At 36.1% G+C, this 125,160-nt stretch overlaps 1 protein-coding gene across 1 annotated transcript; it reads right to left on the minus strand.

Moving 5' to 3' along the window:
* Nucleotides 1-59,524: 59,524 nt before the first annotated feature.
* LOC126830210 (leucine-rich repeat protein lrrA) lies at nt 59,525-117,257 on the minus strand. The gene is made up of 2 exons (XM_050560550.1): nt 117,152-117,257; nt 59,525-62,983 (listed from the first exon to the last, which is right to left on the minus strand). Exon 2 carries the CDS (start codon nt 62,959-62,961, stop codon nt 60,571-60,573), a length of 2,391 nt encoding a protein of 796 aa, XP_050416507.1. The 5' UTR covers nt 62,962-62,983; nt 117,152-117,257; the 3' UTR covers nt 59,525-60,570.
* Between the last annotated feature and the right edge of the window lie 7,903 nt (nt 117,258-125,160).

The following is a 125,160-nucleotide window of genomic DNA, read 5'->3' on the forward strand; positions in this document are numbered from 1 at the left end:
TGTAAGTCTTCAGCCACCAGGAAGTGGTTAACATAGTAATATTTTATTACGATAGTAGTACATAAAACAAATTGGTTGCCTGAGGTTCTCGGGAGGAAAGTAGCCTCAGCGGCTAGGGTCCTCTATTTCACAAACAAAAACAACAATTGTCTCCTTGAAAATTTTTCCATCAACCCTTTTCACAGACGTCCAGCTTACCACTTCCCGTCAATGCAGTAAGATAGAATATGTAGTTTTCTCATGGACAATTGGGCGAAAGTTGGGGTTTTCTCAAGGAAAACTGGTCAACAAGTTGGGGAAAAAGCTCGAAAAGTAATCCAGAAAAATATCCTGTGTGCGGCCCTCGGAATATGATGGAATATGTTGAATATTATTATGGTTCAAGTGATTATATTTGACCCTGGAATGAAAGTAAGCTTAGAAACAAGTAGATTTTTAGCACTTCCAACGAGATGGATAGCTCTTGGAAAGGATATACACTTTTCAGATTACAGCCTGTCCGAGAATTGCGTGGCATCCATTTCGTTTGGTGATTAGGACACATAGCGGTTAAACCTGGAACTTCAACTCGAACTATTCAGAGATTTCTTAACTCGCTTTTGATGATACTTGCTGTTTTATGATGCGATTTTTTGTTACCTAGGGAGGAGTTGGCCTAGTCGTGCCTTCCACTAATTCGTACCACCCTGATGCCAGCGTTACTGGTAAGAATCAGGAGACCGGCGCAACCGGCGCAACCGGCATATAATGGGGCCCTCCGAGGGCAGTGTTTAATCTACTGAAATACTAAAACACTGAAATCTACTGAAATTTACTGAAAACTAAAATTAAAATACAAAATAAAATATGGTCAATGATGGAGTTAGACAGATTGCGTCATTTAAAACATTCAAAACATAATAGGCATCTACAAAATTTTGGAGAAAAAAAATTGGAAATTTTTTTATTTATTTTTTTTCTTTTTTTTTTGGGGGGGGGGGCTATTTGTAAAACAAACATCGTAATGACCTTGACCTTCCTTCATCGGCGCTCACTTGGTCCAAAACCGCACACAGAGGACCAGGCTCCGGGTTACCTATTTAGGGTGTTTCCCGGTATCTAGGATGTTTTCCGGTATTTAGTGTTTTTCCGGTGTTTTCCGGTATTCAGTATAAAATGGTGTTTTCCGGTGTTTTCCGGTTGTCTTCCGGTGTTTTCCGGTATATAGTATGGCCCGATTTTTACAAAGAATAGTTTGTAAGTTGTGAAAGAGAGCATTTTGAAATAGTGTCTAAGATGAAATGTTTTTAATTTTCATGTTAATTATTATTTAAATTACGTATCAAAAAAAATCTGAAATGGGAGAGAAAAAAAATTGAAACCATTTACACTTTATTTACAGTAAATATTTTACGATGAATTAATATAAAATCATGTTTTGAAATCAACCCTTTATTAATATTATAAACATAGAGAATAAATCTAAATGAAATGAAATGAAATGTTGTTTAATGGCACGTCAGCTCCCACCGGGATATTTTGTGCCAAACATATGGTGAATCTAACGAGACAAATTAAAACGATATCACATAAATGAATTTATATATGTAAATAAAAACAAATATCACAGAAAATATATTAATTAAATATAAATATTACAAATCTTTTACATATATAAATATTTAAAACGATATACATGATTAAATATATACAATTAAAATTGAGAATAAAAAGGGCGTGTTGTACTAACGGGAAAATCAAAGCCGAAGGTCACAGTGGCCTTATGTTATTATAATATTTGCAGTGAAAAAATGTCATTTTTATGTTTTGTAATTTCAATGAAATTCCTGTTTTAGGCCTCTATTATGCACTGAATGTGTGTAGCAAACGCAATATTATTTCAATTGAAAACACCGGATGTAAAAACCATGACATTTAGGCGCGGGAGAGGCATCTCGTTTACAGTCAATTATACATTTTGTATAATACTTGACGGACGCAAACGCCTTTTCTTGCTTTCCTAACCCGTGTGTTTAGCAACATGAAAGTAGGCCCGTGTAGCCTATTTATTACACTAATAACTTTAATGCATTAAAAGAAATTATATGATACCAAAAAAATCTAACACAATAAATGATCGATGTCGCACACCGCCGAGTGGGACCTGGCGAAGTGTTTTCATCCGCAATCAATGCAGTACAAATTCGCCGTGTTCAATGACAAGAAAGTCAAAATGTTTTATTATACTAAAGTCATCGAATTTCGGGCCCTGTATTTTACTGACAAGAAAGCAAAATATTTTCTTCCAAATAATATTTTGAAAGTTTCACGTTCAGTTTCTTTTTTGAAAGTCTGGGGATATGACTTTTTACCTAAACTGCCGACCGGGCAGGGAATGTCAGGCAATGTCATGACCTTGACCCAGGGGACAACCCTGTAACTGACCTTGCGGGTCACGACTTTGACCTTGACATTTATTGGCGAAAGTCTGGGTGGTACAAAGGTCAAGGTCCCATTCGAAAGGTCAGTGAATTGCCCATCCAAGGTCATGACGTTTGATTTGCCACGCGGACCCGAGACCCCACCATGTTCCCGGAAGCACCTGAGTCAGTAGATATTTATGTGACCTTGACCTTTTCAGATGACCTTGACCTACCAGGGTCACGTGGGCCAAGATGACATGTCGAAAGGTCAAGGTACAGTGGTCCTGACTTTATTAGATGGGGCCATAGGGGTCAAAAACCAAAATACTTCCGAGGCCCCTAGCGGGTCAAGGTCACGACTTTTGGTTGACGATTTTAAAAAATAAAGAACAAATGTTGGGTCGGTCTATCGGGTGACCAAATCCCGCGGCGATTGGAACACATTTTGGGGGCAAATTTCCCTACAAAGTCAAATAGCTGAGCATTGAAGTGATGTGGTCCAAGGGCAGATAACTCGCCCTTCCCAAACAGGATCCGACGACCTTGAGTTCGCGAGCTTTTAAACTAAATTGACCCCTAGGAGTCTTGTGGTGACCTTAGTTTGACAATCAGTGGTCAAGGTCAACGTCAAATGACCATTATGCGCCTTTTCAAGGGCAGCAAGTGATACACAATCGTCGATTGAAATATGACAATTGGGAGCACTGGAGCCCCAAGGAACCAAGGTTGGGGGCTTTGAACTATGCGGCATGTTTGTTTATAATAGAAGCAGCAGGGACGAGCATGATATTTAGCCACTGCGACATTAATGTCAAGTGATAATTAACGTGAAAATTTACATGAAGTATGTACAATGTTGGCCAAATAATGAATGGACATACGTTGGCCATGCGACGTTACGGGCCTAAAACAGGAATTGCAATGCGCTTAGCTATAGAAATTGTGGTACGTATGATCTCGGGTACAGTTTTATTGGTTAACGACGTAGATCGAGATTTAATAACACAATATAAAATATAATAAATTTTAATTAAGGCTTATTGTAAAACAACAGTGAAATTCAGTGAAATTTGAAAATTTTGCTCAATTTCACTGCAATGACCAAATTTCACTGAAATCTCATTAAAATTTCACTGAAATCTCATCAAAATTTCACTAAAATCTCATCAAAATTTCACTGAAATCTCATCAAAATTTCACTGAAATCTCATCAAAATTTCACTGGGTCTACTGAAATAAAGAATTATTTTGGTCAACTGCAAGTTCACTGAAATTTTGATGTTGCATTACAAAACATAAAAATGACATTTTTTCACTGCAAATATTTTAATAACTGCATACATGGATTTTTACCGGCAATACTATATACCGGAAAACGCCGGAAACATCGGAAAATACTGGAAAACACCATTTTATACTGAATACCGGAAAACACCAGAAAAACAATAAATACCGGAAAACATCTTAAATACCGGAAAACACCCTAAATAGGTAACCCGGAGCCTGGTCCTCTGTGTGCGGTTTTGGACCAAGTGAGCGCCGATGAAGGAAGGTCAAGGTCATTACGATGTTCGTTTTACATTTTTTAATAGCCCCCCCCCCCCACCCCCAAAAAAAAATTTCCGATTTTTTTTCTCCAAAATATTTTTTAACGAAAAAAAATTTCTGTCACAAAAAAAAAAAATTCAAATTTTTCCGAAAAATTGGTTTTACAAAAAAACATTGCGTAGAAAATAATTTTACTGAGAAAAATACTGGAAAAATAATTGAATTTTTTTTGTGAGAGAAATTTGGGAGAAGAAATTGTTAAAAAAAATCTGAAAAGAAATTTTTCTTTGACCGTAGGCGATAGCTCGCTTGTATGTTAATGAACTTATTTCATCAGCGCTCACCTGGTCCAAAACCACACACGAGGACCAAACTCCGGGTTACTAAATAGCTACCCTAAAACTTAGAAGAGTAAACTGTGCCCGGGATTTTTTTAGAGAGCGCGCCGCGCCGCTCTGGGAGGGATCACGGTCAGGGTGGGACGGGAGTGAAATTGTCTAGTCACGTGACGAACATAGATCTTCCGTTCCTCAGCCCATATTATTTCCACAGTCATTGTCATTAATCACAAATTACGGGATGATATACGAAAATGCAGGTTTACTTTGAAATAGTGCAAATGATACTTTTCCATCTACAATCTTCAGATCAAAGGATGCAATTTCTTACACAGTGCAGCATAATTTGTGCATCTCGAATATCGATTGTCTGAAAAAACATTTTCTCGTGGACATTTTTTTCCGAATACGCAATCGGTGTAAGTCTTCAGCCACCAAGAAGTGGTTAACATAGTAATATTTTATTACGATAGTAGTACATAAAACAAATTGGTTGCCTGAGGTTCTCGGGAGGAAAGTAGCCTCAGCGGCTAGGGTCCTTGAACATTTTTCGATCAACCCTTTTCACAGACGTCCAGCTTACCACTTCCCGTCAATGCAGTAAGATAGAATATGTAGTTTTCTCATGGACAATTGGGCGAAATTTGGGGTTTTCTCAAGGAAAACTGGTCAACAAGTTGGGGAAAAAAGCTCGAAAAGTAATCCAGAAAAAAATCCTGTGTGCGGCCCTCGGAATATGATGGAATATGTTGAATATTATTATGGTTCAAGTGATTATATTTGACCCTGGAATGAAAGTAAGCTTAGAAACAAGTAGATTTTTAGCACTTCCAACGAGATGGATAGCTCTTGGAAAGGATATACACTTTTCAGATTGCAGCCTGTCCGAGAATTGCGTGGCATCCATTTCGTTTGGTGATTAGGACACATAGCGGTTAAACCTGGAACTTCAACTCGAACTATTCAGAGATTTCTTAACTCGCTTTTGATGATACTTGCTGTTTTATGATGCAATTTTTTGTTACCTAGGGAGGAGTTGGCCTAGTCGTGCCTTCCACTAATTCGTACCACCCTGATGCCAGCGTTACTGGTAAGAATCAGGAGACCGGCGCAACCGGCATATAATGGGGCCCTCCGAGGGCAGTGTTTAATCTACTGAAATACTAAAACACTGAAATCTACTGAAATTTACTGAAAACTAAAATTAAAATACAAAATAAAATATGGTCAATGATGGAGGTAGACTGATTGCGTCTTTTAAAACATTCAAAACATAATAAGCATCAACGAAATTTTGGAGAAAAAAAATTGGAAATTTTTTTATTTATTTTTTTTCTTTTTTTTGGGGGGGGGGGGGCTATATGTAAAACAAACATCGTAATGACCTTGACCTTCCTTCATCGGCGCTCACTTGGTCCAAAACCGCACACAGAGGACCGGTATCTAGGATGTTTTCCGGTATTTAGTGTTTTTCAGTATAAAATGGTGTTTTCCGGTTGTTTTCCGGTGTTTTCCGGTTGTCTTCCGGTGTTTTCCGGTATATAGTATGGCCCGATTTTTACAAAGAATAGTTTGTAAGTTGTGAAAGAGAGCATTTTGAAATAGTGTCTAAGATGAAATGTTTTTAATTTTCATGTTAATTATTATTGAAATTACGTATCAAAAAAATTCTGAAATGGGAGAGAAAAAAAATTGAAACCATTTACACTTTATTTACAGTAAATATTTTACGATGAATTAATATAAAATCATGTTTTGAAATCAACCCTTTATTAATATTATAAACATAGAGATTAAATCTAAATGAAATGAAATGAAATGTTGTTTAATGGCACGTCAGCTCCCACCGGGATATTTTGTGCCAAACATATGGTGAATCTAACGAGACAAATTAAAACGATATCACATAAATGAATTTATATATGTAAATAAAAACAAATATCACAGAAAATATATTAATTAAATATAAATATTACAAATCTTTTACATATATAAATATTTAAAACGATATACATGATTAAATATATACAATTAAAATTGAGAATAAAAAGGGCGTGGTTTACTAACGGGAAAATCAAAGCCGAAGGTCACAGTGGCCTTATGTTATTAAAATATTTGCAGTGAAAAAATGTCATTTTTATGTTTTGTAATTTCAATGAAATTCCTGTTTTAGGCCTCTATTATGCACTGAATGTGTGTAACAAACGCTGTACTGCAATATTATTTCAATTGAAAACACCGGATGTAAAAACCATGACATTTAGGCGCGGGAGAGGCATCTCGTTTACAGTCAATTATACATTTTGTATAATACTTGACGGACGCAAACGCCTTTTCTTGCTTTCCTAACCCGTGTGTTTAGCAACATGAAAGTAGGCCCGTGTAGCCTGTTTATTACACTAATAACTTTAATGCATTAAAAGAAATTATATGATACCAAAAAAATCTAACACAATAAATGATCGATGTCGCACACCGCCGAGTGGGACCTGGCGAAGTGTTTTCATCCGCAATCAATGCAGTACAAATTCGCCGTGTTCAATGACAAGAAAGTCAAAATGTTTTATTATACTAAAGTCATCGAATTTCGGGCCCTGTATTTTACTGACAAGAAAGCAAAATATTTTCTTCCAAATAATATTTTGAAAGTTTCACGTTCAGTTTCTTTTTTGAAAGTCTGGGGATATGACTTTTTACCTAAACTGCCGACCGGGCAGGGAATGTCAGGCAATGTCATGACCTTGACCCAGGGGACAACCCTGTAACTGACCTTGCGGGTCACGACTTTGACCTTGGCATTTATTGGCGAAAGTCTGGGTGGTACATGAAGTAGATATTTGTGTGACCTTGACCCTTTCAGATGACCTTGACCTACCATGGTCACGTGGGTCAAGATGACATGTCGAAAGGTCAAGGTACAGTGGTCCTGACTTAATTAGATGGGCCCCTAGCGGTCAAAAACCAAAATACTTCCGAGGCCCCTAGCGGGTCAAGGTCACGACTTTTGGTTGACGATTTTAAAAAATAAAGAACAAATGTTGGGTCGGTCTATCGGGTGACCAAATCCCGCGGCGATTGGAAGACATTTTGGGGGCAAATTTCCCTACAAAGTTCAATAGCTGAGCATTGAAGTGATGTGGTCTAAGGGCAGATAACTCGCCCTTCCCAAACAGGATCCGACGACCTTAAGGTCGCGAGCTCTTAAACTAAATTGTTAAAAAAAATCTGAAAAGAATTTTTTTTTCTTTGACCTTAGGCGATCGCTCGCTTGTATGTTAATGAACTTATTTCATCAGCGCTCACCTGGTCCAAAACCACACACGAGGACCAAACTCCGGGTTACTAAATAGCTACCCTAAAACTTAGAAGAGTAAACTGTGCCCGGGATTTTTTTAGAGAGCGCGCCGCGCCGCTCTGGGAGGGATCATCGTCAGGGTGGGACGGGGGTTAAATTGTCCAGTCACGTGACGAACATAGATCTTCCGTTCCTCAACCCATATTATTTCCACAGTCATTGTCATTAATCACAAATTACGGGATGATATACGAAAATGCAGGTTTACTTTGAAATAGTGCAAATGATACTTTTCCATCTACAATCTTCAGATCAATTTCTTACACAGTGCAGCATAATTTGTGCAACAGAGTACATCTCCAATATCGATTGTCTGAAAAAACATTTTCTCGGGGACATTTTTTTCCGTATACGCATTCGGTGTAAGTCTTCAGCAACCAGGAAGTGGTTAACATAGTAATGTTTTATTACGATAGTAGTACATAAAACAAATTGGTTGCCTGAGATTCTCGGGAGGAAAGTAGCCTCAGCGGCTAGAGTCCTCTATTTCACAAACAAAAACAACAATTGCTTCCTTGAAAATTTTTCGATCAACCCTTTTCACAGATGTCCAGCTTACCACTTCCCGTCAATGCAGTAAGATAGAATATGTAGTTTTCTCATGGACAATTGGGCGAAAGTTGGGGTTTTCTCAAGGAAAACTGGTGAACAAGTTGGGAAAAAAACTCGAAAAGTAATCCAGAAAAAAATCCTGTGTGCGGCCCTCGGAATATGATGGAATATGTTGAATATTATTATGGTTCAAGTGATTATATTTGACCCTGGAATGAAAGTAAGCTTAGAAACAAGTATATTTTTAGCACTTCCTACGAGATGAATAGCTCTTGGAAAGGATAGACACTTTTCAGATTACAGCCTGTCCGAGAATTGCGTGGCATCCATTTCGTTTGGTGATTAGGACACATAGCGGTTAAACCTGGAACTTCAACTCGAACTATTCAGAGATTTCTTAACTCGCTTTTGATGATACTTGCTGTTTTATGATGCGATTTTTGTTACCTAGGGAGGAGTTGGACTAGTCGTGCCTTCCACTAATTCGTACCACCCTGATGCCAGCGTTACTGGTAAGAATCAGGAGACCGGCGCAACCGGCATATCTACTGAAATACTAAAACACTGAAATTTACTGAAAACTAAAATTAAAATACAAAATAAAATATGGTCAATGATGGAGGTAGACTGATTGCGTCTTTTAAAACATTCAAAACATAATAGGCATCAACAAAATTTTGGAGAAAAAAATTGGAGGGGGGGGGGGGGTGGGGGGTGGCTATTTGTAAAACAAACATCGTAATGACCTTGACCTTCCTTCATCGGCTCTCACTTGGTCCAAAACCGCACACAGAGGACCAGGCTCCGGGTTACCTATTTAGGGTGTTTTCCGGTATCTAGGATGTTTTCCGGTATTAAGTGTTTTTTCCGGTGTTTTTTCCGGTGTTTTCCGGTATTCAGTATAAAATGGTGTTTTCAGGTTGTTTTCCGGTTGTTTTCCGGTATATAGTATGGCCCGATTTTTACAACGAATAGTTTAGTTTGTAAGTTGTGAAAGAGAGCATTTTGAAATAGTATCTAAGATGAAATGTTTTTAATTTTCATGTTAATTATTATTTAAATTACGTATCAAAAAAATTCTGAAATGGGAGAGAACAAAAATTGAAACCATTTACACTTTATTTACAGTAAATTTTTTACGATGAATTAATATAAAATCATGTTTTGTAATCAACCCTTTATTAATATTATAAACATAGAGAATAAATCTAAATGAAACGAAATGAAATGTTGTTTAATGGCACGTCAGCTATATTGTGCCAAACATATGGTGAATCTAACGAGACAAATTAAAACGATATCACATAAATGAATTCATATATGTAAATAAAAACAAATATCACAGAAAATATATTAATTAAATATAAATATTACAAATCTTTTACGTATATAAATATTTAAAACGATATACATGATTAAATATATACAATTAAAATTGAGAATAAAAGCTTGTATCTTTTAAAAATGTTAGCACTTTATCATATAGCTCCGGTTGAGCAAATAGCTGACGCACTGAATGGCAACGGTAGTATTTAGATCTAATATACTTGAAATGTTTGCACTCGCTTCAAAATGAAAATATGAGTTAAAAAGGTATGACCAATGCGAGAGCGACACAAAACAATGTCATCCCTCCTGTTGGTTCTATAGGAGTTGGTCCAATCTCCTAGGAGAGGCTTAATGTGATGAAGTTTGTTTGTGTCTGCAAGATCCCCAGACTGTTGCCAGCGGTCATATATAAAAGAATTAATGGGGGATTTAAAATCGGTAAATGATAACAGGAATTTTGATATGGGAAGATCTAAAGCAGACTTGGCAGCTAAGTCTGCCTGATCATTCCCTTTAATATCAACGTGACTGGGGAGCCTGCAAAGTACTGTGTCCTTGCCGATAAACTCGTGTGATAGTAGCAGACGATCAATATCTGCTACTAATGGGTGTACAAGCTGTTTATTGTTTATTGCTTGTAAAGCGGACAGAGGATCAGTAAATATAATGTGTTTTAAAGTAGAAGATGATTGAATGAACTCCAAAGCCTGAAGGGTGGCCTGGAGTTCAGCAGTGAATATGGAAGCAGCAGATGGAAGTCTTACAAAAATGATTCCAGATGGTGTGACGGTAGCCGAAGCTACCCGATCACCATATTTGGAACCATCTGTGTAAATCGGAGCATAATCGCCATATTTAGACCTCAGCTCTCGAAAGAGAGACTGAAACACCGTGGAACTAGTATCTTTCTTTTTGTTTTTCGTTAGATCTAAATCGAAGTTTGGAGGCGATATAGTCCAGGGTGGAGTACTAACAAAGGGGTACTCGCAATACTGTCATGACTGATGCCAGCCTCTGACAAGAGGGGTTGGATGCGAATATGGTGTTAAATGAAATATGATGAGGCAAAGATGCAATTTTTGTAGCATACTGCAGTGCAAGTTTATCACGTCTGTCGTGCAATGAGGGCTCGTGCGCCTCGACGTATAAACTCTGCACTGGAGATGTACGGAATGCTCCTAAACTTATTCTAAGTCCTTGGTTGTGTATGGTGTCGAGCTCTTTGAGATAAGACTCGCGAGCCGACCCATACACAATACACCCATAATCGAGTTTTGATCTTATTAATGCTCGATATAATCTGAGCAAGACCTTCCTGCTCCCCAGTCAGTGTTTTATAAGACTCTCAATATGTTGAGGGCTTTCAGACATTTCTTCTTGAGTGTTTTTATATGAGGGATAAATGATAATTTCTTATCAAATATCAAACCCAAGAATTTTGTTTCCTCTACAACTGGAATGGGACTACCATCCAATGTAAGCTCCGGATCAGAATGTAAACCTCTTCTTTGACAGAAGTGCATGCACACAGTTTTGGATTTCGAAGATCGAAATCCATTGTCAGTTGCCCATCGTTGAATAGAATTCAAGCAAAGCAGCAAGTGACGTTCAATTGTCTGCATGCTTGTCGATCATCAACATAAAGAGAGCCGTCGACCCCGCGTTTAAGGCACGTCGGTATCGTATTTATTTTGATAGAAAAAAGTGTGGGAGACAATATACTTCCCTGAGGGACTCCCATTTCCTGGGGAAATGGGTCAGAGAATATTGATCCCAGGCGTACCTTAAACGACCTATCTTGTAAGAAGTTTTTAATGAAGATAAGTAAGCGACCCCGCAGACCGAGGTTATGTAGGTCGCGCATGACACCATATTTCCATGTGGTATCATAAGCTTTCTCCAGATCGAAAAATATAGCAACTAAATGTTGCTTCTGGATGAAAGCATCCATGACAAACGTTTCAAATCTAACGAGATGATCAAGAGTGCTCCTTTGGGACCGAAATCCACATTGGAGGTCTGTAAAAGAGGTTGTTGGACTCAAGGTACCAAACAAGCCTTCGATGGTTTTGAAAATGCAGCTAGTTAAAGCGATCGGGTGATAATTGTTAGGATTCGTAGGATCTTTACCCGGTTTAGGGATGGGAATTATTGTGGCTTCATGCCACGAAGGAGGGAAATTCCCATCAACCCAAATCCGGTTATAAAGATCTGGTAATATTAAGAGTGTTGGTAAAGGTAAATGTTCTAAAATCTGGTAGTGAATTTCATCTGGACCAGTTGCAGTATCCCGAGCTCGTTTAAGAGAATCATGGAGTTCAGCAATAGAAAACTTGTCATCATAACATTCATCATTACGGGACTTGAAGTTAAGTCGCCTTTTCTCCTGTTGATGTTTAATACCCCGAAAGGCATCCGAGAAGAAATTGGATGATGAATTGAATGAGAAAGTACTGGCCATAGAATTAGCAATATCAGGAAATGTTGTTAGGGTAGTATTATCAACATTTAGATGGTTAACTGATAATGCACTACTTTTACCTTTAATCCTACGAATCCTATCCCATACCGATTTGGAAGTGGTACGGGAATTTATCCTTGAGACATAAGCTTGCCATGAAGACTTCTTTGCTTGGCGTATGGTTCTACGAGCCTTCTCCCGGACCATTTGGTAAGCTGCAATATTCTCCATGGAAGGGTGGTTCTCAAGGCGTCTTAGAATACGATCACGCTCTTTAATAGCGGATTTGCAATCGTTATTAAACCATGGCTTATTGAAACGTTTGGGCTCAGTCGTGGTCTTTGGAATCGCCTGCTCACCTACATTCTGAAGAATTGAAGCGAATAAGGCCATGGGCCCATCTGCATCTTCTAACTCTTTTGCATCAAAAGAGAAGAGACACAAAGATTCAAAAAGAACCCAATCAGCCTTATGTAACTTCCACCTCTGCGATCTTTCAACCGGAGTGGGTCCATTAGTATCTATCAAGATGGGAAAATGGTCACTACCACAGAGATCTTCATTTACTCTCCATGTAAAATCCTGAAATAGGACCGGTGAGAAAATGGTTAGATCAAGAGAAGAAAAAGAGGCTGTGGCAGGATGCAGATAAGTAGGGGAGTCATCATTTAATAAACACAAATTATTAATATTAATGAAGTCCGCTATTTGTTTACCTCTGTTATTATCATCTGGACTACCCCAAAGTGAATGATGACCATTGAAATCTCCCTTAATTATAAATGGGAGGGGAAGTTGTTCGACAAGGTCATCAAGATCTCTGGGGTTCAGTTGTAAACTAGGTGGTAAATATACAGAGGAGAGTGTGATAGGAATATGTAGAGTCACCCTCACTGCAACTGCCTGTAAAGGCGAGTTGACGGCGACTTTACTCTGCGGAATATTTCCATTAAGGAAAATGGAAACACCACCGTGTGCTCTACCATCATTATTAGCAAAATAATGATAGGCAACAAAATGTCTGAGTGTTAAGACATCAGAATTCTTTTAAAAAAAGTTTCTTGTAAACAAATAGCTGAAGGATTAAATTTTTGAATTAAGATTTGAACTTCATTAAAATTTGGCTTAAGACCACGACAATTCCATTGAATTATGGAATTTGCCATTTTCTATGACGTCTATGATGTTGTTTGGGGTCATGTACTTCAACAACAACATCCATAAGTTTGTCCTGTATCCCGAACCTGTTATAGGTTCCGACAGGATCCTCGTCACCCTTCCTACTACGGAAGGTATTTAATTTTCGAGGAATGTCTTTATCAGAACGTTCCTTATTTTTGTTATTTTTTTAGTGGATTTCCACCAATTGGCTGAGGAGTTGGGGGCACAATCTCCTCTATCACAGCCTGCCCAGGCTTACTAACAGCCTGGGGGCAATAGAAGCAATAGAAGCAGTTTTCGGCTTGACTGCATTTGCAAAAGACATTGCAAATGTTGGGGTTGCAGCCTCAACCAGCTTCCTTGCTTCCGGGTATGGTATATTTTTTTCTGTTTTCACCTGCTGAACTTGTTTTTCTTTCTTCCATATTGGATACTCTCTAGAATAAGCAAAATGGGGCCCTTTGCAGTTAATGCAGTGGTGGTCGAGCTGACAAGAGGTACTTTCGTGACCATCTTGTCCACATCGAGCACACATCACTTTCCCCTTACACACGTTGTTACTGTGTCCAAAGCGTTGACAATGAAAACAACACAATGGATTTGGGATGTACGGGGTACCTGGTATGGCAAGAAAACCAGCTTTGATCATCCTAGGAAGATCTGGTTTATCAAAGGTCAGGATGTAGGTGTTTGTTTGAATAATAATACCATTACGTCTGAGAGAAATACGTTTGACGTAGGTAACACCTTGGGAGGCGAGATGTTCAAGCATATCTTCCTCACAGCTGCCTTCTAAATCCTGAGACCGTATAACACTTCTTGAAGAATTAAGACAGTTATGCGGTGCTACTTTGATAGGAATGTTGACTAAAGTTTTTGATTTTAATAATGACGAAGCATGCGATTCTTTAGCACATTCCACAAGTACCCTTTCTCATTTTCTTGACGCTTTTGGGCTCAACAGCTAAGCCAGCATGACCTTTGGCAATCAAAAAAGGAGAGGTTTTACTAAGATTTATATCATTGGTACTTTATATGACCAGAAATCTAGGCCAGGGTCGGGAAGTTTTGATTGGTATATTACTTGGTTCCAAATCCTCGGTCGACATACGTTTTGTAGCACGTGTCTTCTTTGTTTGGGAAGCCATGAGTGTATTTTTAAAGATTCATCCCTGTCTGCTCTCCAACCACCAAAGGGTTGCAATATCCATGAAGGCTACTGCGCGGATATCCAGCGCATGCGCCCTACGAGGACAGACAGGGATATACCTAGACAAAGTAATGATTTAAAATTTTACTCTATCTAGTTGACCCAAGCCGCTGCTTTAGAGTAGGCACTCAGGACGCAAAGGTAGAACTGCAATAAATACATTACAGATTTATGAGAAAGATGCACCTACTCGTCAGCTAAACACGACCAAAGCAGATTGGTCAGAGTGGGCCACTCTGACCTTCCGTCTAGGTGAATTGTGGGCCGAAGTAATGTGTTGCAGAGAAAAGGCTCGCAAACCAAATCTCCGCTCAATTACCAGGATTCCACTCTCCACCGACACAGGTCGCAACGCACGGCAAAGACGTTGCCTCATTACAGGGGTTCTATTAGTCGCCTTTTACGACACGCAGGACATACGAAGGGTATATTCTTATCACCCCCTTACACCCCAGGGGGGGGGGGGTGGTAAATCTAAACCAAACTTAATTCAAGTTTTTACGTCATTGTCTATTATTAGCGTAAACAATACAGAGATTCCAACCAAAGACTGGCACGAGACGATATGAGGTTACTATGACGTCAGTGGGCGGGCCGCAATATTTATAAAAATTTTGGAATGTAAAACAAACGAAGAAACTCTTAATTCTATAATTGTTGTAATTGTATGGAACTCTCACACAAACAAAAAATCACCTCGCGTGCATATTTCATGACTGGTGCGGCTATTTTACACAGATTAACACTGTTAAAACTGCCTAATTAAGCTACATTCGTTTTACTGTTTCGCGTAAAGTTTTCGTAATTTTAACAGCCGTTTTAATTTGGCGCGAAGTTGGAATCATTAGGTTCTGTGTGTGCATAGATAATACCGTATTTATTTTAGAATGGTTTGTAGGATAATTTCGCAGTAATCAATTATAAAATGGATGTACCGATAAGTAGATACCGATAAGGAGAAGGCCTACTGGCAAATGCAGCCATGGTGAGTATTTAAATTCTACTTCTAGTAAATATAATCAATCTGGTTATTAATTTTTGTAATTCAAATTATATGTGTGACCTGGTTACGGTTGTGTTTCGTTTAAAAAAAATAAGGTAAAACCGTTCTCTCTATATATGTCACAGATCCACGATAAATATATATAACAAAAAATATTTGAAAAATGATTGATAGAAAGTCCAATTTTAAGACTACAACAAACAATATACAATTCTGAATATAATTATCAGTGTTAATCTTGTGTATTCAGAAGTCTGCCACTACGGCACTGCCACTAGTCCTAGTGTGACTAGTGACAGCCCACATGTATTCACATTGATATTGAATTTTATACATGAAATGTAGTTTTTAAATTACCGGTATACAGGTTTATTACTTTGTTTTTGACGAGCTAATTTTGAACATCTTCACATGAAGAATTTTGTACATTTTTTAGCCTAAATATTTGTATTATGGATAAGAAAAGGACTACAGAAGAAAGGAAATTTTGAATTATTAGCAGACAGAATAAAGACCTTAGTATGGAAGAGGATCAAAATTTCCATTTTCCAGTTTAATTTTATCAAAGGTTGTAACTGGTAAGTAGATATCTAAATATTGGACTTTCCAATGGCAATAATTAATAACTATCTTTATATTTGTTTTCGTGCATATATAAGCTAACAGTAACAGCTTAGACACATTGCTTGTACTGAGAGTAAAACATTCGTCTGAAAATGTTATTTTTTTAATTTACGTCATAGATAGACCTGGTTTGACGTCATGGGGCTATCTCATAATCGAATTTTACTATTTAGCAAAGCTGGTAATCATGATGTGCATGGTTCAGTTAAAGAACAAGAATTACATATTCGATAAGTCTTCATATCTGTAGCACTGAAAGGAATTACTCCTGAAATTTATGAATAATCATGAACTATATACTGTAAAACATTGTACTATTTCTAGGCATTGCAATCTTTCAGGATAGTTGTTGCTTGCTGCGCTATCGCCCCTTATCATTCACACTTCAAACTAATGTTGGGGATCACGGTGGCTTGCTAGCCTGGAGGTCGGGTGTTTGATCCCTGCATTGACCGAGAAGGTTCATCCCGATTTTCCAGCGTGATTTCCCCTTGTCAGTGATACAGGAACAGCTGTCCAGTCGTTCGGATGGGACGGAAAACCGAGGTGTACACGTAAAAGATATAAAAGTAGGCCGTAGCGCCGCTGCCTGGGCAAATTTACCTCATAGCACACTGTATGGCGTATGCCCATCTTCATTAGCGCAATTCGGAGCAGAACAGTGAGACGTTAAACCCCATTTCATTTCAAACTAAACTTATATGGCAATCCTGATTTTAACTCTGAAACAGGTCATTTAAATGTAAATTAAAGAAATAAACTTCCCTTTTACCTCATTTATGCAGTTATGAAAAACACTGACACCTTAGGATGCATTGTGAGAGCGAAACCTGCCTATTTACAGGTTTTTATTTTGCTTCAAATGTTATATAATTTATTTACACGACAAGCATATTATGAACTCTCTATATCATCGGATGACACAGATGTAAACGGATTAAATACAATTGCCATTTAATGATTTCATTTAAAAATGGAGAGGCGCAGCTGACTCTTGATTAACAAGTAATCTTGCTTCGATAATAAATGTGGTTCAATGTCCTACTGTTCAGAATAAAGTAATTTGAATGAATTTTTAAATACCGGTATATAACTTTTTAATCATCTATTTTGGAACTATTATAGCAAAAATAGCCAGCTCTATATCTAAATCTTACATAGGGCATCTTTATGGTATAAGAATTTTTTTTAATATAGTTTTTATACGCCCATATTTTCATGTGGGCGTATATTGTCGTCGCCCCTGTCTGTCCGTCCACCATTGTTTGTGAAAACTCTACAGATCACAATTTTTATCCGATTTCAATGGAACTTGAAATATGGGTTTATCACCCTAAGATCTCGGTTTCATTCGATATTGGCATGTATCAGACTGTATCTTAATGGATTATGGCCCCTGATTGTACAAAAAATTACGTTTTTAGCTTGTGAACAGTGTAGAGGTCACAATTTTTCGTAAAAATTGGACCGAAACTGACGGACAAAATGGCCGCCCCTCGCTCGCAAATAGTGTCAAAATATTGTGTATCGGGGTTGTGGACCCTCTGGAGGTCACAATTCTCATCTGAAATTTTGATGAAACTTGAAATGCATGTTTATAACCCAAAGATATTGGTACCTTTCGATATTCGCGCATTTCAGATCATAACTTCCTGAATTATGGCCCGTGATTAAACAAAAAAAATCACATTATTTAGCTTGTGGTCCCTGTAGAGGTCAAATTTTTTATTCGATTTATAAAAAAACGTGTGAATATATCACCATTACACATTAAGATCTTGGTTCCTTTTGATAATCGCGGATACCCAAACTTAACTTCCTCGATTATGGCCCCAGATTGTTCGAAAAATTGCATTTTTAGCTTGCGGATTCTCTAGAATCTAGAGGTCACAATTTTTTTCCGATTTTAAAAACCGTTTAAATACATCACCATTTCGGGAAAATCGAAATGAAACTGCCCGACAAAATGGCCGCGCTTTGTACGCAAATTGTGTAGAAGTGTGTGGGCCCTCTAGAGGTCACAATTTTTATCCGATTCTGATGAAACTTAAAACATATCTTTATATCCCAAAGATCTCAGTCCCCTTTGATATTTGCACATTTTGACCTTACTGCTGTTACCAACATCAATTTGATTAAAAAGATAAGCTACTGCCATATTGAAATGGTCATGTCGGAGAACCCGCCGACCTTTAATTTATTTATTTATTAGTAATCAGCTGTCATAATTCTTTTTATTCAATATCAATAATATGTAACTTCATACCTCACCTATAAATTGGTTTAGGTTTCTGATGAAGTCAGTTCAGTTAGTTGAGTTGAATAGCTCAACACAGAACCATGGAGGCAGACGTGAATTAAGACGATGGCCATAAAGATTACAATATTATAATATGTATTGGTTGTTATACATGTAGTGTAGTTTAATGTTTGTTACCGTCTTGCTGAATTAAAGAAGTCCAATCCACAGTTATTAGATGATCTGATTATGTTACAACATTTCAGGCCATAACTTTCGGGATTATTGCCCCTGATTGTACAAAAAATTGCGTTTGTTTTTAGCTTGTTCTCTGTCCATCTCTTGCAAAATGTGGGGGTATCCTGACTGGCAGCCGCTGGTTATTACATTTTATGAGATATCCTTTTTGTGTCTATATTATAGCTGCCTGCAGAAAACGGGGCCATTCAGGGGCCAATGCCAAGGAAAGATTGAAGGCTTGGCTGTGCTACAGTTCGGACAGAAAAGAAGAAAGAAAAAGGAGCAGCATGTGAGGAGAGGTATGTATTTTGGAAGTCTTTTTAATGTTTACATTCTTCAATTTGGATTTGCTACTATAAGAAGTAAAATCAATCTCTTCAATTCTTAACAATGAATGAAATGGTGAAATGAAATTAAATGTCTGTTCTGCTCCGACTGGGCAAATAAAGACGGGCATAATGCTATACAGTGTACTATGAGGGAAATTTTGCCTGGACATCAGTGCTGTGGCCTACTTTTATATCGAATTCCAACTACCAATTCCACAACCTCTAGGCTAGCGAGCAAGTGTCTACTCACTTAGCCAACTTGGCTCCTGAATGAAATGGTATAGATACCTTAATTTCATATATTAAAATGACAAAATTATTAGAGTAAATTGTTGATATTAGACATAGATTTGTGGTAATAATTATATTAATCTAAATCATTATTTATTTGTAGCTGTGGAAGTTGAAAATCTCTTTTCCTCTGATTATGAAGATTAGATAATGAGCTGGCAGTTCTTACTATAATAGTTAAAAACTAGATAATGTAAAGGGAATATGCTAAAACTATTTTGTCAATTAAGAAACAAAGTCTTGATTATCTCTTTTTTTGCATTTAATCATCAATGACCGTTGAAGAGCAGATCGGATTTAAATCAAATCAAAATCGGAGACATCAGATGGCATCGAGAGTTGAATATTGCGTTCTAATTTAGATACCATTTCAGGCATAATAATGTTTAAATTTACAATAAACAGAGATCTCAATGATCTTTTGGGGCTTTCTTATTTATTTCCAGTTTTTCAAGGGATCAAAATTTGTCTTTTAGAATCACATGCAGGAAGTATGTATGAATGCACAATTGTTGAAGAGACATGCCAAGTTTCATATTGATTGTCCTTGAACTGTGTGAGACATTCGCTTTTTTTAAAAGCCCACAAAGAAAAGAACAATAAAATGTGTAGTGGTTGGGGTCCTGTTTCTGGTAAAAAGACATTTAGATAGCTCTTATACTAAGCTGGGGGACAGGGGTGCGGGGTAACCTAATCCACCATTATTTTAATTCATGTCAAAATATTGATTTTTTTACGATTCACCTTTCTTTATGCCAATTTGTCATTTTCATTTTAAAAAAACAGCATTCTGGACATGAGTTGAAATAGTGGTGGTTTTGGGTAGATTTAGGTGGCTTTTGCTTAATTCTAATTGTGCTGTGGTGTTATTACATGCATAATGAGGTCTAAGCAATTTTGGAAGAGGGTGGGGAGGGTGTGCAGTATGGCGGTGGGGGGGGGGCTGTAATTTGGCCAATGTTGGACCAACATTTAAATATACTGGATCAATGTTGGCCCAATGATGGCCCAATGTTGGCCCAATGTAATATTGGCCAAAATTGGACCACTATTGGTCCAACGTTGACCTAACAGATTTAAATATACTGGATCAACGTTGGCCCAATGTAAGTTTGGCCAACATTGGGCCACCATTGGGCCGATGGACAAAAAAACATTGGGCCAATGTTGGACAACTACGTTAGACCAACGTAACTGCATACATTGGGCCAACATTGGCCCAATGTAGGACTGCTACCTGGGAATTTGCACTATTAAACTTACTAAACCATAAATGGAATCAAATAATAAATTTTCCAAAAATTAAGACACCACATTCAAATTACTGGGCGTTTAAATTGTTTAAAACTTTATTACTAAACCAATTATGATATGATTATAATGTTTCATTTGTATATTGGGCATATTTGCTTGAAAACGACTTGTGAAATCTAGTTCAAACGTTGCAGTACAATAAACCAAGACTTAGTGATTGTATCCATAATAAGTGTTCTAGTATCATAATCAATTGTTAAATGCCTCTCAAGGAATATATCATTTGGATACCCTGTAACAGCTATGCTAATGGGTTCAAAAACTGACTCTTTCTCTAACATTAAATTCCGCCTAATACCGGATTTATCCGGTAGAGGTATGACGTCATCCACGTTTGTCGCAAATTCTATCCAACTTTTATGTGCTCTTTCACAATGACGACAGCCACCGCACGGTAAATTTGTCAACTGTACGTCTATATTAAAGTCATCGCACGGTTTATCTGGCAATTTCATTCGACTTAAAGCATCGGCATTTATATGCAAACGTGCTTTCCGATGAACTGCCGTCATATAATATTGGCCCAATTCCTCCAACCAACGTGCTAATTGTCCGGTGGGATGCTTAAACCTTAACAACCAAATGAGACTAGCATGATCAGTTCTCACTATAAAAGGTTTTCCAAGCAAATAATGTCCAAATTGGCGCGTGAAACGTACAATTTCTAAAAGTTCTTGTCGCGTCGTACACTAGCGGTATCCAGGAACTTTTGATCACCTCCAGGAGTGGTGATATATTGCTCATCACCGACGGAAACGGTGGATTTAGAACCGGTCGAACAATTAACGGTTCCTCTTTCATTTATACCCGTAGCTTCGCTCGACGCCTCACTTCCTGAAAATAATATCGGCGATGGTAAAGTATACTGGATCAAACGCAAGCCTACTCGTTCGATCTCTCTTAGTTTAAACACTAATTATCATCGCTGACAAAACTGACATGTTTCTGCTCTGCAGTGGGATTTAGAGGCGTACTCTGTCTTGGAGTTAACAAACTTGGGCACTCTCGTTTGAAATGACCCAATTTACCACACTGAAAACACAAGGATTGTTCACGTAATGGCGACCTTGAGCGCGGTCTAAGTTTAGAGACACTATCTGTAAGTTCCCCCATTGTTTTTAAAACTGTCTCCATTGTATGGTCGGATTTGACGATCCTTTCTTCCAAACTTTGAAGCCGGGAATCTATATTCAAAGGCTTGGATGAATTAATTTCTTTTGCAGTGGCATTGACAGACCTTACCCTCTGAGGTTCATATTCCCTAACAGGGCTGCGCGTATCTCTACGAGAATTTCGTCCGTAAATCGCAATATTATTATGATTGAACCACTTAATAGATTGGATTGCTGCATCCAGGGTTCTAGGGCGCATATTACAGGCGTACTGCCCCGCTTCTTTATCAATAGAACCTTGACAAAATTTCAAGACAACTTGACTAGTGACATGTTCGTTGGAACATTCTCTAAAGGCCCGCGAAGCAACCGATAGAATACGGTCTGCCAAATCGTTTATATTTTCCCCATTATTCTGACGTAAATTGCATAACTGAGTCATCGCCGACTCGGGTAATTCCTGATTGACAAATCGTTTTTCTAATTTGCCTAAAAGTTCAAAAAATGACAATTCAGTATATCGCCATTACACAGTAATAGTCACTGGCTTTTCCTTCAAGACAAAAGCATAATTGATCCTTGCTTTCGGAATCGCTCCATTCCTGTAGCAAAGCATAACTCGTAAATTTACTAGAAAAAGCCTGCAAACTTGTCATACCATCATAGGATAAGGACTTAAGTGGGAATGAGATACACCGGCGACGGTCATCTAAAGTTGACTTTGTATAAGTCCGGCCAGGCCGGTTACATTCAAAATTGTTTCCAGGCGACGATGTAGTCTGACCACGCTGATGGGTTCCGGCCTACTGTTCTGCTCCTATACTGGGCTAATGAAGACGGGGGATTTCTTCATATAGCACTATGAAGATCAATATTAATATCACCATTATCATTTTGATTCAACTCTCTATTTCCATTTTCACTGGCATATTCACTTTGACATCTATAACTAACAATATCATTACAATGCCATTTTTTACCATTTGCTAAAGTAATTACACATCCATTAATATCAATAATACTAAAAGGTTGGGAATAATGGGAACTTAACTTATGTCCACTTAGATTCTATATTTTAACTCTTACAACATCACCTATTTTAAACCTATGGCTCACAACATTATATTTCTTATCATATATTTTTTTCATCTTATTTTGGTTCTCATTTACAATATCATAATAACCATCATTAGAACATTTATTTGGAATAGAATCATTCACATTGGGAGGTTTGATAATACTTAGCATTGTCCTCATCTCTCTCCCTGTCATCAAATAATATGGTGTACACTTTGTAGTAGAATGTGTAGTTGAACGGATAGTACGTAAAACAATTCCTAATGACTCTAACGATGGCTTTTTCGAACGAATATTCGTTTGTAACAAATTTTTAATGGTTTTATTCAATCGTTCAATAGCACCATTAGCTTGGGGGTGATAATTAGGTGTTCGAATATGTTTAATACTTAAATTATTAAGATAATCAACAAATTAGGTATTGACAAAATGAGGTCCATTGTCACTTGTTAATGTTTCGGGTATACCCCATGTACTGAAAAAGTTTGTAGGAAATTAATTACAGAGCTTGAAGTTAAGTTATCTGTTAAACAACTTTCAGGCCATTTACTGTAATAATCTATCACATTTATCAAATATTTTGAACCTTGTGGGGCGTTCTCAAGGCATTGTGAAGTTAGCTCAATTTTCGTTTTTCGTTTTTCGATATTGGTGAATAACGAAAAACGAGCTACTCGTAATTCGATATTGGCGAATAACGAAAAACAACTAGCTCGTTTTTCGATATTAACGAATGTCGAAAAACGAGCCACTCGTGTTTCGATATTCAAACTTGAATCTCAAAAAAGTGGATTTAATGGATGTACATCGACAGAATGTCTCCAAAACACATTTGATTAAATCAGTTTTGTTAAACGAACTAAATATATCGTAATAGAGGATGCCTGAGCAGTGTATTCACATAAAAACTGCTCTTTCTCCTTGTTTTTTCATATTGGCGAATCTCGAAAAACGAGCTACTCGTTTTTCGATATTCAGACTTGAATGTCAAAAATACAAATTTTAATCATGTATATCTACAGAATGTCTCCAAAACACATTTGATTATATAAGTATTCTAAAACGAACTAAAATATCATAAATTAGGATGCCTGAGCAGTGGATTCACATAAAACTGCTCTTTCTCCTTGTTTTTTTTTATATTGGCGAATCTCGAAAAACGAGCTACTCGTTTTTCGATATTCAAACTTGAATCTCAAAAAAGTATTTTAATGGATGTACATCGATAGAATGTCTCCAAAGCACATTTGATTAAATCAGTTTTGTAAAACGAACTAAAGATATCATTAATGAAGATGCCTGAGCAGTGGATTCACATAAAAATTACTCTTTCTACTTGTTTTTTGATATTGGCTAATGTCGAAAAACGTATAGCTTGTTTTTCGATATTCAGGCTTGAATCTCAAAAAAACACATTTGATGGATGTATATCTACAGAATGTCTCCAAAGCACATTTGATTAAATGCTTTTTCTAAAACGAACTAAAGATATCATTAATGAGGATGCCTGAGCAGTGGATTCACATAAAACTGATATTTCTCCTTGTTTTTTGATATTGGCGAATCTCGAAAAACGAGCTACTCGTTTTTCGATATTCAAACTTGAATCTCAAAAAAGCAGATTTGATGGTTGTATATCTACAGAATTTCTCCAAAACACATTTGATTAAGTACGTTTTCTAAAACGAACTAAAGATATCATAAATGAGGATGCCTGAGCAGTGGATTTACATAAAACTGATATTTCTCCTTGTTTTTTGATATTGGCGAATCTCGAAAAACGAGCTACTCGTTTTTCGATATTCAAACTTGAATCTCAAAAAAGCAGATTTGATGGTTGTATATCTACAGAATTTCTCCAAAACACATTTGATTAAGTACGTTTTCTAAAACGAACTAAAGATATCATAAATGAGGATGCCTGAGCAGTGGATTCACATAAAACTGATATTTCTTCTTGTTTTTTTTTATATTGGTGAATCTCAAAAAACTAGATTTAATGGATATACATCGACAGAATGTCTCCAAAACACATTTGATTAAATCAGTTTTGTAAAACGAACTAAATATATCGTAATAGAGGCTGCCTGAGCAGTGTATTCACATAAAAACTGCTCTTTCTCCTTGTTTTTTAATATTGGCGAATCTCGAAAAACGAGCTACTCGTTTTTCGATATTCAGACTTGAATCTCAAAAAAGCAGATTTGATGGTTATATATCTACAGTTTTTATGTGAATACACTGCTCAGGCATCCTCTATTACAATATTTTTAGTTCGTTTTACAAAACTGATTTAATCAAATGTGTTTTGGAGACATTCTGTCGATGTACATCCATTAAATCTACTTTTTTGAGATTCAAGTTTGAATTTCGAAAAACGGGTAGCTCGCTAATATCGAAAAACGAGCTAGTTGTTTTTCGTTATTCGCCAATATCGAAAAACGAGTAGCTCGTTTTTCGTTATTCACCAATATCGAAAAACGAAAAACTTCACACTGCCCGTTCTCAAGGGGTCCTTGTATATCTATCGCAAGGTCACTCCATGGCTTTTGTGAAGGTTTTCTTGGAAATAACGGCGAAGTTGACGTTTTTACAGACTTATCGCTTTCCGCACAAAGATAACAGTTACTGACAAAATTTTCAACGTCATTGTCCATTCCAGGCCAATATGCAACATAGTTTTTGTTTAGTTTTCACGATGCCACAATGTCCTTCATGAGCAAGATATAAAATATTCCTTTGAAGCGTTTTGGGAATAATAGTTCTATGATCTGATAGATAAATAGATCTGAGAGGTAAACAGGAGCTAAATTATTTAAACATTTAACAGTAAGTAATAAAATCTTAAAATCAATTCGATATTTAACAGGTAACCAGTGTAAATTATATAAAACAGGAGTTATGTGGTCACATTTCTTAGTTAAAGTAACAAGTCTAGCCGCAGTATTCTGTACTTTTTGTAATTTATCTATAAGCTTTAAAGGTAAACCAACTAAAAGTGAATTAAAGTTATCTAATCGAGAAGTGACCAGAGAATCAACAAGTGACTTAGTGGCCTCTACAGTTACACATTTACGTATTTTACCTATATTTCTAATATTAAAATAGCGCAATTTACAAATAATACTTGAGCTCCCATAAGCATAAAACTATCAAAGATTGCGCCAATATTACGAGCAGAATGAGATGAAAATATACAAATAATACTTGAGCTCCCATAAGCATAAAACTATCAAAGATTGCGCCAATATTACGAGCAGAATAAGATGAAAATATATCACAATTTGGCTTAACTCTGCACCGAGAGCATAATTAGACGCATCGCAAATCACAAATGTAGGTAAGTTAGGATGAAAAAATGCTAATATAGGTGGAGTAGTTAATACTAGCTTAATGCACCGGTCAATAGGAATCTTGAACTACCCCCCCCCCCCTCAAGCGTTCACCCCGGATTGTCATTTAGCTCAAGTCATCTTGAACTACCTACCCCAAGCATTCACCCTTAATGGTATTTTGCTCAATATTAGGGTAAAGATTCACCCCCAATTCCAGTACCGGATCTAGGTAGAGCAAAGTCGGACAAATGACCCGGGCCTTCACTATTTGGGTCCCCCTAAAAAATTTGGGTCTTTGTCCCACCAGCCTGTAGAGCACCGAGCTGGAGAAAGGAATAAGGGCCCCCAAAAAGATGTGGTCCAAAGGATTTTCGGCAATGCACTTGAAGCCAAGACACATTCACCGAAGAAACGTTCTCTATAACGTCTATAGCATGTATTAAGTTATTCCCCCTAAACGTTACAGATAACGTGTAACTCAAGTATAACCTGTAATATCATTTCTTCAAAGGTCAGCTAAATTTTATCATCAAAAATATGAATATTAACCAGAATTTTTTATAAAATAAATTTAATAAGTAATGATAACAATAAATTAAAAAGTATAGGCCTAAATCAATATCACAGAAATCATACACCAATATCACAGAAACATTTAATAATCCTACAGTAATCATAATCACAGAATCAGTATATAATCATATAGTAACCCAGAATCAGTATATTATCAGACAGTATCAGTGCATCACAGCATCATTGTATAATCCTACAGTATCACAGACTCAGTATACATGAATAATCATGCAGAATCAGTATTATAATCATGCAGTATCAGTGTTATAATCATATAGTATCAGTATATAATCATATAGTATCACAGTCTCACAGAATCAGTATATTATCAGAATCAGTACATTATCATACAGTATCAGTATATAATCATAAAGTATCACAGAATCAATATATTATCATACAGTATCACAGTATCTGTATATAATCACAAAGTTTCACAGAATCAGTATATTATCACAGAATCAGTATATTATTATAGTATCTCTCTAATCACTATCTTATCATAGTATAAGTGTATTATCATATTTTATCACAAAATTTTATTATACTCATACCGTATCACAGACATTGGAATCACAGAATCAGTATATAATCATACAGTATCACAGACATTGGAATCACAGAAACAGTATATAATCAACTAGTATCACAGAATCAGTACATATAATCATATAGTATCACAGAACCAGCATATAATCATGCAGTACCAAAGTAATCAGAATCGCAAAATCAGTACCGGTATATTATTATACAGTATCACAGAATCAGTATACATTGTTATACAGTATCACAGAATCAGTTTATATATAGTCATACAGTATCACAGAATCAGCATATAATCATGCAGTATATAATTATGACTCATCACTATCATTTGTATCTTGTAAGGTAACTCTTCTGTAATTATAAAACAAAATGAGGCAAGTTAGCTTTGGCATGAAATGTCTATACAAATATCCAGTAAACTAATGAGTGGATGACAGCACATAATATGGTTGTTCTTTTTGTGTCCAAAATACAACCGTCTTCAATTGCCCAATTCGGAGCGGAACAGTAGAACATTAAACCCCATATCATGTCATGTCATTTCCAAAATACCAATCAACCCCAAAATATCATATCAAAACTATTCCGATATGTTTACAACCAGTGTCTCAACTGGCACTGCTTTGAAGAAAGTATTTCTAAGACATGCAAGTATAGACAGCAGTGGGCAAAGTTTGAAATATCTATATTTATAATAATAATTTTTGAAATATTTATACTTAAAATAAAACTTTGCATTTATATTGTAAATTCAACAATTTACAATTTAAAGACATTATTTAATCACAATTTTCCCAAAATATTGCTAATCAACACCGGAAATTGCTAATCAATTGCCTAAATTTACCTCATTTGATTGGCAGTTCTGCAAATCATGTTCGAAAAAATTTTGAGAACCATGGCCGCAATAACATTTGAATATGTGTTATGATTCTTGATAAATGCTTTAGATACTTCTCAGCTAAGATTTTCGCAAGTCTGTTTAGATCTCCTCATCGTAGATAAGACAAATCTTTGGACTAGAGTCACACTTAAGTTTTGGACTCATGGTTTTCTCTGGCCCAATGAAGTTTCACAAATACTGGAATTTTACAGACTGATGGACTGACTTTTATATGGCAACAATATTCTCTCAAATTGAAATCATGATAAAGTTGATTACCTGAGCATATTTGAGGGTACATGTATCTCCAATGAAATCATTGATCTCTTTAATAGTACTGTTTATATGTAATTTTCTACAGGCTTCTGAAATCAAATTTAAGATTAGTTAAACATGTGTTAGTGTGCATTTTAAAATTAAATCTGTTGAAGTAGAAAAGCTGTTATTTGAAATATTGGTTAAAAAAATTTTCAACAGATTTAATTTTTTCATTATTTACAGAACTTCTACTAAAGCTTTATGTTTCGATAGCAATTGTCACAAGTTAAAACGAGAGAGAGAGAGAGAGAGAGAGAGAGAGAGAGAGAGAGTTTAACGTCCACACGACACAAACTAGGTCATTTCGGGACTAACATATGCTTTAATTTTATTTTCATAATTCGTTTGCGCGTAGGGGTCTTTAGCAGTGGGAGGAAACCGGAGGACCCGGAGAAAACCCACGAGGTTGGACAGGCGACCCTACTCCTTGTCACGTACAACCGGGGATTCGAAACCATGCCAGTTGACACAATGACAGGCTTTATGATACAGCACGCACGTGCTAACCATTCGGCCATCTAACCCCCCCCCCCCTTAAAACCTTAGCCTACACAAACATTTTCAAAGTTATCAAGGGCAATAACCTGGGCAGTGATTATCGAAAATCATTGAAACTCAGTGGAATTCTTCATCTCATGACCTTAAACGGTGTGTATGATAAATATAAACTTAATCAGATTATGATTTTGTTGACAATCAATAGGCCTTCTTCGTCTAGGTGTTGTGGTAGAAATACAAAAATCATTCAACAGAGAAATTTGTTTACAAGAAACTTCTAATTAGCAAAATGCACTACCACTATGATAAATAGGTTTATGTTTGTACAAGCTTAAGCTTATCATGTATGCTCTGGAGTACAAAATTGTAAAAGGAACAAGCGGTTGCCATGCAAGAGATGGACAGAGAACAAGCTAAAAAAGGGGTCACAATCCAGGATGATATGGTCCGACATGCGACAATATCCAAAAGGAACCATGAGTGTGACATACATGTACATGTGTACATGTTGGGGGTCCAATACCTTGTTACATAATTTTACAGTATTGATGTACAAGAAGCAGCGATTTTTTTTTTGTCTGGCAGTTTCGATACCATTTTCACAACATCCACGGCAATACTATATACCGGAAAACACCGGAAAACACCGGAAACAACCGGAAAACACCGGAAAACAACCGGAAAACAACCGGAAAACACCATTTTATACTGAATACCGGAAAACACCGGAAAAAACACTAAATACCGGAAAACATCCTAAATACCGGAAAACACCCTAAATAGGTAACCCGGAGCCTGGTCCTCTGTGTGCGGTTTTGGACCAAGTGAGCGCCGATGAAGGAAGGTCAATGTCACGTTCGTTTTACAAATAGCCCCACCCCCCTAAAAAAAAAAATCAAATTTTTCCGAAAAATTGGTTTCACAAAAAAAACATTCTGTAGGAAATAATGTTACAGAGAAAAATACTGGAAAAAAAATTTTTTTTGAGAGAAATTTGGGAGAAGAAATTCTTAAAAAAAATCTGAAAAGAAATTTTTCTTTGACCGTAGGCGATCGCTCGCTTGTATGTTAATGATCTTATTTCATCAGCGCTCACCTGGTCCAAAACCACACACGAGGACCAAACTCCGCATTACTAAATAGCTACCCGTAAACTGTGCCCGAGATTGTTTTTAGAGAGCGCGCCGCTCCGGGAGGGATCATCGTCAGGGTGGGACGGGGGGTGGAATTGTCCAGTCACGTGACGAACATAGATCTTCCATTCCTCAACCCATATTATCTCCACAGTCATTGTCATTAATCACAAATTACGGGATGATATACGAAAATGCAGGTTTACTTTGAAATAGTGCAAATGCTACTTTTCCATCTACAATCTTCAGATCAAAGGATGCAAGTTCTTACACAGTGTAGCATAATTTGTGCAACAGAAGACATCTCGAATATAGATTATCGGAAAAAACATTTTCTCGGGGACATTTTTTTCCGATTACGCATTCGGTGTAAGTCTTCAGCCACCAGGAAGTGGTTAATATAGTAATGTTTTATTACGATAGTAGTACATAAAACAAATTGGTTGCATGAGGTTCTCGGGGGGAAAGTAGCCTCATCGGCTAGAATCCTCTATTTCACAAACAAAAACAACAATTGCTTCCTTGAAAATTTATGGATCAACCCTTTTCACAGACGTCCAGCTTACCACTTCCCGTCAATGCAGTAAGATAGAATATGTAGTTTCCTCATGGACAATTGGGCGAAAGTTGGGGTTTTCTCAAGGAAAACTGGTCAACGAGTTGGGGAATAAAGCTCGAAAAGTAATCCAGAAAAAAAATCCTGTGTGCGGCCCTCGGATTATGATGGAATATGTTGAATATTATTATGGTTCAAGTGATTATATTTGACCCTGGAATGAAAGTAAGCTCAGAAACCAGTAGATTTTTAGCCCTTCCAACGAGATGGATAGCTCTTGGAAAGGATACACTTTTCAGATTACAGCCTGTCCGAGAATTGCGTGGCATCCATTTCGTTTGGTGATGAGGACACATAGCGGTTAAACCTGGAACTTCAACTCGAACTATTCAGAGATTTATTAACTCGCTTTTGATGATACTTGCTGTTTTATGATGCGATTTTTTGTTACCTAGGGAGGAGTTGGTCTAATCGTGCCTTCCACTAATTCGTACCACCCTGATGCCAGCGTTACTGGTAAGAATCAGGAGACCGGCGCAACCGGCATATAACGGGGCTGTGCTTAATCTACTGAAGTACTGAAACACTGAAATCTACTAAAATTTACTAAAAACTAAAATTAAAATACAAAATAAAATATGGTCAATGATGGAGGTAGACTGATTGCGTCTTTTAAAACATTCAAAACATAATAGGCATCAACAGAATTTTGGAGAAAAAAAAATCGGATTTTTTTTGGGGGGGGGGGTGGGGGGGGGCTATTTGTAAAACGAACATCGTAATGACCTTGACCTTCCTTCATCGCCGCTCACTTGGTCCAAAACCGCACACAGAGGACCAGGCTCCGGGTTACCTATTTAGGGTGTTTTCCGGTATTTAGGATGTTTTCCGGTATTTAGTGTTTTTCCAGTGTTTTCCGGTATTCAGTATAAAATGGTGTTTTCCGGTTGTTTTCCGGTGTTTTCCGGTATATAGTATGGCCCCAAAATCCAAACACAAATGTCATTAGGGTGTAACAAATAAAAATTGTGACCTCCCGAGGGTTAACAAATTAAAAACACGATATTTCGTACAATCAGGAGGCATAATCGAGGACGTTATGGTCAGATATGCTCTAATATTAATATTTAATAATCATGTTTTAAGTTTCATCAAAATCAGATACAAATTGTAACTTTCAGAGGGCCAATAACCTAAAACGTGATTTTTCGTACAATCAGGGGCTATAATCCCAGAAGTCACAATCCGATATGCACTAATAACTAAAGGAACCATGATCATTGGTATAGAAACATATAAAGATTTATCAAAATCAGATAAAAATTGTATCATACACTTTTATACTATTTGTGTACAAGGGACAGTCATTTTGTCTGGCAGTTTCGGTCTGATTTTCACGAAATTGTGACCTAAGGCACCACAAGCTAAAACTATGATTTTTGTTGTACCAATATTTTGGGGTTATACACATACATTTCATGTTTTATCAAAATCAGATAAAACAAGCCAACAGTGAGGTTGATGTCCTCCGCCGAAATCCCAAAATAAATAGATGACACATATTAATTAAGCGCACATTTATTTTTTTCAAAAGCATCGAGCAATCAAACTATACACTATGTTTCATCACTCTCTATCAGATAGAATCAAGATTATCTTGTCCCAAAGCATCGACCAATGAAATTGATTAGCTCTGCTTAGCTTTAGCTCGAAATGTTAATCATTGAACTCATGTCAAGACATTCACCTAATGAACATCTACATCAAGTTTAAACATTCTACCCCAATTAAAAGCAGAGTTGTTATGTTCCAAAGTCTTGACAAATCAAATTTCTTATCGCTCCTTAGCCTAAGCAGAAAATTTGCAACGTCAAACTTAGTCAGGGTCATATTAAAATGTATCTATATTCGGAGCTTCATCACTCTCACTTCATTATAACCAAAGTTATCGTTCCCCAAAGCATCAAACAATCAGATTGCTTATCTCCTCTGTTTACCATAAGCAGACAATGTTCATCATCAAACTCTATCAAGGCGTTCACCTAATGAACGGCTACACCAAGTTTGAACATTCCACCTCAATTAGAGGGAGCGTTATTGTGTTCCAAAGTCTCGACCAATCAAATTGCTTATCGCTCTGCTTACCCTCCGCAGAAAATGTTCATTATCGAACATAGTCAAGGCATTGATGTAATAAAGCTATACAAGTGTCCTCACTCTCACTTAATTAGAACTAAAGTTACCGTGTCCCAAAGCATCAAACAATCAAATTGCTTATCTCTGCTTACCCGAAGCAGACAATTCTCATCTTCAAACACCATCAAGGCATTCACCTAATAGTAAAAGACACCTACGCCAAGTGTGAACATTCTAACTCAATTAGATGAGAGTTATTGTGTTCCAAAGTCTCAACCAATCAAATTGCTTATCGCTTAACTAACCCTGAGCAGAACATGCTCATTATCGAACTTAGTCAAGGTATTGATGTAATGAAACTAAACACCAAGTTTCATCACTCTCACTTAATTAGAACTAAAGTTATCGTGTCCGAAGCATCAACCAATCAAATTGCTTATCTCTGCTTACCCTAAGCAGAAAATGCCCATCTTTAAACTCCATCAAGGCATTAGCCTAATAAACACCTACACCAAGTTTGAACATTCTAGCTCAATTAGGAGAGTTATTGCGTTCCAAAGTCTTGGTCAATCATATTGCTTATCTCTCTGCTTACCCTGAGCAGAACATGCTCAATATCAAACTTAGTCAAGGTATTGATGTAATGAAACTATACACCAAGTTTCATCATTCTCCATTAATTAGAACTATAGTTATCGTGTCCCAAAGCATCAACCAATCAAATTGTTTATCCCTGCTTACCCTAAGCAGAAAATGCTCATCTTCGAACTCCATCAAGGCATTGACCTAATAAACACCTACACCAAGTTTGAACATTCTAGCTCAGTTAGAAAGAGAGTTATTGTGTCCTAAAAAGTATGACGGACAGACGGGCTTACCCATTTTAATAGTCCCCTGCTTTCTTCGAAAGGAAGGGAACAAAAAATACTTTTACAGAATTTGCAGACACAGAGGCAGTGTCCATTTTGTCAGGTAGTATCAGTCCGATTTTCAAGAAATTTGAATGGAACTACCATTAGGTGATATTATATATTTAAATGGTTTTTAAAAGTGAATACAAAGGTGATTTTTCGAACAATCAGGAAGATGCAATACGATATGCGTAAGCAAGGAACCAAGTTCTTTGGGTTATAAACATACATTTCAAGTTTTATAATGAAGAGCGGCCATTTTATCAGACATCTTTGGTTTGATTTTCACAAAATTCAAACTCAACTGTAATTGGGTGTAACGCTGATATGTTTAAACAATTTTTGAAGTAGGACAAAAATTGTGATCTCTAGAGGTACCACAAGCTAAAAATGGTAATATGTTTGAACGATATTTGAAGTCCTATAAAATTGTGACCTTTAGAGAGACCACAAGCTAAAAACAAGATTTTCCATACACCCAGTGGTAAATATCCAGGTAATCCATACTGCCTTGCTTAATTATCACAAGGAACCTATGGAAGACCAAATGTGACAATATGCATGATTCTTGTTTCTACATTCCAGTTTGAACATTTTAGACACGAACGCAACATTTTAAACTAATGATTCTTGTTTCTACTTTCTTATGTCAACATTTCATGCAAAAAATCAACATTTTAAACAAAAAATCAACATTTTAAACAAAAAATCAACATTTTAAACAAAAAATCAACATTTTAAACAAAAAATTGACTTTATGTTTCATTTTCGGCGTTTTATCGGTAACTTTTATATATCATTAAAAATTCAAATTCAAAAATAATTTCTTAATTTTACACGACAAAGAAATCAATTCATTGGTTTCTGAAAGTATCTAAAAAAAACTGAAATTTGAACTCTTATGAAAATATTTTCTACGTTTCAAAAAGTCTTGAAGTTAAAATTTTGAAATGAAAATGTTCAGAAAAATATAATGAATTATCAACATTATTACACCAGAGGTGGTTAGCGTATGTGTACAACTTTGATACAAACTATAGATTTATCATCCATTTTTGCCACATTCGAAACACGCGTAGGTCTAATTTGCAAACACTATCCTATAGTTATAGTTAATATGAAAAAGTAAACAAATAACAGTGAATAGATTCCATTTAAAACACAGCATTATCATTCATTTTTGCCATATTCGAAACACGTGTAGGTCTAATTTGTAAACATATGAAAAAGTAAACAAATAACAGCGAATATGTAAGAAAGGCCTTTGTCCTAATTTTTCTAGTTGTCTAAATTATAGAAGTTATTTGTATTGTTATTATATCTTGAGCTTAATTTCTGTTCCATGCAACTAATTACTGTAAACACAACAGGGGCCCACTTCCACTCGTGGAAAAGTCTACTTTTGATTTCTAATCTATAGTCTGTATTAAAGCTGTACACATACGCTAACGCCCTCTGGTGTAATAATGTTGATACTTCATTATATTTTTCTGGACATTTTCATTTCAAGATTTTAACTTCAAGACTTTTTTAAACTTAGAAAATATTTTCATGAGTTCAAATTCCAGATTTTTTTTAGATACTTTCAGAAACCAATGAATTGATTTCTTTGTCGTGTAAAATTAAGAAATTATTTTTTTATTTTGATATTTAATGATATATAAAAGTTACCGATAAAACGCCGAAAATGAAACATAAAGTCAAAATGTTGATTTTGTGCATGAAATGTTGACATAAGAATGTAGAAACAAGAATCATTAGTTTAGAATGTTGCGTTCGTGTCTAAAATGTTCAAACTGGAATGTAGAAACAAGAATCATGAATATTGTCCCATTTGGTCTACCATAGGAACCAAGATCTTTTCGTTATAAAATTTCCAGTTTCCTCAAAATCGGATAGCAATTGTGATTTCTACAGGAGGGTCCACGTGCTATAAACATGATTTTTCGTTCAATAAGGGGCCATTATTCGGATTCCACAAGTTACGGACCGATAATGCCAATATTCGGCCAAGGTTGCATCCTTTCTGCAATGCAACGGCGACAAAAAATGGCCTCAGAGCGAGTCAATATCGCCATAAGCGTGGTGGAAACGCCAGATATCGTGCTGTGGCTCTCGATAGGTGCCGAGTCACAGGGTCTGTTTTGAGCGATTTTACCTCGAGAGCTGTGATACCGCAGTGGGGAAACGAATGTCGTGAGACAAATGTGCGAACATATCTATGAATGTACCACAATAATACAGGATATGATAATAATAGTTAATACCATTCTTCAGAAATTTTAACTGAAAACCGTTATGTTTTTGTGTTAAAAAGACCCTCAAAATGCGATTTCCAAGCAAGTGATTTCGTGTCAAACACGACTTACCACTTACGTACCTTGGTTACAACTTCCAAACTTGCTCCAAAATTTTGAAGGGCATATTTGACACATTTTTCAATTAAAGGCGTTGAGCAGTCTAAAATGCACATTTTAAAGCTGGCACTGTAATTTTTGTTGATAAGATATGACATCTTTTGTAACATGGGGTGATAAACTACATATTAATCACCAAAACAATACCATTTTTTTACCATCTATGTTCCAAACTTGGCCCAAAAGTATGATAACAAATCAACGGTGAGGATGATGTCCCCCGCCGAAATCCCAAAATAAATAGAGGACACATATTAATTAATCGCACATTTTTCAAAAGTATCAAGCAATCAAACTGATTATCAACTATATCAGTTTCATCACTCTATATCAGAGAGAATCAAAGTTATCTTGCCTCAAAGCATCGACCAATGAAATTGCTTAGCTTTGCTTACATGTAGCTTTAGCTTGAAATGTTAATCATTAAACTCAGTCAAGACATTCACCTAATGAACATCTACATGTACGTCAAGTTAAAACATTGTACCTCAATTAAAAGCAGTGTTGTTATGTTCCAAAGTTTTGAACAATCAAATTGCTTGTCGCTCCTTAGCATAAGTAGAAAATTCTCATCATCGAACTTAGTCAAGGTAATGATATGATGAATCTATACTCAGAGTTTCATCACTCATCAATTAATTATAAGCAACGTTATCGTGCCCCAAATTATCAACCAATCAAATTGCTTATTTCTGCTTACCGTTAGCAGACAATGTTTATCACTGAACTCTCTACCTCAATTAGAAGTAGAATTATTATGTTCCAAAGTCTCAACCAATCAAATTGCTTAATGCTCTGCTTACCCTGAGAAGACAATGTTCATTATCGAACTTAGTCAAGGTATTGATGTAATAAAACTACACACCAAATTTCATCACCCTCACTTAATTAGAATTAAAGTTATCATGTCCCAAAGCATCAACCAATCAAATTGCTTATCTCCGCTTACCCTAAGCAGAAAATGCTCATCTTCGAACTACATCAAGGCATTGACCTAATAAACACCAAGGAAGAAATTTAAAAGAAATGTGAAATCGGAGACTCAACCGTTCGGTCACAGAGCAAATGATTTATTAAAAGATCTAGGATTAGACCACTATCCAATCACTGACAGGGTATTTTCTTATCAAGCTCCCTGGACTTTACTGAATTCAAACTATAATACAAGCCTAAATAATGTTGTTAGGAAAAAAGAAAATCCGCAACAAGCTCAAATGCTCTCGAGGGAACTCTTGAACGAAAAATGGCCATCGCATGTGAAAATATACACGGACGGCTCTCACGACCCTAATACAAACAAAACTGCGTTAGGTGTCAGCATTCCCGAATTCAATGTTAATATATCAAAAATGTTACCAGATGGATGTTCCATCTATACAGCAGAATTAAAGGCAATATCGACAGCTCTTGAGTGGCTTGTGTCATGCACCGTTCAAAAAGCAGTCATCGTGTCAGACTCCCTTAGTAGAATAGAGTCAATAAAACACGACAAAACAACACCAAGACCAGAAATTATTCACAACATTCATACAAATGTTAACTCCCTCCAAAGCAAAAATAGAACCGTGGAATTTGCATGGATACCATCTCATGTCGGTATAGTAGGAAACGAGACTGCAGACACTCTGGCTCGCAAAGGGCTCAGCCTATGCGAAACCGAAGACTTAAAATACAGCGTTCAGGAATTTATTAGCATTGTTAAAAGTAAAATTAGATCAGAATGGAAAACTGAGTTGGCCAAAGCAAATACTTTTAGATTCAAATTAAATAAAGACCTTGTTGTAAAAACGGAGATCAATCACCCATCGCGCAAAATTTGTGGGTTAATCACAAGACTTAGAACTAAAGATTTAATTACCGACCATAAATATAAGCCAGTGAAGTGCAAATGCGGTCAAATTTTGACCGCTAATCATGTCTTAATTACATGCAATAAATTGGAAGATAAAAGATTACCTGTAATAAGTTTAATGGAAGATGCCAAACTTCAATATACCCTCTAAAATGTCTTCTTCCCCACTCGGAATATGTCATATCAAATTTATGAAGCGATCTCAAAATTCATAGAAGAATCGGGAATCAACTGTTGAGTAAGTTGCGGAAAAGAGCACTAGTCATGGAAAGATAACTGGTTGTGTAGAACAGGTGCTATAATAATATCAGAATAGGTTCACATTAAGATAGGGAACTACATATATAGTTACAAAGGAAGGAACTATTGTTGTAGGACAGTATGGCGGTTCAGTCTACTGCATGGTTTAATATAATAATATACTATTCAAAAAAAGTAGGGGATATTTGATTTTGGGGGCATAATACTAAAATATGCAAATGACTACGAAAAAAGTCACTATAGAACCTAACAGAAGAAACATTTCCAGTTACATGTGACGCCCAAACGCACCAATAGCTACCGCATGGAATGCAGGTGATGCTTGGGATCATCATGGGGGTCCAACCCAAGATTTGCACGACTCTGACTTTGAATGTTACAGTCATTGTGGCATTGAATTCCAGGGTGGAAACATCAGTTTAATTGTTTTAGTGACCAGAAAACAAATTTTGATATGCGTCGGCTTACCCAAAATGAAAGGTTACGTGCCCTTGGCATGCTACAGATCGGCACAACACAGGCGGTTGTGGCGCGGACGATGAATGTTTCTCAGTCTGTCATAAGCAGGCTATGGTCCAGATACCGTGATACACAATCTGTACAGGACAGACCACGCTCAGGTCGACCAAGGGCGACAACTCAAGCCCAGGATCGATTTATCCGTACCTTGGCCTTGAGAAATCGTGTCATCACAGCAAATCAGATCAGCGCTCGTCTTCAAACAGACACTGGTGTGAGAGTGAGTGGCCAGACGATTCGGAATCGACTGCATAGGGGTCACCTTCGCGCCCGACGTCCTTGCGTGATCCCTTGTTTGAGAGATCATCACATTCAGGCAAGACGTCGTTGGTGTAGGGATCGTCAACACTGGGATAATCGACGCTGGAGCAATGTGATGTTTTCAGATGAGTCAAGGTTCACTGTTGATTTTTTGGACAGACGTAGGAGGGTGTGGCGTCGTCGAAACGAGCGCTTCCAAGACGTTAACGTCATCAGACATGATCGATTTGGGGGTGGTTCTGTTATGGTGTGGGGAGGCATCACTGTTGCTGGAAGAACGGCTTTACATGTTGTTGCAGGGCGTGTTACAGGCCAGTACTACCGGGACAACATCTTGGCAGTCCATGTTGTGCCGTTCGCACGACGTCATGGCCGCCGTTTCATCTTCCAGGATGACAACGCAAGATGTCACAGGGCCAGGATCGTTACAGGTTACCTCCAACAACAGAACATCACCACATTACCTTGGCCAGCACTAAGTCCCCACCTCTCCCCCATCGAGCATGTCTGGGACATGCTTGGACAGAGGTTACGTCAACGTCAACAACGTCCTGCCAATGTCCAAGAACTTGCTGCTGCGTTGCAACATGAATGGGACAATCTGGACCAAAATGACCTTAGACGTCTCATTAGGAGTATGCCACGTCGGATCAATGCTTGTTTGGCAAACAGAGGAGGATTTACCCGTTACTGACTTGGTTGTGATGCTGTGGTAACTTTGCTGTTTGACCCCGGGTATCATTTTACCCTTATAATGGTCAGTCTGTGCCTTACTTAGTCTAACGATCATTTGGAATAAATCGATGAATGTGAACTTCATTTCATTTTGTCATTTGTTTCTTCGTCAGTTTCATTAGGTGACTTTAATAACACTTAAAAATCAAATATCCCCTACTTTTTTTGAATAGTATATAATCTAATAATAATGACAAAAGGAATAAGGATCTACACAACCCTTTATTAACAATGGCAGTGCATATAAATCTATATAATTTGTATTTAGTGTAATGTACTGTTCTTATAAATGTTTAAATTGTTCTGTTCTGTGTTGCTGCTGTCTCTTCTTTTCCTTTTCGGGTAACTTTTATCTGGGAAGAGTCAGACACAAAGAAATATTTTAATGGTCTGCAGAAAATAAATGATTTTAAAAACCGAAGTTGTGATGTGTATCAAAGGACTTTTTAACTAACTTTTATTATACGAGATCTGTGCTAAAGGAATTGTTTTAACTAACTTTTATAATATGGAAAGAACTACACGGCCATATTCATTTGTAAATACTTCACAGATCCAGCTATGTGGTTTTTACTGCGAGAACTTCGCTTATCCACATTAAACAGCGGATTCTTTTTCCCACAAGGTTTTTTCGATCCGCTGCGATGGCATCAAACAGCTGGATCTCCCATTTGAACTTTCATTATGACAAAGTGAGAAGATGACCCGCCCTCTCTTCCCGCGACAACGATTTTAAAATTATTTTTAAAACCGTGTTTTAAAGTGATTTTTAGATATACAAGAACTTTTAATTATTTTAAATCTGTTTTAAAGTGACGTTTAGATATACAAGAACTTTTTATTATTTAGTGCTTTTACCTAACTTTCTATATTTTACTCATTCAGATGTAAATAACTTAATTAAATCAACCTGTCCATAATATCATACATTATGTATTGGACGTTAAATTTGTAATAAACAACAACAACAACATAAACACCTACACCAAGTTTGAACATTCTAGCTCATTTAGAAGGAGAGTTATTGTTTTCCAAAAAATGGGACAAACAGACGAACCCATTTTAATAGTCCCCTTCTTTCTTTGGAAGGCGAGGGACAATAAAGAGGGTTGATGAGAACAAAAGTCAAATTTTCCCAGTTATACCTGTATGGATTTTCATTAAATTTGGCATGAACAATGAACAATGCTAATTGCAAGTTCAAAAAAAAAACACTGGACAATTTGGGCTATAGACTGAGGTTTGTCAGGTATCGATGGAAACGCCAAAAAAACGATGAGTTTTCTAAAAATTTCTTTGAAATTCTATTAGTACCGTACATGCCGAATAGATTTAATGATAATCCCCCCAGTAAATCGAAAGTAGAGGTTATAAGCGACATTTCGACACCAAAAACGTAAAATATTACCTCAAAGTATTTTAAAATCTTTGTTATTATTTACCTTCAAACGAGATTTTCGGTCGATTTGTTGAATACGTCCACAACAAGTTCTAAAATACAACATTTCGGACGTACAAGTAAATATTTACTTCAGTGCACTACCCTGCCGCTCTAAAAATCATTTTATACATTCAAAAATGGTAATCTTTGATCATCAATAGATTTGAAATTCAGCCACGTTCCAGTCGCGATAGATGGTAGACGTGGATAATTGCGTCTTACAGTGAATTCCTTCTGATTTATTCAAGAACTGATCTAGGTCCGGGAAACCTTCTCGTTTGCTATAAATAATGTTTCTTTCCGCTTGTAGCCTACCTCAATTATTACACAACAAACGGTCGGACTGTTATTGTGTCCTCTGGGTTATTTTACACAAGGAACAAGTGTGCAAGTCTACTTTAATAAAATAAGTTTGGTGTTGAAAAGTAAGTGCATATCATAGACTACTCAACGCCCATAAAAATGACAATTTAGCATAGTAAGCAGTTGCCATGCAAGATATTCCCACATTTTGCAAGAGGTGGACAGAGAACAAGCTAAACAAGCCAACAGTGAGGCTGATGTCCCCCGCTGAAATCCCGAAATAAATAGATGACATATATTAATTAATTGCATGTTTATCTTTTTCAAAAGCATCCAGCAATCAAACTGATTATTAAGTATACATTAAGTTTCATCACTCTCTATCAGATAGAATCAAAATAAACAAGGCATTGACCTAATAAACACATACACCAAGTTTGAACATTCTAGCTCAATTAAAAGTTATCGTGTCCCAAAGCATCAACCAATCAAATTGCTTATCTCTGCTTACCCTAAGCGGAAAATGCTCATCTTCGAACTCCATCAAGGCATTGACCTAATCAACACATACACCAAGTTTGAACATTCTAGCCCAATTAGGAAGAGAGTTATCGTGTCCCAAAGCATCAACCAATCAAATTGCTTATCTCTGCTTACCCTAAGCGGAAAATGCTCATCTTCGAACTCCATCAAGGCATTGACCTAATAAACACATACACCAAGTTTGAACATTCTAGCTCAATTAGGAAGAGAGTTATTGTGTCCCAAAAAGTGTGACGGACAGACAGACGGACAGACAGACAGACAGACGGACGAACCCATTTTAATAGTCCCCTGCTTTCTTCGAAAGGCGGGGGACAAAAATTAAAGTGATCTTTGTACAATCTGGGACCATAAAACCAGCAAGTGACTGTCCGATATACACCAACATCGAAAGGAACCTAGATCTTTTGGATATAAAAGTCTACAACTTATAGAGGGTCCACAACAACCTTGGTATTAGGCTACATACTAATACACTATTTGTGTACAAGGAGCAGACATTTTGTCGGGTACTGTTCTGCTCCTATACTGGGCTAATGAAGACGGGCATACGCCATACAGTGTGCTATGAGGGAAATTTTGCCCGAGCAGCGGCACTATACTCTACTCTTATATCGAATTCCAACTGCCAGGGGATCTTTTACGTGCATTCCAATATATACACGGGACCTCGGTTTTTCATATCATCCGAAGGACTAGACAGCTGTCCTTGTCAGGCCCTCCGTTCTGCACCACTGACAAGGGGAAACCACGGCGGAAAATCTGGATGAACTTTCTCGGCCAATGCAGGGATCGAACACCCAACCTCCAGGCTAGCGAGCCAGCGTATTAACCACCTAGCCGCCGTGGCTCCCCCACAAAATAACTCCGCCATCATTTGTGCGTAACCGTGATATATTTAACCTTATTTTTTCAATTGGATAAAAATTATAACCTCTACAGGCACCACAAGCTGAAAACGTGACTTTTTGTTAAAGTGAGAGAGAAATGGGGTGTACCATAGTGAGTTTCAGCGTCACTTGTAACAAGTGACCAGAAAGAACGAGGCTAGCTATAAATTGGCATTTGGTTGAGACTAATGCCGTATTTCGCTGGACATAACTGATTGGAAATTAAGAGTCAAAACGGAAACAGTTGAATGTAAATCAGTTTATATACAATATTAGCGATTTAGCTCCTTTAAATCAGGGGCCACGCCGTAATCCAGGAAGTTACAATCTGATATGAGCGAATGTCAAAAGGAACTAAAATCTTTGGTTTATACACATACAGTTCAAGATTTATAAAAAAAAAATTGTACAATCAGGGGCAATAATCCAGAATGTTATGGTCTGAAATGTGTAAATATCAAAAGGGACCGAGATATTTGGGATATAAAGATATGATTTAAGTTTCATCAGAATCGGACAACCTTCGTATTGCATACTTTTACACAATTTGCGAACAAAGAGCGGCCATTTTGTTGGGCAGTTTCATTTCGATTTTCCCGACATTCGAATTCAACCTTCATTATGGTGGAATGGTGAAACATACCATATTTTTACACTATTTGAGTACAAGGGGCGGCCATTTTGTCTGTCAGCTTTGGTCCGATATTTACGAAATTCGAACTCCACTACCCTTAGGGTGTAATGGTGAAATATTCGAACGTTTTTTTAAATCGGATAAAAATTATGACCTCTATAGGGTTCACAAGCTAAAAACGCGAGTTTTCGTACAATCAGGGGCCATAATTCAGGAATTTACGGTCAGATATGCGCGAATATCAAAAGGAAACAAGATCTTTGGGTTATAAACTTACATTTCCAGTTTCAACAAAATCGGATAAAAATTGAGACTTCTATTGGGTCCACAACCTTGATATACCATATTTTTACGCTATTTGAGAACGAGGGGCGGCCATTTTGTCTGTCAGTTTTGGGTTATAAACATGCAAAATCAAATGAAAATTGTGACCTCTAGAGTGTCCACAAGCTAAAAACGCGATTTTTCGTATAATTCAGGAAGTTAAGGTCCGATATGCGCGAATATCAAAACCATATACCATATTTTTACGCTATTTGAGAACGAACGGCGGCCATTTTGCCTTCAGTTTTGGGCCGATTTTCACGAAATTTGAGCTCAGCCTAGGGTGTAACGGTGATATAATAATACGGGTTTTTTTTAAATCGGATAAAAAAAATTATGACCTTTAAATGGTCCCCAAGCTAATTTTTCGAAACGCGATTTTTCGTACAATGAGGGGCCATAATTCAGGAAGTTATGATCCTATATGCGCGAATATCGAAAGGAACCAAGATCTGTGGGTTATAAATATGCATTTCAAGTTTCATCAAAATCGGATCAAAATTGTGACCTCTTAGCGTGTCCACAAGCTAAAACGCGATTTTTCGTACAATCAGGGGCCATAATCCATGAAGTTATGGTCCGATACATGCCAATATCGAAAGGAATCGAGATCTGAGGGAGATAAAGCTATATTTCACGTTTCGTTGAAATCGGATAAAAATTGTGACCTGTAGAGTATCCACAAACAAATTGTGGACGGACGGACAAACAGGGGTGACGACAATAAACGTCCACATGAAAATGTGGGCGTATAAAAATTGTGACCGTCCACCAGCAAAGTAAAAACGTGATTTTCAGTGCAATCAGTGGCCATAAACAAAAAAGTGGTCCGACGCATGTCAATTCCGAAAGGAACCGAGATCTTTGGAAAATTGCGGATAATATTGTGACCTGTCGAGCGCCCACAAACAAATTGTGGACTGACATCCAATGAATGAATGAATGAAATGGGGTTTAACATCCTACTCCTAAACTGGGCTAATGAAGACAGCCATACGCCATACAGTGTGCTGTGACGGAAATTTGCCCGGGCAGTGGCGCTACGGCCTACTCTTATATCGAATTCCAACTGTCAAGGGATGTTTTACGCGCAAACCAATGTGTACACAGGACCCCCGTTTTCCGTCTCATCTGAATGACTAGACAGCTGTCCTTCTCAGGCCCTCCGTCCTGCATCACTGACAAGGGGAAACCACGCCGGAAAATCTGGATGAACTTTCTCGGCCAATGCAGGGAGCGAGCCAGCGTCTTACCCACGTGATCCCCCTGGACTGACGTCCAGACAGCGGGGCGAGTCAGGTGGACGACATGATATACCGGTACGGTCACATGAAAATGTGAGAAACTTCCAAAATGTGGGCTTATAAAAAACAGCGAATTATTGAAATAAAATTAAACCATATGTTAGTCCCGAAATGACCTAGTTTGTCGATTGGACGTTAAACCCCATTTCTCTTACTCTCTCCCCGAAGCTCAACAATTCCGTAATGTGGTTATAAAGCTGCACTTACGATTTTAGTCTTACAGTCAAGTCCGCAATGTGGTCACTCACAGACAGAGCTGCACTTACAATTTTAGCCTGTACCGGTACCATTTGTTTCATGTAGGCCTACTATGAAGCAAAATGACTTTTTTTATATATCCTGTCCTGCCCCTGGGGTCTTCGTCCATCTTGCAAAGTAAATCGTAGCATTTATTAATTAACAATTTATTGAGAACCGATATGAATACTGTACCGACACGAGACCTGCGTCATATAGGCCTAGCCTACAAATTGAAATTGGTATCGGTAATCAAAACCAATTTTTTCTTTTTCGTAAAAACTTCGAAGAATTCTGTTTAATTGTAAAACATAATTGACTTTTCAATATTCTGATAGAGATCTAAATCTAGAATAGATCTGAACAACCTACAAAAAGTCTATAGGGCCTAATACTTAATCATCATTCTAGTCCAGGCTATTTATTTTATATTTTTTTTGGCTAGGGCTACAAACAAGGCTGTCAACAATCAAGCGCCTACAAAAGCCCACGTAAAAAAAACTAACACCATCCGCAGTTTTATTGGCAATGCCTTATGGTTTAACAATAAATAAATTGTACTCACCCTCTAATAAATCTTTATTTCTGTCTTTGCCTTAGATATTGGTCAAATTTCGCCCCCTTCGACAATAACTCACTAACTGTGCCAAAATGAGCCCCATTTTTCAAACGGAAACGAAAATTCGGTACACACGTTTTTTTCCAATATAGGGTGACCCGTGCACCGTGCAGAATGTTGGCCTCGACACGGCGAATGTACACGCTTCAGTGGCTTATCTTGAAGTGATTCCTCGCATACACTACGCACTATGATAACACTCAGAGCTAATTCTATGATACTATAAATAGCCATCGCACGTGCAATTCTCTACACATCTATCAACTATTACAGCCGTAAAAAATCTAACGTTGACGATTCCGAATAGCAGTAATATTTAGCGTATTAGTTATTACAGCAGCTTTAGAAATTACGTTCGTTTTTTCGTCTCATCCGAAGGGCTAGGCAGCTGTCCTGTCACTTAGCCACGTGATCCCCTAATCTCTATACACACAAAGAGACCATTTATTGTGGATATAATTTTACGATGAACTCTTAACAGTTGAATGTAAATCAGTTTATATACAACATTACCGATTTAGCTCCTTTAAATCAGGGGCCACACCGTAATCCAGGAAGTTACAATCTGATATGAGCGAATGTCAAAAGGAACTAAAATCTTTGGTTTATACACATACAGTTCAAGATTTATCAAAAAAAATTTGTACAATCAGGGGCAATAATCAAGAAGGTTATGGTCTGAAATGTGTAAATATCAAAAGGGACCGAGATATTTGGGATATAAAGATATGATTTAAGTTTCATCAGAATCGGACAACCTTCGTATTGCATACTTTTACACAATTTGCGAACAAAGAGCGGCCATTTTGTTGGGCAGTTTCATTTCGATTTTCCCGACATTCGAATTCAACCTTCATTATGGTGGAATGGCGAAACATACCATATTTTTACACTATTTGAGTACAAGGGGCGGCCATTTTGTCTGTCAGCTTTGGTCCGATATTTACGAAATTCGAACTCCACTACCCTTAGGGTGTAATGGTGAAATATTCGAACGTTTTTTTAAATCGGATAAAAAATTATGACCTCTATAGGGTTCACAAGCTAAAAACGCGAGTTTTCGTACAATCAGGGGCCATAATTCAGGAATTTACGGTCAGATATGCGCGAATATCAAAAGGAAACAAGATCTTTGGGTTATAAACTTACATTTCCAGTTTCAACAAAATCGGATAAAAATTGAGACTTCTATTGGGTCCACCACAACCTTGATATACCATATTTTTACGCTATTTGAGAACGAGGGGCGGCCATTTTGTCTGTCAGTTTTGGGTTATAAACATGCAAAATCAAATGAAAATTGTGACCTCTAGAGTGTCCACAAGCTAAAAACGCGATTTTTCGTATAATTCAGGAAGTTAAGGTCCGATATGCGCGAATATCAAAACCATATACCATAGTTTTACGCTATTTGAGAACGAACGGCGGCCATTTTGCCTTCAGTTTTGGGCCGATTTTCACGAAATTTGAGCTCAGCCTAGGGTGTAACGGTGATATAATAATACGGGTTTTTTTTAAATCGGATAAAAAAAATTATGACCTTTATATGGTCCCCAAGCTAATTTTTCGAAACGCGATTTTTCGTACAATGAGGGGCCATAATTCAGGAAGTTACGATCCAATATGCGCGAATATCGAAAGGAACCAAGATCTTTGGGTTATAAATATGCATTTCAAGTTTCATCAAAATCGGATCAAAATTGTGACCTCTTAGCGTGTCCACAAGCTAAAAACGCGATTTTTCGTACAATCAGGGGCCATAATCCATGAAGTTATGGTCTGATACATGCCAATATCGAAAAGAATCGAGATCTGAGGGAGATAAAGCTATATTTCACGTTTCGTTGAAATCGGATAAAAATTGTGACCTGTAGAGTATCCACAAACAAATTGTGGACGGACGGACAAACAGGGGTGACGACAATAAACGTCCACATGAAAATGTGGGCGTATAAAAATTGTGACCGTCCACCAGCAAAGTAAAAACGTGATTTTCAGTGCAATCAGTGGCCATAAACAAAAAAGTGGTCCGACGCATGTCAATTTCGAAAGGAACCGAGATCTTTGGAAAATTTCGGATAATATTGTGACCTGTCGAGCGCCCACAAACAAATTGTGGACTGACATCCAATGAATGAATGAATGAAATGGGGTTTAACATCCTACTCCTAAACTGGGCTAATGAAGACAGGCATACGCCATACAGTGTGCTGTGAGGGAAATTTGCCCGGGCAGTGGCGCTACGGCCTACTCTTATATCGAATTCCAACTGTCAAGGGATGTTTTACGCGCAAACCAATGTGTACACAGGACCCCGTTTTCCGTCTCATCTGAATGACTAGACAGCTGTCCTTCTCAGGCCCTCTGTCCTGCATCACTGACATGGGGAAACCACGCCGGAAAATCTGGATGAACTTTCTCGGCCAATGCAGGGAGCGAGCCAGCGTCTTACCCACGTGATCCCCCTGGACTGACGTCCAGACAGCGGGGCGAGTCAGGTGGACGACATGATTAACCGGTACGGTCACATGAAAATGTGAGAAACTTCCAAAATGTGGGCTTATAAAAAACAGCGAATTATTGAAATAAAATTAAACCATATGTTAGTCCCGAAATGACCTAGTTTGTGTCGATTGGACGTTAAACCCCATTTCTCTTACTCTCTCCCCGAAGCTCAACAATTCCGTAATGTGGTTATAAAGCTGCACTTACGATTTTAGTCTTACAGTCAAGTCCGCAATGTGGTCACTCACAGACAGAGCTGCACTTACAATTTTAGCCTGTACCGGTACCATTTGTTTCATGTAGGCCTACTATGAAGCAAAATGACTTTTTTTATATATCCTGTCCTGCCCCTGGGGTCTTCGTCCATCTTGCAAAGTAAATCGTAGCATTTATTAATTAACAATTTATTGAGAACCGATTTGAATACTGTACCGACACGAGACCTGCGTCATATAGGCCTAGCCTACAAATTGAAATTGGTATCGGTAATCAAAACCAATTTTTTCTTTTTCGTAAAAACTTCGAAGAATTCTGTTTAATTGTAAAACATAATTGACTTTTCAATATTCTGATAGAGATCTAAATCTAGAATAGATCTGAACAACCTACAAAAAGTCTATAGGGCCTAATACTTAATCATCATTCTAGTCTAGGCTATTTATTTTATTTTTTTTTTGGCTAGGGCTACTGACTTCTGTAGTTAAGTAAGTCACGAAGTGTTTGTTAATGTTACACAAACAAGGCTGTCAACAATCAAGCGCCTACAAAAGCCCACGTAAAAAAACTAACACCATCCGCAGTTTTATTGGCAATGCCTTATGGTTTAACAATAAATAAATTGTACTCACCCTCTAATAAATCTTTATTTCTGTCTTTGCCTTAGATATTGGTCAAATTTCGCCCCCTTCGACAATAACTCACTAACTGTGCCAAAATGAGCCCCATTTTTCAAACGGAAACGAAAATTCGGTACACACGTTTTTTTCCAATATAGGGTGACCCGTGCACCGTGCAGAATGTTGGCCTCGACACGGCGACTGAAAACGCTTCAGTGGCTTATCTTGAAGTGATTCCTCGCATACACTACGCACTATGATAACACTCAGAGCTAATTCTATGATACTATAAATAGCCATCGCACGTGCAATTCTCTACACATCTATCAACTATTACAGCCGTAAAAAATCTATCGTTGACGATTCCGAATAGCAGTAATATTTAGCGTATTAGTTATTACAGCAGCTTTAGAAGTTACGTTCGTTTTTTCGTCTCATCCGAAGGACTAGACAGCTGTCCTGTCACTTAGCCACGTGATCCCCTAATCTCTATACACACAAAGAGACCATTTATTGTGGATATAATTTTACGATGAACTCTTAACAATTTTTTTCTTTAAGGAAGTTGGGTAAAAAAATTAAATTATGATGTCATATCATATATGACAAGTCAGATACGATGATCTTGCTCTCAACAATATGATATTTATGCACATACCACATTTTAGGGGTAGGCATATCCCGGAGAAAAATTGATAAAATCCTTCTTTCATACCCCAAAAAGGTGGATATAGGTATTCAAACTCCAAAACAATCAAAAAACAGTTTTCGTAAAATTTGTCACTTACGATGTTTTTGCGATTTGTGGATATAATTTTACGATGAACTCGATAACCTTGAACATTTTTTTTCTTTAACAATTAAAAAACGTAAAATGATTTAGAGATAAAATTGAATAATATTTGCTTTTTTAAAAAAAAAATAGATCATTTATTTGAGACCTTAAAGATTGGATGTTTGACCAAGTTCAAGGTCGTGGTTCAAAAGAACATTTAATGGCTTTCGAACCATCTGAACTGTCTCAAGGTCCTAGGCCAAGGTCAAATAGGTGAAACAGGCTTTGAAATAAACCTCTAAGGTCAATTATCCGCCCTTGGTCTTGACCTATAAATAACCTTCCATAAATGATCATGAAATTGGCTTTATGTCCCATATTTATTTAGCTATATCTCAAAACACAAAGGCCCTTGTAGATAATGGCCACAGATGCAACACCGAGGTACAAAAGCCTTTATAAAATATGCGTCAACCAAAGAGCAACCATTTTGAAAAAAAAAGATGGTAGCCCGGAGAAGCCGACACACGGTATTAAAGTCCGACCTTATACCATAAACATCTCCTGGGGTGTGACCCCCCCCCCCCCCGCGTAACGGAAGTTGACAAATATTGGTACACCAAAGTTACTATCGGAGTAAGGTCGACTAGGGTTCTGAACTAAGTTTTAAAACAAATTTCATTTTTTGTCTTTCCCGCTGCCTATTTGAAGGATTGGCTTGGAATTGTTAGGGCCCTCTGGCCATGGACCCCATTTGGACACGCAGTGAATTTCAGATTGATACTCATTAGGGTTCCAAAGATATGGCGTCTGCACGAACTTGAGTCAAAGTTAAATTATGAACTAAAATAATTTAGCTTGAAAATTTGCTTTTTGGGAAAAATCTTTAATTTGATAACTTACAACTCTAAGACTCCGGCTATCCCAACTAAATCGTCCACGGTGAACCAGAACATCGCATTGTAATTTACCTCAGAGGTCAAAGTCATATCAAACTTGAAAACTGATTAATAATTTAGCTTGAAAATTTGCTTTTTGGGAAAAATCTTTAATTTGATAACTTACAACTTTAAGACTCCGGCTATCCCAACTAAATCGTCCACGGTAAACCAGAACATCGCATTATAATTTACCTCAGAGGTCAAAGTCATGTCAAACTTGAAAACTGATTATTACGGTGTGGGTAGTGCAAAAAGTAAGGGTCTACGTCACAATTTAACTTTTGCAAAATGTTTGAACTTTTCGTATGACTTCTGTTGACCTTGATTATTTTTTTTAATAATGTTGAGGATTTCAAAAATGTACATGTAATAGATTTTTGTCGTACTTTGCCAAAATTTTATATAGGGAATAGTGTCGAGGTAGAATTTTCGAATGACCTCCGATGACCTTGAAAATTTGTGTACTGTTTGTAGTACTTTGAATTGCAGTCGCATTTCGGAATTGGTCAAAGTTGTAACAGATGGTTCATCCGGAGTTCAAATCTGAACGTTTTAAAAGTTTACAAACGTCACTAGATCGACTGTTTCGTTTAATTTAATGTTTTTAGATTATGAAAACGCAACGTTTAAAAAACTAAGATCCGATAGAATCAATATAAAGGCATGAATAAATATATTAATAACGTTCAAAGAATTATAAATTAAAACGTTACATACTTTATTTTATAAGAAATAGTTTACTAATGTGTACAGGAGGTCGGATTAGGCTTACGAAATAACTTTGTATCAGATGGTTCATTTGATGTTCTTGAAATAGCTTATTTGAACGTTAATGTTTAGTAACTTCTCGCAGTTTTAACGACGAAACGTCAAATAAAACACGCTTGAAATATTAATCGTAAGTCTAAATACAGTTGTTGTCAGTAAAATATTAAAAAAAAACAAAAAAAACCCCATCTAAATATAAAACGTTTTACAAACATTTTTGAACGGTTATTTTTGTTCGTTTAATTTAAACGTTTATTATATTAGGAACATGGAACGTCTTTAAAAACTAAAATCCAATATAATCAATATAACGTCACGAACAAATATATTTATAACGTTCAAAAAGCCAAATATACACTAGAAAAATGGAAATACGTTTTGCGAATTTTATTGTAAGGTAGTTTTTTATTTTACTAACGTTCAAAGAATCATAAGTTAAAACGCTACGTTAGATGAACATAATTTACTGGCGTTTGCAGGTTGTCTGGCCAGGCTTGGAAAATAACGTTGATTCGGGTGGTTCAGTTGACGTTCTTGGAACAACTAATCCGAACGTTTCTAAAGTAAACGTCACTAGAACGATATTAATTAATGTTTAGTAACGTTTCACAGTATCAACGATATAACGTCATAAAACACGGGGTTGAAACATTAATAATGTTTTAATGCAACGTTTGCTAATGATGTAAGATGTAAAGAATATGTAAAATAGAAATGCAACGTTTCACGAACTTTATTGGAAGGGTTTATTTTTCGTTTAATTTTAACGTTTTTACATTAGGAAAACAGAACGTTTAAAAAACTGAAATCAATATAACGTCACAAACAAATATACTATTCAAAAAAAGTAGGGGATATTTGATTTTTAAGTGTTATTAAAGTCACCTAATGAAAATGACGAAGAAACAAATGACAAAATGAAATGAAGTTCACATTCATCGATTTATTCCAAATGATCGTTAGACTAAGTAAGGCACAGACTGACCATTATAAGGGTAAAATGATACCCGGGGTCAAACAGCAAAGTTACCACAGCATCACAACCAAGTCAGTAACGATTAAATCCTCCTCTGTTTGCCAAACAAGCATTGATCCGACGTGGCATACTCCTAATGAGACGTCTAAGGTCATTTTGGTCCAGATTGTCCCATTCCTGTTGCAACGCAGCAGCAAGTTCTTGGACATTGGCAGGACGTTGTTGACGTTGACGTAACCTCTGTCCAAGCATGTCCCAGACATGCTCGATGGGGGAGAGGTCGGGACTCAGTGCTGGCCAAGGTAATGTGGTGATGTTCTGTTGTTGGAGGTAACCTGTAACGATCCTGGCCCTGTGACATCTTGCGTTGTCATCCTGGAAGATGAAACGGCGGCCATGACGTCGTGCGAACGGCACAACATGGACTGCCAAGATGTTGTCCCGGTAGTACTGGCCTGTAACACGCCCTGCAACAACATGTAAAGCCGTTCTTCCAGCAACAGTGATGCCTCCCCACACCATAACAGAACCACCCCCAAATCGATCATGTCTGATGACGTTAACGTCTTGGAAGCGCTCGTTTCGACGACGCCACACCCTCCTACGTCTGTCCAAAAAATCAACAGTGAACCTTGACTCATCTGAAAACATCACATTGCTCCAGCGTCGATTATCCCAGTGTTGACGATCCCTACACCAACGACGTCTTGCCTGAATGTGATGATCTCTCAAACAAGGGATCACGCGAGGACGTCGGGCGCGAAGGTGACCCCTATGCAGTCGATTCCGAATCGTCTGGCCACTCACTCTCACACCAGTGTCTGTTTGAAGACGAGCGCTGATCTGATTTGCTGTGATGACACGATTTCTCAAGGCCAAGGTACGGATAAATCGATCCTGGGCTTGAGTTGTCGCCCTTGGTCGACCTGAGCGTGGTCTGTCCTGTACAGATTGTGTATCACGGTATCTGGACCATAGCCTGCTTATGACAGACTGAGAAACATTCATCGTCCGCGCCACAACCGCCTGTGTTGTGCCGATCTGTAGCATGCCAAGGGCACGTAACCTTTCATTTTGGGTAAGCCGACGCATATCAAAATTTGTTTTCTGGTCACTAAAACAATTAAACTGATGTTTCCACCCTGGAATTCAATGCCACAATGACTGTAATTATGTTCCTCTAACGTAACTATTGTAGCGTTATACCTTATGATTATTTGAACGTTAGTAATATACTATTCAAAAAAAGTAGGGGATATTTGATTTTGGGGGCATAATACTAAAATACTAAATACTATAGAACCTAACAGAAGAAACATTTCCAGTTACATGTGACGCCCAAACGCACCAATAGCTACCGCATGGAATGCAGGTGATGCTTGGGATCATCATGGGGGTCCAACCCAAGATTTGCACGACTCTGACTTTGAATGTTACAGTCATTGTGGCATTGAATTCCAGGGTGGAAACATCAGTTTAATTGTTTTAGTGACCAGAAAACAAATTTTGATATGTGTCGGCTTACCCAAAATGAAAGGTTACGTGCCCTTGGCATGCTACAGATCGGCACAACACAGGCGGTTGTGGCGCGGACGATGAATGTTTCTCAGTCTGTCATAAGCAGGCTATGGTCCAGATACCGTGATACACAATCTGTACAGGACAGACCACGCTCAGGTCGACCAAGGGCGACAACTCAAGCCCAGGATCGATTTATCCGTACCTTGGCCTTGAGAAATCGTGTCATCACAGCAAATCAGATCAGCGCTCGTCTTCAAACAGACACTGGTGTGAGAGTGAGTGGCCAGACGATTCGGAATCGACTGCATAGGGGTCACCTTCGCGCCCGACGTCCTCGCGTGATCCCTTGTTTGAGAGATCATCACATTCAGGCAAGACGTCGTTGGTGTAGGGATCGTCAACACTGGGATAATCGACGCTGGAGCAATGTGATGTTTTCAGATGAGTCAAGGTTCACTGATGATTTTTTGGACAGACGTAGGAGGGTGTGGCGTCGTCGAAACGAGCGCTTCCAAGACGTTAACGTCATCAGACATGATCGATTTGGGGGTGGTTCTGTTATGGTGTGGGGAGGCATCACTGTTGCTGGAAGAACGGCTTTACATGTTGTTGCAGGGCGTGTTACAGGCCAGTACTACCGGGACAACATCTTGGCAGTCCATGTTGTGCCGTTCGCACGACGTCATGGCCGCCGTTTCATCTTCCAGGATGACAACGCAAGATGTCACAGGGCCAGGATCGTTACAGGTTACCTCCAACAACAGAACATCACCACATTACCTTGGCCAGCACTGAGTCCCGACCTCTCCCCCATCGAGCATGTCTGGGACATGCTTGGACAGAGGTTACGTCAACGTCAACAACGTCCTGCCAATGTCCAAGAACTTGCTGCTGCGTTGCAACAGGAATGGGACAATCTGGACCAAAATGACCTTAGACGTCTCATTAGGAGTATGCCACGTCGGATCAATGCTTGTTTGGCAAACAGAGGAGGATTTACCCGTTACTGACTTGGTTGTGATGCTGTGGTAACTTTGCTGTTTGACCCCGGGTATCATTTTACCCTTATAATGGTCAGTCTGTGCCTTACTTAGTCTAACGATCATTTGGAATAAATCGATGAATGTGAACTTCATTTCATTTTGTCATTTGTTTCTTCGTCAGTTTCATTAGGTGACTTTAATAACACTTAAAAATCAAATATCCCCTACTTTTTTTGAATAGTATATATTAATAACGTTCAAAGAATCATAAGCTAAAACGCTACGAAAGTTATGTTAAACGAACATAGTTTACTGACGTTTACAGCTCGTTTGACCAGGCTCGGGAAATAACGTTGAATCAGACGGTTCATTTGACGTTCTCGGAACAACTAATCCCAACGTTTCTGAAGTAAAAGTCGCTAGAACGATAATAATTAATGCTTAGTAACGCCCCACAGTATCAAGGATATAACGTAAAAAAACGAGTTTGAACCATTGATCTTATGTTTTAATGCAACGTTTTAAAAACTAAAATCCAATAATCAATATAACGTCACAAACAAATATATTAATAACGTTCAAAGAATCATAAGCTAAAACGCTACGAAAGTTATGTTAAACGAACATAATTTACTGACGTTTACAGCTCGTTTGACCAGGCTTAGGAAATAACGTTGAATCAGATGGTTCATTTGACGTTCTCAGAACAACTAATCCCAACGTTTCTGAAGTAAAAGTCGCTAGAACGATAATAATTAATGCTTAGTAACGCCTCACAGTATCAAGGATATAACGTAAAAGAAACGAGTTTGAACCATTGATCTTATGTTTTAATGCAACGTTTGCCAATGATGTAAGATGTAAAAAAAAGATGTAAAATGGAAATACAACATTTTACGAAATTTATTTTAAGGTGTTTATTTTCGTTTAATTTCAACGCTTTTAGATGAGGAAAATGGAACGTTTTAAAACTGAAATCCAATATAATCAATATAACGTTACAAACAAATATATTACTAACGTTCAAAGAATCAGAAGTTAAAACGCTACAATAGTTACGTTAGAAGAACATAATTTACTGACGTTTACAGGTTGTCTGGCCAGGCTTGGGAAATAACGTTGATTCAGGTGGTTCAGTTGACGTTCTTGGAATGAAAGTACAATTAAAACGTCAAAAGATAACATTCTGGCGATGTTTCTGGAACGTTTATAAAAAGTACAGTCTATCTCTGAACCCTTTTCAAACGTTTGGAGAACGTGCTAACCATATTAGAACCAATTACGAATGTTACCAAAACGTTTTGTGTTTGCTGGGTTTGAATTTGTGGTTGAATTACAGCCAGGAATGTTTTTTTTCACCAATAAATAGTTATTTTGTACATTTCGAGGATATCTAACCTTTTTTGTTTAAAGTCAAACTTAGAACATGTCAGGCCAATGAGACCACACTCTGATACAAAACTGTTGTAGATGTGTAAATGTCAGCTTAATGTTCAATATTTTCTTATCAAAATCTAGGATTTGTAGTGTTTGTTGCATTTATGTTACTTATAGAACAGTAAAATGTTAATTTTGCTCCTTTCCAGGCCTCCTTTATGTTGTCAACTCTGTCATAACTACTTTTTTGACTTCATTTTTTCAGGAAATTGATGTAAAGGTCCAGACATCTTGCTCCAACACAAGAATTGTAATAAAGATTTGTATGATGCCTCTGAGCTTTAAGATGTTGAAAACATTGAAATATTTCCAAATATTTATTGCACATATTTTAGTTTATATGTACATATGTTAGCCAGGGATGGTAAAACATAGCTGTTAGACAGATTCCTTTGGCAATGTTAGTTCTGCAACCAATGATTAGATTGATTCAGTCAGTGACATGTTTAGGGGGTGGGGATACATGTTTCAGTATAGATCTCTAATATTATAATCAATGCAACAGATTTGTGATTTTTCTGTGTGCATTTTGTCCAGGGTTTCTAAAAACATATTCCTTGCCAATCTGGCTATCTAACAAAGTGGAAGATTATTGGTTTTTTGAAAGATGCTACATGTAAATTTTGTACATTTTTCATGACATGGCTGTAAAAAGTTATATTTTTGAAAAAAAATCCAGATTATGAGTGTTTTCTGTGTAATTTGTTTGTAACTTGTCTAATTTTTTCACAGAACTCAAATACTACCTTTAATAAGAAGGATTTTTTAAATTTTAGCACAAAAGGCCCATAGACCTGACATGCACCGCGGTACATAATGCAGCATGTATACTTAAAGGGCCATCATATTGACAGTTATTCTTTGATTTTGATTTTCTTTCACCGGTTTGTTGCCAGAACATATGGGAAGCATATAAAAAGGCCTTTTGGTGATACCTGAAGTTTCACCCCTATATAGGACACAGCTCATGCATGGCGATTTTTGTTGACTTTTTGGTGTATCTCAAGTTTTTCATGGTGAACCTCATACATGCTGTTGAGCAAGAGTTTGGCAGAAAGCGTTCTACCCAACGAAAATTTGGGAAAAGGTTAGAAAAAAAATATATAAAACGATTTAACTCTCAGTTAAACATATAAGTAAAATTCAAGTATTAGAGAAAAAACACTAAAAATTAAAATTTTGTCTAGTACTTTCATCGTTATCAGACTATTTTAATGAGAGTGTGGTTCCAGGTGCCAATGGCGTTCATCTCCATGTACAGACACTGCGCTGCTATTATTGACACTCGCAGTGGACACACCAGATACTGATGTATAGACTATGTTCAGACTCTAAATCTTCTCGTAATACTGTTCACAAAAAATTGCTTTGATTTGATTAAAGTGCCTCTCTGATTTTGAAATCGTACTGACGTTTTTTTTATAACTGCAATATCTATTTGTACATGTAACCCGTTTTTAAGAATAATTACGTACATGTATGCATAATTATTAGGTATGTATTTTGTAAATTTGTAGAAAAAAACATTCGACACTCATCATTCCATTCATTCTATATTAGATTTGATTTCAACGTATCAACGTGTAAACGTGTTATTCTGCAGAATGTGTGTAATGACTTGTACTGGTAATGAATAACGAAAATAATAAACGCTTAATAAAACGAAATAATGAGGTTTAAACAGATTGTTTTAAAAGAGGGACACACCATAACTTTGCAGCTATAAGACCAATAGACTATTATTTTTGAGTTTGTGGAGATTACATGTTTTCGACGAAGGTGGTCGAAACAAAAACCCAAACTGCTGACCGAGTCAAAACGGCAAAATAATGCTATAGACCAAGGAAGTAAATTTGTCAAATTTTATTGCGACGTAAATCGCAGTCATCGTTCCGTCGGTGTTAAATCGTTATCGGTGTCATAAAGAGAAGGCAGATCTTTATAAAAAAATATAAAAAAAAAATGACGTTTTCATCATGTAAATACATAATACTACAGTACAATGCTAGTAAAGACAAATAATACACTGCTATATTAATTAATGATATTATCTTAAATTCACAGTATAGATCCAAATATACGTGTAAAGCATTGTTCAAGAAATTGTACTTTGACAATTCATCTATTTGCAGTGGACGTTTCTGAAGCACTTGTATGAGAATTATCAGCTGATTTAATAATCAATGCCATTGCTTTATGAATACGCCTCCAGTGATATATCCACTGGACGATAGTACCCTACTTTCCAGAAATGAATACTGACACAACTGGGGGTGAGTTAGTCTAAGTCTAGACTCTAAGTTAGTAGTAGGATAATGCAAGCTACTTCATTACCCTGGTATATAGGATGGAGATATGTACCTTCAATGTATTGAAGCTACAGAGCACTATCGTCTCTTTCGACCTGCTCCATAAATCTTCATTAATTGGCAGATACGCCCCATTTCTAAATACGATATAGATACACCAAGTAAACATCTTAAATGTTTTTGATTTCTGAATTTATTTCTTCTCTAAATCATATTTCTGGTTGTAATTACAAATCAACCACTAACCCGTAAGTTATTATATTTTTCTTACGTTTAACACATATAACGAATAACAATTTACAAATAAGTTCTTGACTTGACATTAAGTATGGTTTTACATATACAATACGCATGACATATCAGGGAATTCAAAATTTATTCGACAGCTAATCGCACATTCGAATCCAAATTTAAATTACCCATTTTACCATGGTATATTTTCCCGCTTTTAACACATACTTTGAACTTATTATCTCCTGTTTACATTTTTAACAACACGACACGAAAAATCCAGAAATAGTTTAAACCATTGCATAGATGTTTCTGTAAAAAGAACCACCCAACAACCATGCAACCTAGCTACCTACACACATTCATTCGGATACATTAAAAGTCACTTATTTCTTCCACAGAACCCTGTTTGATAAGAATATTTGACATTTATTCTGGATTCTTGTTTATTTAAAGTTTCTATAAACTACATATCTGTACATAATAGTACTAAGTTACATAACATTAGATGCACAACTATATCTTTAGGAAACAAAATGATAAATCACCCGAATTACGTAATACAGAGATTGCTTATAGTATTTTCAAAGGTCTTTGCGTGATCTTTGCTATTCTCGCCTATGTACATATTATTTACGAAGGTGTTTCTGTAAAAAAGAACCACCCAACAACCATGCAACCTAGCTACCTACAAACATTGATTTGGATATGTTAAAAGTCACTTATTTCTTTCACAGAGCTCTGTTTGATATAAGCATAACTGACATTTATTTTGGCTTCTTGTACATTTAAAATTTCTATAAAATACATATCTGTACATAATAGCATAGTAGGCTTAAAGGGCTTTGCATGATCTTTGCTATTCTCCCCTAATGATTTACTTATATTACTGTTCAGCCCAGAGATTGAACATTCTAAGAAATAACATCAATACAAAAGATGATGAAGTGAGTAAAGTTAACAACATTTAAAATATAAGATTTCTGGCAACATAATTACACAAAATTAGAAACATATCAGGCACTTCTTTAAAACAAAAACATCACAGTAAGTTTGATAACGTTATAGAAAGCATTAGGGTATAGTAATACAACGGTGGGACAGAGTGTAAGTTAGAAAACGTATTTCTTCTCTTTTCAGGACTTAAGTGTATTATCAAATCAAAATGAAGAACGCCGACGAGGATACAGTTATAGATATGAAGTGAAACACGGTCGCATTATTGCAAAAGCTTGCGGTTAGAAAATTGCGGCTGAAGCAATGCTAAAGCTAAATCATGCAGGGACGTAGCCAGGTTCGGGCTTTGGATGGAGGCGTAAGTGTGAACAGTGGGAGATATGCTTAAGTTTTTTTTGTTCTGAACATACCAAGGTATCCACAGAACGTCTTTTATTTTCACCTCGCCAAGTCGTCGCATCCCCAGCCTACGTCCGTAATAATATTGCTTTGAAAACGAACTACTACTACTATTTACCTATAGAGGAGCTGACATGTAACCTGTCTTAGCTTGTCGAAATCCTTTCGGCGTCTTCTTGTTCCGTTTGTTTTTGGGACTGGCTTTATCGTGAGGCCTTGGACGATCTCGGTCTATTCTAGACTTATAGTTCGACTGCTGATCGGCTTTCACGTTCGCCTTCTGTTTCAGCGTCTCAAAAGCTTTGGGGAATCCGTTCATGATTCGGTTGTCGGAAACATTCACTTCGCGGATTGCAGGGAGTTTACAGATGCTCTCTGGTAAAGTTTCTATGATGTTGTCCGAAAGGTCCAACACTTCCAAAGACTGCATCCTTAACATATCTTTTGTGGGCATAGCCTTGAGGTCGTTTCCAGCTGCTCTCAGGATCTGTAGACGATACAGATAAGGGAACTGAACCGTGAACGCATCAATATGATTCTCATTAACGTTCAACTCTTTCAGAGATGCCAAAACGTCAATTCTATCCTTTGGGAAGGTGACAATCTCGTTGTGGGATAGATCTAGCAGCATCAGCTTGTTTAGGTCCCCAAAGTCATCTGGAAGAAGAACCATCTTGTTGTGTGACATAATGAGTGTCTCTAGGGAAAATAGTTTTACAATTCTAGGTTGGAATACGGAAATTTGGTTGTAGGAAACATCCATGTATTTTAACTGTTTTAGGTCATCAATTACGATTGGTATTTCAGTGATTTCGTTGTTGCTTGCGATCAATTCTTGCAGCCTTTTTAGTTTCTTGATGTTGTCCGTGAGGGATTTAAGGTGATTCTTGGAGACGTTGAGGTGTTCCAAGAACCGTAAGTTAAATACTGCTGGTGGTATTTCGTCTAACTGTAAATCTGTCGTTACAAGCCTGGTCAGTGTTTTCAAGTGGTCCTTGTCCCCGACCACTACCATAGGTGATTTAAGATCGGTCGGATTCACCGTTAAGGGGTTATCTGAGAGATTGAGATTTGTCAATGTTTTGGGTAGATTCAGCTCTGTCATACCGTTACTGCTGACGTCCAAAGAGTAAATCTGGTAGAGATACTCTATCGATTTAGGCATTGCAGCTATTTCATTATGACTCATGTGAAACACTTCTAAGTTTCGTAGTTTTCTCAGATCCTGGGGCAATTTTGCTAATCGGTTGTAAGAGATATCAAGAGACGTCAGCACTTGCTCCTCGCCGACACTCTCCGGGAGGATGGAAATTTTATTTTTGGCAATGTTCAACTTTTTCAGTGCTTTTAAGTGACCGATACAGTCCGGCATATCTCGTATGCCGTTATCCGAGATATCTAATGTGATCAGGGACTTCATTTCTTTGATTTCCGAGGGAACAACTTCTATAGCGTTTCCGCCCACATAGAGATGCTCTAGGGTCATCAAGGTCACTGCAAATTTCATGGACTTGAGTATATTGTTGGAAACATTGAGAGATAGAATGCATGGCAAATCCTTTGTGCTGGTCGGCAGGAACTCGATCTCATTGTGGGACGCGTCCAGTTCTTCGAGCTTCTTTAATCTGTGAATATCATCTGGCAGCACGGCTATTTCGTTGTGAGCAAACTTAAAAGTGGTCAATGCATACCCTAAAGCGCAGATTTCGTCGGGAAGGGCCTTCAGGTGATTATTGGATATATCTAAATAGTTGAGATACTTCACCTGTCCCAACTGAGGTGGAACTTCATCCAAGGAATTGTGCGAAAGGTCGAGCCAAGTCAAGCACTGGAGTTTGGATACAGAATCAGGAATAAAAGTGATGGTGTTGTAGCTCAGATCCAGTTTTTTGATCTGGGGTTTCTTAACGCTCACATTAGGAATATCACGAATTCGATTTCCAGAAAGATTCACAAATGCAGACATATCGTAAACTCCCTTTTTGAAAGATCTGATAATATTATAAGAAACGTCTACATGTGACAAAGAGTTCGATTTTCCGATATTTTTCGGTAATGTCCTTAATCTGTTTTTAGAAGCGTAAAGCGTTTGAAGAGCTGTGCTTTTATGAATTGCGGGTGGCAGTCTTTTTATATTATTGTTCGTTACGTCCAATATTTTAAGTTTCTTCATTTTAGCCAAAGATGCAGGAAATGCTGACAGGTTGTTATTTCTAACGTTAATATTCTCCATATTGTGTAGAGCTTCGATGGATTTTGGTAGTCGTTTTAACCTGTTATTCTCGGCGTTAAATTTCACCGACAGGAGAGATAACTCTTCGTTATCATAAATTTCAATGGGCAAGGATTTCATGTTGGCTGTTCCAAAAGACAAAAACACCTTCTTACCATCCGGCATACGTCGGATGTGACTCTTCTTTAAGGGTTCCGGAAGAGCAATAATCTTACTGCCTGGTCCTGTAGCCGGTGGTGGCTTTTCCTCCTTCTTACGGCGAAATCGTTTACTCATTTTATTGATTTTTCTATACAACCTGAAATGATAAACAAAAGAGAAATAATTTGACACACTTCAACTTGTAATTTTATATTCTATTATGTCCATGAACACTGACGTCAGGGTTAGAAGCGACTTTATGGACAGCGATTACATGTTTAAAAGTGATGGGTACGATATCTCGACACGAAATGTATGTTTAGAAGCAATGGACACCTTCTTAATGTCTAGAAGTGATGGGTATGACATCTCGACTCTATGGACACTGACTTAATGTTTAGAGGTGATGGGTATATCTCGACTCTATAGACACCGACTTAATACTTAGAAGTGATAGGTATGATATCTCGAATCTATGGACACCGACTTAATGCTTAGAAGTGGTGGGTATGGTATCTCAATTAGGTGTGTTCCCACTTAGCCGGCAGACTGTTAATCCATTGATTGATCTTAAAACTATAGTCTGTTTAAAAGTAGTCACTCGAGAACTGTTCACTAGTGTTCAGCGTTAATGAGCTCTTAATCCCTCTTAATAAAATATATTAACCAACTAATTAATGACATTTTGAACACAGTTCATGCCGGCGTTATGATTTCAAACATGAATTCAATTCACTATATTAATATAAATAGATGGTCGATCTGTGTCGAAATTATATTTATTTTAAAATGGCAAATGTTCAGGTTAATATTCGCTTTATCTACAATAATCGAGGTGGTCGATATTTAATACACAATGGTTACAAGTTCAGTATAAAGTCAAGCAGACCAAATGCCGTCCATTGGAAATGTTCAACAAAAACTTGTCCAGCTCCTGTAAACACCAAGAATGATGTTCTTACCACTGTAATGCTATTTAATAAAAGTTAAATGTGTAAATTGTAATGCATTTTATATGTGTAAATCATTTAATGTTATTTAATAAATATTAAATTTGTTAAAATCAATATATTTTTATATGTGTAAGCTATTTATTTAATAAAAGTTAAATTTGTTAAAATCAATACAGTTTTAGTCTTTAAAAAGATATGGACTATAGTTTATAACACCATTGTTCTAGGATTAACTCTGGATTAGCGGCAAAATTTGACATCAAAGCCTGCCGGCTAAGTGGGAACACCCCCTCAATTCTATGGACACCGACTTAATGTTGGCAGCGAGAAGTGAGCTCGATATCCGTCTTTCGTTATTAGCGAATAACGAAAAACTAACTGCTCGTTTTGCGATATTGCGAATTGAAACACATTTCATTAAATCAAATAATAAAACTAATTTATAAATCGTAAATGAGGATGCCTGGGCAGTGAATTCACATAAAAATGCTTTTTCCTTTTTAATTGGCGAGCAACGAATAAGCAGCTCGTTTTTAGATATTGGCGAATAACAAAAACAAGCTACTCTTTCGAGGATATTCAGGTGTAAATCTTAAATAAGCAGAATCTAGGGATGGATATGTAGAGAATAATTGTGAAACCCATCTCCTTCAATAGATTTGGGGGTTTTTTTATTGATAAAAAAGCCGACGGATTGGACTTCTGTAACAAAACGACACGGACTATTAGATGTGAATCTCAGATAATCAGACCAGTGGGATAGATATACAGAGAATAAGTGAGAAACCCATTCCAATAAATCAGTTTTTGAAAAACTAACCGAAGATGTCTGAGCAGTCGATTCACATAAAGACTGCATTTTCTCTTTGATTTTTGATATTGGTTAATGTCGAAAAGTGACATTCGCCAATATCGTAAAACAAACAGAAAAGGTTGTTTTTATGTGAATCCACTGCAGATTCATCTTAAAACAGGATTTTTCTGTTAGTTTTACACATTTAATTGAATGAAATGGGTTTCTCAATCCTTAGATTCTGCTTATTTGAGATTCACATCTGATTATTCACGAACGAGTAGCTTGTTTTTCGTTATATATGAAAAAGGAAAAAAGCAGTTTTGTGTGAATCCACTGCTCGGGCGTTCTCATTTATGATCTCTTTATTTCGTTTTAGAAAACTGATTTAATTAAATATGTTTGGTAGACATTCTGTAGATATACTTGTATTTTCGTTATTCGCCGATATCGAAACACAAGGAGAAAGAGCAGTTTTTATGCGAATCCACTGCTCAGACATCAACATTTATGATTTCTGTAGTTCGTATAGAAAACAGATTTAATTAAACGTGTTTGGGAGACATTCTACAGATATATATCCTTAAAATCAGCTTTTTTTTAGATTTAAATTTTAATATGAAAAAACGAGTTACTTATTTTTCTTTATTGGTCAATATTGATAATTGAAATAGAAAAGACAGTTTTATTAAATCCAATGCACAGGCGTTCACATTGATGGTTTCTAAATTTGATTTATAAAACTGTATTGATTATCAATGATGACATATGTTTGGGAGACATCTTTAGATCAGCTTTTTTGACATTTATTGTGAATATCGAAAAACGAGCTACTTGTTTTTCATTATTCGCCAATATAGAAATCAAACGAAATAAGCCAGACATCCTCATGTATGATTTATAAGTTAGTTTTATTATTATTTGATTTAATGAAATGTGTTTCTCAATTATTCACTATGCATTCCTGAAATCTGTTTTATTTTTATATTCAAATCTGAATATCGAAAAACGAGTAGCTTGTTTTTCGTTATTCGCAAATATCAAAAAACTAGTAACTCGTTTTTAAACGAATATCGAGCTAACTTCACACTTTACTTTATTAAAAGGCAAAGGAAATCACTTCCTATAGCCAACATAGGTACATAATATAACATGATTATTACACAACAGAAAGGAACATAAGGATTATAAGGAACATATAATATAAAATAAAATCAAAAATGGGTGTGATATCTCGACTCTATTCACAATGAATTTGAAGTATGTCTAGAATTGATGGGTAGGGGTATCTCGACTCTATGGACACTGACTTGTACTTTAGATGTGGTGGGAATGATATCTCGACAATATGGACACCGTCTTTAAATGTTTAGAAGTGATGGTATGATATCTCGACTCTATGAACATATCGGCTTAATGTTTAGAAGTGATGGATATGGTATCTCGACTCTGTGAATAGATATTTACTCAAATGCATTTATTAGCACAGGTCGAGTTAATATTCGTAAATCCGTCACTTAATATATGAGACTGTGTATGTATTATGGGTATGTTGTATTACAATTTTAGCATGAGAAAAAACGTAACCCACTGTTGTTTCATACGATAACCCAGAAGGCTAATGTGGAATTTGAAATGTCTGTTTGCGATATATACTCTTCAAAAACAGCAGGGGATATTGAAATGCAAATACCTATGCAGGTTGCGATATGATAAATAGTCATGGACCTTTGACATGCTTTGAGAGTGTGTTCACAGATCAAGAACTTATCGCCCCAACAGAACCACTGAGCTGCACATGCGACACCCAATAGCGCCATACACGTGGGAGAGGTTCATTGTCAAATTTGACACTTCAAGGAAGGGTTGACGAAAACTGCCGCGTGCTGGTTTATCTATCCATGTTTGCTTTCCTATCGGTTCTTGCATAAGATTTACTGTTTAGCGTATCTTTGCTTTAGTGTGTTACGTTTGACCTCCAGCGTCACCATATTGTCCATATGCCATGGCCAGTCATGAGTCCTGACCTGTCCCCTGTAGAGCATGTCTGGGGCATGATCGGGAGACGTGTTCGTCGACTTCAACGTCAACCGACAACACTGCAAGAATTGGCCGTTGCACTGCAAGAGGAGTGGGTCAGATTGCCCCAACTCGTTATTGGACGGTTGATTAGGAGCATGCCACGTCGAATTGCTGAATGTCTGAGGATTGGTGGAGCAATTACTCATTGTTATGACAAAAATCAAAAACGTCCATTTTCACTTTTGACGGTGTATCTCTTTGCGAGTGACTTGGGGCCGTCAGATAAGCCGCCCATATGAACTGTTTATGTTCATGTGTAGGCAATTGGCCTGTTATTAACATAAACTGGTCTCCACAGTTTTGTATTGTTTCTGAATATCCCCTACTTTTTTAGAAGAGTATATTTTGGATACGCTTTTGTTCAAGCTTCGTCTATGATGTTTGGTTATCTTGAGGAGTCATGCATACGAATATTCAAATTACAAGCATATTTAAAACTAGATTCAAGCTCGGGAGGGGTGGGTTCTCTTATTTATGGAGGCAGGTGGTCACCCGCACTTGTAAAAGGTCATTGGGAAAAGCCCAATAATTGCAGCGTTTACCCCATCTAACAAATTCACCTTATCATTGCAAATAAAATGAATTTTATAAATCACTGTCTGATTTAAGGACATAGGAGTTACAAGTGCTTTTTACCCCTTTATTCATTATCTGTCATTTATTCATTACTCCGTCATTTATTCATGGAGTCTTGGTATCAACTGGGACTTCGAAATTTGAAGTGTTTTGTTGAGCGAGTGAGTGGTGTGTTTTTGAGTGGTGTGATGGGAGGCTGGTTGGTTGTTGGGTGATGTGAGGTTAGTTGTTGAGTGCTGTGATATGGTGAGATTGTATATATGTGAGTGGGGGGGGGGGTACGTTGTTGAGTGTATATAGGCCCTGACTTAAGAGGCTCATTTATGATACCCTTCTTCTCGTGACCCCTGAAGATTTTCTTAATTGGGGTCTTACAGACTTTCATAATGCGGTCAACATAAAAATGCGATTGAAGGCCAATTTCCTCAGACTTGGAATGTTTTAGGCTGCAGAGAAGAGCAATTGCCGCATTAAAATTCAAAATTAGGTTATTTCAGTTGACCTCATTCCAAACTCTAAAGTATCGTTTGGTAGCTCGATAAATAGGCTATAGTATGACACACTTCCTGTCTGATTCCTGAAAGCCGGTTCAGTGCTGCTTGCAGGTCTAGTTATTTTTAGGCTTTCAGACTTTTGTCTGAAAGCCTATTGAGATTTCTAAAATTATTATTAGGCTTTCAGACTTTTCTCTGAAAGCCCATTGGGATTACTAAAATTATTATTATTTATTAGGCTTTCAGACTGTTGGGATTACTAGTGTGAAACACTATTGTTTTTGTTCGGATTATTATTATTATTATTATTATTTTTCCATTTGAGCATATCTCAGAAACTACTTGTCGGATCGATTCGATGTCTTCGGTTCTACTGGTCAAGTGGGTTTGACTTTAATTTTAAAGCTATTTCCAACGTTCTGCGACAATGCGAAATGTCCGAAATCACCGAAGTTGTCGTTTTTCGATATTTTGCCGTAATGTTATCAATAATTGTCGGATTGTAATATTTGATACATTTTGACATAGCCAGAGACAAGACACATAGCTACAGTTCTTTGGATTTTTTATTTTCGACGAATTTTAGGAGATATTAGGCGCCAAATTTTGAAAATTTAAATTTTTACAAAAAACTTTTTTATTAATGAATATTTTTATGTGGTAATTTACTTAGGGTTAAAGAGTCATCTGATTTGACCAAAAATGGCAACATTTTTTTGCCACCGTATTTTTCCTTATCCCCAATTGGCTAATTCAGGTTTTCAGTCCTGGAATAATTATTTATTGTTCGATTTGTATAAAACAAAGTTCATATGCTCCGTGGTCCAAAATGTCATTTTTTTGTTACCGGTAAAATTGCCTTTCGGCAACCTAAGTGACGTAAATTTAGCAAAAACTACAATTTTGAGAGGTCGGTACCACTTTTTGAAAGCAAATATTATTTTTTTTCAAATCTGGTGTGCCCTGTAAAGGCGCAGAAAATATGGGACTCACTTTTTTTAATTTCGATTTCGTTTTGGGGTAATTTCGATTTAAAGGTGAAAAAGGGTGAAAAAATGAGCTATTTATAACCCATTCAGGCTTTTCATATTTTAATATATTTTTTCGCAACTTTCATAAACTAGTAGCAATAATCCATACGAAGAGAATGTATGTGAAAATTAGTTTGTAATATAAGCAGTTGCCGAGAAATGGGCAATTTTGCATGAGTCCCTTTTTACGCTAGTTTTCCTGTAAAAGTGTCAATTATTATTCGATTTTCATAAAAGTGACACCATTTGATGCGTAATGACAATTTTAACTAGGTCAAACCAATTTAACATTTTCAATGTCATCGGAAATGACGTAATTTTGGCAAAAAATGTATTTATAGCCTTCAAACCAGTAATGTTTTCAAACGAGTCGTATTTGTTATTTGTTTAAAATTTTGAATTTTGATTCCAATCAACTAATAGAATGAACCCATACGATCATATAGATATCACAAAATGGTTTCTAACTTGTTCTGTTTCGGAGAAATAGACGATTTTTAACAGGTAACTTTTCAAGGTTTTTGGTCCAAAAAAGTGTCAATTATTATTCGATTTTCATAAAATTTCCAGTGTGTGATACCTAATGCCATTTACGATTTTATACAAGTAATTTAACACCTTTTCTGTCACCGGAAGTAACGTCATTTTGGCAAAAACTGTATTTTTAGCCTTCAAAACAGATATTTTATTTGAATGAGTCTCTTTTGTATGTTTTTTAAAATTAGGATATTTGATTCCAATCAACAAATAGATTAAACCCACACGATCATACAGATACCAAAAAAACGGTTTCTAACTTGTACGGTTGCAGAGAAATAGACGATTTTCTACAGGTCACTTTTCAAGGTTTTTGTTCTATAAAACTGGCAATTATTATTCGATTTACATAAAAAAAATTCACTTTGTAATGCCTTATGCAATTTATGATTTCATAAAACTAATTTAGAATTTTCATTATCACCGGAAGTAATGTAATTTTGTCAGGATCACTTACATGTAACAAATGTATACAATGAATTGATATTGTCGGATTTGGTTGATTCTGCGTACATTTTATTTGATGTGTGAAATGCTTTCATGGAAACCGGGCCATAATATATACCGGAAAATACAGGAAAACACCGGAAAACAACCGGAAAACACCGGGAAAACAACCGGAAAACACCATTTTATACTGAATACCGGAAAACACCGGAAAAACACTAAATACCGGAAAACATCCTAAATACCGGAAAACACCCTAAATAGGTAACCCGGAGCCTGGTCCTCTGTGTGCGGTTTTGGACCAAGTGAGCGCCGATGAAGGAAGGTCAAGGTCATTACGATGTTCGTTTTACAAGTAGCACCCCCCCCCCCCAAAAAAAATACGATTTTTTTTCTCCAAAATTTTGTTGATGCCTATTATGTTTTGAATGTTTTAAAAGACGCAATCAGTCAACCTCCATCATTGACCATATTTTATTTTGTATTTTAATTTTAGTTTTCAGTAAATTTTAGTAGATTTCAGTGTTTCAGTATTTCAGTAGATTAAACACAGCCCTCTGAGGGTCCCGTTATATGCCGGTTGCGCCGGTCTCCTGATTCTTACCAGTAACGCTGGCATCAGGGTGGTACGAATTAGTGGAAGGCACGATTAGGCCAACTCCTCCCTAGGTAACAAAAAATCGCATCATAAAACAGCAAGTATCATCAAAAGCGAGTTAATAAATCTCTGAATAGTTCGAGTTGAAGTTCCAGGTTTAACCGCTATGTGTCCTAATCACCAAACGAAATGGATGCCACGCAATTCTCGGACAGGCTGTAATCTGAAAAGTGTCTATCCTTTCCAAGAGCTATCCATCTCGTTGGAAGGGCTAAAAATCTACTTGTTTCTGAGCTTACTTTCATTCCAGGGTCAATATAATCACTTGAACCATAATAATATTCAACATATTCCATCATATTCCGAGGGCCGCACACAGGATTTTTTTCTGGATTACTTTTCGAGCTTTTTTCCCCAACTCGTTGACCAGTTTTCCTTGAGAAAACCCCAACTTTCGCCCAATTGTCCACGAGAAAACTACATATTCTATCTTACTGCATTGACGGGAAGTGGTAAGCTGGACGTCTGTGAAAGGGGTTGATAGATAAATTTTCAAGGAAGCAATTGTTGTTTTTGTTTGTGAAATAGAGGACTCTAGCCGATGAGGCTACTTTCCCCCCGAGAACCTCAGGCAACCAATTTGTTTTATGTACTACTATCGTAATAAAACATTACTTTGTTAACCACTTCCTGGTGGCTGATCGAAGACTTACACCCAATGCGTATTTGGAAAAAAAATGTCCCCGAGAAAATGTTTTTTCCGACAATCGATATTCGAGATGTCTTCTGTTGCACAAATTATGCTGCACTGTGTAAGAACTTGCATCCTTTGATCTGAAGATTGTAGATGGAAAAGTATCATTTGCACTATTTCAAAGTAAACCTGCATTTTCGTATATCATCCCGTAATTTGTGATTAATGACAATGACTGTGGAAATAATATGGCTTGAGGAACGGAAGATCTATGTTTGTCACGTGACTGGACAATTCCAACCCCCCCCCCCGTCCCCCCCCCCCCGTCCCAACCTGACGATGATCCCTCCCGGAGCGGCGCGGCGCGCCGCGCTCTCTAAAAAAAATCTCGGGCACAGTTTACTCTTCTAAGTTTTCCGGTAACTATTTAGTAACGCGGAGTTTGGTCCTCGTGTGTGGTTTTGGACCAGGTGAGCGCTGATGAAATCAGTTCATTAACATACAAGCGAGCGATCGCCTACGGTCAAAGAAAAATTTCTTTTCAGATTTTTTTTAACAATTTCTTCTCCCAAATTTCTCTCAAAAAAAATTTCACACAATTTTTTTTGCAGTATATGTCTCTGTAAAATTATTTTCTACGGAATGTTTTTTTTGTAAAACCAATTTTTCGGAATTTTTTTGGGGGGACAGAAAAATTATTTCGTCAAAAAAATTTGGGAGAAAAAAAAATTGGATATTTTTTTTATTTTTTTGGGAGGGTGGGGGCTATTTGTAAAACGAATATCGTAATGACCTTGACCTTCCTTCATCGGCGCTCACTTGGTCCAAAACCGAACAGAGAGGAGTTTGGATTATTATTAAGCTTTCATATTACATATGAAAGTTTATTGTTTCTGTTAAGATTATTATGGTTATTTTTTTTTTGTGTTTTGTCCACAAATCGGATTTCTCAGAATCTAACCATAGGATCGTTCTGAAACTTTTACCTATCCCCCCAAAAATGGGTGGTGGCTGTTGATTAAATATATTTTCAAAACGTTTTACGAATCCGAAATCACCGAATTTTACGAAGGAATACATTTGACCTACAATGCTGTAACTTTGTGACTATTTGACCTATTTTACTAATTCTTTTTTCTTTGAGTATCTTGAAACATTTACTTCAAATCTGCAATTTCGGATTTTGGCATTTCGAAAATTCGTCGCTGTCATTTCGAACCGGAAGTTATTACCAATTTGACAACTTCTTTAATAGTTGTGCGATTTTCGTGAAATTTAGAATGTTAGTAGATCTTGCCAATGCGACTTCAATGATGTCCTTGGAAATTTTCTAAATTATCTCCCCTTGGTGAAATTAAGGATCAAAGTTTTCAAAAAAATCGTCGAAATATAGGTCAGAATGACCTAAAAAAAAAATTCGATACTAGACAAGTAATTACTGATTCGTACACAAAATATGGAGTTTGTCGATCGAACCGGAAGTGCCACCATCTTTAAACGTGAAAAATCAAAAAGGCTTTTTTGCTATTTTACTTACAGACTCGGGCGTCATATTTTCGGAATCCTGGAAGGAATGCCTAAAAATCTATCGGATCAGAATTTTGATTTCGGTCACGTGATGGTCACCATTTTGAATTGAAAATGAAAAATAGAAGCAATTTGAAGGGCCGGGACTTTGGAACACAAGAACTCTCCTTCTAATTAAGCTAGAATGTTCAAACTTGGTGTAGGCGTTCACTAGGTCAATGTCATGATTGAGTTCAAAGATGAGCATTTTTTGCCTAGGGTAAGCAGAGATAAGCAAGCTGATTTGTTGATTCTTTAGGGCACGATGACATTGGTTATAATGAATGGAGGGCGATGAAACTCTTGTCAATCGAGAGGCTAATAGCTGGCCTGTTGTGTGAAATCATTGTATCATTTTTTGAAAATGTCCGGGGTAGCTGAAAAAAGGAGATCGAAATCCAAAAAGTCGTATTTTTACGATTTGGGGCATTTTTAGAGGTCGTGTAAAGTAAAATAAAGCATGCATATACATATATTATTGATATTAAATATATCATCTAAAAAACTAAACAATGAATCAGCTGTCATTGACAGATTTTATATTATAAGCATGGTCAGTGGAAGGTCAGCGTATTGTCTAACTTGAACTCACTGACTCCGTAACATTATTGTGGGTATGGTATAAGCTGAATTTGATGAGATGCACATATCTCGTATGACTATTTGGTACTTACAGTGTTAGACTTTGTCGTAACGTTACGGTCTCCATTCATCAAATCGTCGTTGGGGCTATAATACGATTTTGAATCAAGTTATTTATCACTGAGGGACTCAAAATTAGGTTTGCTGTAGCTCTGCTCATTTACAGTGGCGAATTTAACGGGCTTATGGGTTCCAGCTCCCTCCTCTAGAAATTTCACAGCACCCGCATGGATTGTGGCTAATTTTGTGGCAGAATTTTATTTTTCTGGGGGAGGTACTTCTAAATGGCTCCGACACAAGTGCCTGAAATGCCATGAAATCACGTTTTCGGCCTCCAATTAAAATTTCTTAGCGGGAGAACCCCCTGACCCGACCCCCTTGCGGGGCTTCACGGTCGGTATCAGCCCCCCTCCCCACCACCATGGTTAATCCGGCGTTGATGTTCCCTCTTGTGCAGCTGCAAAAGAATGTACAAGTTCATTGCCTCATTGTCAAAGATCCCACTTTTCTACCCCAGTTCGGGTAATGAGGTCGAGCGTATATTGTATAGGGGATATTAAACAAGCAAACAGTATGGCTGATGTCTCCCGCCAAAACCCCAAAGTAAAAGATGACACATTAATTAATCGCACTTTCATATTTTTTTCAAAAGTATCGAGCAATCAAACTATACTGTAAATTTCATCACTCTCTGTCAGATAGAAATCAAGGTTATCTTGTCCCAAAGCATCGACCAATGAAATTGCCAAGCTGTAGCTCAAAATGTTCAGTCAAGACCTGATGAACATCTACACCAAGTTTAAACATTCTAGCTCAATTAAAAGCTGGGTTGTTATGTTCCAGTACTTCATTATAACCAAAGTTATCATACCCCAAAGCATCAACCAATTCAAAGTCCCGGCCAATCAAGTTGCTTTGCTTATCCTGACTAAGAGAATGCTCATTGTCGAACTTGGTCAAGGTAATATGGTCAAGGTACTAATGTAATGAAACTATACACAAAGTTTCATCAAATTGCTTATCTCTGCTTACCCATTTTAATAGTCCCCTGCCAATCGAAAAGCCCCCCGACCCACCCACTCCACTCCCGTGTAATACATTAGGTTATAATTGTGTTACAAACGTATCACAAGGAGCATTTGAATATTCTCTCTGAGGCATCTGATACCACTTGTCATTGGGGTGTTCACACAGCCAACTCATTTTTGTTTGTTTGTGTTATCTTTATTAAGTATAAATCAACTAATACAAATGAAAAAAAGTACTTGGTTTAATGAGATAATCTTTTGAGAGTTGGTCATACAGGTATCACTAATCATAATTGCTCTTAACTTCAAATATATACACGATTATGTGTATTCTAAATATCAAATAAAACAATGATGATTTCTTTACAATAGCAGTACAACAAATTTATTCGCAATATTTTCCTTTGATCAGTTGATCAAAAACCTGATTATATTTACAATATATTCTAGGTCTTTGCTCTTTATTCCATTGGTTCAAAATATGATAAAAGAGGCTTATCAAAAAGTTTATATCATGTAGTCTTATATAACAAATAGAACAATGACATACAAGATGTTTCAAATCATAATCTATTTGCATTATTTATTTCAATAATTTGACCTGTGATATTCATGTATAAAGCAAAATAGTAAACATTGAATTTCATTCACTTTTATGTATAATATAGTATTAAACCGGTTAATTATTGTATACAACATTTATTTAATTTCATAGCAACATTTTATACTATTGTATTCATTGTAGTTTTTTGTCATTATTAGCCCAGTCCGTGCATAGCATTATGATGTGAAATCCCATTTCATTTCAATTATAATAGTCTTCATCTAGAGATAGAGAGAGAAATGGGGTTTAACGTCCACTCAACACAAACTAGGTCATTTTGGGACTAACATACGGTTTCAATTTTATTTCAATAATTCGCTTGCGCGTGTGCCCGGAGGAAACCCACGAGGTTGAGAAGACGCCTCTATCTCCATGCCACATACGCTCACACCTGGGATCAAAGCCACAGCCACAAGCCAGAGGTGACCGACCAGCTAGAGGTCGAAGCGCGGCACTCTAGGCCATCCCAACCCCCCTTTCTTGTACAGACCTGTGCATGTGTAGTCAATGTGAAAATGAAAAAAAAACTGTTAAAGAGACCGAATTTGATGTTAATACATTTAGTGACAGTGATGATGATAATGAAGATTAACTTTGATGACATTTGATGTGCAGAGTAACTGTTTAATTTTGATTTTCAATGATTGTTTCACTTTAATAAATAATTTCACAACTGTTCATCCTGTTTTCTAACCTTTCCCTTCATTCCAGCCCAGATACACAATTATTTTTTTTAACTTATATCTACATGTATGTTTGTAATTTGACCATTAATCATATCCGAAATAGTAGTTCACAGCTACATGTACAGTTGTAAAAATACTGTAGTGGCTAATTGAAAGGGAACATGTATGTGGGTTTAGAATGTTTATCTTAGTGGAAAAAAATCATGTGGTTCAATGCTTATAAAGTGCTACTGATCTCCATTATTTCAAAAGCATATCACTCAACTACTGTCAAACATATCCCCTGGCTAGAATATGCTACAAATCGACTCTAGCATGTTCCATACAAGCGATAATTTCTGAGCAAACATCCAACAACCAACCCTAACAGGCCCTTGAGATCCAACAAACAAAATAATTATTGGGCTTGTTTGCCCACACCTGGTCTTATGATTCATACAAGACCTGATAGTCTATCAATTACAGGCATTTGACAGAAAGGGAGATAATTCTTTTTTACCGTTAATGGATTTCCACAATTCTTTATTCACCCATGACATTTGTGTTTTGAGCATTTTTATTTACATCAAAATCTGTCCAATAAACTGTTCATTGCCAAGGATGAAGGCATGAGGTGTTTTACCAACTATTTAATTTTATGTCAACTTCAGAATTGTTAGTACACAAATAGCATTTGTTTGACAATTTTGACGAATTTCATCTGGCCCTAAATCAATAAATTGCAAACATTTTGCTTGGAACTCCCAGATTTTGTCTTCCTGGCATCATAAGCTTTCCAAAAATGTATAGTTTTTCTTTTATGGAAGACCGTGTAGCGGAGTTGTGTTTCTAAGCTAGCTAGAAATTTTGGCTGCAGGCCTACACCTCCCAAGCTAAATTTCCCTCATGTCATCCTGTATAGCAAAGGCATATGCCTGTCTTAATTAACCCAGTACTAAACACAATTTACTTGTTTAATTTTTCCAGCATTTTTCAGGATAGCTGATGGGATGCGGGTCAAGTTATGCCACTTGTCTATTTAATTATTTACCAGTGAAAAATCGAATTAACTTCACTAAATTTTTACTCATTATAATGATTTTTTTTTTCTGTTCATATTATTTCTATGACATGTGACAGTGACTGTGAATATGAAAGCTTTAATATCTGCTTAGCAGATCTAGTTCTTATTATTATTTTTTTTCCATTTTGATCATATCTCAGAAACTACTTGTCGGATTGATCCAATTTCTTGGGTTTCACTGGGTAAGTGGGTGTGACTTAGAGATTAAAGCTATATTGAACGTTCTGTGACAATGCGAAATGTCCGAAATAACCGAAGTGGTTAATTTTTGAAATTTTGTCGTAACATTTACAATAATTGCCGGATTTTAACATTTGATGCATTTTGACATAGGCAGAAACAAGGCACGTAGCTACGGTTCTTTAGATTGTTGATTTTCGATGAATCTTCGGAGATATTAGGCGCCAAATTTTGAAAATTTAAATTTTTACAAAAAACTTTTTTATTTATGAATATTTTTTGATGATATTTTATCCAGGGCTAAAGGGTCGTCTGGTTTGAGCGAAAATGTCAACAATTTTTGTCTAAATAATTTTCCTTGGCCGCTATTGGCTAATTCAGTTTTACGCTCTTAGATTCATTAATGATCGTTCGATTTGTTTCAAACAAAGTTCATATGCTCCGTTTTCCAAAATGTCATTTTTTTTTGTTATCGGTAAAATTTCCTGTCGACACCGGAAGTGGCATAATTTCAACAAAAACTATAATTTTGACAGTTCGGTACCACTTTTTGAAAGCAAATATTATTTTTTCAAAATTTGTTATTACCAAATCGATGTGCAATGCAAAGGCGCACAAAACATCGGACTCAGTTTTTTTAATTTCGATTTCACTTTCGGGTTATTTCGATTAAAATGTGAAAAAAGGAGTAAAATTAAGCTATTTACAACCCATTCAGCGTCTTAATATTTTAAAATATTTCTTCGTAACTTTCATAAACTCGCAGCAACAATCCATACGAAGAGAATGTATGTGAAAATTAGTTTGTAATATGAGCAGTTGCCAAGAAATGGGAAATTTTGCATGAGTGACTTTTTACGCTAGTTTGCCTGTAAAAGAGTCAATTATTATTGGATTTGCATAAAAGTGACACCATTTGATGCGTAATGTCAATATTAACTAGGTCAAGCCAATTTAACATTTCAATGTCACCGGAAATGACGTAATTTGGACAACAACTGTATTTAGAGCTATTAAAACCAATAATTTATTCAAATGAGTCGTATTTGTTATTTGTTTAAAATTTTGATATTTGATTCCAATCAACTAATAGAATGAACCCATACGATCATATAGATATCACAAAATGGTTTCTAACTTGTTCAGTTGCGGAGAAATAGACAATTTTCAACAGGTAACTTTTCAAGGTTTTTGGTCCATAAAAGTGTCAATTATTATTCGATTTTCATAAAACTTTCAGTGTGTGATACCTAATGCCATTTACGATTTCATACAAGTAATTTACGATTTTTATTATCACCGGAAGTAACGTCATTTTGGTAAAAAAAAAACTGTATTTTGAGCCTTCAAAACAAATATTTTATTCAAATGAGTATGAATTGTAATGTTTTTAAAATTTTGATATTTGATTAAAATCAACAAATGGATTGAACCCACACGATCATACAGATACCCAAAAAATGGTTTCTAACTTGTACGGTTGCAGAGAAATAGACGATTTTCTACAAGTCACTTTTCAAGGTTTTTGGTCTATAAAAGTGGCAATTATTATTCGTTTTACATAAAATTTTCACCATGTGATGCCTTATGCCATTTATGATTTCATAAAACTAATTGAACTTTTTCATTATCACCGGAAGTAATGTAATTTTATCATGATCACTTTTATGTGACACATGTATAAAATGAATTGATATTGCTGGATTTGGTTGATTCTACTTCCATTTTATTTAATGCGTGCAAAGTTTGTGGATATCTTTTTATCGGTTCCATTGGTTCTGGAAGTAATGAGTTCAAGGGTAACATGGCACCAAAAGTGACATAAGTTCAAGGGTAACGTGGCACCAGTGAAACCCGTCATTACTGCTTCGCAGTTCTAGTGATGATTGTTTTTACCAAAAAAACAATCATCCAACACGCTGGCCGTTTTATTTTCCACTTGAGTATATCTTAGAAACTACTTGTCGGATCAATCCGATATCTTTGGTTTTTCAAGAAAGGTGGCATGGCTTAGCGATTAAATCTATTTCGAACATTCTGCGACAATGTGAAATGTCTAAAATCACCAAAGTTGTTTTTTTCTAAATATTGCCGTAATATTAACAATAAATGCCGGATTTTAACATTTGATACATTTTGACACAGGCAGAGACAAGGCACATAGCTACGGGTCCTTAGATTTTTGATTTTCGATGAATCTTCAGAGATATTAGGCGCCAAATTTTGAAAATTTAAATTTTTACAATTTTTTTTTTATTTATGAATATTTCTTTATGGTATCTTATCCAGGGCTAAAGGGTCTTCTGATTTAAGCAAAAATGTAAACAATTTTTGTCTCAGTTATTTGCCTTAGCCGCCATTGGCTAATTCAGTTTTTCGGTCCTAGATTGATTATTTATTGTTCGATTTGTTTAAAACAAAATTCATATGCTCCTTTTTCCAAAATGTCATCTTTTTTGTTACCGATAGAATTATCTGTCTGCATCGGAAGTGGCATAAATTTAACAAAAACTATAATTTTGACAGTTCGGTACCACTTTTTGAAAGCAAATATTATTTTTTCAAAATTTGATATTACCAAAAGGATGCGCCATGCAAATGTGCACAAAACATCGGACTCAGTTTTCTTAATTTTGATTTCGTTTTCGGGCTATTTCGATTAAAAGGTGAAATACGGTGTAAAATTAAGCTATTTACAACCCATTCAGCGTCTTAATATTTTAAAATATTTCTTCGTAACTTTCATAAACTCGTAGCAATAATCCATACGAAGAGAATGAATGTGAAAATTAGTTTGTAATATGAGCGGTTGCCGAGAAATAGGCAATTTTTTCATGCGTCATGTTTCAAATTATTTTGCCTGTAAAAGAGTCAATTATCATTCGATTTTCAATTTGTTTTTACCATTTGATGCCTTATGCCAATTTGGACTAGGTCAACTTAATTTAACATTTTTACTATCACCGGAAACGACGTCATTTGGTCAAAAAATGTATTTTTAGCCTTCAAAACAGATATTTTATTCAAATGAGTCTGATCTGTAATGTTTTTAAAATTATGATATTTGATTCCAACCAACAAATAGAATGAACCCATACGATCATACAGATACCATAAAAACGTTTCTAACTTGTACGGTTGCAGAGAAATACACGATTTTCTTCAAGTCACTTTTCAGGGTTTTTGGTCTATGAAAGTGTAAATTATTTTTCGATTTTCATAAAATGTTCACCATGTGATGCCTTATGGCATTTATGATTTCATAGAACTAAATTAACATTTTCATTATCACCGGAAGTAATGTCATTTGGAAAAAAAATGTATTTTTAGCTTTCAAAACAAATATTTTTTTGGAAGTGAGTTATGTTTATTATTCGTTTAACATTATGATATGTGATTCCAATGGACATATAGATTGGATCAATACGATCATATAGATGTCCAAAAATGGCTTCTAGTATCTTCCCTTGTCGAGAAATAACCAATTTTGTCAGGATGACTTTTAAAGATTTTTTTCCCATTTTAATTTCCCATTAGAAAGTTAGCTAACTTATCGGTAAGTTAGTAACAAATTTTGTCAGGATCACATTTGACATAAGTAACACATTGTAACAAATGTATAGATGCAATTGATATTGCTAGATTTGGTTGATTCTGCGTCTATTTGTGCAATGCTTATGTGGAAATCTGTTTATCGGTTGCATTGATACCGCAAGTGACATAAGTTCAAGGATAACGTGGCACCGGGAGTGACATAAGTTCAATGGGTAACGTGGCACCGGTAAAACCCGTCATTACTGCTTCGCAGTTCTAGTTATTATTATTTTTTTTTCAAATTTGATTGTATCTCAGAAACTACTTGTCGGATTGATTCGATGTCTTCGGTTTTACTGGAAAAGTGGGTGTGACTTAGAGATTAAAGCTATTTCGAACGTTCTGTGACAATGCAAAATGTCCGAAATCGTCGAATTTTTAAAATATTGCCGTAATATTAACAATAATCGTCGGATTTTAACATTGAATACATTTTGATATAGCCAGAGACAAGGCACATAGCCACGGTTCTTTCGATTTTTTTTTCCACGAATCGTCGGAGATATTAGGCGCCAAATTTTGAAAATTTAAATTTTTACAAAAAACTTTTTTATTTATGAATATTTTAATGTGGTATTTTACCCAGGGTTAAAAAGCCATCTGATTTGACCAAAAATGGCACCATTTTTTGTCATCGTAATTTTCCTTGGCCGCCATTGGCTAATTCAGTTTTTCAGTCCTGGATTAATTATTTATTGCTCGATTCGTATAAAACAAAGTTCATATGCTCCGTGATCCAAAATGTCATTTTTTTTTGTTACCGGTAAAGTTACCTTTCGGCAACGGAAGTGACGTAAATTTAGCAAAAACTACAATTTTGACAGTTCGGTACCACTTTTTGAAAGCAAATATTATTTTTTTCAAACCAGGTATGACTGAAAGTGTGTGCCCTGTAAAGGGGCAGAAAACATCGGGCTCGGTTTTTTTAATTTCGATTTCGTTTTCGGGTCATTTTCATTTAAAGGTGAAAAAAGGTGAAAAAAATGAGCTATTTACAACCCATTCAGGCTTTTCATATTTTAAAATATTTCTTCGCAACTTTCATAAACTTGTAACATTAATCCATACAAAGAGAATCTATCTCAAAATTAGTTTGCAATATGAGCAGTTGCCGAGAAATGGTCAATTTTGCATGAGTCACTCTTTACGCTATTGTGTCTGTAAAAGAGTCAATTATTATTGGATTTTCATAAAAGTGACACCATTTGATGCGTAATGTCAATTGTGACTAGTTCAACTCAATTTAACATTTTCCATGTCACCGGAAATGACGAAATTTGGGCAAAAACTGTATTTATAGCCTTAGAAACAAATAATTTATTGAAATGAGTCGTATTTCTTGTTTGTTTAAAATTTTGATATTTGATTCTAATCAACTAATAGAATGAACCCATACGATCATATAGATATCACAAAATGGTTTCTAACTTGTTCAGTTGCGGAGAAATAGGCAATTTTCAACAGGTCACTTTTCAAGGTTTTTTTGTCCATAAAAGTGTTAATTATTATTCGATTTTCATGAAATTTTCACTAAGTGATACCTCATGCCATTTACGATTTCATACAAGTAATTTAAGATTTTCATTATCACCGGAAGTAACGTAATTTTGGCAAAAACTGTATTTTTAGCCTTCAAAACAGATATTTTATTCAAATGAGTCTGAGTTGTTATGTTTTTAAAATTATGATATTTGATTCCAATCAACAAATAGAATGAACCCATACGATCATACAGATACCAGAAAATGGTTTCTAACTTGTACGGTTGCAGAGAAATGGACGGTTTTCTACAAGTCACTTTTTAAGCTTTTTGGTCTATAAAAGTGGCAATTATTATTCGATTTACATACAATTTTCACTATGTGATGCCTTATGCCATTTCTGATTTCATAAAACTAATTGAACATTTTCATTATCACCGGAAGTACTGTACATTTACATGTAACAAATGTATAAAATGAATTGATATTGCTGGATTTGGTTGATTCGGCGTCCATTTTATTTGATGTGTGCAATGATTAGGTGGAAACCTGTTTAATGGTTTCATTGGTACTGGAAGTGAAATATGTTTAGGGTAACGTGGCACCGGTGAAACCCGTCATTACTGCATCGCAGTTCTAGTTATTCTTCTTCTTATTATTATTTTTTTCCACTTGAGCATATCTCAGAAACTATTTGTCGGATCAACTCGATGTCTTCGGTTTTACTGGGAAAGTGGGTGTGACTTAGAGATTAAAGTCCGAAATCACCGAAGTTTTCGTTTTTTGAAATATTGCCGTAATATTAACAATAATTGTCGGATTTTAACATTTGATACATTTTGACATAGCCCGAGACACGGCAAATAGCTACGATTGTTTAGATTTTTGATTTTCGATTAATCTTCGAAGATATTAGGCGCCAAATTTTGAAAATTTAAATTTTGACAAAAAACTTTTTTATTTATTAATATTTTTTTATGGCGCTCTACCTATAATTAAAGGGTCATGTAATTTGAGCAAAAATATGAAAAATTTTTGTATCGATAATTCACCTTGGCCGCTATTGGCTAATTCAGTTTATGGGTTCTAGGTTAATTATTTATTGCTCGATTTGTATAAAACAAAGTTCATATGCTCAATGGTGCAAAGTCTCAACTTTTTATTACCGATAAAGCTTTCTGTCAGCAGCGGAAATGACGTAATTTTGACTAAAACTACAATTTTGGCGGTTAGGTACGTCTTTTCGAAAGCAAATATTATTTTTTTAAAATAAGTAAAGGGGCAAATAAGTCGGAAGCCGTTTTTTTAATTTCGATTTCATTTTTGCGCCATTTCGGTTTAAAGGTGAAAAACGGTGTAAAATTGAGCTATTTACAACCCATTCAGGCGTTTCATATTTTAAAATATTTCTTTTTGACTTTCATAAACTTGTAGCAATATTTCATACGAAGAGAATCTATCTCAAAATTAGTTTGTAATATGAGCAGTTGCCGAGAAATGGTCAATTTTGCAAGTGTCACTTTTTACGCTATTTTGCCTGTGAAAGAGTCAATTATTATTGGATTATCATAAAAGTGATACCAGTTGATGCGTAATGTCAATTGTGACTAGGTCAAACCAATTTAACATTTTCAATATCATCGGAAATGACGTAATTTGGGCAAAAACTATATTTATAGCTTTCGAAACAAATAATTTATTCAGGTGAGTCGTATTTGTTATTTATTTAAAATTTGGATATTTGATTCCAATCAACTAATAGAATGAACCCATGGGATCATATAGACATCATAAAATGGTCTCTAACTTGTTCAGCTGCGGAGAAATAGGCGATTTTCAACAGTTCACTTTTCAAGGTTTTTGGTCCATAAAAGTGTCAATTATTATTCGATTTTCATAAAATTTTCACTGTGTGATACCTAATGCCATTTACGATTCCATACAAGTAATTTAAGATTTTCATTATCACCGGAAGTAACGTCATTTTGGAGAAAACTGTATTTTTAGCCCCCAAAGCAGATATTTTATTCAAATGCGTCTGATTTGTAAAGTATTTTAAATTATGATATTTGATTCCAGTCAACGCATAGATTGAAACCAAACGATCATACAGATACCAAAATATGGTTTCTAACTTGTACGGTTGCAGAGAAATAGGCGATTTTCTACAAGTCACCTTTTAAGGTTTTTGGTCTATAAAAGTGGCAATTATTATTCGATTTACATAAAATTTTCACCATGTGATGCCTTATGCCATTTCTGATTTCATAAAACTAATTGAACTTTTTCATTATCACCGGAAGTAATGTAATTTTGTCAGGATCACTTACATGTAACACATGTATAAAATGAATTGACATTGATGGATTTGGTTGATTCTGCTTCCATTTTATTTGATGCGTGCAAAGTTTGTGCATATCTATTTATCGGTTCCATTGGTACTGGAAGAGATGAGTTCAAGGGTAACATGGCACCAAAAGTGACATAAGTTCAATGGTAACGTGGCACCAGTGAAACCCGCCATTACTGCTTCGCAGTTCTAGTTATTATTTATTATTATTATTTTTTTCGCCATAGCATATTTCTCAGTGTCTGTAACACTGTGTATGAAAACATCCAATAAGTCTTTGAAATGTCTGGAATAGGATAAAAGTGAGACTGAAAATCGAAATAAGTCGAAAAATCGTGAAATTTTGGAAAATCCTATATTATTTTATTATTTAATCAGATTTTTACGAAAAGGTTACACATTCAGATAGCTGACCTAATTACGATTCTAACGATGTATATTATGTATTGAGTTATTGAAATTTAATTTTCGATATTTTGACATTTTTGAATTTTTGGCACTTTTGAACATAGGATTTCTCAGAGCCATTTTATCTGATCAGATAATGTAATATATCATTACAGAGCCCTGCGGCTATCTAATTGCCCAAATTGGTTATTAAAACTATCCCGACAATAATCTCCATACCGGACGTATTCAAAAAATGAAGAAAAGGGTTAAAAAAAATTAGCGCTCGTGCGAAAAACTTGATTTCTCAATCAGATCATAGCGGACCAAAAGATCTAAAGTGGCTCTGGATAGCCCCATTAATGGACTATCATATGACATCTGAATGATACGATTTAGATGGCTAGAAAATAAATTATGGTACGCCGAAAATCTAGTATTTTCCGTTTTGGAGCATTTTGAGAGGCCTTTTTCTCAAACACAACAACTATGATTTTTCTTAAACTTCTTTTACTCAGAGTCCTATCGGTGGACTATGGCGTGAGTCCAAAAATAAAAGCATTGAAATAACATAAGTTGTCCAAAAAGAGCCTCAATCTTGGAAAAAAGTTGAAAAGTCCATTAATGGACTATCATATGACATCTGAATGATACGATTTAGATGGCTAGAAAATAAATTATGGTACGCCGAAAATCTAGTATTTTCCGTTTTGGAGCATTTTGAGAGGCCTTTTTCTCAAACACAACAACTATGATTTTTCTTAAACTTCTTTTACTCAGAGTCCTATCGGTGGACTATGGCGTGAGTCCAAAAATAAAAGCATTGAAATAACATAAGTTGTCCAAAAAGAGCCTCAATCTTGGAAAAAAGTTGAAAAGTCCTCAAATTACTGAAAATGCTCTTCTATTACTATTAAAAAAAAGTAGGGGATATTTGATTTTTAAGTGTTATTAAAGTCACCTAATGAAACTGACGAAGAAACAAATGACAAAATGAAATGAAGTTCACATTCATCGATTTATTCCAAATGATCGTTAGACTAAGTAAGGCACAGACTGACCATTATAATGTAAAATGATACCCGGGGTCAAACAGCAAAGTTACCACAGCATCACAACCAAGTCAGTAACGGGTAAATCCTCCTCTGTTTGCCAAACAAGCATTGATCCGACGTGGCATACTCCTAATGAGACGTAACCTCTGTCCAAGCATGTCCCAGACATGCTCGATGGGGGAGAGGTCGGGACTCAGTGTTGGCCAAGGTAATGTGGTGATGTTCTGTTGTTGGAGGTAACCTGTAACGATCCTGGCCCTGTGACATCTTGCGTTGTCATCCTGGAAGATGAAACGGCGGCCATGACGTCGTGCGAACGGCACAACATGGACTGCCAAGATGTTGTCCCGGTAGTACTGGCCTGTAACACGCCCTGCAACAACATGTAAAGCCGTTCTTCCAGCAACAGTGATGCCTCCCCACACCATAACAGAACCACCCCCAAATCGATCATGTCTGATGACGTTAACGTCTTGGAAGCGCTCGTTTCGACGACGCCACACCCTCCTACGTCTGTCCAAAAAATCAACAGTGAACCTTGACTCATCTGAAAACATCACATTGCTCCAGCGTCGATTATCCCAGTGTTGACGATCCCTACACCAACGACGTCTTGCCTGAATGTGATGATCTCTCAAACAAGGGATCACGCGAGGACGTCGGGCGCGAAGGTGACCCCTATGCAGTCGAACACCAGTGTCTGTTTGAAGACGAGCGCTCATCTGATTTGCTGTGATGACACGATTTCTCAAGGCCAAGGTACGGATAAATCGATCCTGGGCTTGAGTTGTCGCCCTTGGTCGACCTGAGCGTGGTCTGTCCTGTACAGATTGTGTATCACGGTATCTGGACCATAGCCTGCTTATGACAGACTGAGAAACATTCATCGTCCGCGCCACAACCGCCTGTGTTGTGCCGATCTGTAGCATGCCAAGGGCACGTAACCTTTCATTTTGGGTAAGCCGACGCATATCAAAATTTGTTTTCTGGTCACTAAAACAATTAAACTGATGTTTCCACCCTGGAATTCAATGCCACAATGACTGTAACATTCAAAGTCAGAGTCGTGCAAATCTTGGGTTGGACCCCCATGATGATCCCAAGCATCACCTGCATTCCATGCGGTAGCTATTGGTGCGTTTTGGCGTCACATGTAACTGGAAATGTTTCTTCTGTTAGGTTCTATAGTGACTTTTTTCGTAGTCATTTGCATATTTTACTATTATGCCCCCAAAATCAAATATCCCCTACTTTTTTTTAATAGTATATTATTCTTTGTTTTGGAAACAACTCAATAGGTGTTTCTAAAACTTCTGGTACAGAAAGTTAACTATCCAAACAACATGTTAAAACTATCCCGACAATCATCAAAAACCGGAAGTAGTCGAAAAAAAATCCGATATTTTGAAAAAAAACCTTAAAAAGTAAATATATGAAAGCTTATTGTTTCTGTTAAGATTATTAAGCTTTCATATTTCATATGAAAGCTTATTGTTTCTGTTAAGATTATTATTGTTATTATTATTTTTTTTTGTGTGTGTTTTAACCACAAATCGGATTTCTCAGAATCTAACCATAGGATCTTTCTGAAACTTTTACCTATCCCCACAAAAATGGGTGGTGGCTGTTGATTAAATATATTTTCAAAACGTTTTACGAATCCGAAATCACAGAATTTTACGAACGAATGCATTTGAACTACAATGCTGTAACTTTGTGACTATTTGACTTATTTTACTAAATCTTTTTTCTTTGAGTACCTTGAGACAATTGCTTCAAATCTGCAGATTCAGATTTTCGAATTTCGAAAATTCGTCGCTGTGATTTCGAACCGGTATTTATGACCAATTTGACAACTTCTTTAATAGTTGTACGATTTTCAGGAAATTTAGCATGTTAGTCGATCTTACCGATGCGACTTCAAAAATATGATTAGAAATTTGCTAAATTATCTCCCCTTAATGAAATTAATGATCAAAATTTTCAAAAAAATCATCGAAATATAGGTCAGAATGATCTAAAAAAACAATTTCGATACTAGACAAGTAATTAATGATTCCTATGCAAAATATGGAGTTTGTCGATCGAACCGGAAATGCAACCATCTTGAAACGTGAAAAATTACTTTGCTTTTGCGATATTTTACTTACAGACATGGGAATTACATTTTCTGAATCCTTAATGGAATGCCTAAAAAACGTTCATAGCAGAATTTTGATTTAGGCCAAATGATGGTCACCATTTTGAATTGAATATGAAAAATAGTGAAATATCCACATTAATGGGCTTGAAAACATACACAATTGGTCGTGGCTTAAAGAATCTATCTCCTATTACCGAATATAATACATTTCAGGATAGCCTGGCTCATTGTAGAATGTTTGGTATTTGAATATTTCAAAAATTGGAAAGGTTGCTTTGAGTTTTGCTGGTTTTGATTTCGCGCATGCGCTACGCTGGAACCAAAGGTACCATGAGTACCAAATTACGGCGAGGAACAGTTTTACGCTGGTACCTAGGTACCCTAAAAATTTCAAGGTGATACCTGCATTCGTTCAAGTCGTTTGTTCTTGGCACGGCTCCAGGTTGTTTTTTTTTCTAAGTCAATTTACGGCGTCTATACTCAGCCAAATTAAAAACTTGACACTCGGGATTTTTGGGACTAGATTTTTAATATTTGGTTTAAGGCAACTATTTTAGTGTTATGTTGTGCACAGACGACCTTGACATCAACAGAAAGCAAGAATACGTCTCGCCGATAGTCCTTGACATTGATAACGTTCGTGATGTCACAGTACCCTCCAAAATGAAATTCACAGACTTGGAGAACAATCGGAATAAAGTGTTTAGTAACGGTTGTGGCCTCCTCTAGCGTCTCGTACTGCCACACAACGTCTTCTCGTGGATCTCAGAACATTAGTAAACACTACGAAGGTCCTGCAACGTCAGTGGTGGATTCACTTGCTGACAAACACGTCGACCCAGTTCGTCCCAGATGTGTTCAATAGGATTAAGGTCGGGGCTAAGCGACGGCCAATTCAGGACTTGGACACCGGCATTTCTTAAAAAAATTCTGGGTAGCAATTGCTGTATGGGGTCGAGCATTGTCTTGTTGAAACGTTAGTCCAGGCCCATGTCTCTGCATAAACGGTAGAAGAACAGGTTACCAAAATCTGATCCCTGTACTGGGCAGCATTTAAGTTCCCTTGGACAACAACAAGAGGAGAACGTCCATATGCACAAAAAGAACCCCAAACCATGACGCTGCAGCCACCAAATCGGTCAACTTCTCTGACGCATACTTGAGCGTAACGTTCACCTCGTCTGCGGTACACTCGGACCTTGCCATCGGAAAATCTAAAAGTAAATCGAGATTCGTCACTAAAGACAACCGAATTCCACTGTCTTTGAGTAAATCTTATGTGTCTTGTGGCCCACACAAGTCGGTTATTGGTCCATTGTAGGGCCTCCGAGCTCGAAGACCAGCAGCCTGCAAGCGATTTCGAACAGTTTGTGCAGTTACCCTTCCACCAAACATCTCTCTACTTGTGGAGGTTGCAATGACAAATCTGTTTCTAAGATGACGTAATCGTATTGCTTGATCTTCCTGAAGCACTCTCATTCTAAGATTAATTATTGTCTGGCGTGAACAATTAAAGGCTCTTGCAACAGTGACCACAGACTGACCAGCATAGAGCCTACCTATAGCACGTAGACGTTCTACATTTGAAAGGCGCGGCATTTTCTAACAAAGATGAAAATAACAATTTTAATTTGTTTTTCCAGTTCAAGTTACGTGTGCGTGTTCAGTTTAAGCAAACTTGCATCGATTGACCACACGAGTTTGTGTTTGCACGTGTTTTTCAGGTTTTTCATCTTTATATGCTCAAAAGTCACGTGATCCACCTGACTTTACAATTTTATGAAATTCTTACCACCTACTATCGTTAGAAACACTTTATAATTTGGCTGAGTATATAAGGGGAAAAAGGTGGAATTTCGCCGCGAAACCGGCACCGATTGTCCGAAAACCATGAAATTTGGACACAATACGCCCATTGCCACCCCGGACTTTGTGCCTTACTCACATTTTGATCCGATTAAAAAAAAGAGTTTTAGCAACAAAAAAAAAAGATTTTCGGTCAACTGATGGTCTCCATTTAGAATTGAATATGAAGAACAGTGAAAAATCCACTTGAACAGACGTGAAAATGAACTACAATAGGCTGTAATATGTTCAATGCGTCTCTTATTTCTGAAATTAATGCATTTCAGGATAGCTCGAGATCAAGATCGATTTTTTGGTGTTTGAAAATTTTCAAAATTTCGTATTTCGCCTTTGACCTTTTACGTGCCGACAAAATTGTTAACAGGACAATTTATGCCTTTAATTTTCAAAATTTACAAATTTAACCTAAATATTCGAACAGCTAAGGTCAGTCTGATTCAAACAATGTTAGTTCCGTTCAAAGTTATTTCATTTATTTTTTTGATATTTTCCTGCCCCTTTTTAGTTCTTTCGCGCCATTTTCGTTTCATGTTCTCATCCGTCCCGTTTTTAAACGGCTTGATCCATTTTTCTGAAACTTCTGGAACGGAAAGTCATTCCGATTACAGCAATCCAACTCTCAGTTATTTCCCTTTAGTTTTCAGATTATTTTGTTGCCCGGGTGCAATGTTCCTCACTATATTTAGACTTGTAACTTCGCGACTTTTTCACCGATTTTGATAATTATTTTTTGTTGTTCTTTTTTCTTTTAAGATACTTGATATAATCCATGTCACGTGACGATGAATATGAAAGCTTTCATATCTGCATGGGACAGTAGCAGATCTAGTTGTTATTAAGCTTTCATATGTATTACATATGAAAGCTTATTGTTTCTGTTAAGATTATTATTATTAAGCTTTCATATGTATTACATATGAAAGCTTATTGTTTCTGTTAAGGTTATTATTATTATTATTATTATTTATACAGTGTTTAAGGTAAGAAGCCAATTGATTTTCAGCGATTTCCGATTGAATCCTTTGAAAATCACACCTAACGCCAAAACTAAAGGCAAGAAACGGGCCGGTTTACATTGAAGCACAAGTAATTCTTGTCCTGCGTACTCTGTATATAATATACGGTTTTCTAAATATGCCTTGGATGGTAGCCACAAGTCGACAATTTTTGTTTTGTATTTTTCCCATTTTGTTCATAAGGTAAATGTAATTTTTCAGATACCTGTTGACATTTATACTTATTGTTTCAATAGATTCTAATAACCCCCTTTGCAGTTAATATGAAAGCTTTCATATCTGCTATGCAGATCTAGTTATTATTATTTATTTTTTTTTTGTTTGTTTTTCCTGCAAATCTTATATCTCAGAATCTAACCGTGGGATCTTTCTGAAACTTTGACCTACCCCCCCAAGAATGGGTGGTGGCTTTGGAATAGGTATGTTTTCAAAACGTTTTACACATTCGAAATCACCGAATTTTACGAACGAATGCATTTGACCTACATTGCTGTAACTTTGTGACTTTTTGACCTATTTTACTAAAAAAAAATTCTTTGAGTACCTTGAATCATTTACTTCAAATCTGCTATTTCGGATTTTCGAATTTCAAAAATTCGTCGCTGTGATTTCGAACCGGAAGTTAAAATCAACTTGACAACTTCTTTAATAGTTGCACGATTTTCATGAAATTCAGTATATAAGTAGATCTTACCGATACAACTTGAAAAATGTCATTAGAAATTTTCTGTATTATCTCCCCTTGATGAAATTAAGGATCAAAGTTTTTAAAAAAATCAACGAAATATAGGTCCGATTGCCTTGAAATTGTATTTCTTTACTAGTTACGACACTACTGATTCGTACACTAAAAATGGAGTTTGTGTCCCAAACCGGAAGTGCCACCATCTTGAAATGTGAAATATCGCTAAGGCTTTTTTGATATTTTACTTAGAGACAAGGGGATTATATTTTCCAAATCCTTGAAGGAAAGCCCATAAAATGTAGGCAGTAGAATTTTGATTTAGGTCAACTGATGGACGCCATTTTGAATTGAAAATGAAAAATAGTGAAAAATCCACATTAATGGGCTTGAAAACATACACAATTGGTCGTGACTTAAAGAATGTGTCTCCTATTACCGAAATTATTACATTTCAGGATAGCCTGGATCATGGTCGAATGTTTGGTATTTGAATATTTCAAAAATTCGAATTTCTCCTTTGATGTTTTCCGTGCCGACAAGGTTGTTTTCGAGTTTAGCTGGTTTTGAATTCGGGCATGCGCTACACAGGAACCAACGGTACCATGAGTACTAAATTCCGGCGAGCAACTTTTCACGTTGGTACCTAGGTACCCTGAAAATTTCAAGGTGATACCTGCATTTGTTCAAGTCGTTTGTTCTTGTCACCTGCCTTTCGTCGGTTTTTTTTCAAAGTCAATTTACGGCTTCCATGAGGAGAAAAAAAGTTGAATTTCGCCGTGACACCAGCACCGATTATCCGAAAACCATGAAATTTGGACACAATACGCCCATTACCACCCCGCACTCTGTGCTTTACCCCCATTTTGATACCATTAAAAAAAAGAGTTTTAGCAAAAATTTAATATTGGTTTTAACCATGTAATTCCCAGACATGATATAAGCTTACATATTATTATAATCCCTATGAAATATTTTAATTATTTACTGCTATAATATGAATTATCACTTATTCCCCGTTAAATAAATATCGGTCACCGGGTGCAGCTGTACAACTTCAAGGACCCTGGCCTCAAGTCAATTTACGGCTTCTATTTGGGGAAAAAAAAAGTTGAATTTCGCCGTGACACCGGCACCGATTGTCCGAAAACCATGAAATTTGGACACAGTACGCCCATTACCACCCCGGACTCTGTGCCTTACTCCCATTTTGATCCGATTAAAAAAAAAAGAGTTTTAGCAAAAAAACGATTTTCGGAATTTAATATTGGTTTTAATTAATTTTGAAATTGCAAATGCAAAGAGATTTTATCGCCTCTTCCGTATGTGATAGGTATTGGTACTATACACATTATCCTTAAAAGACAATTTTTTAAAATGACCATAACTATGTATCGACACTAGAAATCGAAATCGCCTATTTTGACCTTTTTTGACTGCTGAGGCATCCTTCCGGTGGTCCAAATCTCTGGAATTTCTAGCGGTTGGCTGCGCCTCGATGATACTTATCACATATTAAAATGAGAAAATGTTCAGATATCAAGAACAATAAAAATTCGATAAAATACGGCAATTTTTTAAGCAAAAAACTTTGATGGTTGGGGGTGGGTTTTGAATTTATTTTGAACGTTCTCGGAATCCCACACTCTTCGATTATTAATATGTGATAGCTAGAATCCCAAGGTACATTCTGTGCAAATTTGAAGGCAATCAGATCACAGGAACGTTGCCTGGGCAGAGCAAATCAACCCGGTCGCGGAAATTTGTTCATTCTTTAAAGTTATTATAATATTGTGTTATGACCGCCATCTTAGATACACCGTCACTACCAAACCACTCCGAAATATACCCAAAATCCCAAAATCGACCATAATTTCTTTTGACTTCGCGCATGCGCCGCGCTGGAACCAAAGGTACCATGACTACCAAATTCCGGCGAGCAATTTTTCACGTTGGTACCTAGGTGCCCTGAAAAATTCAAGGCGATATCTGCATTCGTTCAGGTCGTTTGTTTTTCACATGGTTCCTGCCGTTCGGTTTTTTCCGCGATTTCCGGCTTCAGTAAGGGCGAAAAAAGAGGAATTTCGCCACTACACCGGCGCCGTTTGTCCGAAAACCATGAAATTTGGAAAGAATACGCCCATTACCACCCCGGACTCTGTGCCTTACTCCTATTTTGATCCGATTAAAAAAAAAAGAGTTTTAGCAAAAAAACGATTTTCGGAATTTAATATTGGTTTTAATTAATTTTGAAATTGCAAATGCAAATAGATTTTATCGCCTCTTCCTTATGTGATAGGTATTGGTACTATACACATTATCCTTAAAAGACAATTTTTTAAAATGACCGTAACGATGTATCGACACTAGAAACCGAAATCGCCTATTTTGACCTTTTTTGACTGCTGAGGCATCCTTCCGGTGGTCCAAATCTCTGGAATTTCTAGCGGTTGGCTGCGCCGCGATGATATTTATCACATATTAAATTGAAAAAATCCTCAGATATCAAGAACAATAAAAATTCGATAAAATACGGCAATTTTTTAAGCAAAAAACCTTTGATTGTTGGGGGTGGGTTTTGAATTTATTTTGAACGTTCTCGGAATCCAACACTCTTCTATTTTTAATATGTGATAGCTAGAATCCCAAGGTACATTCTGTGCAAATTTGAAGGCAATCGGAGCACAGGAACGTTGCCTGGGTAGAGCAATTCAACCCGGTCGCGAAAATTTACTCATACTTCAAATTGATTATCATGTTGTGTTATGATCGCCATGTTAGATCAATCTGAGTCCCTGATCCACCGTCACCTACCAAAACACTCCGAAATATACCCAAAATCCCAAAATCGACCGTAATTTCTTTTTACTTCGCGTATGCGCCACGCTGGAACCAAAGGTACGTTGACTACCAAATTCCGGCGAGGAACTTTTCACGTTGGTACCTAGGTGCACTGAAAACTTCAAGGCGATACCTGCATTCGTTCAGGTCGTTTGTTCTTGACACGGTTCCTGCCGTTCGTTTTTTTTCCGCCATTTACGGCTTCTGTAAGGGCGAAAAAAGTGGAATTTCGCCACGACACCGGCACCATGAAATTTGGACACAATACGCCCATTACCACTCTGTGACTTACTCCCATTTTGATCAGATTAAAAAAAAAGGAGTTTCAGCAAAAAATAAACAACCGATTTTCGGAATTTAAATTTGGTTTTAATTAATTTTGAAATTCCAAATGCAAAGGGATCTTATTGCCTCTTCCGTATGTGATTGCTATTAGTACTATACACATTATCCGTTTATCCGTAAAAGACATTTTTTTTAAAATGAGCTCAACACCAAAAACCGAAATCGACTATTTTGACTTTATCATACATTAAATATCATATTACATCGGTTAATTTTTATACGCCCACATTGAAATGTGGTCGTATATTGTCGTCGCCGCCGTCCGGACGGCTAAAGTTAATATCTGATTACTTTAAATTTATACACAGTGTTTAAGGTCATGAGACGTAGAAGCCTATTGATTTTCAGCGATTTCCGATAATTACTGTCAGAATTATGGTCCTTGACCACTTCAAAAAATCTTGTGCACGTTCTAGAGGTTAAATTCAATATCCGATTGACATTAAATTTATACACAGTGTTTAAGGTCATGAGATGAAGAAGCCAATTGATTTTCAGCGATTTCCGATAATTACTGTCAGAGTTATGGCCCTTCATCACTTAAAAAAAACCTTGTGGATGCTCTAGAGGCCAAAGTTAATGTCCGATTGACTTTAAATTTATACACAGTGGTTAAGGTCATGAGACGAAGTAGGCGATTGATTTTCAGCGATATCTGATATTTACTGCCAGAGATGTGGCCCCTGATCACTTCAAAATATCTTGTGGACGCTCTAGAGGCCAAAGTTAATATCCGATTGACTTTAAATTTATGCGCAGTGTTTAAGGTCATGACACGAAGATGCCTACAGTATTGATTTTCAGCGATATCTGATATTTACTGCCATTTCCGATAATTACCGTCAGAGTTATTGCCCTTGATCACTTAAAAAAATCTTGTGGACGCTCTAGAGGCTAAATTCAATATCCGATTGACTTTAAATTTATACAGTGTTTAAGGTAAGAAGCCAATTGATTTTCAGCGATTTCCGATTGAATCCTTTGAAAATCACACCTAACGCTAAAACTAAAGGCAAGAAACGGGCCGGTTTACATTGAAGCACAAGTAATTCCTGTCCTGCGTACTCTGTATATAATATACGGTTTTCTAAATATGCCTTGGATGGTAGCCACAAGTCGACAATTTTTGTTTTGTATTTTTCCCATTTTGTTCATAAGGTAAATGTAATTTTTCAGATACCTGATGACATTTATACTTATTGTTTCAATAGATTGTAATAACCTCCTTTGCAGTTAATATGAAAGCTTTCATATCTGCTATGCAGATCTAGTTATTATTATTTTTTTTTTTGTGTTTTTCCTGCAAATCTTATATCTCAGAATCTAACCGTGGGATCTTTCTGAAACTTTGACCTACCCCCCCCCCCCCACCAAGAATGGGTGGTGGCTTTGGAATAGGTATGTTTTCAAAACGTTTTACACATCCGAAATCACCGAATTTTACGAACGAATGCTTTTGACCTACATAGCTGTAACTTTGTGACTTTTTGACCTAATTTTACTAAAAAAAAATTCCTTGAGTACCTTGAACCATTTACTTCAAATCTGCTATTTCGGATTTTCGAATTTCAAAAATTCGTCGCTGTGATTTCGAACCGGAAGTTAAAATCAACTTGACAACTTCTTTAATAGTTGCACGATTTTCATGAAATTCAGTATAAAAGTAGATCTTACTGATACAACTTGATAAATGTCATTAGAAATTTTCTGTATTATCTCCCCTTGATGAAATTAAGGATCAAAGTTTTTAAAAAAATCGACGAAATATAGGTCCGATTGCCTTGAAATTGTATTTCTTTACTAGTTACGACACAAAAAATGGAGTTTGTAGCCCAAACCGGAAGTGCCACCATCTTGAAATGTGAAATATCGCTAAGACTTTTTTGATATTTTACTTAGAGACAAGGGGATTATATTTTCCAAATCCTCGAAGGAAAGCCCATAAAATGTAGGCAGTAGAATTTTGATTTAGGTCAACTGATGGAAGCCATTTTGAATTGAAAATGAAAAATAGTGAAAAATCCACATTAATGGGCTTGAAAACATACACAATTGGTCGTGACTTAGAGAATGTGTCTCCTATTACCGAAATTATTACATTTCAGGATAGCCTGGATCATGGTCGAATGTTTGGTATTTGAATATTTCAAAAATTCGAATTTCTCCTTTGATGTTTTCAGTGCCGACAAGGTTGTTTTCGAGTTTAGCTGGTTTTGATTTCGCGCATGCGCTACACAGGAACCAGCGGTACCATGCGTACTAAATTCCGGCGAGCAACTTTTCACGTTGGTACCTAGGTACCCTGAAAATTTCAAGGTGATACCTGCATTCGTTCAAGTCGTTTGTTCTTGTCACCTGCCTTTCGTCGTTTTTTTTCAAAGTCAATTACCATGAAATTTGGACACAATACGCCCATTACCACCCCGGACTCTGTGCTTTACTCTCATTTTCGGAATTTAATATTGGTTTTAACCCTGTAATACCCAGACATGATATACATATTATTATAATCCCTATGAAATATTTTAATTATTTACTGCTATAATATGAATTATCACTTATTCCCCGTTAAATAAATATCAGTCACCGGGTGCAGCTGTACAATTTCAAGGACCCTGGCCTCAAGTCAATTTACGGCTTCCATGACCCCGGCACCGATTGTCCGAAAACCATGAAATTTGGACACAATACGCCCATTACCACGCTGTGACTTACTCCCATTTTGATCAGATTAAAAAAAGGAGTTTCAGCAAAAAAAACGATTTTCGGAATTTAATATTGGTTTTTAATTAATTTGTAAATTGCAAATGCAAAGAGATTTTATCGCCTCTTCCGTATGTGATAGGTATTGGTACTATACACATTATCCTTAAAAGACAATTTTTTAAAATGACCGTAACGATGTATCGACACTAGAAACCGAAATCGCCTATTTTGACCTATTTTGACTGCTGGGGCATCTTTCCGTACGTGACAAGGAGTAGGTCGCCCGTCCAACCTGTGTGTTTTTTCAGGATCACCCGGTTTCCTCCCACTGCTAGACCCCTACGCGCAAGCGAATTATTGAAATAAAATTGAACCATGCGTTAGTCCCGAAATGACCTAGATTTGTGTCGAGTGGTCGATCAACCCCATTTCGCTCTCTCAATTTTAGCACTCCTAACTGTAAAACTAAATGCCAGGAACGGGCCTATTTACAGAGGTCACAATTTTAACCCTGTAATACCCAGCATATCAGATATGCACACCTACAATCGTTAACATGCCCATAATCTTGTTGTTTATGTGTGATTTACATTGTCACTTTGTAAAGTGCCTCTGAACATGTTATATGAAAAGGTGCACTATAAATATGCTGTAATAATAATAATAATAATAATAATATACATATTATTATAATCCCTATGGGATATTCTAATTATTTACTGTTATAATATGAATTATGACTTATTCCCCGTTAAATAAATATCGGTCACCGGGTGCAGCTGTACAACTTCAAGGACCCTGGCCTCAAGTGCATGGGACCAACTCTACATTTTCTGAAATGTCAATAAAAGCCCTGGAATGATTTCATTTAAAAAAATAATCAGAAAGTAAATCTATTTTTATTTATATGCTATCTGTTGCCAGAAAATATATTTTGTTACTAGTCTAATTCAAATTTAAAAAAAAACAATATTTTTTTCTGAAAATCAATGTCGAAATTTAGTGTATCATATATGATACAATGGGTCTGAGACATATTTTATTGATATATAGAAATTAATGCAGTGTTCTCATTATGTGTTAAAAGAGTGCCAGAAATGTCTCGAAATTCAGCCATTTGTGTATTTAGTATATCAAGTATATGCGTGTATTACAAAGCTCTGATTTGTGTACACCCCGCTCCCCCCCCCCCCCTCCTCCTCGTATCACTATCATGTACATATCAATTCTGCTGCCAACCCACCCACGCGAACATGACTAAATTATGAAACATTGTCTAGTCGTTTGTATGTTACGACAAAACGAGGCCAGAGTGGCTCATTTGTGCAGAACGTAAGGCCTTGCAAGGATTAGTGTCTAGTCGTTCGGATGGCACGAAAACCCGAGGTCAAAGTGGTTCCCCGTTGGCAGTGGTGAAGTATGGAAGGCCTAGCAAGGATCTGTGTCTAGTCGTTTCGATGGGACGAAAAACGCCCGTCCCCTCGTCCATGGTACAAGGATTAGTGCCTAGTCGCTTGGATGGTATGCAAAACATAGGTCCCCGTTCTCTCCCTTTGTGCGTGGTTCTTAATCGAAGGCCTGACAACTAACTTTGCGTGCAGTTTTTTGGGTAGGACGAAAAATCGAAATCCTGTGTGCATATTGGCGTGCACGAAAAATAACCCTTTGCATTTGGAATTGTATGCACCCACCCCACCCTCGAACAACGCTTAACATAACATTTTGTTTTTACTACCTACATTGTAAAATTTGTTTGATTTCAGATGACTTAGCCCCGGTTTTTCACAGTGAAAGATTTTGATGAAACTTGACATGCATGTTTATAACCCAAAGATATGGTTCCTTTCGATATTTGCGCATATCGAATCCTAACTTCATGAATTATGGTCCCTGATTGTAAGAAAAATCACTTTATATTTCGCGTGTTCTCTATCTATCTCTCGGGAATGGAATATGGAAATACACAAGCTAGCTAGTGTATTACAGGGTGGTGGTGGTGGTGATGAGGTCTTCTATTTGCAATGATTTTTTGACTACAAAATATACGCTCTAACTCATTACTCAAACTACAGCAAAAAAGCGGGACCATAAACCCCATTTTATATATTCTTACAATAGCAACGCACTTCGGGATTAACTTAGAAATGGTTCTACTACTGATGTCTTCCGCCTTACTCCTGCCACAGTAGTGGCTTGTCCTACGGAGTTCCCTTCCGCAAGTTTTTTTTAAGTCAAATGACTACAAAAAGGTTACTGGCCTATGTATAGCTCCCTTAATTTACACATAAACTGACCTAAAACTGCACTGCACATATAATAAACCAATTCCCATTGAAATAAAGGTGAAGCCGTACCGCATAACTATATGATTTGATGAAACCCAACTGCTACCTGAAGTTTCTCGCCTATCGAAGTTACAATATCCGCCGGTGTCATGGCGGCTCGCACATTATAAGAATCATTGCTTTGAAAATGTAGAACGCATTAACACAAAGAAAAACTGATCGGTATCTTCACTATAATTTGTGATAGAATTACTTATTTAAAAAAAACTGAATGATGTAAAAATAAAAATGGTTATAGTGCCCAAGTTTCGATTTGTCGTTGATTTCATAAAGATGTTAGGATATAGAACGTTAAATACTGTGTGATTCAACATGGCGGCCGAGGGGTTTAATATGATATAAGTACGAAATACATGTACATAAAGTACCAAATGGTTTATATGTATGAGAGTCAAGGTTTGGACTAAATGTCTTGGGGAAGTAGGAGGCGACTAGTATGTGCCTCTCTTTAGTGGACCGATGTGAGATTGCCCATTGTATTAACTGGACGGGTAGGCCTATTCACCTTCAGTTATGTGTCAATGTCAAATAAGCGGCTTCTTATCAACACGGTCGGCTCTGGGCCGGTTTAATTCTACGTATCTCTCGTAGCTGAGAGAAAAAAGATTTTTTAGCCGAGAGAATATCTTCCGTCAAAGTGGTTGTTGATTCATAGATTCTAATAATCCCTTTTGCAGTTTATATGAAAGCTTTGATATCTGCTATGCAGATCTAGTTATTATATTTTTTGTGTGTTTTATCCACAAATCGGATTTCTCAGAATCTAACCATAGGATCTTTCTGAAACTTTTACCTATCCCCCCAAAAATGGGTGGTGGCTGTTGATTAAATATATTTTCAAAACGTTTTACGAATCCGAAATCACCGAATTTTACGAACGAATGCATTTGACCTACAATGCTGCAACTTTGTGACTATTTGACCTATTTTACTAAATCTTTTTTCTTTGAGTACCTTGAGACAATTACTTCAAATCTGCAGATTCAGATTTTTGAATTTCGAAAATTCGTCGCTGTGATTTCGAACCGGAAGTTGAAACCAACTTGACCATTTCTTTAATAGTTGTACGATTTTCATGAAATTTAGCATGTAAGTAGATCTTACCAATGCGACTTCAAAAATATGATTAGAAATTTGCTAAATTATCTCCCCTTAATGAAATTAAGGATCAAAATTTTCAGAAAAATCATCGAAATATAGGTCAGAATGACCTGATTTTTGTTTTCGATACTAGACAAGTAATTACTGATTCGTACACAAAAAATGGAGTTTGTAGCCCAAACCGGAAGTGCCACCATCTTGAAATGTGAAATATCGCTAAGGCTTTTTTGATATTTTACTTACAGACAAGGGAATTATATTTTCCAAATCCTTCAAGGAAAGCCCATAAAATGTAGACAGTAGAATTTTGATTTAGGTCAACTGGTGGACGCCATTTTGAATTGAAAATGAAAAATAGTGAAAAATCCACATTAATGGGCTTGAAAACCCACACAATTGGTGGTGACTTAGAGAATCTGTCTCCTATTACCGATTTAGATCCGATTAAAAAAAAGAGTTTTATCAAAAAAAACCCGATTTTCGGAATTTAATATTAGTTTTAATTAATTTTGAAATTGCAAATGCAAAGGGATTTTATCGCCTCTTTCGTATGTGATAGGTATTAGTACTATACACATTATCCTCAAAAGACAATTTTTTAAAATGACCGCAACGATGTTTGCGACACTTAAATCCGAAATCGCCTATTTTGACCTTTTTTGACTACTGAGGCATCCTTCCGGTGGTCAAAATCTCTGGAATTTCTAGCGGTTGGCTGCGCCGCGATGATATTTATCAAATATTAAAAGGAGAAAATGCTCAGATATCAAGAACTTTGGCTCAGATATCAAGCGGCTGGCTGCGCAGTGATGATATTTATCACATATTAAAAGGAGAAAATGCTCAGATATCAAGAACAACTAGAATTGCGCGCAATGCTGAAGGCTTTCACCGTGCCAAGGCGTCGCACGGTCTCCAGATGCATGACAAAAGACTATCCCCACCTCTCACCCCCTAAACAAACACACACTCCACCAACCCCCTAAATAAAAACACACATTTGCATAACTCAGATATTGACATGTTCTTTGCATGCGCATTACGATAGAAGGGAATCGAAAAATAAAGTTGATCTACGCGAAACGGAAAATAAACAATTGCGCGAAATGGACGAAAAGCAATGTCGCAATAGATATTAACATCAAAGTAAAATGAAATGGGGTTTAACACCATTCTGCTCGGAATGGACCATGAGGAATGTTTCGAACGTACAGCGGCGCTAGCCTACTCTTATATACAATTCCAACTGACAAGGGATCTTTTACAGTCACACCAATGTGTATGCGGGACTTCGGAATCGAGTTCATGTCAGCTACTGAAATATGTAAATGGTTCAAAAATTAAATATCGCCAATTTTCTGCTTTCGTGCACGTTAAAGATTTGACGTCACTAAACATGTAAAAGTTTACTATTAATTACAGAGTCCAGGATCAAACATGTTCGCGACTACTTTGTATTTTTTATATTTAATGATACTATCATATTTCATTATTTGTTAGCGTAGGAGATTGTCATTTATATATATATTAAACATGTATTATATGTCTTATTATAGAAGTCTATAGCGTTATGTTCTTTCGTAATCATTTGTTTAGTGGGGTTGGATGGCTGAATGGTAAGCACGTGCGTGCTTTATCATAAAGTCTGTCATTGAGTCTACTGGTGTGGTTTCAGCAGTAAAAAAGGGCACTGTCGAAAATTTGGGCAAAAATTGTATTTATAGCCTTCGAAACCAGTAATTTATTCAAATGAGTCATATTTGTTATTTGTTTAAAATTTTGATATTTGATTCAAATCAACTAATACAATGAACCCTTACGATCATATACATATCACAAAATGGTTTCTAACTTGTTCAGTTGCGGAGAAATAGGCAATTTTCAACAGGTCACTTTTTAAGGTTTTTTGTCAATAAAAGTGTCAATTATTATTCGATTTTCATGAAATTTTCACTGTGTGATACATAATGCCATTTACGATTTCATACAAGTAATTTAAGATTTTCATTATCACCGGAAGTAACGTCATTTTGGCAAAAACTGTATTTTTAGCCTTCAAAACAGATATTTTATTCAAATGAATCAGATTTGTAATGTTTTTAAAATTATGATATTTGATTCCAATCAACAAATAGAATGAACTCATTCGATCATACAGATACCTCAAAATGGTTTCTAACTTGTACGGTTGCAGAGAAATAGGCGGTTTTCTACAAGTCATTTTTCTAGGTTTTTGGTCTATAAAGGTGGCAATTATTATAGGATTTACATAAAATTTTCACCATGTGATGATGCTATTTCTGATTTCATAAACCAATTTAACATTTTCATTATCACCGGAAGTAATGTAATTTTGACAGGATCACTGACATGTAGCAAATGAATTGATTGCTGGATTTGGTTGTTTCTGCGTCCATTTTATTTCATGTGTGCAATGCTTATGTGGAAACCTGTTTAACGGTTTCATTGGTACCGGAAGTGACATAAGTTCAAGGGTAACGTGGCACCGGTGAAACCCATCATTACTGCTTCGCAGTTCTAGTTCTTATTATTATTCTTATTATTATTATTATTTTTTTTTTTCCAATTTGATTGTATCTCAGAAACTACTTGTCGGATTGATTCGATGTCTTCGGTTTTACTGGAAAAGTGGGTGTGACTTAGAGATTAAAGCTATTTCGAACGTTCTGCGACAATGCGAAATGTCCGAAATCGTCGAATTTGTCGATTTTTGAAATATTGCCGTAATATTAACAATAATCGTCGGATTTTAACATTGGATACATTTTGACATAGCCAGAGACAAGGCACATAGCCACGGTTCTTTAGATTTTTGATTTTCCACGAATCGTCGGAGATATTAGGCGCCAAATTTTGAAAATTTAAATTTTTACAAAAACTTTTTTATTCATGAATATTTTAATGTGGTATTTTACCCAGGGTTAAAGAGTCATCTGATTTGACCAAAAATGGCACCATTTTTTGTCATCGTAAATTTCCTTGACCCCCATTGGCTAATTCAGTTTTTCAGTCCTGGATAAAACAAAGTTCATATGCTCCGTAATCCAAAATGTCATTTTTTTTGTTACCGGTAAAGTTACCTTTCGGCAACGGAAGTGACGTAAATTTAGCAAAAACTACAATTTTGACAGTTCGGTACCACTTTTTGAAAGCAAATATTATTTTTTTCAAATCTGGTATGACTGAAAGTGTGTGCCCTGTAAAGGCGCAGAAAACATCGGGCTCAGTTTTTTTAATTTCGATTTCGTTTTCGGGTCATTTTGATTTAAAGGTGAAAAAAGGTGAAAAAATGAGCTATTTACAACCCATTCAGGCTTTTCATATTTTAAAATATTTCTTCGCAACTTTCATAAACTTGTAGCATTAATTCATACGAAGAGAATCTATCTCAAAATTAGTTTGTAATATGAGCAGTTGCCGAGAAATGGTCAATTTTGCATGAGTCACTCTTTACGCTATTGTGTCTGTAAAAGAGTCAATTATTATTCGATTTTCATAAAAGTGACACCATTTGATGCATAATGGCAATTGTGACTAGTTCAACTCAATTTAACATTTTCCATGTCCCCGGAAATGACGAAATTTGGGTAAAAACTGTATTTATAGCCTTAGAAACAAATAATTTATTGAAATGAGTCGTATTTGTTGTTTGTTTAATATTTTGATATTTGATTCTAATCAACTAATAGATTGAACCCATACGATCATATAGGTATCACAAAATGGTTTCTAACTTGTTCAGTTGTAGAGAAATAGGTAATTTTCAACAGGTCACTTTTCAAGGTTTTTTGTCCATAAAAGTGTCAATTATTATTCGATTTTCATGAAATTTTCACTGTGTGATACCTAATGCCATTTACGATTTCATACAAGTAATTTAAGATTTTCATTATCACCGGAAGTAACGTCATTTTGGCAAAAACTGTATTTTTAGCTTTCAAAACAGATATTTTATTCAAATGAGTCTGAGTTGTTATGTTTTTAAAATTATGATATTTGATTCCAATCAACAAATAGAATAAACCCATACGATCATACAGATTCCAGAAAATGGTTTCTAACTTGTATGGTTGCAGAGGAATTGACGGTTTTCTACAAGTCACTTTTTAAGGTTTTTGGTCTATAAAAGTGGCAATTATTATTCGATTTACATAAAATTTTCACCATGTGATGCCTTATGCCATTTTTGATTTCATAAAACTAATTGAATATTTTCATTATCACCGGAAGTACTGTACACTTACATGTAACAAATATATAAAATGAATTGATATTGCTGGATTTGGTTGATTCGGCGTCCATTTTATTTGATGTGTGCAATGATGAGGTGGAAACCTGTTTAATGGTTTCATTGGTACCGGAAGTGACATATGTTTAGGGTAACGTGGCACCGGTGAAACCCGTCATTACTGCATCGCAGTTCTAGTTATTATTAGGGTTTCACACTGCGTAGCTTGTGTGAAACACTATTGTTTTTGTTAAAATTATTAGGGTTTCACACTGCGTAGCTTGTGTGAAACACTATTGTTTTTGTTAAAATTATTATTCTTATTATTATTATTCTTCTTTTGTTTTGAGTAGATCTCAGCAACTGATTGTCGGATCGTTACGATTTCTTCGATTTTATCGGAAAAGTGGGTGTGACTTAGAGGATAAAGCTATTTTGAACGTTCTGCGACAATGCGAAATGTCCGAAATCACCGAAGCTATCGTTTTTAGAAATATTGCAGTAATTTTAACAATAATCATTGGATTTTAACTTTCGATGCATTTTGGCATAGCCGGAGACGGGGCACATAGCTACGCTACTTTTGATTTTTGATTTTCGGCAAATCTTCGCAGATATTAGGCGCTAAATTTAGAAAATTTAAATTTTTACAAAAAACTTTTTTATTTATGAATATTTTTTAGTCGTGTTTTACACAAATATAACGAGTCCTGTGACTTGGGCAAAAATGTGAAAATTTTTTGTCTCGGTAATTTTCCTTGGCCCCCATTGGCTAATTCAGTTTTTCAGTCCTAGATTTATTATTGATTGTTCGATTTGTATAAAACAAAGTTCATATGCTCCGTTGTCTCAATTGTCATTTTTTTTGTTACCAATAGTGTTATCTGTCGGCACCGGAAGTGGCGTAAATTGACAAAAAACTACAATTTTGACAGTTAGGTACCATTTTTCGAAAGCAAATAATATTTTTTTCAAATCTGGTATAACTGAAATTGTGCGCCCTTTAAAGGCGCACAAAATGTTGGGACCAGTTTTTTTAATTTCGATTCCGTTTTCGGGCTATTTCGATTGAAAGGTGAAAAAAGGTGTAAAATTAAGCTATTTACAACCCATCCAGCGTTTTCATATTTTAAAATATCACTTCGTAACTTTCATAAACTCGTAGCAATAATCTATACGGAGAGAATGTATGTGAAAATTAATTTGTAATATGCGCAGTTGCCGAGAAATGGGCAATTATGCATGAGTCACTTTTTACGCTAGTTTGCCTGTAAAAGAGTCAATTATTATTCGATTTTCATAAAAGTTACACCATTTGATGTGTAATGTCAATTTTAACTAGGTCAAACCAATTTAACATTTTCAATATCACCGGAAATGACGTAATTTGGGCAAAAATTGTATTTATAGCCTTCGAAACCAGTAATTTATTCAAATGAGTCATATTTGTTATTTGTTTAAAATTTTGATATTTGATTCAAATCAACTAATACAATGAACCCTTACGATTATATAGATATCACAAAATGGTTTCTAACTTGTTCAGTTGCGGAGAAATAGGCAATTTTCAACAGGTCACTTTTTAAGGTTTTTTGTCAATAAAAGTGTCAATTATTATTCGATTTTCATGAAATTTTCACTGTGTGATACATAATGCCATTTACGATTTCATACAAGTAATTTAAGATTTTCATTATCACCGGAAGTAACGTCATTTTGGCAAAAACTGTATTTTTAGCCTTCAAAACAGATATTTTATTCAAATGAATCAGATTTGTAATGTTTTTAAAATTATGATATTTGATTCCAATCAACAAATAGAATGAACTCATTCGATCATACAGATACCTCAAAATGGTTTCTAACTTGTACGGTTGCAGAGAAATAGGCGATTTTCTACAAGTCATTTTTCAAGGTTTTTGGTCTATAAAGGTGGCAATTATTATAGGATTTACATAAAATTTTCACCATGTGATGATGCTATTTCTGATTTCATAAACCAATTTAACATTTTCATTATCACCGGAAGTAATGTAATTTTGACAGGATCACTGACATGTAGCAAATGAATTGATTGCTGGATTTGGTTGTTTCTGCGTCCATTTTATTTCATGTGTGCAATGCTTATGTGGAAACCTACTTAACGGTTTCATTGGTACCGGAAGTGACATAAGTTCAAGGGTAACGTGGCACCGGTGAAACCCGTCATTACTGCTTCGCAGTTCTAGTTATACTTATTATTATTATTCTTCTTTTGTTTTGAGTAGATCTCAGCAACTGCTTGTCGGATCGTTACGATTTCTTCGGTTTTATCGGAAAAGTGGGTGTGACTTAGAGGATAAAGCTATTTTGAACGTTCTGCGACAATGCGAAATGTCCGAAATCACCGAAGCTATCGTTTTTAGAAATATTGCAGTAATTTTAACAATAATCATTGGATTTTAACTTTCGATGCATTTTGGCATAGCCGGAGACGGGGCACATAGCTACGCTACTTTTGATTTTTGATTTTCGGCAAATCTTCGCAGATATTAGGCGCTAAATTTAGAAAATTTAAATTTTTACAAAAAACTTTTTTATTTATGAATATTTTTTAGTCGTGTTTTACACAAATATAACGAGTCCTCTGACTTGGGCAAAAATGTGAAATTTTTTTGTCTCGGTAATTTTCCTTGGCCCCCATTGGCTAATTCAGTTTTTCAGTCCTAGATTAATTATTTATTGTTCGATTTGTATAAAACAAAGTTCATATGTCCGTTGTCTCAATTGTCATTTTTTTTGTTACCAATAGTGTTATCTGTCGGCACCGGAAGTGGCGTAAATTGACAAAAAACTACAATTTTGACAGTTAGGTACCATTTTTCGAAAGCAAATATTATTTTTTTCAAATCTGGTATAACTGAAATTGTGCGCCCTTTAAAGGCGCACAAAATGTTGGGACCAGTTTTTTTAATTTCGATTCCGTTTTCGGGCTATTTCGATTAAAAGGTGAAAAAAGGTGTAAAATTAAGCTATTTACAACCCATCCAGCGTTTTCATATTTTAAAATATTACTTCGTAACTTTCATAAACTCGTAGCAATAATCTATACGGAGAGAATGTATGTGAAAATTAATTTGTAATATGCGCAGTTGCCGAGAAATGGGCAATTTTGCATGAGTCACTTTTTACGCTAGTTTGCCTGTAAAAGAGTCAATTATTATTCGATTTTCATAAAAGTGACACCATTTGATGTGTAATGTCAATTTTAACTAGGTCAAACCAATTTAACATTTTCAATATCACCGGAAATGACGTAATTTGGGCAAAAATTGTATTTATAGCCTTCGAAACCAGTAATTTATTCAAATGAGTCATATTTGTTATTTGTTTAAAATTTTGATATTTGATTCAAATGAACTAATACAATGAACCCTTACGATCATATAGATATCACAAAATGGTTTCTAACTTGTTCAGTTGCGGAGAAATAGGCAATTTTCAACAGGTCACTTTTTAAGGTTTTTTGTCAATAAAAGTGTCAATTATTATTCGATTTTCATGAAATTTTCATTGTGTGATACCTAATGCCATTTACGATTTCATACAAGTAATTTAAGATTTTCATTATCACCGGAAGTAACGTCATTTTGGCAAAAACTGTATTTTTAGCCTTCAAAACAGATATTTTATTCAAATGAATCAGATTTGTAATGTTTTTAAAATTATGATATTTGATTCCAATCAACAAATAGAATGAACTCATTCGATCATACAGATACCTCAAAATGGTTTCTAACTTGTACGGTTGCAGAGAAATAGGCGATTTTCTACAAGTCATTTTTCAAGGTTTTTGGTCTATAAAGGTGGCAATTATTATAGGATTTACATAAAATTTTCAACATGTGATGATGCTATTTCTCATTTCATAAACCAATTTAACATTTTCATTATCACCGGAAGTAATGTAATTTTGACAGGATCACTGACATGTAGCAAATGAATTGGTTGCTGGATTTGGTTGTTTCTGTGTCCATTTTATTTCATGTGTGCAATGCTTATGTGGAAACCTGTTTAACGGTTTCATTGGTACCGGAAGTGACATAAGTTCAAGGGTAACGTGGCACCGGTGAAACCCGTCATTACTGCTTCGCAGTTCTAGTTATTATTATTATTATTATTATTTACCGCGGGAGCCTATTTCTCCATGATCGAAAACAGATATCGATCTAGGGTTCAATTTTCTCTCGGGAAACCATGTGGTGGTTACACGATAAAGTACTTTTGAAACTTCTGCGCAGACCGGAAGTGGCCGAATTTTGAACGGTAGCAATAAATCAAAAATCGGCCGTGGTTTCGCAAATTCTTTATCTACTTTAAAACAATTCACATTTTTGGAAACCCTGAATCTTTTCCGAGACAATGGCTATCTCACATTTTTCAATTTCGAACATTCATCTATGGCTTTTGTCGTTCGAAATTTGAACATTTAAATTTTTACAAAAAACTTTTTTATTAATGAATATTTTTTAGTCGTGTTTTACACAAAATTAACGAGTCATCTGACTTGGGCAAAAATGTGATTTTTTTTGTCTCAGTAATTTTCCTTAGCCGCCATTGGCTAATTCAGTTTTTCAGTCCTAGATTAATTATTTATTGCTCGATTTGTATAAAACAAAGTTCAAATACTCCATTGTCTCAATTGTCATTTTTTTTGTTACCAATAGAGTTATCTGTCCGCACTGGAAGTGGCTTAATTTTACCAAAAACTACAATTTTGACAGTTAGGTACCATTTTTCGAAAGCAAATATTACTTTTTTTAAAAACTGATATAACTAAAAGAGTGTGCCCTTTAAAGGCGCACAAAATGTTGGGAACAGTTTTTTTAATTTTGATTTCATTTTCGAGCAAATTCGATTAAGAGGTGAAAAAAGGTGTAAAATTGACCTATTTACAACCCATTCAGGCTTTTCAGATTTTCAGATATTTCTACGTAACTTTTATAAACTTGTAGCTATAATCTATACGAAGAAAATGTATGTTAAAATTAGTTTGTAATATAAGCAGTTACCTAGAAATGGGCAATTTTGCATAAATCACTATTTTCGTTATTTTGCCTGTAAAATAGTCAATTATTATTGGATTTTCACAAAAGTGACACCATTTGATTCAAAAAGCAAGTATGCGTCGTATCAAATTGATTACAATTTAAAATTGACACCGGCAGTGACGACATTTTGTCAAAAAGTGCATTTTTAACTTTTAAAATCAATATTTTTTTCAAACAAGAATTATTTAATATGTATTAATAATTTTAATTTTTTGTTTACATTCACATATTAATATAATCCATAAGGTCATATAGATTTCACAAAATTGTTTCTAACATGTTCAGTTGCGGAGAAATAGGCAATTTTCAACAGGTCACTTTTTAAGGTTTTTTGTCAATAAAAGTGTCAATTATTATTCGATTTTCATGAAATTTTCACTGTGTGATACATAATGCCATTTACGATTTCATACAAGTAATTTAAGATTTTCATTATCACCGGAAGTAACGTCATTTTGGCAAAAACTGTATTTTTAGCCTTCAAAACAGATATTTTATTCAAATGAATCAGATTTGTAATGTTTTTAAAATTATGATATTTGATTCCAATCAACAAATAGAATGAACTCATTCGATCATACAGATACCTCAAAATGGTTTCTAACTTGTACGGTTGCAGAGAAATAGGCGATTTTCTACAAGTCATTTTTCTAGGTTTTTGGTCTATAAAGGTGGCAATTATTATAGGATTTACATAAAATTTTCACCATGTGATGATGCTATTTCTGATTTCATAAACCAATTTAACATTTTCATTATCACCGGAAGTAATGTAATTTTGACAGGATCACTGACATGTAGCAAATGAATTGATTGCTGGATTTGGTTGTTTCTGCGTCCATTTTATTTCATGTGTGCAATGCTTATGTGGAAACCTGTTTAACGGTTTCATTGGTACCGGAAGTGACATAAGTTCAAGGGTAACGTGGCACCGGTGAAACCCGTCATTACTGCTTCGCAGTTCTAGTTATTATTATTATTATTTACCGCGGGAGCCTTTTTCTCCATGATCGAAAACAGATATCGATCTGGGGTTAAATTTTCTCTAGGGAAACCATGTGGTGGTTACTCGAAAAAGTATTTTTAGAACTTCTGCGCAGACCGGAAGTGGCCGAATTTTGAACGGTAGCAATAAATCAAAAATCGGCAGTGGTTTCGCCAATTCTTTACCTATTTTAAAACAATTCACATTTTTGGAACCCTGAATCTTTTCCGAGACAATGACTATCTTACATTTTTCAATTTCGAACATTCATCTATGGCTTTTGTCGTTCGAAATTTGAAAATACATTGTTTAGGAGACAATTTTTGTAATTTTTCAAAATTTTCAAATTTGACCTACATTTTTGCATACCTGAAGGCAATCCGATTCCAGGAATATAACTTTCATTCAGAGTTATCACCTTTTATTTTTCGAATTTTTTCGAATTTTCTGCCCAGTTTGTGTGCCCGGTTTCGTTTTACGGCCGAATTGACGTTTCTGAAACTTATGGAACATGAAGTTATAGTCCAAAACCAACTGATAAAACTATTTCGACAAGAATCCTTAAACCGGAAGTGGTCGAAAAAATATCCGATATTTTGAAGAAAACGCAAAAAATGGGTGCTTTTGGGAAAAACATGATTTCTTCACCCGATATCAACGGATTAAAGAAATTAAGGTATCGGTGGGTAGCCCGGGGATTTGACTATCATATGATACCAATTCCACACGAATCCTATGAGAGGGCAGCAAAATATGACATGCTGAAAATCAAGTATTTTCTGATTTGGAGCGTTTTTGGACGCCTGTATCTCGAAAACGGCTCCAAGGATTTTTCTTAAACTTTTCCTATCGAGAGTCCCTTCGGTAGTCTTGTGCATGAATCCATCCAATAAGACATTGAAATGTCTGGAATAGGTAAAATAACGTACTGAAAATCGAAAAAAGTTGAAAAATCGTGAAATTTTGGAAAATGCTCTTTTACTTTATTATTTAAACATTTTTTTACAAAAAAGTTACACATTCAGATAGCTGACCTAATACGATTCTAACGATGTATAATATGTATTGAAATATTTAAATTTAATTTTCGATATATTGACATTTTTGCATTTTTGGCACTATTGAACATAGGATTTCCCAGGGACATTTTATCTGATCAGACAATGTAATATATCATTACATAGCCCTGTGCCTATTTGATAAGCCAATCCGGTTATTAAAACTATCCCGACAATAATCTCCATACCGGAAGTATTCAAAAAATGAAGTAAAAAAGGTTTAAAAAAATAGCGCTCTTGCGAAAAACTTGATTTCTCCATCAGATGTTAGCGGACCAAAAGAACTAAAGTATCGCTGGATAGCGCCATTAATGGACTATCATATGACATCTGAATGATACGATTTAGATGACTAGAAAATAAATTATGGTACGCCGAAAATCTAGTATTTTCCGTTTTGGAGCATTTTGAGACGCCATTTTCTCGAAAACAAAAACTAAGTTTTTTCTTAAACTTTTTTTACTCAGAGTCGTATCGGTGGACTATGGCGTGAGTCCAAAAATAAAAGCATTGAAATAATATAAGTGGTCCAAAAAGAACCTCAATCTTGGAAAAAAGTTGAAAAATCCTTAAATTACTGAAAATGATCTTCTAATTTTCTTTCTTTGGAAAACAGCTGAATGGATTATTCTGAAACTTCTTGTACAGAAGACAAGGTAACCAAACAACTTGTTAAAGCTATCCCGACAGTGATCCAAAAACCGGATATTTTGAAAAAAAAAAACGTAAAAAGTAAAAAAAAGGGCGATCTTGCGAAAAAAGTGATTACTACGTAAGATTTCAAAACAACTAAAGTGTCATTGGATAGCCGGAACAATGGACGATCGTATGGCATCTAAATGGTAAAAATTCGCTGGTTAGGCAATATATAATGGGACGCTGCAAATCTATTATTTTCAATTTTGGGGGCAATTCAATACTTTCATCCCGAAAACTTCTCTTTGTTCCTTTCTTAAACTTCTGTTACTTAGAGTCCTAACGGTGGTCTAGGGCGTGAATCCAAATTTATAAGCCTCAATATATACTGAGCGGCATGGAAAACGCATCACTTAGTTTTTCGTATAACAAAATGATCCTGTAAACATTATCTTATTTATTTTGCTTCTTATTGTGAACAATATTCAAATGGGAACACATCAATAACAACACATTTGTACACTTATGGATGTTTAATCTGTAATCATCGGTACAAAGTCAGAGGGGTCAAAACGACACAGATGTCAGTAGCGCGTGTGTCCTCCAAGTGCTCTTACGCACGCTGTGCAGCGACGTCGCATGGAATTTACCAATGTTTGAAAGAAGTCCTGGGAGAAATTGTTCCATTCTTGGACAAGAGCAGCTTCTAAAGCAGCATTGGTGTGCATCTGTGGTCTCCGATACAGACGGCGTCCAATCCCATCCCAGACATGTTCTATCAGTGCCATGTCCAGTCCAAGACATAGATGTTGTTAGCAGCCAGGTCGTCCATACTAAAACGGGCGGTATGCGGACGTGCATTATCCTGTTGGAACTGCTGAAGTTGTGGGTGCGCTCGAAACATCGGAACAACAATTGGTTGCAAGACATCATCACGGTAGGCTACAGCATTAACGCGACCCCTGCAAATGTGTAGGGCGGTCTGGTGATGAAATGTGAAGCCTCCCCACACCATTACACTTCCCCCACCCCATCGATTCGTTTTGAAGACGCAGCAGTCTGCAAGACGTTCCCCAAGACGTCTCCACACACGTTGACGGCCATCAGCGTGACAAAGATGAAAGCGACTCTCATCACTGAAGAGCACACTTTGCCAGTCTACTCTTCTCCATGTCTGGTGTCCTTGAGCCCATATCAAACGCCGCTGACGGTGATGATCCCTGAGGATAGCTCCAACATAAGGTCGTCGTGCACGGAGTCCTACTTCTCTTAGACGACGTCTTACGGTGTTGGCACTTACTGGTCCTTGTCTTCCGACGACTGCTGCACCTGTTCGAGTCGCTGGGCGGAATCTGTCACGCAGATGAGTGACCCGGATGTAGCGGTCTTGAGCCTGGGTTGTAACGCGTTGTGGACCAGGACGTTGACGGTCACGTGTTGATCCAGTAACTCGAACACGTTCCACCAACCTTACAATAGTGGACTGATGACAATTGAAGTGTCTGGCAATAGCACGTGTAGACATGCCAGCCCCGGACATTCCCGTGGCTTCATTCCGTTGATTTTCAGTAACTCTCGGCATCTCTAGCTCGATTCCTTCACACGTCCAACAACAAATTACGACAGATTGACGTTTCACAGTTCATGTACTGCACATTAAGTTGAAAACATGCTTTTAAAGGGCTCACACACAATGCTGCACGTGAATATTGGGTTTTTAATGTGCATCTCGTGCAATTTTTCTTCGTGCACACGGGCCGATATTTTTTGCGTTTGGGAGCATTGTGTGCAACAATAGTTCATATTATTGCATAATATTAAACATAGAAAACCACCTAGTAATAAAATATTTGGGAAAAAAAGTGATGCGTTTTCCATGGCGCTCAGTATAGTATAAATGGTCCAAAAAGAGTCACAATCTTTGAAAAAAGTTGAAAAATTGTTATATCTTCTTCTAGAGGTCTAATGGTGTAAAGGAGATAACACATTAGTATCAGACTACCAATTATTTACTAAATATTGTTAAATATCTTCTAATTTTCCTTACTTTTAAAAACTCTCCAATGGATCTTTCTGAAACTTTTGGTACAGGAAGTTAAGTTCCCATACAACGTCTTAAATCTATCCCGACAATGATCCGTAAATATTCGATATTTAAAAAAAACCAGTAAAAATCGGTGCTCTTGAAAAAATCTTGATTTCACCGTCGGGTGTGACCGCATCAAAACATCTAAAGTAACGTTTGGTAGCTCGATGAATGGGCTATTGTATGACAAACTTCCTGTCTGATTCCTAAAAGCCGGTTCAGTGCTGATTGCAGGTCTAGTATTATTATTATTATTACATACTATAATACTTTAGGTGTATTCAACTAAGTATGGGTTGTATATATTGTATATACTGCTTTTCATTATTAGTACATAATTTGTATTGTAAATAGGGATAGGGGTCTGACATAGGCATTTTGCCTGTTCTCCAATTTCCCATTCATTTATAGTGAATAAAATATGTTTATAAAAATTATAGCGAAGGGAGAAGACGACCCACGCCCTCTTCTCGCGACAGCGAATTTTAACACCGTGGGTTTAAGTGACTTTTTTTTATATACAAGAACTGTTTTATGTTTTATCCTTTTTTTAAGTACTCCTTCATATGTAAATAATCTTAATTAAATCAACCTGTCCATAAATTATTATGTATTGAACGTTAAATACACAACAACATTTTACTATGTAACACAATTCTGCTGTAAACTGTCAAACTACGCGTCTTTCATGGCGAAATTATGAACACGAGTGGCAAATTGCAAAAATTATATGACAAACAAGGAAACCGAACTCCCATTTTCCTTGCATCTTATCATCTTATGCTTCATAACCACATAGGCCAAATAACCATCGTCATAATGAGCTGTAAAATGACAGGTGTAGTGCGAGAGACGTTAAAGATAAATTATGGGAGATTAGATAAAGAGCTGGTAGTTCTCACTATAATAGTTAACAACTAGATAATGTAAAGGGAATTTGCTGAAAATGTCTGTCAAATTCATCCACCCTGAAGCGAGTATTTATAATGGGAGATTAGATAAAGGGCTGGTAGTTCTCACTATAATAGTTAACAACTAGATAATGTAAAGGGAATTTGCTGAAAATTTCTGTCAAATTGATCCACCCTGAAGCGAGTATTTAGCGATTGAATTTTGGGCCTAGCCTCGATCAACATTACTAAAGTCGGTACCGGTACGATAAAAACATAGTCTCGATTGTCCATTTGTTATTTAATCACAAGCAGCAGACCGGGTTCTAATCCAGTAAATATCGCAGGCTAGCGATTCCATCAAGAGTTAATTATGGTCTGGATAAGTTAATTAATGTCTAATTGATAATTTAGATAACATTTCAGACCTAAAGAAAGACCTGCAATTGGCAGATTTAGCTCTTGCATAATGTACGTTTAATTTATTTTTTTAAATGCCCCCCTCTGATTCCCGCCGAAGGGCAAGTGATCATAAAATTAATGAAATTAAATGCCTCGTTTTGCCCTGTGCCTAAATTGGCTTAAAAAAAACTTTTTATGGTAATTTGGATGATTTATTATTATTGCAATGTCAAATTACATATATTAGTTCTATGAAATTTGGGTGTTTTCATTTAACAATTTTAACAAATATGCTTTTGATATCCTTGATTGTTGATGGAAGATTTGCATAAAATGAAAATAAATCGGACGAGAGAGTCTACCTATAATACTAAATGATTATACAATGTAAACATTATATGAATGTTGATTTGACAGTCGATATACCCAACGTGCATAAGTTTGGATACCATTTACACTGTCCCATCAGAATACTGCCCTTTTAAATTCCACGATATACATGTAGTTAGTGTACACGAATATATTTGAAAAGTAAATGGTCGTGTCATTGTTACTAAGGTTTATGTTATATTTACCGATAGTTAAACGTGCATAAGTTTGAATACCATTTACAGTACACTGTCCCATCATAATACTGTCCTTTTTAATTCCACGATATACATGTAGTTAGTGTACACGAATATATTTGAAAAGTAAATGGTCGTGTCATTGTTACTAAGGTTTATGTTATATTTACCGATAGTTAAAACTGTTGTTAACGCATCGCCCACTGTCTTGATATTCCCTTTGTAAACATCTATCATAGAAACGGAAACTGATTTTTTAAATTTCACCAATGAATATTTCGACTTTCTATAAATAAATGTTATTGATCAATGTTCGTCTATCGAGCTTTTGCAAGAAACTTACATAACGTAAAATGCCATTTTCTTTTGTAATATAAATAAAACATATTATTTCGCTATATCATAATGCGGGCAGCATGATCATATGTACCGAAACGGGGTATCAAATATATATTTATATGAATACAATTGTCTTACCTGTACTGTATATGCCCAAAAAGCTTATTATAGGCAAATTGTCCTTCCTAGTAACACCTAGTTTCTAGCTGGCAGTCATATACGATCCGCGCGCTAACCCGTCGTGACGCGTTTGCACAAGATCTAAGCAGACGACAATCAGATATACACATGGGAGGAAAGGGAATGGGTTCTTTTTAGCCATCACGAGAGAGAGGGAGAGAGAGAGAGAGAGAGAAATGGGGTTTAACGTCCACTCGTCACAAACTAGGTCATTTCGAGACTAACATATGGTTCAATTTTATTTCAATAATTCGTTTGTGCGTAGGGGTCTTTAGCAGTGGGAGGAAACCGGAGAACCCGGGGAAAATCCACGAGGTTGGACAGGCACCCTACTCCTTGTCACGTACAACCGGGGATTCGAAACCACGCCAGTTGACTCAATGACAGACCTTATGATACAGCGCGCACGTGCTAACCATTCGGCCATCCAACCCTCTTTAGTGTATGGATAACTAATTACCACAATAATACATATATATCTATAATAAGTGGAACACCATTTCACACAGCTATAGATTATTGACTGATATTTCCTTCTGTACAACTAATGATTTTTTACTTGGTTAGGTTACTAACGTTGTATGGCCACTCAGTTACCACTTAAATAATAATTGTCAATTTTTTTATTGATGATCAGTAGAATACAGTATACTATTACACATGTCAAAGGGATTTACGCACGCTTTCCACAGATTGATAATGGTAATTAGTCCCTTTTGAAGTTTTAATTGAAATAAAGGCATTGATTTAATTAGGGCTTGTCATTGATTTATCATGTTGCCATGCGTGATTGCTCAGGTTTTTAAAGGTGTTGTGTATTTTGACTTGTTTACCCTAGTAACGACACATGTTTACCAGTGAGTGAAATGAGAGACACACAAGAGTGAATATAAATCTGTTATTAGCTATTCTTAACACCTTATTTGACATCTGACGGGATATTCGAACATTTGTTTTTTTCTTGATTTACCAGACATATGTACTTAAATTCGCAAATTGTTATATATTAATTGTTTGCCTACGTGAACATATAACGGGGGCATTAGGCAGACCATAAACACATATATATATATATAGCCATTAAGCAGACCGATGAATTAGGCAGACAAAAACCGATCTGCCTAATATTTTAACTGATGAATTTTACAAGCTAAAAAGTGAGAAATCACATTTCTGTAGTTCGAATAGGTTTAAGTTGCCTCTCACAGTAATTTTGGGTATTTGGATTTAAAAAAAAAATCAATATAATTTATTGTTTTGACCTGAGTATATTTCTTTATCTATTATCTTTTGGTTTTAACGCTAAACTATGGTGGCTGATTGGTATCATGTCGTGATGTCGTGGTGTCGCCCTTCATAAGGCGACAACCCGACATCACGACATTATAACCCGACACAATGACAACCCGACATCACGACATAAAAATGTCGTATTGTCGCGTAAAAATGTCATGATGTCGTGATGTCGGGTTGTCGTAATCTCGGGTTGTCGACTTTATTTATCAATGTTGAAGCGGCCACGAGATCAAGTCAGCCTTCACTACCTCATCTTTAACTAAGAATACTTACCCTTCACTAACTGCGAATCAAACTGGCCCTCACCACCAAATTACGGGTCTTAATACGAAATTCCCGATATCATGTTACATATCACTGAAAAGCACGTTCACTGCTCTTTTCAAATATATAAATAATTTGCTGACACATTTATATTTACTTGCCTTGAGAGGTGATCAAAGACGAATGGTAAAAAAATCTATTAAATGATGGGGTTAGGGGTATTCAAAGTAAAAACTACGCGTCTTAATACAAAATTCCAGATATTATATTTACTTACCTTGAAAACTATCAAAGTTGGATAATACTGAACTCATTAAGTAATTAAGTGTGGGGGGGGGGGGTATTGAATGTCTTATTACGGGTTCTAATACGAAATTCCAGACATCATGCTATAATCAGTAGATAGCGCATTCACTGTTCTTCTCATATAGGGGGGGGGGGGGCAAATCGTTCGCATGTGCTAACCATTCGGCCATCCACCCCCCCCCCCCTTCAGTTAGTGAAGGGTAAGTATTCTTAGTGAAGGATGAGATAGTGAGGGCTGGCTTGATCTCGGCAAGGGACAGCACTCTATTATTCATGGCCGCTTCAACATTGATAAATAACGTCGACAACCCGACATCACGACACCACGACAACCCGACATCACGACATTTTTACGCGACAATACGACATTTTTACGCGACATCACGACATTCTTAATGTCGTGGTGTCGGGTGAAAATGTCGTAGTGTCGGGTTAAAAATGTCGTGGTGTCGGGTTATAATAATGTCGTGATGTCGGGTTGTCGCCTTATCAAGGGCGACACCACGACATCACGACATGATACCAATCAGCCACCATATATCAGAGATGTGCTCTAATCTTAATATAGACATTTAACCAATAATATTTTATGTTTCCTTTAAAGATAATAGATAACACTGATGAACCTGAAATAACAGGTAAGGATTATTGACTATTGATATATTAACTTAGTAAATATAATATAGTCTTGATTCATAGATCAAATGAAGTACCCACAGAATTAGGTATGTAGAAAACAGGTTCTCTCAGTTACTTATTTTAACAGTCTGATAATTTTAAAATGTACAGTGCATCGCATTGTACAGGTGGAGAATTTCATGAAATACGAATATATAAATATGTTTTCTTTAAACTTTTTTTTTAGATAATCAGTCACCTTCCAGCAGTAATGTCCAGAAAGAAGGTGGGAATTTTTTAGATAATGAGACACCTACCACAAGTGGTATAAATGTACAGATAGAAAATGGGATTTTTAATTTTTAACCAACCATGACTCTTGTATGGCATGAAATCTGACATCCCTTTATCTATATTCATGTAAATTAAAATTCCTAACAAACCATATCTCTTGTATGACTTCACTTTATGCATATTCATTGTTTAAAAAATTAAAATTTACCCTTTTCCAGGTATTAAACCAATGAGTTATTGGAAAGGTGACCAAAATAAAAAAAAAAATTATGTGCCATTTAATGTTAAGAAATGTGGGTTTTGTGACCTATTGTTTAAAGAAGAGGGTCCGGGATATTGGGGTGGGGTGGGGGGGGGGGGTAAATATGGGAATTATATTGGCTTTGTTGACCAAATGGGTTACACTGGTTACTGCAGCTACCACTGCCGAAGAATGCAGGAGCCAGAATGGTATGACAAGTATGAGTGATTGTCGATATTAATAGATGAATGTAAAAAGTGTAAATAGTTTGTATTTTATTGGTCAATTTTTTTTTCTTTCATATCATTTTTTATTCTATTTGTTCTTTGCGTGTAAAATATTTGTTTATTGTGCTAATCTATTACATGGTTCATTGAGAATCTTTGTTGACAGTTTTAATGAGGAGGCAGCTCAAAATCTATGTACCCTTTTGTGATCATTTTAAATTTCTCTTAAAAAAAACTTGTTTAAAAAGGCTTTTAATTAATCTTCTTTGTGATAATTATATGTTTAATTTTATGCATGAATTCCATTTTACTCAACTTTTATGTATTTTATTCACATTTTATGTTCTAATCCTATATCTATCTGTTTTGTCAATTATTTTTAATAAACTGTTACATTTATTGTAAAGTGTTGTTGCGCCCTTTTGTGGAAATGGCGCAATATAAATGCTTGTTAATAATAAAAAATAATAATAATAAACCCCCAAAACATTTGCAAAGATTTCTTCATCTTTAGTCCAAGCTACTGTAATGTATTCATAACCTTTTGTTTATGTTTTGTACAAAGGGCCTACTTACTTAAATATCATCCACTATTTATGTTTGTTTTATGTAATAAACATCTATCTATAAAACTGTCCATACAGTATCAAATCAGACTGCAGCTTATGGCACTCGACTCACAATAATTAATGAGAGGGATCACATAATTTCCAGTGGTTATTTGTAGATTCTTTTTTTTTTTTTTTTTGATGTTTTAACAATGTTTTAATAATTAACTGTTTTGCAGATTGAATATTGGAATATATGATTGGGATTTCTCTGTATCATTATTTTAATTTTGTACTTATTAAAATTTTTACAACTTCACAATATAGCCTATGTGTTTTATTACTCAAATACAAATCCTTTATCGTGCAAACAATGGTATCAACATCTGAAACTAAATCTGAAAGCACTCATTTCTTGAACATGAATATATATTTATCACCCCCTTCCATACAAAGAAAAGAAAGTGTAAATAAATACTCCTTGTAAATTTGGGTTTAAACATGCATGCAAATTACACAATGCATTGCATACCCTGCATTTATACAAGGGACAATTATTTTCTATTAAATTTTCGCATTGTGGACGGGAATATTCAATATTTATACCGAATAATAATACAGATAGTCAATTTGTATTTCTACTTTTTATTGAAATAAACAAACATTAGAAACTCGACGCCCTCTCCTGCCAGTAGTAATACTGTTGGTAGATAATATCTATTGGTAGATATTATAATAATAGAAATAGATTTGACCGTAAGAAAATCTTAGGGGTAATCATATCACGGGGAGTAAACACACACTGTGTCCAGGAGGCAGACCACCATTAATTTCCCCATTGACTTCAATGTTAATTCTGGCCTCTTTGCCCACCTCCAACTTTTCCCCAAATTTTCGTTGGGCTGAATGCTTTTCACTACAGACAGAGGAACAAATGGTCATGTCTTTGCACTAAAATTTGTATGAGGTTGACCACCAAAATTTTGAGATACACAAACTTGAAGAAGCATACTAAAAACATGTAACTAGTTGCCGTACATATCGCCGTAGCCAACCTGATAACCCCGTTATCCTTCCGCCTCAAAATCATGAATATTTACCAAAACCTGGCAGAAAATGTTAATTCAAACCCCCTTCGTCCATTCTAGACCAAAAAATCAACAAAAATGGGCATGCAAAAGGGGAGAAAAGAGAGAGAGAGAATTGCTATAAATAGACGAACTACAATTCGTGGGTACCGAGATGATGAAATTTAATGGTGGTCTGCCTCCTATATGGTTTTATAAGTTCGTATATCATCAAAATTCTTTTCTTTATAGCTTCATATTTATTTTTGCAACATTATTATAATACAGAATCAAAAATTACTGCAGAAATGGTGACCCTTTAAAGTTATGTACTGTTTTGTATACCGGATTGCAGCGCAGGTCCATGGGCCTTTTCTTCTAGAATTGAGGATTCTTTCTTAATTTTGTCGAAATGTGAGTTCTGCGAAAAGATTTAAAGAGTTTCAAACAAGTCACATTTTGCTGCTATTTTCCTCTAGCTTAACACAATTTTAATCTTTCAAAACCTGAAATTGTTGCATTTCGATCCCTTCTCGAGAAAGTAAATCTTTTCGCAGAACTTGCAAATTGTGTCGATTGTCACTTTCTGTCATCGACATCGTAACTTGTTTTGAAATAAATAAATGAAATTAATTTAAATAAGTTCCGCTGACAATTAATTGTCTTTGTTCAGAGTATTCTCGTGTTATGATAGTTTATTATGTTGTGATTGTATGTGATTTGTCACTTTATACAATGACAATATTTACATTTAATATGATTTGTAAATCCGATATTTTGACCATTAAACTAATTTAAAGAGAGATTACTCGACATGTGTGGAGAAAATCTCGTAACTCGTCAAATTTGAGATGTTTTAAAACAATTATGTGTAGAACCTATTTGTAATTCATCAAAAAGCCTCTTTTATCAGCATTTCAGTCCTAATTTTAACTTACAATATTATTTGACCAAATCCATACACCGGAATTCACTTTGGAGATATCAGAATTCGCCCGTACAATCTTCCTATTTACTTTTATTTTCCATTAATATTAATATTGAATTACTTTAAAACACATAAAATCACCGGAATTCACATTGAAAACATATAAACACCGGAATTCACTTTCAACATATCTGAATTCGCACTGAAGACCTTCGTATTTACTAATATTTTACATTAATAATAAATTACTTTAAATCACCGGGATTCACTTTGAAATCATATAAACATCGGAATTCACTTTCAACATATCGGAAATCGCACTTAAGACCTTCGTATTTACTAATATTTTACATTAATAATAAATTACTTTTAAACACCGAAAATCACCGGAATTCACATTGAAAACATGTAAACACCGGAATTCACTTTCAAATATCGGATTTCGCACTTCAGACCTTCGTACTCGATCACAAATATTTTACAATAATAATAAATTACTTTAAAAAACCGGAATTCACTTACAAAATATCTGAATTCGCACTTTAGACCTTCGTATTTAATAAACACCGGAATTCACTTTGAGAAAATCGGAATTCGCCCCAAGACAATTGTATTTAATTATATTTTGCATTAATATTAATACTAGAATATATCTGCTGTAAAACGATATTTCCAGATGGTCAACTCGGGGAAACACAATAAAAACACAGCAGTAATCCATGTAAAATGTCAAACCGAACATTTCTCGAATGTAGATGAGCTAAGTTTATTCGAAAATTAACTTAGTAATAATCAGCCAATCAAATAATTATAAAGTCTCATCAATAATGGTTTGGATGTTTTCATAGATAATCCGTTGTAGCATGAAGCAGTCCAGATTAAATGAAGTGTAATTTTAATAATATGCCAATAGTAGGAGACAGATCACCAAATATTCACGGGCCAAAGCTATTTTTAGTCTTCCTCTCCCTTTTCCTTTTTCCCCCTTTTTCATGGCGATTTTTGTTGACTTTTTGGTGTAGAATCGAGGAAAAGGGTTTGAAAATACATTTTCTGCCAGGTTTTGGTGAATATTCATAATTTTGATGCGGAAGGATACAAGAGTTGAGAGGTTGGTTAGGTTGAAATGTAGGGCCTGAAATTGCATGTTTACTTGTCTCTACTTCCAGCTTGTGTATCTCAAGTGCTTTTGGGCAAGTGGTTGCCACATGTTGCTCCATCTGTGGTAGAAAGCGTTCTACCCAACGAAAATTTGGGAAAAAGTTAGAGCCGGTCTAAGATACGAGAATTAATATTGGAGTCAATGGGGAAATCTTTAGTGATATGTGTCCTGTCTGTGTGTGATAAGGCTGTCACTGATATGCCTTAGTTTTGAAAATATGAAGATTAAATTCTCAGAAAATATGAATAAAATAGTTTGGCTACAGAAAAAGTAAAAAAAGTTAATTAAAAAAAAAAAAATCAAAGTTTTGAAGAAAAATTGTGATTTTACTGCAAATTTCTCAATTTTCAATTTTTATTGAATTTTTAACAGTAAGTAAAATATTCTAATGCCCAATGTTGGCTTATTCAGTCTAAGAAAGCACAGATAAAGTGAACAGTATTGAAATTTCACCAAATTTTGTCTAAAGATCAGGAATATTCACAAAAAATCTTGAGATTCCCCCCATTTCGATGTAGAAATTAATATTTTCATGACTACTAAAATGAGTCAAAATGTCTAAAAATGCCCATATTTTCTTTGCTAATATAACTTAGATGGGATCTACATGTTTGTCAGGTTTAGAAATAGCTCCAGCTTTCCTACAGAAAATTGAAAATTGGTAACACTGAGTTAATAATGTACAGCAGATGGGTTTGTACAAAATGTTCAAAACAGGGGTTGGATCAATTTTGCCACTATTTTACCCAGAATAAGCATTTTTTTCTTCTTTGAAACATTAAATTCTTGCATTTCCTTCATGTAGGAAGCAATATCCCAGCCTTTCTAGACATTTTTTACTCCATCATTCTGTTTAGAGAGGCAATAAATGCCCCACCCCACCCTTTTCTATTAATGTGTTTTGAGGGATTTAAATGCACCTGTGTTGACATGTAAATGATCTTAATTGGAATTTGTGGTTGAATTACAGCTAAGAATGTTATTTTTCACCCAAAAATATTTTTTTTGTGCATTTC

This window comes from Patella vulgata, chromosome 1 (assembly GCF_932274485.2).
Source record: "Patella vulgata chromosome 1, xgPatVulg1.2, whole genome shotgun sequence".
Taxonomy (NCBI): domain Eukaryota; kingdom Metazoa; phylum Mollusca; class Gastropoda; family Patellidae; genus Patella; species Patella vulgata.

What these genes read in the sequence shown, in the direction of transcription:
- LOC126830210 (XM_050560550.1), bottom strand. Translation starts at nt 62,961, where the DNA reads ATGAGTAAACGATTTCGCCGTAAGAAGGAGGAAAAGCCACCACCGGCT.